The sequence below is a fragment of the Xyrauchen texanus genome, chromosome 1 (assembly GCF_025860055.1).
Source record: "Xyrauchen texanus isolate HMW12.3.18 chromosome 1, RBS_HiC_50CHRs, whole genome shotgun sequence".
In the NCBI taxonomy this organism is placed as follows: Eukaryota; Metazoa; Chordata; class Actinopteri; order Cypriniformes; family Catostomidae; genus Xyrauchen; species Xyrauchen texanus.
In genome coordinates this window covers 43,852,294-43,996,472 of record NC_068276.1, presented here as the reverse complement: position 1 = coordinate 43,996,472, position 144,179 = coordinate 43,852,294, and the positions used below count along the sequence as shown (strand labels likewise).

The 144,179-nt window shown below is 38.4% G+C and overlaps 1 protein-coding gene across 3 annotated transcripts; it reads left to right on the top strand.

The window, feature by feature from the left end:
* The first annotated feature begins 58,615 nt into the window (after positions 1–58,615).
* On the top strand, positions 58,616–135,497 carry LOC127648300 (teashirt homolog 3-like). 3 transcript variants are annotated; one of them, XM_052132954.1, is made up of 3 exons: positions 58,622–58,703; positions 77,631–78,001; positions 129,808–135,497. In XM_052132954.1, the coding sequence occupies exons 2-3, from the start codon at positions 77,962–77,964 to the stop codon at positions 133,197–133,199; spliced, it is 3,432 nt and encodes a 1,143-aa protein (XP_051988914.1). In that variant the 5' UTR covers positions 58,622–58,703; positions 77,631–77,961; the 3' UTR covers positions 133,200–135,497. The 3 variants fall into 3 exon arrangements, with proteins under 3 accessions (XP_051988922.1, XP_051988914.1, XP_051988904.1); XM_052132944.1 differs by lacking the exon at positions 58,622–58,703 and adding an exon at positions 76,130–77,241; XM_052132962.1 differs by lacking the exon at positions 77,631–78,001 and having other exon boundaries at positions 58,616–58,703.
* Positions 135,498–144,179: the final 8,682 nt, after the last annotated feature.

Sequence of the window (144,179 nt, the reverse complement as noted above, 5' to 3'; positions counted from 1 at the left end):
TAGTTTTGATTAGATCATATGAACTTATTAATAAGTCTATTGCCTGCCAGGAACAAACTCAGGCACATTTGTAGAATGAGCAAAATTTCATTAATGTTTTTTCCAACTTTCTGTGGCTAAAATAAATTTTCAAGAGGTTCATGCTCGACTTGACTGAACATCTAATCACAGAAACTGATAGTGTGGAGCAGTACATGCTTATTCATTACACATGACATAAGTCCAGGGCTCTATAACTTGCATCTGAACTGAAACCTCCCAAGAGAGACCCAGAGGGTGTGCGATAGAGACTGAAGTCTCTTGCCGTTCAGCAAGCTGCAGCCAGGTATACTTGTAGTCAGCAGCTTCAAGTTCCTCGGTGTCCACATTACTGAGGAACTCACATGGTGAAGAAGGCTCACCAGCACCTCTTCTTCCTGAGACGGCTGAGGAAGTTTGGAATGAACCACCACATCCTCACACGGTTCTACACTAGTACTGTAGAGAGCATCCTGACTGGCTGCATCACCACCTGGTATGGCAATAGCACCGCGCACAACTGCAAAGCCCTGCAAAGGGTGGTGCGAACTGCCAGGAACATCATCGGAGGTGAGCTTCCCTCCCTCCAGGACATATACACTAAAAGCTCGGAGGATCATCAGAGACTCCAGCCACCCGAGTCATGGTCTGTTCTCAGGCAGGCGGTATCGCAGCATCAGGACCCGCACCAGCCGACTACATGATAGCTTTTTCCCCCAAGCAATCAGACTGTTGAACACTTGATCTATCAGGATCAATAATTAGCACTGCACTTTATTAATTTATAATCTCACACTGGACTGTCAACATATTCTCCTCAATATACTACTTCATATACATATATATATATATATATATTTCATATACTCCTTACTTATTGTATTGTATATTGTGTATTCTATATTGTGTGTATTGTATATAATTATTGTGTTGTGTAAGTATGTGTACATTTGATATGTAAATTGTGTTGTGTAAGTATGTTGTTTATTGTAACTGGTATATGTCTCGTCACTGTCATGACTGCTATGTTGCTTGAAACTGCACACAAGAATTTCACCTACTGTTGCACTTGTGTACATGGTAGTGTGACAATAAAGTGATTTGATTTGATTTGATTTATTGTAGTTTATATCTGTGTGTATAGTGTAACGCACAGGCAATGTACGCTTACGTTTCTCTTGCCAACTTGTGTTAAAGATTAATACCTGTAAAAAATTGTCTAATTAACAATATTGGGGGAACATATTTTTTGTTACATGTATTGTACAAATTTAAAAAAATATATATATTATGACTAGCAAAGTTCTTGCATTTTTTTAAGTTTGTTGTAATATATCATATACTATAATTTAATCATGATTAATCGCTATTAAATCACAGAAAATTGTGTGATTAATTAGTAAAATGTTATCGATTCCTATTATATTATATTATTTTATATTAATATTCTTCTTCTTCTTCTTCTTCTTTTCTTCTTCTTCTTCTTCTTCTTCTTCTTCTTCTTCAGTCTCTCCCTAGAGGGAGTGTGTTGTTTCATGAACCCTAGGGTGGATGTTGATTTGTTTAACTCTGGCTCAGGGATCAATTCAGATGCATTTATTCACTTTAACGCATAACCCCAAGTAATTGGGAGGGGTTCATCGCACCACAGGGCCTTTGCCATCCACCTTTTAATTCTAATCCCCATTTCTACAGCTCTATGAGACCTTGCCCCATCTTGTTTCGCCTAATCAGCTAATGATACTTTTGTCCAATAGTGTCAATGGCCATATAGCAGAAGAGTGATACTGTAAGGGAAAACTTGGGAATTGGATCTTCATGTAGACATTATGTAAAGGCTAAGCAGATGGTTGGTTGGTGTCTAGGCTGTTGATATCAACCTGGTGATAAGAGTGTATTTTAAAAGGGTAGGAGTGTGTGTTTAATGCATGTCCTTGTGCTTGTGTCACAAAAATCCCTGATTTCTTGTTCGAACAAACAAATAAATCTGCATGTGTACTGTACATACATACACAAACACAGGATTTCCTAAAGTATTTTCCTTAAATTGCCTTCCTCAAGTAAAACACTTTGTTGTCTGGTACACATAAAAAATAAAAAAAAATAATAAAAAATGCTGATCACATATCAAAATGTATATTTAATGGTATTATCGTTATATAAAATAATAATTGATTACATTTCTCCATGCAATTGTGGAGAGAAATTAGCACAAAGATCAAAGGCAAAAATGAATATAACTGTGTTTATAAATATATAATAAGTTTTAATTTCTTTAGATCATATGCAGATATGGCCTCTAGAGAGAACTATGGAAATTCATTGTGTGCTATTAGTTTGATTGCTTTGTCCATACTGTCTGGTATAGAAAAAAAAAAGTGATACGTTTTATATGCTAATGTTTTGTTTGAAGTCGTAGGGAAATTTCTTTATTCTTTATTCTCTCTCTCTCTCTCTCTCTCTCTCTCTCTCTCTCTCTCTCTCTCTCTCTCTCTCTCTCTCTCCAGAATGAGCATGTGAAATGAGTCACAAGTGTGTAAATTCAACATTTCTAGCCAGAATCCTCTTCACCCTTTTAGACCAGCAAGAATGAGATGAATGAATTTCATAAGCAGGAGAAGATTGATGTTGTTAACTGTTCCATAAAAATAGAAAAGTTAAAAAACCTGTTGTTCTTTTATGCTTTAGCTTTCTTACTTTGTCACTTTCTCCTTTCTCTTTACCATATTTAGTTCAAAAGGGGAAAGCTATTTTATTCAATAAAATAAAATAGAAGTTTAGAAAAATGCTATGATTTCCAGCTTAGCAAAATCAAGTACAAAAGGTCTCTACCACACAACTATTAACTGACAGTAAACACTATAAAAATTAGTATGCCTATTATTTTAACGTTAGCCAATGAATAATAAAATCAAATAAAATTAATTAAATTCCACTAGAGTCTGGCTGTGAAAGTTTAAGTTACAGATCAGACAACAGACAATTTGAATGATTATGCTTAATAATTCACAATTATATTATTCAGAACAGACATGCCATTTCATATTTTTATCACTGTTTACCCCTCGTAAGCGTTTCAGATAATCTGAATCTTTTCTGGTCATCAGTTCATTCCAAAGCTACTTATGCATGGAGTTTTAGAGTTCAGACTATCTACATTGTATCTGCAATCTTGCACGTTTTAGCCTACATTAAATCCTACTCTCCGTGGTAAATTGTGAGAATGATTTTCATCCTGCTGTGATTCACTGGGTGAACGGTTTGCTATTGACTGCTGTCTCTCTGGAGCTCTGAGTCACTAGATCTCTGCATCAGTAAAATGTCAAAGTCACAAGAGTACAGAGTCATTAATCCATCAGCTAGTCTGGTCATCAGGGATAACCAGCATTCAGGTTCAGCTCCATTGTAATATGCATTATAAAAGCAACAGCATTACTCAGTCTGTTAGATTACGTGCTAACCAAACATGCTACTAATAAGTGGAGAAGCCACTTTCCTGTTCTTTCCCAGCTCTCCTTGTCTCTCCTCACCCAGAATGCATGCGGCTGTGTGAGGAGGCGCTCTGCATCTCAGACAGGCCGATCATCGCTTGATTTATGGCACTGACCGTATTGCCTGCATCTCTCAAGCTAATGACACATACACTAAAGTCATTGATTTGTATGAATGCCCTCCGCTCTTCATCTATCTCAATTTAATGTAAGGGGCTTTGCAATGCAGAGGTGGAGAGGCAGAAAGGAACATAAAGAGGAGAGAGGGATGGGGCCACTGGCACCCCCTTTCCCAAGTCATGAGTCATTTGATGCTCCTTTAATATATAGACTCCTCCGTTTATGTAAATAGCCATGGAAACGGAGTGCTGTGTTCAATAAAGCTGATAATAGCAACAACAGGGACTGCTCGGCAGAATTACCTCCACACCCACTGGTTTGAAAAGGTATGTGTTGTATCTCTGACTTACTGCAATAAATTATACACTGAATCTGAATGAAATCAAACACCCTCTCTATAGCCAAGCTGTGCACTTCCACTTTAAACACACTGCAATGATAAAAACATGCAGCTTTGAAATATGGATTCTTTGTATTGAGTCAAGAGGACAATGTGTGATGTTTCGATCTTCTGTTGGTGGCACATCTTCTCGTCATTTGAATTCGTAGGTTAGACTTCACCAAAGTTGAACTTTCGTATGCAGTGGACAGCAACTACCTGACAACCATGGCATGGTTTACAATATCCTTCTATTCCCTTTTGATGCCTGGCCACCACATTTATTTTCCTAGAAGCTTTTTTACCTCTACAATTCCCAATTTTCTCTCATGAGCCTGAGCTAGTGCTCTAAACTTCAACAATTTTGGCATAAATGACCAATGTAATCAGGAAACTCTGCAGGGCACAAGCTGATAGGTTCCGACTGCGCAATCTCTCTAACCAACCAAAGCTTATGCTCTATTACGTCAAAAATGTAATTACAGTCTTACCCCGGCTGTGGCAGCAAGCTCTTCTCTTTGCAGTGCGCAATGAAAATCCAAATTACTTTCCACCTCGTCCCCAGCTCCACCTTTTTAGATCTGCTTACAGGGAATTTCATGTTCTCCTTGTGCAGCAGGAGCAGCAGCAGCATGTTTGCATACTAGGTCTTATAACTATGTATGTTTTGCAGTATTTAGTCTCATACATGCTCAGCAGCAGCATAAGCAGATCTAGTCTGCCAAAACCAAATACATTTACTTGCCATAACCATCAATAAACATTTATTAAATAATTCAGAGAGATGTCATGACTGAACAATACATGTTCCACAAATGACTAATGGGTAATGCAACATAGCTAATTTGCTTTTTGGGCACACAATGTGACATCACACAGCAGTCATCCATGCCTCTGGGTTCTTCAGTGCAGCAGCTTTTAATGGTGGACATGAGCAGTGCTGCAGTTTTAATAATCTGATAAGCTTTATATAATCTAATACAGTTAATATTAGAGTGTTACAGTTAAAATCAGTTAACTTTTTTAAAGACTTTTCAAGAGGCCTGAAATATTTTGTCGGGCATGTAAAACGTTGATGAATACACATTCCTACAGGTTTAACAAACTTCAAAGGCTGAAAAATGAGGCATATAAAATGAAAACTACCTTCAGACATGCAAAATGCGTCTTCACTGCTCAAAATTATTGGTCCACTTATAGTATATAACTTTAATTCAATATTAAAACATAATAACAGTTGGTTTTGATTGAAGATTGACTGCATTATATTTATTTCCATATATTTGTTTTACAAAAATTTGTGCTCCAGTGGTGGACAAGGGGTCTAGTTCTTTAGATCTCAAATGGTGGTCATCGTTAGATTATATTTGGCCTCATATTCTTCACATCAGTTTCACTTTGGAAATTGAAAACAGCAATTTGTGAGCAGAGTTTGTGCAGTTACTTCAAATCTTTTCAAAATATCTAGAGTTCTGGCAAACTAGCCACAAATTTGCCACTCACTATTTTCTCATGCATGAGCTTGTGATTCACATTGTTTGCCAGAAATTTACAGCTCTTCACTGGTAGTAGTGAACATGCAGCAAACCTTCGGCAACAATGGACAATTTACCATTTTCAGTTTGTAGCAAATGTCATTTGCATGTGAAAACGATCAGTGGAAAATTTGTGGAAAATTTGCAATGAAATCCCGATTTTTGCAGGGCAGCTGTGGAGCAATGGGTCTAATTAGAGCAGATGCGATAATTACACTGATCCATTAAATATCATAATTATCATAATACAAACAGCACTTTTCTGGGATTTTCAGCTAATTTTTAACAGTGCCAATTAAAAGCAATTCTTTTTTGTGGTGCCAAAGAACCCGGAAGTGCTGCCGGCGAGTGATTGGTTGTAAACAGAAATTTGCCTATGCTTTCCAGTTTTGCTGGCAGTCAGAGCTGTGGGACAGCCTTGACAATAAGTCTGAAATGTTCTGCTTTCTTGGTATGTATATCACTTTGAAGTAATTTGGCTGTAATCTAACAATCCATCACCCTATATGGCTCAAGGTTTTGAGACAGGGCTATATACTGTATGGCACTTATGTTTTGTGGTCAGCATTTTTTACATAGAGAATATAAACTTTCACAAACCATACAAGGGCTAGGGATAGGTTTTTTTTTTTTTTGTGAGTATCTGCATTCAGTCAATCAGACAGAGACTTAATTGGTTCGAGGAGTATGAGTAGAACTTTCTCTCTGCTTTAGGGACATATTATATACTACATTTGATGTTCTCTGATTTGAAATTTTCCCATGTGTCCCATCAATCACATTGCTTAAGGCACCGAGTCAATAAAAAATATGTATGTTCATTTCAGGACATTTCCATTTCAAACCCTTTAAAAAGAAGGTAATTGTCTCTGTTATGTAAAATGTTCATTGACTGCAAATGCTAAATCAGTTTGTTCTATATTATCATACAGTGTATGTGTGTTGGCGGGTAACATTCTCTAGTTACATCCTAGAACTTGACAGGGGAGGACATGGGAGTCATGAAACTGTGTTGGAATTGCTTTAGAAATATCTTTTAGCAGAAATGTGTGAAAGAGAATGTATAAAGCAATGTATCAAATACTAACATAAGTAGTTGTATATGTAACAAGTGTTTTGAATGGTTAGTCCATAGGTCTGCATTTCCATTGAAAAGATTTTAAGATTTAAACAGAAGGGAATTACTTTCATTCAACTTTCTAAACTACATAAATGCACTTTAATGCAGTCTGTTCCTGAGGAACCCAATACAACAAACACTACACACACTTTTACACAAACTGTGGTTCCTGAAAGCCCTCCTGGCTTCCTCTCAGACAGGAAGGAAGCAGTGAGTTTTGACCTGGTTGGTGTTCAATTAGCCTGTGAGCAGGAAGAGAAGGTATGCATTCGGGACTCCTGTTCCGCGGGACAAATCTCATCACCTTACAAGATGATCTTTTAAATTATCTGGCAACTAAATATGGTGCACTCAAAAGTTTTTTGGCAGCAGGGAGCACAGGGTATTTTAAGAAATTGTGTAGAGAAAGTACAAAGAAGTTCTTGAACTTTGAAGTCTTACTATTCAAGTCTTGTAAATAGTGGCTTACTCAACACACTCTCACGGCGAAATCATCAGGATTCGTACAACTTTTCAAAATTTTGATAATTTGAATGAATCGTGTGACTGCACTCATTTGTGCATTTGGCAGACATTTACATTTCTCGTTTGAATTCCTACGACTTTAACAACAGCCAATGGCTGGACATCGTTTCCATCTAATATGCGACAATTACTTGCTTCTATCACACACAACAGCTTCCTATTATGTTTACACACACTACTGATTAGTTAAGATTAGATAAGGGGTTAGGGCATAATATTTATAAGTATGTCCTTAACACCTCATGTGTGGAACTCGTGCTTACTCCATATTAGACATCCGGGAATTTGCACATGATGAAGTCGTACGAGTTTATGTGAACAAAATCGTGCGAGACCATACAAAATAGCCAACTTGTAAATGATATACGACTCTCTGAAATACATATACTCTAAATTACCAAAATGGGCATCTCAGTGCAACACCTTGAACTCTTCATCATGTTCCCCAAACCATTTCTGAACAATGTGTGCAGTGTGGCAGGGTGCATTATACTGCTGACAACTGTCATCAGGGAATACCAGTACCATGAAGGGTGTACCAGGTTTGCAACGATGTTAAGGTAGGTAGCAAGTGTCGAATTGATGTCCACGTGAATAGCTAGACCCAGGGTATCCGAGCAGAACATTGCCCAGAGCATCACAATACTTCCACCGGCTTGTCGTCTTCCCACAGTGCATCCTGGTGGCATCACTTCCCTAGGTAAATGGTGCACACAAAAAACGGCTGTCCATGTGATTCAAAACAAAACAGGACTCATCGGAACTGGCAAACTTCTTCCACTGCTCCAAGGTCTAGTTCCGATGCTCGTGTGCCCATTGTAGATGCTTTCAGTGGGTGGACAGGGGCCATTATGGGCAACTGACTGGTCAGAGGCTTGCATCCCCATTAACAGCAGGGTGCAATTCATCCCATAACTATAATTTACATTTTCTAAAACTTGTGCCATGGTAGACATTCTGTTGGTTCTGACCAGACAGGATAGCCTTCATTTGTGGCTTGTCCTTCCTCAGACTACTGTCAGTAGGTACTCACCACTCCTTACCAGGAGCACCCCACAAGCCTTGTTGTTTCAGAGATTCTCTGACCAAGTCGTCTGGCCATATCAATTTGGCCCTTGTCAAAGTCGCTCAGGTCTGTACTCCTGCCTATTTCTCTTGCATTCAACATGTTGATGAGAACTGATTGTTCACTTAGCATCTAATCTACCCAGGCCTTGACAGATGATCAACATTAATCACTTCACATGTGAGTGGTCATAACTTTTTGGTTCATCAGTGTACAGTAAAAATATAGAGCTATAAAATTTACGTGAATAGCACAGCTCAGATTATTTGGTCTTGGAAGAGTGTGAAGAGACATTTTTAGGTTATATTGAAATCTGCAGACATTGGTATCTTGGTAAATCTGAATACAGTTTTATACATTGTTGAGATCTCTTCTGAAACTCTGGAGGATACATCTTTTCCCCATTTTTTTCTTTCCTACCTGCTACATAATAAAGTTTACAACAGGTAAACTGTTGGTAAACAACTTCTATAATATAATTCATCATTTCAAGACTCTTCCAAACACATCAACAGGTGAAAATCTGACTCATATAATGTAGATTTCACTTGATTACCCTGGAACCAAACAAGGTGCCAAGTTAATCAGAGGCATCTTGTATTTTTTTAAACAAAAACATTCCAAAGAGAAGTCATCTGTGTTTGGAATGTCCGTGTTGAACCTGAGCAGATGTGCAACTAGAAAACAAAACAACTCATCTGTCTTTGGTTACTCTGTATTATATTGCTGTCTCATTCCTCTGATATCCACATCTTCAGACTCCCTGTCTGTGTCAATTTACGGCAATTAATCTTTCTCGTAATTTAATTCCTATTAATCATAAGCAGACTGTTTATTAATTGTAAATCTATACTAAACTGTGCATCCCCTTACTTTTAAATGGAGACAGACATCCTGAAGAGAGGTGATTTCTTCCTCATAGGAGATGGTTTGGTACCGTTATGAGTGGCTTGATTGCCAAAACCTTCAAAATCTTCTGCCAGACTAATAACGAGACGTCATTCCTTTAAACGGTCATCTTTCCAAGAGAGGTGGAAAATTTGTCATTTACAAAAGCTTTCAGTGAAGTGTCTGTCAGCATGGGCTCCAATTATGCAGGCTGGACATCTCTAACAAGGTGCGGAGGAAAGGATTTCTGGACAAACAATGCCCATCCATAATGAGAGACCCTTATTTAAGTGTTTCCTTGCACTCAGGGATTGATTTCACTGCAAACTGCAAGGCAAGATGCTTCTCTCCACTCAAGAACACTGCTTAAAGTAAAAACAGAGAATTAATATTGCAAAAAAAATTGTTTTTACCCAGTGTTGCTTATCTTTGAGGGCCCATGCTGAAAAGTTTGCTTCCTCACTCAAAACTTGTGTGATTATAAATCATGGCAGGAACAGTGTCAATACTAAGGCAGCGGGAGTGGGGGGGGTTTCAGGGATCATGAGGAAGATGCTACAAAAAACATTCACTGGGGGCTCATTTTGCCCTATTCACAAACATATCCAAACAAGGCATGGATTGTCAATGCGGAGGGAGTTGTGATCAATGCTCCAGGGCCCACTGGATTCGCATTGATTTCTGCACTCTCAGATGTTCGAGCAGGCTCTTCATCAACACACGCACTTTGTCCTTCTTAAATAATCGTATCGAATGGCAGGGCCCTGCGTCCCAACAGACCGGCATTTCAGTGATGTCACTTGAGATTGAGACCAGGCCAGGGGAGGTGTGGCAGTAAATAACATGAGGAGGCAGGCACAGAAACAGAGAAGGAATCAGTGTTAAAGGTTTAAAGATGATTCAGCCATCACTTAGAACTGAATAAAAAACAAATTACCTCACACTTCAGATTCTGTACAAACATGTTGCTTTTACAAGTCCAGGTTTATATGTTATCTATCATTCAGCGCCACCTCTATTTATTTATTTTTTTACTTCTGTCTTCCCTTTTGGTAAAATAGCTTCCTGTGTCTTTAATTTTTGATTCACTTCATGATAAATCTCCTGAAACATTTTACAGAGAGGCAGGTAATCCTAAAAATTGACCTTCATTTGAATTTTTCATAAAAAGAGTGGGAAAATATGAATAACTCAATGTCTACTTTCGTTCCAAAAAACACATTAATCTGAGCGTTTCAACCCCCCACCTCCGAGTGAGACTATGCTCTATCAAACTTCCCCTGTCGCACTCGCAGAAACCAAAATTTAATTCCTCTTCCCGAATGTGTTTCTGTCAATATAAGAGATATAAATAGCTGTGGGAGACAGTGACCATTCATAAATCTAGCTGAATATTTAAAGAGGGTCTTTGGGCAAGAGAGAGAGAGAAAAGGGAAGGGTCGCTCAACTTGCAGCTCAATTTGATCAATCGTCTTAGTCCTACCTCTGCACTCGGAAAATTACAAATTGGAATCATGGAATCAGGGGCAGTTTATCACTTCATTGGAGCAGGCCCCTGAGCTCATGTTCTGCGTGGGGGTTCAAAAACAGTGCTGAAATGTTTGTGGGCAAAACGATATAGAATTCAGTCTGAAGTATTGGAATCTTGAGATATTAAATGTAATTGCTTGCAAGCCAAGCCTGTTTTATCTTTCGTTAGAAATATTGAGCCACTAAAATACATAAAATGACAAATAAGTAAATAAGCATCATTGTATTTTGTTCCATTCAATCCTATGGTAACCCGAAGAAGAAGAAGAAAAAGAAAAAGAAAAGAAAGAAGAAGAAGAAGAAGAAAGAAGAAGAAGAAAGAAATGTATTGTGTTCTGGCCAGGTTTTATCATGCTTTTTAGTACTATTTATAATATAAAAAATAATAATTATTGTTGTTATTATTATTATTTTTGATGGCAGAAGAGTTATCAGAAAACAGAATGTCTTTGAAAAGTAAGGAAATGAAAACTTGTTATAAAAATGTTATGTAATATGTGATATCAACATACACAGACATAGTTACATTTCCCTGTATTTGTGAAGGATCTCTCTCTCTCTCTCCCTCTCTTTCTCTCCAGGGAAGAAACAGGCCAGCAAAAGAGGAGACACTAAAAGAGACTCTGTAGCTCATTAAAGGACTATTTTAATAAGCTGACTGCAGGCTTGACAGAAATTTAGATACCAGGCCCTCCATGCTTTAATTGTTTTAATTAGTTGATGTAATTGGCCTATCTTAATGTATCACTAGAGTCATGTAATATGTCACTTACTGTCACAGAACTTATTCTCTTCATGTCCTCATATCAGTGTGGATGTGCTTTGTATATCAGATTCATGCTGTGGATCAATATATTTATTTATAGAGTAGTTATAGATTAAAATCAGCTATTTTAGTCTTTGCAGCTTTATGATGGACAGAGAACACCGTCATTTCCACCACATAATTCTATTTAGCACAGTACAGAATTTGACATGTAATGGAAATCACACAGTAGTGAAAATATTCATGATGCATACATACAATGATGGACATTGTTAGTAGACATAGTTAGTAAAGTAAAAAAAAAAACAAATAGTGTGAAATTTGTTTTTTACAACAAATACTATAAGTTTTAGAAGTTCACTGTGCTGAAAGTATCCTGAAAGTTTCTGAACCTGAAAGATTCTGAACATGTTTATATACTGTATATATACTCACAGTCATAGTCATATATACTGCATCTATATATGTATTTATTAGATGCATATACATTTATATTTGAATTAATTAAACAGTCTATTAAAAAGTTATTTGTATCATATTTAATGAGACACAAACCTAGTCTGTATCAATAACAACAACCCATTTAACCAATTACCACATGACTTTTTTAGGCCATAATTAGTCTTCCAGATTTCAGTAACAGACACATCTGCAGAGAAAGGTTTACAAGATCTTCCGCACGCCTCCACTGCTTTTATTCTGGCAATTAATACCCCACACATGAGCTTTCTGACATTTGCCTATCAACCACACTCTGAGTAACAACCACTAATTAGTGTCAGAGAAGAGAGAGAGAGAGCAGACAGACAGTCTAGCCTTACCCTACAGAACTGTTTAATGATCAAACCCAGAGGGCTTGTCATGAGTGACAGGGACAGAATATGGGCAAACATCACATTGGAGGAAGTATTCACACATTAGCCCTGCAGCTAATCCAATAGGAACTTGAGGCATGTGATTCTCCCATGTCAATACCAGAAATACAGACCAATTCTGTATTGATTTTATTCTGCACTGTTTTTGATACGCAAAGCTCTTTTCTGATGTCTTAATATTTGTTTTCATTTTAGATACATACAGGGTTCAGACCCTGTTCCAACTAATGTAATCATGATTCATTATATTACTTTCACATCACCATGTCTGCCTCTGTTTAGTTGTCTTCCCTTTATACATCGACAGGGTTCCTAGAATTCTTAGCTGTCTGTAACCTCCTCTGATGGCCTGAGAATTAGAAGATGATCATCCCTTCCCAAACATGTTAGGACACAGCATGCAGTCAAAAGATAGCAGGAGATAAAAAATTTATTGGTTTTTGCCAAGGTTTTTATATTTTCTTACCCTGTTGGAAGACAAAAATCAAGAATACAAAGTGGGATATCAACATTCCGAATCTGCATATTTCTCCTCAGATATCCAACTCCATAATGACTCCCCTTGCAAACCTAGCCAGTACTGTGATATTTGTGAAAAATATTGTTAATACTGAATAGTGGGTACAGTATTCCTTGGTTATTATTTCAAGTGCCACGCTCCAGTCCCCACTGCATGCTCTATTCTCCATACAATCACCTTATTTCTCTTTCGTTTGCCTCTTTTCTTTCCTCTCCATACGTTTTTTTCCTCATCCACTCTTCTTCTGACAAGCCATGGGTTTTCAGCAAAGAAAGCGAGCATTAATTAAGACAGTGCCAGCTGTAATTTTCTTGGGAAGTAAATTTCTGCACAACTAAAGGTTACGGGGACCTTTTCACTGTCAGAATTTACTACAGCCTGTGAATGTTAATGCAGCTAATGAAGACATGCTCTCAGTTTCTGAACTTAAAACTACCACTGCAGAGAGAGGGAGAGAGAGGGAGAAAGAGTGAGATGGGAGAGGGAAATAGGAATGGAAAAAAGCACACAAATGAAAATCCATTTTGACAAATGCAGTCAGATCAGCCATATTAATTTGAAAGGAGCGTTTGTTTTAATTGCAACATTTGGATGCTTTGTTTCATTCCTAAGCATGATCAGCATTATCAGCAAACATATGTTTGGATAAACACAGAGACCAGACACAGAATGCAGACTTTTATCAACATCGTGCAAAGCAATCACTATGTATTGATTCAGTAAAAATGGGTAACTATTTCATCCTTTCTTTTCAATTAATGTGCTGTAAGATGTTTTTAATAAAAAAGCAGCTTGCGTTGTCAATACTATTAGAGCAATGTGTAACACTTTACTTTAATGTTTGCTTTGTTAAGGGTTTATAAAGGGATTCATTAAAGAATAAATATAATTTACAAATGCATCACGATTAATTTTTTTATATAAAGCATAAACATTCAGTACTTGCCATAGTGAGAATTTTAACTTAAAGCTTAATTAATCAAATACATGAAATGCCCTAATTCATGATTTATGTCACTAGGTAGCAAAAATAGACTATTATAGTTAGATTAGAAGGAGAGATGCATTAAGTTCTTCCTGCCCAGTAGTGGTGGTATGCATAAAGAATGTGAATAACCAAAAACACAAGAAGAAGAATGTGATAGTTAAAGTGAAGGCTGATCAGGGAGGAGAATTTATTGTAAAATTTGACTTAAATATTGATCTGTTTATCACCTGCACCTATCAAATTACTTCTTAAGACAATGATTTAACCACTGGCATCAAAATTTTGCCACCCATTCACTTGCATTGTATGGACCAAAAGAGCTGAGACATTCTTCAAAAAATCTTAATTTGTGTTCTGGAGCAGAAAGAAAGTTATACATATCTGGGATGGCATTAGTGTGAGTAAATGAAGAGATTATTTTTTTTATTTTTGGGTGAACTATCCCTTTAATAAATGCTTCACCGTCCACTTTACATTACGGTACATTTTCATAGGTTACTATTTCATTAGGCATTTATAACATGTAAGGTAAAAATGCATAATTTTCATATATGTTTCATATATGTTGTTATTACAGCATATCAATGATTTATAAAGTATTTAATGCATTTATAAATGAAGTCATTAATAAACCCCTTTATAATCCCTTAACAAAGGGAACATTTCTGCAAAGTGTTATCAAGCAATGCAACCATTGTCAATCATTGATTGCTTGACCAAAAAGCAGGCTAATGAAAAAGTGTGACTTTAAAATAGCCTAGGATGACTGATAATACTGTCTAGCAGTGTAAATAAACATCTAGCAGAGGAGTTCAGAGATGCTAGCCAAAGTCCCTCTCATGGGTTTAGAGCTGCATGAGAGAAATGTTTGAAGATAAACATGGTTCCACCCTTTGAGAAAATACGGGAGGTTTTCAAAGGAGAGATATATAGATGGAGTTTGTGCCAATAGAGGGAGTACAGTTTTGGAGGTAAAGGTGCAGAATAGGGATGTTGTGTTGGTGGTCCGAATGATTTAAACACAACAAGCCTTTTAGAGCCACAGACTGAAACATACTCTTATAAATAGTGTCAGTATTTACGTAAGAGGCTGCTAAATATAAAAGTAATACACAGAGAGATCAACAAATATCAACAAAACAACCATAGAGGCTGTCCACACAAACTTCACACGTGCACACTTATACACTCCCATTTCAGGAAGCCTGGCCAGGAGGATGATTTGATGTTGTGTATACAAAGTAGGTCTGTTCAGTGAGGCCTTGAATTTTCACATGCTCAACACTAACTGTGCTGATGGGACAAAGAGATGGTGATCAGAAAACAAACAAAACAACCTTCCCCCTCTTCCTTACCCTGAAGCAGCCGACGCTTTCACGAGATGGCTCTGAAAGCTGCAATCAATGACAAGGTCATGAAAAGTGGGGCGGCACAGCAAAGAATTCCTAAAGAAAGTAATATTTAACCTGAGGCTAGAGAATAATTTGACTTTCTCTTGATCAGTTTAAAAAATCTCTTCTGTCAGTAGCGGCAGCTTTATACAAATTAATGGCCTTTAGTGAAAATCTCCCGCGCTTGGGTTATTAATTGTTAAAGTGCATACATTAAACAAAATGAGTAAAAAGTAATTTTAATAAATTATCCTCTCCCAAAACCTGCCTGGAAAGGAGCACAGAACACAGCACGATATCTAAGTAGTGCGTGATGATCCTTCAAAATAATATGGCGTAAATAAGAGAGAGAAACGAATGCGGTGTCCACTAGTATCTCATTAGGCTTTGAGCCTTCAGCACAATTAGCTCACCCCGCACACACACACACTTCCTCAAAGAGATTTCAAATTCCTGGATTACTCCCTCTCTCCATTGCCTCAGATGGTTCTTGCTGCTGATTCAATTGGGAGCAGATGCACAGGCCCTGTTGCATGTTTGTCAGTGCTGAAGCAGAGGTTAACTTCAGTTCACTCGGCAGTGTAAGCAACCATTTAATTACAGGACGTTCTGGTCAACTGAACACGCTGCTGTCAAGTGGACAGGCTTATGTCTGCTTGTTTCCCTCCCTCTGCTGCAGGCCCAGTTCCAGATCAAAATCATTGAGGGTGCTTCTGAAAATAGTGGGGGTGCTCTGTATAAAGTGAAAATGTATCATAACTACACATTTTTTAACAGATTAAATCATGTTTAAATGCTACTTAAACAATGTAAAAAAAAAAATATTGTTGTTTTTAACGTACAAAACATTTATTGATATTATTATTCCTGCCTCCTCCACGTGACGTGTGACCTTACCAATGAGCTTACGTCATCCCTCTCATGAGCGCACATCACAAAGATGTACGGAAGCAAATATTTGTAGTAGAGTCATGTGGAATATTTTGATGCACCCTAAATATGCATTTTGGACTGTCAAAAAATGGAGTACATTCACTTGCATTGTTCAGAGGAGGAGGCCTGAAATTAAATCCTAAAAATCTTAAATTCTGTGTTGATGAAGAAAGAAACTCAGATATATCTTGGATGGCCCAAGGGTGAGTAAATTATCAGCACATTTTCATTGTTGGGTGACCTATACCTTTAAGTCTAGAAGTAGTAGTACACTCATGCACTCAATGAATAATGCACACTTTTCTGAAGTGTATACTGATGGGACCATTCTGCGATTGCTTGAAGTTTTGCCGCTTTTTTCTATCATTTGTTAGTTAAACTGAATAAAGGCGGAGTAAAATTATTAATAGTTTATTTTACCATATTTCAATGCAGTGATAATTTAGTGTTCAATTTAATAACAATGCATCAGGAGTCTGTTTTAATAAAATATTTGGAAATGATCAATTCTAAATGCTTATTATAATGTTTGCTGCAAAGTGGACAAAGCTGTTTTATTCTCAAAACAATATCAACCTGTTCACATGCTCAAGGGTCATGATGTGGGTCTCCTCAATGTTTTGTTTGGCATCCCATTCAGCACACAACTGAATAAAACAGGCTGCATGACACTGATAAATGATTACTGCCAGAGTAACATTCACATACAGGTGTGAGGAACTTCAGCATTTTACAAATAACACAAAGAACAAGCATTTTCTTCTCTCACTTTTGAGTTTTGCTCATGTGTCCCCTCCGTGTGTGAATGATGCACAGATCTATTGGGATTTTACTAAAGTTCATCACTGAAGAGGTTTGCTCACAGACTTGGCACTTAACAGCACACACAGCCTCACGAATGGACACGGAGTGGCTGAATCACACTTGTTTTTTAAGAATAATATTGCACAGAGGAGAGAGAGAGCATGTACACTCGCATGCATGGTTGCCAGATTATATATATTAAGTATGACATAAGGCGAAATATTTCCAATTTGTGCTAGTATAAATCTCTTATTGGGGTGTTGCATTTATTATCTGGCAACCTTGAGCATTTTAAAAGCTTGTGGATGCACAAAAGGTCTATAATTGCATGCAGATCAAAACAATGACCATGGCCAAACATAAATAAACTAAATAAATATTCAACAGAATGTTTAGATATAAACTGAATTTAAATTATTTATATATATATATATATATTGTGAAATCAGTTATATGATAAATCAGTGGTAACAGTGTACAAAACACTTCAAATCTGTACAAAAAGCATCCTATGTGAAGAAGCTAAAATATTATATAGTTTTGATTTGTTCAACAATTTGATCCCTGCATAATCCCCATACTTGCGTTTCTGACAATTATTTAAAAATTTGGAAAATAGTAATAATTTAAGGATGCTATGATGGTGAGAAGTGAGACAAAATTTTGACTTTATATATTTAATGCTTTATGCATCTTATGTAACCCCCAATCAAAAATGCTGTGTTCTCTATGTTCTAATTTTTCTGTCTCTGTCTCTTTCCTATGGAATGAGATAAATAGACCCAGATAAAAATGACAGAATGATATCTGCTTGAGTTGTCCAGGGAGAATAGCATGGATGATATTTCCCAAATTACGACCTAGGAGTATAAAGGAATGATACTCATTGTGTTGGTAATAGCAATACGGGATGAAAAGAGGTAAAAATCACTCACAAAAGTAATGAACAAATGTCATCTTTTGGCTTCCCTTTCTCTCTCGCTCCTTATCTCTTTATTCCTCTCCTGCCCTCTTGCTCTCTTTCTGCAGATGGCACTAAGATGTGTCTGTATGAGGGCCAGGTGTTCATGTACGCCCCTGCAGCTGTCTTTTGTAGGTCTCTGAGTGCTGTTAAGAACGAGAGCCCTATGGAATCAGGGATTGTATACACTTAGAAGTCACAACATATTTAAAATCACAACACTCGCATGAAAGGTAATGTGTGCAATCATTTTAAATCACATTGCTTATTCTTACATTGTCTTTGCTTGACTTAGAAAGTTTACAGTTGAAATTTTCCATATTTCTGTATTTAAGCATTAGTCTGTGCCATTTCGTAAGTCAGTATTGTCATATTTTTGATACAGGGCATATGACAAATTAACTAATGCAGTCATTAAAATAAATAAATAGTGACCCACTGTTATCCCGTCCCTGCCCAAAAGATAATTTCACAATTTTCCTTTACCCCTAATTGAGGTAGAGATTAATAAAAGCATGCATATTACAAGTTCATTTGATGGCATAAAGCATTTTTTCTAACTGATGCATTTCTTTTTTTTAGGTGTGCATCAGAACTACTGAATTCAGTGCATCAAAATGTTATATCTTTCACTTTCAAATTTCCCATCTGATTTAACAAGAAGTTGCATTCAAATAAACACTTAACAGTTCAGTCTGTGCAATTATTTGTTGCTAAATTTGCATCAGGTGACCTTTAGCATTTAGAATCATTTATTTAATTCCCTTTCAAGTTTGATTCCCTTTATAATTGTTTGTATGAAAATATATGACTTTATCAAATAATTTAATATGTAAATTCAGGAATTGTTTTATTTATTCTTTCATGCTGAGCAATTTGTGAAATTCTTACAAAATTTGTCTTGGAATATTAAAATATGGCTAGGTCTTAGGCATGTGACATATTCGGATATATGGTATATCACTGTAACTAACATGTAGCCTACAATATTGTTATCGTGGGCACTTCAAATACCGTAGATAATTCTAGATAAACTTTTAGCCAAATTTTTTACATTTTTCTTATCACACAGTAGTTTTTATTCCATCAACAAATTGAGATTTACAACATTGCAGTTTAAATGACACCTGTGCACTCTGATGTTAACAAACCAGCGTGGACTAGAAGCATGGCTGAAGGAGTTAAGTCAGTATAGTGGAAGTATTTTGGGTTCCATAAAAATGCAGAGGGAGTGATGGTTTCACTTTGTGTATAACAATTGGCAGAAAAGTGGCAGTGAAACATGGGAACACCTCCAACATGTTTGTGCATTTGTGGGACAATCATTCTGTTCATTTCAGCAAGATAAAGGTAAGTTATGACAGTTTAGCTCATTTTTCCAAACTCTTTTTGAAAACTGGGAGACAAAACCATAAGAGACAATTCGCTAAGTGACAACTAGATGACAAAGAAAGTTAACTGTTTTTGCCATTTGCAGATAATGTGTAGCTTGCTTTCAAGTCGCCGAAGAGTAGTTCACTAAAACCTTGCTAGCTACACAGTAACATTTATACCTCGTAGAAACAACTACAATACAATACAGTTGGAATCAGATAAAAATAAGTCCTGTAATTAATAATGGCAAATACTATCAATGATGATATCAATATTAATTTTGAAGTTAGAACACCACAGTGTAAGTGAAATTGTTATTATTAAATTTAGCACTAAACTATACAGTATATTAGCAACTGGCTTACTTTCCAGGAAAAAAAAAAAAACATGCATACTATTGTTGTAGACTAATAGCTGGCTTGATAAAAATTAGTCTAGCCTTTCTTCAACATTAGCCTCAATGAGACATGGTCTGTAGGCTATACTGGTCTGTAGTGGCCCTCAGGCATAATGACTATTTAAATATTAAAGGGGTCATGACATGAGAAACCAAATTTGCCTTGATCTTTTGGTATATAAGAGGTCTTTGTATCATTAAAATGTCCTGCAAGTTTAATATTTGAAGACGTCCTCCCCATTCTAAACGAATCATTTATTTAATCAAGCTCAAAATACAGCTCGTTCTGGATTCATGGTTAGAAGTGACGTGACGGTTAGAAGTGACGTAACAGCGTTTGCATATGACCGCCTCCAGCACAAGATAACTACGCTTTAAGCGCCAAGACAACTACGCTCATTTCAGTATCGTCGTACGCCTCACAAGTGTTCAGTCGATGGACAGCGAGCTCTGACAGAGACTACTTGTGCACAGGAAAATTACGATGCCACACAGATGTGCTGTTCCTGGCTGTGGTCAAACAAAACCTCTGAATAAGCTGCCGAAAGATCCAGACGTCAGGGAAAAATGGATGCAGTTTATTTTTTGTGGACGTCCCAGTCACGGCAGTGTTAACTTTGTTCTGTAGCGTTTGTTCTGTACATTTTAAGGATGACTGTTTTGAGAACAAATCTCAATATGATGCTGGCTTTGCCAGAAAACTGTTGCTCAAAGATAAGTCCGTGCCGACTATTCTGGGAACAAGGACTACGCAAACTGTAAGTAATCTATTTTAAACTTTAAACTACTTTTTAAAGCGCAATTTCATTCATTATGAATAATCACAGTGTTTTTACTTAGTTTACTTGCATATTGTTCTGGCTGGGGGCGTCAATAATTGATACATAGGCACTGACGTTAGCCAATCATAACAGTGGGCATTAACACTGAAGTCTTAAATGGAAAATGCCCCCAAAACAGACTGTTTGAATCAGAGGATGAGAAACAGGGTGGGAAAAGGTCATAAATCACTAGATTTTAAAAGTTTTTCTTAAAAAAAAATATATTAATACTATAATTGCACCTAAGGGAACATAATAATACAATAAAAAAAACCATGTCATGACCCCTTTAAGACGTCAACTAAATGGTGTGTTTTGTTATGCATCTATGGTGTTGATGTAGTATTTAAAACATTCAAGTTTCTTTTCAAACTTCTTGGTTATCTGTTCATTTAAAGGCAAGTTTGGTATTGTAAAAGTAACATTGGGGCAGACAAGCCTCTCGTTCATCATGAAAGGAGGAAGCAGGAACCGGATTAACAATTAACAAGACTTTAATTCCACACAGTTGACACACAGCTCTGTCTCTCTCTCTCTCTCTGTCCTGCTGATTGGGCAACTCAGTGCAGGGCGTGCATCCTCTCGGCCCAGCCACGCCCTCCTCCTTCTCACATACCTCCATCGCCCGATTCAGGCCGGGGAAACCTCCGGTCTTGCTCACTCCCCCCTCCCTTCCTGGAGGGGAGTAGTTGCACCTTTGGCCATTCCGTCGCCGGCTGGTCTTCCCCGGCTCGTTGTCTTGAGCGCATGAGGAAAGATTAGCATAATCATTAGCATATATGCTAAAATACAATGTGGTCATATTTCTGACTAATTTTAGATGTGGTTTAAGCATTCAAATAAAAAAAAATTATTGAATGCATCTTTGTACATGTTAGTCTGATGGGTGAATTTGACTGCAGTAACACACCGGCACTGCCATCAGTTCACTTCATGGGTCAGTTAGTCATAGTTGGTCATCAGAGTCCTGTCATTATCCTCGATATGAATAAAAATGAATGAAAACACGCATGAATTGTGTGTTCACATGAGTTGTAATGACAGAGGGAATAGTTCCCTGAACACAACAGTGGGCAATAGTAGGAAAAAGATGTAACCATATTAGCTTAAGGAATTACATTATATTACAATTATGTGACATAGAGCTTGTGTTCAATATTCCATATTTAAAACTACTGCCAGTTCTTTGCAGGCCAATGTGAAGTATATAATGACATGAGAGCAGCTAACAAAAATGTAATTTCATTAGAAATCAGCTAAAAGTGTTCCAGGCAATGGCTTTACAGAAGAAATGGGGATTTAGAAAGGTTGAAGTTCAAGACAGTTTCTGTGGTTTAATATCAAGGCGAAAGTGGGCATTTAACTTTCAAAAAGGTAAAACATTTCCCTACTCTCCAAGGCCCCCTATTAACTAGATGGTGTGGGGGGAAAATGTGGAGGGGTTAGGGAGGGGTGAATCTCTTTAATTCTGTGTCGTTCCAGTACTCCAGGGTTAAATATCTGCCATCGTTTCCATGTATTTGCATCTGATTAGCATAGAAATGCTCATTGGGGGCTAAAGCAAAGCCATACAGACAAGGGGAGCTGGTAATTTCATTAGGTCACATATCTAAGTGTTTAACTTGGAACCCATGATAATGTATTCATTGTTGTCGCACTGCCATGGAAATAGGCCAACATGATAACCACAATCTATTTGCTCACATTGGAACATTTTTAAGTTTTCTAGGTAGAAAAGAGGTACCAAGATGGACTTGGGACTCCAGAAAAATGTTTACCTTTATACCTCTCCCACCACTTCTCAGTTTGCCTCAATTGCAAGGGACTTTTTCAGGAACAGAATCAGTTGCAATTCAATAGTATTCCAATAGTTCCATTATGGATATTAGCTCTTGAATAGTTACACACTCAACATAGTCTTATGAGTCATGACAACTCATTATAATAATAATTCACATAAGATGGGAAAATGTAAGATATCGCATATGATTTGTGTAACCGCTCCTGCTCGACCCGCTCCGAACAGGACTCGAACTGGTGTCTCCGGCATAGGAGGTGGGTATGCTAACAAGGCTAAAGGCTACAGCCTCTAGTGTCAGTCATTAGTGTGCCTCTTGCGGCCAGGGAAGTGAGGCTTGCACATACCGCACAGCTATCACATACCAGCTGGCTCCTGTTACACTCGGCTTGTACGAAAATGTATGACTTTTATTTCCATATAGACCAACCAATCAAAAAACAACGTTTAAAATGTATACAATAAAGACATCACATTTTTATCTAACCTCTTATCTAAAACTATAAAAAGATGAAATGTCTGTAATCAAATTTGGTTACTCATTTGATATTAGTGGTGACCAGAGGTGGGTAGAGTACCTAAAAACTGTACTCAAGTAGAAGTAAAAGTACTAACATAAATAATTACTTGAGTAAGAAAGTATCCAATTAAAATCAAGTAGTGAGTAACTCGTTACTTTCACAAATGACATTATATACGTTAACTGCCCTATATTCCATTACATAATACACATTTAACATGTATTATGGTGACCGAGACTGTCAGTCCCTAACATTCTGTATGTTCCACAAAATGCAAAGCCTCACAGTGGTTTGGAAAACCATGAGGGTAAAGAAATGATGACAGAATATTAAATTATGGCTTTACTTTAAAGAGATAGTTTACCCAAAAATGTATATTCTCTCATGTCATCCCAAATGAGTATGTCTGTCTTACTTCTGCAGAACACAAATTCAGATTTTTTTTTAAATATTATTTTAGCTCTGTAGGCCAAATTTATGATGCTCCAAAAAGTGCCTAAAGGCAGTATAAAAGTAATCCATAAGATTACATCCATAAGTGATATGATAGGTGTGGGTGAGAAACAGATCAATATTTGTCATTTTTTGCTAGACAGCAGGGGGCGATATGCAGAGAAGAATGTGAATCACCAAAAACAAGAAGAATGTGAAAGTGATCTGTTTCTCATCCACACCTATCACATCACTTATGGATGTAATCTTATGGATTATTTCTATGCTGATTTATACTTGTATGTTTAGCTTTAAAATGTTGCCACCCATTCACTTGCATTGTATGGACCTACAGAGCTGAGAAATTGTTCTAAAACTCTTAATTTAAGTTCAGCAGAAGAAAGAAAGACATGCACATCTGGGGTTGCATGAGGGTGAGTAAATAATGAGAATTGTAATTTTTGGGTGAACTAACCTTTTAAGGGCTCTTGTTAGATCTGGATGAATTTGTCAATAAGAAGAGAGGTTTGGAAACATTTCTAGTAATTATTACAGTGAAAACGTGAAAATGTCCAAGGACATTTTATATAATGCTGAAATATAATGCCTTCTTTTGCTATTTCATAGCTTTTAAAGTCCTGTATGGATTCTTATTTCAGTGTAGTTACAGTTTTCAGTGTCTTAAGTATTTAGATGGTTAGTTCTGTACAGCAGTAGCTGCTCTCTAAATGCAGAGCATGCAGCCTATGTAGAGCACCAACACTGATCGTGGAACACTCAATCGTGTCTGAAACCACCCCTATCCACTATACACTCACCTAAAGGATTATTAGGAACACCTGTTCAATTTCTCATTAATGCAATTATCTAATCAACCAATCACATGGCAGTTGCTTCAATGCATTTAGGGGTGTGGTCCTGGTCAAGACAATCTCCTGAACTCCAAACTGAATGTCAGAATGGGAAAGAAAGGTGATTTAAGCAATTTTGAGCATGGCATAGTTGCTGGTGCCAGACGGGCCGGTCTGAGTATTTCACAATCTGCTCAGTTACTGGGATTTTCACGCACAACCATTTCTAGGGTTTACAAAGAATGGTGTGAAAAGGGAAAAACATCCAGTATGCGGCAGTCCTGTGGGCGAAAATGCCTTGTTGATGCTAGAGGTCAGAGGAGAATGGGCCGACTGATTCAAGCTGATAGAAGAGCAACTTTGCCTGAAATAACCACTCGTTACAACCGAGGTATGCAGCAAAGCATTTGTGAAGCCACAGCATGCACAACCTTGAGGCGGATGGGCTACAACAGCAGAAGGCCCCACCGGGTACCACTCATCTCCACTACAAATAGGAAAATGAGGCTACAATTTGCAAGAGCTCACCAAAATTGGACAGTTGAAGACTGGAAAAATGTTGCCTGGTCTGATGAGTCTCGATTTCTGTTGAGACATTCAGATGGTAGAGTCAGAATTTGGCGTAAACAGAATGAGAACATCGATCCATCATGCCTTGTTACCACTGTGCAGGCTGGTGGTGGTGGTGTAATGGTGTGGGGGATGTTTTCTTGGCACACTTTAGGCCCCTTAGTGCCAATTGGGCATCGTTTAAATGCCACGGCCTACCTGAGCATTGTTTCTGACCATGTCCATCCCTTTATGGCCACCATGTACCCATCCTCTGATGGCTACTTCCAGCAGGATATTGCACCATGTCACAAAGCTCGAATCATTTCAAATTGGTTTCTTGAACATGACAATGAGTTCACTGTACTAAAATGGCCCCCACAGTCACCAGATCTCAACCCAATAGAGCATCTTTGGGATGTGGTGGAACAGGAGCTTCGTGCCCTGGATGTGCATCCCACAAATCTCCATCAACTGCAAGATGCTATCCTATCAATATGGGCCAACATTTCTAAAGAATGCTTTCAGCACCTTGTTGAATCAATGCCACGTAGAATTAAGGCAGTTCTGAAGGCGAAAGGGGGTCAAACACAGTATTAGTATGGTGTTCCTAATAATCCTTTAGGTGAGTTTATATTGCACTATTTCAAGTTTTCGCTCTTTTGTAGGAGTGTCTGAATTCTGACTGAGCCACTCATTCCCTACTTTTACTTTTGATGGTTAATTTCCCACAATCCACCATGGGGAAGACGTACGAGCTGGGAGTTTACTGCTTCCTTCATTCCTGCAAAGTTTTATTTCATGCTGAATGTATTACAATACTTTTTGACAAATCATTACTGGATTAAAATAGCATAATAACATACAGAGAGACAAAAAAAACTGATACATTTTATAATGTATTATTTTCTTGATCAAATGTGTTTACTCTTTCTATTAACACACAGTATATATTAAAGATGATAAACAGAATGAATATTTATTGTATTAATATATTATTTAATAAGAATAACAAATAAGGCCCAAGTATTTTTAAGTTTCTTATGTGACTTTTCTCCACCAGCCCCAGAGCTCCGACACTCTCGTCCGAATTCACTAATTTCGTTCACTTACTGCTGAGATATAGTGCACTAACTGGCATTCATTATATAGGAAATAGTGAATGAGTGAACGATTGCGTACACAGACACACATCACACGAACGTGTGCCCCACGCACCTCGCTGTGCTCGCGCAGAAATGCTGTCTGTTCGAGCTCCAGTTGTCGATCATGTGAATGGCAGTGATTTACACTTAATTTGGATGTTTACATAGATTTATACAGTTAATCAGCCTGAATTAGCTGCAATAGTTTCCAGTACCCCCGTAAGGGCGCGGAGTAAATGCATAAATACTGCTTATGACATGCGGGACAAAGCACACTGATATATTGCTGCACTAATTAACATTTTTTGACTTAAATACTGATGGCATAATAGCCGAGTTACAGAATCACCCTGAAAATGATCTTATTACACAGAAAAGCCTGTGTTACAATTAGAGCCAAAATTGACCTCAGCGTGCTGCCTGAAGTTGGAGCTGTGACTTTAATCTTGAAATATCAGCTTGTCTTGGTGTTAAATGAAGGCATTGCATGACAAAACTATTCTTTTTTTCACTGTGTGGAGCGAAGAAAGTATTTCACTTTGAAGAGCTTGATGCTGCTGCACTGATGACTTGAGTGACAGTCTCATCACTCAAGTGGAAGTGTCTCACTGCGCGCAGCTGTGAACTTCCACTCTCGTAAAAGTCCCATTCAATAATCTCTCAATAAATTACACATTCATTCAGATTAAACCAAATAATGTAACGACAGTAATGCCACTCATTGTAAAGAAGTAAAAGAAAAAGTGCTCTGTGTGAGAATAAAAAGTACCCACTTTTAAACCTTCTCTAAAAGTAAAATTTTCCCCAAAATGTTACTCAAATATATGTAATGGAGTAAATGTAACGACTTACTACCCACCTCTGGTAACACTGGCACAGTGAATCCTCATTTTCACCTCACACTGGTAAGATATGATTCTTATGTGACTTATTATTGTTAGTACACCTAAATTACTAACATTAACTAATCCTTTATCTTAAAACTAAACCAACACTAGAGTTTAATTCATATGCATGCAGTTAAACTTGTTACTGTTGTCTTACAACTCATTCAAATATCAAAATGACTCATTTTAATCAATATATTGAATTATTCATTTAACTTTCAGTTGGGATTCCTGTAATGATTCTTGAGGAGTCATGTGTGTGGCTGATGTATTTATTTACTTCAAATGGTGTAGACAGTCCCTTGTTTGATAGATTGTTGTTACTTTTCATGTTATGTAAATTTAATTGATGTTAGGATGTTATTTCATTATCGAATGTTATCTCATTGGCTGAGGCCGGGTAGTTGACCAATTGGAAATATCTACTGTGATTGCAATTTTTTCACCTGGTAGTGACTTTGTTTCTATTTAAACTTTTCCAAATCTACATTTTTTACATGAGAAGTGTGGTTATATGTTTTTCCAATACAGGTATATAAGCCATTACCTGCACCTTACAATTTAAGGTGTGCGTTTACTGTATCTGCTTTTCTTAGATTGCCATCTAAAATAGCATTCATGAATGTGCCATGTAATGGTGTTAGTGGAGACAGTTGGATGCCTTTACAATGTTGCAGAGCAGATATTAAACTGCTGTGAGGTAGAACCCACTTGAATGCCCTTCAAAAAGCCGCCTTCAGGGCATATGCTCCTGGGAGAGTGTGGCATATTACCATGAGGGAAAAAAAATATATATATTGAAAAAAAGTCTGTAGGTGGCTCTTAGAACCACAAGTCTGATTTGTAACATAAATCATTCTAATGCAGGACTAAAAAGGGTGCATACTTTAATGAGGGAGACTGCAAATCCATGAAGTTGGTCATAGATGTACAGGTGGTCACGCCTGCAAAGAATACAGCATTAGTACAATGTAACACATTTAAAAAAATATATCTGCTTGCTTGCTTATTCACACACACTCACCATGGATTAATTCACACACAGGCTACAATGTTTACATATATTTTAAGAGAGAATTGTGAAACGTTACTAGTTGATCCATAGCATGGTAGCAAATGCAATTGATTTAAATCTGTGTGGGAGAGCACTCATACAAAAATAACTATGCCACATTTGCCCTCCAAAGATATTTATCATCATTCGCAGTCTTTGACGAGGTATTAAGAAGTAAATCTTTGGCTAAATGTTCCTATCTCTTTAGTTCAGTTTGTTCATAAACCATTATAAAACATTTAATAAAAACTATAGACTGAGATTCTCATAAAATAATTTATCTTTTGAGACACCCATCAGTAATTGTGTAACTAGCGTATTTTATGCACAAACAAACAGGGTGTGAATTCGGCCTGTTTACAAGCAATTTGCTGGGACGGATTGTGCGGAGACAGGAAAATTTGTCACTAATATACATGCTGTGCCCTTAAGAAAATGACAGCACTGTCAGTAGGCAGAGGGGGTCTGCGACACTTTGGACATAAATCCACTGAGGAGATAAAGAAAGTACATGATAAATTAAGCGGCGCATATAAATTCTTAAGAGTCTCCATTTTAATGCCGGTCATTATTCAACACATTTTTCTAAGAAATGCCACATAGGCAGGAACAAGTAATTAGAGGGAGAAAAGTGAAACTGTCACCCTTAATGGTTTACTCCAGTGCCTCACCTTCTACAGACAGCTGAGCAGGGCCAAAAACTAGTGGGGGTGGTGGGGTAGAGGAAAGTCATAGAAGGGCCAAATGGCCATTTCACCACTGCCAAAGTGTTTGCTGAAGAAGGGGAAGTGTTCGATCCAAGGGGATCTTTAAATGCCTTCAGTTGGCCCATAGCAGCAATGTTTAGTCTGTACCACTTGGACATCAGGGTATGGAGAGGAACACAATATCTTTCCCCAGCACCATGTCGCCTTCTCATCCTCTCCCCGATAGCCAAAGCCCTCAATATATCTGATGTCACGAGGGATATTGTTAAGGTTGGGCAAAGTACTATTAAAATGAAAGGGAAATTTATGGCTGACACTTTGTTACAATTAATCTCAATGTTGATTAATAAAGTTGGTTGGATATTCTCTTGAAACCTGGGAGGCTATGAGCATTGTCAGATGGATCATTTTATTCATTATTTTTGATTAATGCACCGGATACTTTGAATATAAGAGGAGGGGGACTCCTATACGCTATGCAAAATCATAAATAGTGAATGAAAGTGTGTACAGTTAACCTTGGCCATGGATAAGAGATCTCAGGCAAGGAGAAATGTGCATATTCAGCAAATAAATGACTACTGGGATTAAAAATAATACTAATAATAATTGGGGGCAGTTTGATGAACATCACCACTCCAGACCTGTCCATCTTTCACCAATGCCAGTGACTGATTAGTTTGTTTAGACACTCAATTAGCCCAGTCAAGCAGAGAGAGAGATAGCGGGAGATAAGGAGAATGAATGAGAGAGGGTGAGCAAGCTGACTAATAAGGACAAAAGTGGAAAATAAGCATCAAACTGTCATTTTTTTCTTACATACTACTCTGTTCTCTCTCTGCTGTGATGGAGGTCCTTTAACACAGAATAGCTTACTGATGTGACATTCAACTCACCCTTTACATTTAGGAGAATATGGGAGAATGAATCTCAAAAGGTGAAAAGTTTGAATATACAGTAGGTGTTTCTTCAACTACGGCACTTTTATTCCTGTGGACTGTTAGAATAGAAACTCCCTTTAAACACACTTTTTACGCTCTCAGGAATTTATTTATTTAGTCCAGTCCACTAACAATGTCCAGTAGAGAGAAAACAGTGGTCGATAGGGTCGTAAATAAAAAAAAGAAAGAAAATAAAACAAATTAAATACAGTCCATTGAAATATGATAATGTGAAAATGAAAAATGGAAATACAGAAATAAAATTCGGTAGAGGCTAATGCCAACTGAAAATTCAAACAGAACCAACCCACTCACATGCCCAAGCATATATCACCTTAAAACATGCCTATATCATTCACAGCATTTTACGCATCCAACAAATTCCCAAATCACCAAAAGCACTTCATGCACTTCCAACCAGGCCTCTAGGACATGTATAATATTTTAAACAATACAATTCTCATTAAACATATTTTCACATGTAACATGTATTACACTTATTCACTAAACTGGAAAACACTCTGGGCTATAAATCATTAAATACGATATTATTAATACAAAATGTACATACCCAGTCCTAACATTTATGCAAAATGTGGTCAAAAATCCTTCAAAAATAACCCATAACAAACTCAATTTTAACATACGACTCTTCTGAACACATATTTAATGCAATTTTATAAGTATTTTGTGTAAAATTGTTTTTGTACACAAATAATTATCAATCAATGAACAAAACTCGGAGCTCTCATGCGCAATACATGTTCTCATGTTCTAGTCAGCACACATTTGTGTAACAGAAGAGAGTGCTGGAAAGCAGGTGTAGCAAAACTCTTAAAGGGGCCACATTCAATTTATGACTAGGGTTAAATTACATGAAATTTCTCCACTTGGCTACACATGCATAACTGGGGAATTCTGCAATTTTTGTAATTTTTTCATCACATTTTGTGAATTCTTCCCTAATTTCTATTACATCTCAAATTATATTGTGTCTGTGGTGTAAATGGCCATTTAAAAATATTTGGGAATATATGGCAGACTCCTTAATTGCTAGCATTGTAAGTATCCCAAATCCTTTTTCTTTTTTTTTCTTTTTTTGCATTTGAAGTTACATTTATACATTTAGCAGATGCTTATATTCAAAGTAACTTACAAATTATGAACACAATAGAAGCAATTCATCCTAAGGAGGCAGTAATAAGAGAAGTGCTATAATACAAAGTTGCAAATTGCTCAGAGAAGCACAAGTAGAAAGGATGGTCAGAGACACTGGTGAAAGAATGGATTGAGATTTTGATTTTAAGAGGAAGAATGAAGACATGAAAGACAAAAAATACTTTCACACTGTGACACTTTCCACTAAGGAAGGGACAGGAAACAGCTTCAAGGTAAGGCTTCTTTAATCTTTTCACACTGAATTACAATTTATCACACAGTTCTGTTCTCTTGACTTGGTGTCGGGCTCTCCCTCTCGAGGCTCTCCGTTTGCTGCTTTTTATGCCTCTCTCCTCATGCTACTGCAATTAGACACAGGTGTTAGACATAATCTAGCTCAGGTGTAAACGCCCTTACCGCTATTCTCCCAGACGGGCGCTTGACCACGCCCCCGCTGCCACACACACATTTTGCATTATGATAAATAATATCAATAAATGATTATATACAAAATATGTCTTATATTTACCTCAAGCATGCTCATATTTATCACAACTGAATGACATTCATAATGTGTGTAAATGTTTATATAAACTATTTTCACACAATAAATATTGAAATTGTTTTCTTAATTACCCTTTGTTAATAACATATATGCTGTATATATATATATATATATATATATATATATATATATATATATATACTATATATATATATATATTAAATTAAAATAATTCATATTTGAAATAAATTTTTCATATTTCAAGAATCAATATCTGGGCCATGGCCACAGCTGGCGTACATTCATATTTTGTGAAAAAATATATCGTAATAATTTTTAAATAATACATGTTTAATTTTTTTTATTATTATTTTACCCTTAGTTAAAATCATCATTGTTTTTCATATTTCATCATTCACAGTTTTTAATAGATTTGCCATATTTTAAGAATCAATGCCTGGGTCGTGGACGGGATAAAACAAAATTATAAAAAAATTCTATACATGAAATAATTAATGAAAGCATGGTAAAAAGTTTCCAAGACAGTTTTAATGTAACATCTGTTAGTTATAATAAAAGCAACAACTGGGCCATAGAAGTGGCCAAAATTTAAGAAACATCCATATACTTGCCATATCTAGCGATTAATCCCTCCATTTACTTGGTATTTCATGGAATTCCCAGTCAACAAAAATATGCACTAATGACCAGAAATTAACCTTAAACCCACTCCAATAGACACTTACTATGAATTACAGTAGATGTACTTCCAGTGACAATTTAAAGCAAAAATATAAATCTGTATTTTGGCTGCAATGATGCTTCTCTTTAACCCATATACACATTTCAGACCAGAGCACACTTGAGAAGTGTAATCTTTAAAACATCTCCCCAGCCTTATCGCCCCTGCTGGAACATGCTGTGTTGTGGCATGTGATTACCTACATCAAGAGAATGAAAAATAAGATTATCATGGTGAGTGTAATGAAAATGGTACGCCATTTTCTGTTAACATCCGCTGGTTTTATTGAGAAAAGATGCTTGGCCATGTCATGCAGATAGAGCCAGCACCAATAGAGCAATTTCCCTGAGGGGCCTGACCTCAAGAGATAAACCTTCATATTGAACATTCATGAAATATTTGATCCATTATATCCTGTATGCATGACTATTAATGACACAGATCATCAAAAAAGCAGGAGTTTTGTTTCTAAAGAATGATGCAAAGAGTTGATACAAAGTTCAAGATGCATGCTGGAAAATGCAGTACATCTCATAACATAAGGTAACAATGACACTGAAAGTTCCACATTAGATGCATGCATATTGTGAGGCAAAGCCATTTCATCTCTTTGAAATTGCATAAAGCTAAGTCCTATAAAGCTAATACTGTTACTTGAGTTTGTGAATGGCAACATATTTTTTTATAGTTAGGTTCCAGTGGGTTGAGACTAACTTGAATTTTCTGATGGAACTGACTGCTCAAATTTTGGCAAATGCTATGTGTATGCTTTGCTGTGCGAGATGCATGTTAGATGATTGTTTCAAGTTGATGCATGAAATCCCCATGATTAGTGCTGGCTGTATGTAATAGATATAGACCCATAACAGTGTTTTATGGTCATGAGTCGTTTTGATTGATGGCTAAACCCAACTTTCCTGGGTGCCTCTTGCAAAGTGCATACAGTTGCTTGCTTGCCTCATGCTGGACATTAATTATGGACGTATGCCTGTTTATCTGATGACACCAAAGCTGATCAGCGCATCCTGTCCTCGTCAGACATGCATGCGTACACACAAACACGTGTGCAATTCTACGCACCCTATTTCAATTTGTCACATCCCATTTGTGAAATGACGGTGAAAACATGGCAGCTTCTCTCTCTCTGTTCCTATTCTTTTGTGTCCTCACTCCCACTTCCTTGATATAAATGGATGGAGGGTTCTGTAAGGTTTTGACTCACTGCCCAAATAACCTGGCAAGTAGCCTCAAAAGAGGCTGCTAATGGACTAGGCCCCCAAATGCTTGTCATACAAAAATTTCTGCTGTCACAACACTTTATCAGAAAGAAAACGAGATAGAGAGAGATGTGTGTAAATAGACTACTGGTGCTCTTTTGTGCTTGTGTCCTAGCAACACATCTTAGTATATCTTGGCCTGCACTGCATGAGTATGAATAGAAGATGAATGGATCAGAGGCTAATAGAATTTCTTAATAGTCATGCTTTGACTTTCAGCATAAACATGATTATGATTTATATATGTGTGTGTGTGTGTGTGTGTGTGTGTGTGTGTGTGTGTGTGTGTGTGTGTGTGTGTGTGTGTGTGTGTATGGGGGTAAAAGTTGTATGATTTTGTACAAGCCAACTTGTATGATTTCTTACGATTTCACCATCTTACACTATAATTACGACTTATTATGCACAAGGTTACACGCGTTGTTGATAGTTCACCCAAATGTCAAAATTCTGTCATCATTTACTCTTCCCCACTTTATTCCCAAACTGGTGTGCATTTCCCAAAACCTTCGTCAGCCAACTATGGTCGCAAGCTCCATCTTTCTCAATATATTAAAATTATTTGGTGTTTCCAGAGACCATAGTTCCAACAAACATTTGCAAATGGCATTGCAGAGTTGTGTGGTTGTAACTACAGCTCTTTACCTGTGGTTAGACGCAAAGTTCCATTTTAATTTGCTGTGTGGACCTCATTTCACTTTGCTGAGGCTTCTATATCTTTCATTCCATATACTGTGTATCTTTCATTCAGTCAAAACTATGACAACGTTTACATGCACTTAAAAATGCACTTACTCTGGGGTTTTGCAGAAAGATGTGTTTTGAAACGTCATGTAAACGTGAATGCAGGCTTCTAAGAGATTAATGACTGTTAAGAGAAAGTGCTTAAACACACACATGGTTTTTGTCAGAGAGCACAGCTTAGTATGTGTCCATGTTAATGCATAAGTTGGGTTTATGTGTTTTTGAAGAGTGCACGTGTACTGTACATATTTGCTCAAACCAACCTGGTTCAAATGATGGATGTGTGACAATATAGATGGGAAGTCTGATTCATTTCCACTAACCGGTTCTTTTACAGTTAGTTTACATGAACCAGTTCAAAAAAAGATTAAATGGCTCTTTTACGTCATAATGCAATAACATCACTAGCGCATAATTCTAACATCTCGGTGTCATTTTCACACTCAATCATTTAAATAAAGACATATGTGAACACATTTCTGATTATTACCTTTTATTCAGTTTATTGTCATCAGTGTTTCATTCTGTGATCCTGCATGTCGAATATGACTGACAAATATTGATTACATCTTGGATAAATGTCCTACATTAACGTTTTGCACCTAAAGCACCCAATACAGACACTGATGCACAAACGCGGCTATGTTCTAAGTGTCTAAAGCATATAAAGAGAATAAACCAAGCTTAAGCAAATCACCAGAAACAATGATTCAATAGTACAATTCATTTACATTTCTCAGCTTAAAAACTTCTTGCATGTTTTAATAAAAATGTATTTAATACAACTAGCCATAAGCATATTTCCAGTATAATTGGTTTTGTCATAAAAGAAGCGTACATTTCGTCCAAGGCTTGATCAAGTCAGAGGCACACACATGCTCATAGTATCAGTAGCTCCTCGAGAATCCTTCGACAGTTTGTGGTACCAGCTCATTCGGTTCTTTTTGAGTTGGATAAGACCAAAAAGCTGACTTTCGATTCTGCCTTTAGGTTTGATTTGTTCAATTTGAAAAGGCTCTTTGGTTCGTAAGAGCCACCTAACCTGTATCTAGTCCAACTTGTTCATTTCGAACTCGGTGTCAGTATTCAGGCTATTAGTCATCTGCATTTAGTGTTGTTTTTGTAAGTTATTGTTCATTCAAAAGTTAATGAAATTATGATTTCTAATGTCCATCATAATGTTCATCAGCTACACAATTCATTAAGCAATGAATTGCAGAAAACAAATATATTATTAATAATTTGTAACATAATTGAGTAAAAAGTAAATACAAGATACAACCATCTATAGGTTTATAAATGTTTTATTCAACTACTGTTATTAATATTTCACCACACATAAAGTCCTGCGTAATACTTCGACAGTTTCTGGCAGCGGCTCATTAGGTACTTTTTGAGTTGGACACCGCCAAACATGCTGACGTTCGATTCAGCATGTAGGTTTGAATCATTAATTTCAAACAGGTTTTTAGTTCAATAACCGGTCTAGTAAATCGAAGGAGCCGCTTGGCCTGTATGAGTTCAACTTGTTAATATTGAATTCAGGCTTCTAGTCATCTGCATTTAGCGTTATTTTAGGATGTTGTTGTTAATACATAAGTCGATACATAAGAAAATGTCCATCACAGTTAGCTACACAATTCATTAAGTCTAATTAAAAAATAAAAACACAACTAGAAAACTAATATATTATTCATAATATATTATTCATAATATATTATATAAAGAGTTAACAATTAGTAAAAATGCCTACTTAATTCTCGAGACCTTCATCTGAAAATATATTTTTTTAATAATTCAGAAATAACACAGAACAAATCTGTAGGTTTATAAATATGTTATTCGGCTACTGCCATTAACGTCTCATCCTTGATAATCCTCAACAGTTAGTGGGACCGGCTCATTTGGTTCTTTTTGAGTCGGACAGTTTAACATGCTGCGTAGCCAGTACAAGTACTTCAGCTGTGCGTCTTGTTTTGTAAACGCGGAACTAAAGTTTAGTTCAGTTTGATTTTGTGAACCAGCTCGACAGTTACTTGCTAAGGATCGGACATCACTATGACATAGTTATTTGGGTTTCAGGAAACAGTCATGACTAGCTAGTTAATTTTTCCAACGATGCATCGTACTATGATGGTTAAGCAGTGAGTTACATTGTTGTACAGGAAACTGTATGTCCCAGTATGACTTTCTTTATTCCATGGAATGCAATAGGACGTTTTAGGCAGAATGTTAGCCTCAGTCAATATTCACTTTCATTGCATCTTTTTTCCATACCATGAAACTGAATGGAGAATTAACATTCTGCCTAAAATCTCGTTTAAAGATTTTATCTCTTTAAGTCATACAGATTTGTAACAACATGAGGGTTAATAAATAATGATTTATTTATTTGGGGGGGGGGGCTATCCTATTAAATGGTTGTGTTCAATGTACTATAAGTATCTTTTGATTCAATAGAAGGATTCCAACTTAAAGGATTTGGCTTAAACACCCCAGAGGGTAGATGAGTCTGTGCTAAGAGGACAGGCAAAAAAGAAAACTTGTAGAGATTGCTTTGCTGTGGGATCAGATGTATCCGTTTCCCCAAAGGTCCACATATTTGCAGCCTGGCATAATTCCGAACAAATCGCTCTTCACTAGTAATGGAGATGCTCCCTATTCCCCTCTGACCTACAGCACTAGTAACACTGATCCTACGCACTCTGGCCTGTCCTTCAAAAATGCCTAACCAGTAGGGACTTGTTTTGCATCCCTCCACCCCCTTTACACACTCATGCTTACATGCTAAAATGTTACAGCCCGATTAAACTGAATTATTCATGCTGATCTTCAAATGTGTTCATCGTTCTTCACAAGTCAAATGGGGAGTTTTGTGAGAAACACAGATGCAGAGAGAGTGTGGTATGTGTCTATCCATCTATTCATCTTTTGCAGCTTATCCGGGACAGGGTCGTGGTGGCAGGAGACTAAGCAAAGCAGCTAATATGTCTTTTTTTCCTTTCAGAGTTTGAGTGTTCTCACTAATGCCAAGTAGACAGGAAGTGCTGTTAATTATGAGCTTCATGGAACCTAGTCATTCAGAGGGGTCTGAATATGCTGCATGTCTGTGCTAAAAGTAGATGTGATACGTTATGTTAACCTGATAATATTTTCATATATTGCAGTGAGATCAGATGTAAATAAGCCTTTTTAAATAAGACAGGGATAGAGGCTTTGATAGTGGTGTCAGTACTAGCCTATAACAAATGGCCTTTAAAACAACAACAAAGCTTCATAAGAGAATGAGCCTATGGCGCCTTTGGCTTAACTGTTAGGATTTTTTGGTAGGCCAAACTGACATGGACACAAACCATTTCTGATGTTGAACATTTCACAAGACAGGCTTTTAGGCCTGGCAGCATGACAGTTGAGGGAATAGAATGTGCAGGAATTAGGGGGGTTGAGGGGTAACCATGCAACTTTAAAGAGACAACAAAATGCAAGAACAGTTTGTTTTCTGAAAGACATAGAGAAACAGACAGACAAAGGGAGAACATATACAGAGAGAGAACGGCATTTTCTTTTCACATTTACAAGCTAAGAGGCCACTTTTGACATTCTCTGTCTGTGATCTGCATCTTTCCATTACAACCTTTGTTGGCACTCATTAGATTTCAAGAAACAGTGACATATTATTCTAATTTGGAAATATCTATTTCAGTGGGCATAGTGAAATTCCTCAAATTAAGGCTGTTTTTGTCTTGTTTGGTTAAAAGGATATTTCACTCAACAATTTGTTATAATTTACTCACCCTCGTGATGTTCCACACCTGGGTGCCTTTCTTTATTCTGTGGAACACAAGATGAGGTGTTAAGCAGAATGTTAGTCTCAGACACCATTCACATTCATAGTATCTTTTTTTCCTACAATGAAAATGAATTATGACTTAGTTCAAATGCCTTCTGTTTCTGATTCAGCCAAATATTGTATCATGTTCCCTTTATGTATTTGGCAGACGCATTTATCCAAAGCAACTTACAGAGCCCTTATTACAGGGACAATCCCCCTGGAGCAACCTGGAGTTAAGTGCCTTGCTCAAGCACACAATTGTGGTGGCTGTGGGGCTCGAACCAGCATCCTTCTGATTACCAGATTACCAGTTATGTGCTTAGACCACTACACCACCATCACTCACAAGAGAAAGAAAGTCATAGGGGTTTAGAACAACATGAGGGTGTGTTTTTGGGCACACTATTCCTTTAAATCTCAAGCACAATTACACATATGTGAAATAATAAGGATTATACTGACTTTTGCTTTACATTGTCAAAATAAAATGGTACTTTGATAGTACATTCTTGTTCCCAATGGAACAAAACATTTAAATGTACCTTTAAAGGTGCACAATATGTCATAAGGGTACAGTTATAAGTATCCTAGTTAGTTATAAACATTCCAGTAATAAACAGAATTTATAAGAATTCTTAAAAAATTTGTTATAAATGAGTTTTAACTAAATATAGGTACAAAAAGGTTACCTTTAAGGTATCAGACCAGCGATGGCCCTTATACCTGAAAAGTTACAGGCTTCTGTTGTCATTCTTTTCGCACATTTTTTTAGTCAGACCATGACCATTGCACCATGAACAATGTAGTTTGTGTGCTTATTGTCATAACATTGCCGGAGCATTTTGGGAACATCATACGAGTGCTTGAGATCTGAGCCCATGTATGTGTGTTATGGTGGTATTGCCAGTAACGGCAGGTCCCTAGAAGGCTACGACAAGTGTGATTTGTGGCTGTGGAAGACTAATGAAGTGGTCGGCATGCCACCCTGCTTCTTTTGCAAGATCAATTTGGTGGCGTGCGGCAGCATCTTGTTTTATGAATGATGGAGACATCCTCAGGCCATCCATATACCTGAGCCTCGGTGTCCCTGCAGGCCCCCTCTGCACCAGGAGGCAGGGAAGTGGCCATCCTTCTTGTTTGCAACACAATACATTATTACAAGCCGGCTGCATCAACACTAACTGCTGAGAAAGACAGAAAATAGTTAATGACTTTGTGATCTCCTCCAGGAAGCATTCAAAACGAGTGCTCGGATGTGTTCCAACACGCAGCGACATCGTCACACCAGACAGGCCTTTAAGATGATAGTCATTACTTGAGTCCAGCTTGCAGCAGGTGACTGCAATCTCTAGAGAGCCATAGCTTTTAATGCTAAATAAATTCAAAGAGGGATTTTTAGATATTCACATCTCTGACCTTTGATCAGAGATTTTAAGAATGTGTTTGTGTAATGAGAGTTTACCATATTTAATTCAGCTAGGTACTCTCAGGATCTGCGGGGTAATGGTGCGTTTGTCTGTGTGATTAAGTGCCATCTCTATCCTGATGACATTGTTGAACTTTGCCATAAAATAGGTTGCTGAGAAGAAGAGGAGGAAATGCAATCGGTTTTAAAATAATTTTATCATCAAAAAACACCCTCATTATAATTAGCTTGTTTTCTGCAAGGAGAATTGTAAAGCAATGTTTTAAAAGCGAGGAACGACGCCCTTTGGCTTGCTCAGGTGGGCTATTCCGAGTATGTGTCAATAAGAAAAATCTTACACTGGTGTTTTTGTGTTGCGAGATCACAGTGCAGATCTCATCCAAGGCATCGATGGCATTTTGAAAGGAGAAGATCATATATAAAGTTGTCAGAAATGCAGCCTCCTGCGGAGAGGTTGAAAGAGAAAAGTAGAACACAATGAATACTTGCCAGAGTTTTGTGGAAGGGATGAAATTTAAAAGGCCTTCCTTAATTTTTTTCTCAGATTAAAATGAAAAAAAAAGAAAGGTGGGTGAAGGAGAAAGAGGTGAGGGAGAATCACGGAGACAGAGAGACGGAGAACGATGCTTGTACTTTTAATCAGTACTTTATGATTGATTGACTGGGGCTGTCTTTAAATCAACCCTACTCCAACAGTAGTCTTCTTTTATTATAATCTGTGTGTCAGAAGTGAGCAGGTTATGGAGTCAACGACAAGCACCTCAGCTAGCAAGCAATTGAGCTGAGACTCTCTGACACAGCAGCACCTATCTCGATATGAGTTTTTGATGTGCTTTCTCATTTCACAGCAGAATGAGAGGAGAAAAAAAGGCTTATGAGCTGGTGATTGTTCCGAGAATTCAGAGTGGAAAAAGCCAGCTAACTTATCAATAAACATAATCGAATGGGATGGTGGTGTGCCAGTAGCAGCTGCTGGGACATCACAGAGGTGTTTAATATTAGATGTATCCCCCGTATTGTGTTCTCTTCTTATGGAGAAGTTATATAAAAGTATGCACATGGGTAGTTAATGCATAATATGTCCCTATTTATTTTAAGTTATCTAAATTAGGAATTAAGGTTAAAATTTGTAGATAAGTCTAATGGAACGTGTATATTTTAGGTGCTGTCACTATTTCTTTTAAGTTTGTCACCTCATCTTTTTGCCTTAACTAGTTCATTTTAAATGGTCCTGCAGAGTAAAAAGTACTTATAGTAATATTATATTTAGTCTTCAAAATACTGTAATAAAATGTCTTGTAAACAGATCCATAATGATTATAAAGGAATAAGCAAAATGCTGTTTGAACAAGTTTTATGTTATAAAACTTATAGTTTTATACTTTTATTTGAATAATAATAATATTAATAAAGAATGAGTAAGTGACCCTCAAGATAAACTTCTTGATAGCATCTGATTACAACATTTTGTAAGAAAAACTACATCTTTTAATTAGACTTAAATTTGTTTCACTGTCTCAGGATGTTTTTTGTTTTTTTTTACTTTAAGCTCCAGAAAATAAATAAATACATAAAAACAAAATCAAAATCCCTTCAAACATCATACTAGAAGTGTATTCAAGTAATTGCTTTGACAAAACAAAAACAAAAAAACATCACATATTAAATACAATTATTGGAGCAGTAATATCAATGTGCAGACTGTCACTCTTTTTCCACTTTTCTAACAATTTGCAACGCAGTAGGATGTGTACACATGCCAGTTCAGTCTGTTTCTATTTTGACTGAAATGTATCACAAAAACATGTCCTCAGTCTGGATGTGAATATCCTCAAACATTTGGAGTCATGCTTAAGTTCTCTCTCCCACCTGCAGTAAGACCATCTGCTCTTCATGTATTGTGACCTGAGTGTATCGTCTTAGTTGAAGGCAAAGCCCTTTAGTAAGGACACTTCCAATAAACAGTAAATCAAACAAGCATTCTCTCCCTGCGATATTGCAAACAAAGACACACATACAAGTCCAAACCCACCAAAGTAATTTACAGGAAATCATTCAGTGCAGTCATACGCACACCCATAAACACATACAGTCTCACACACTCTGGCTCAGTCGCACACATGCTTGCAGGCAGGCACGCACACAGCTGAAAGTATTCTCTGGGTGAGATTGAGATAACCATGAGATAACTCTGCTAGAAAGAAGCCCTGTCTTGTTCCCCAGAGTGTTCTACATTTATTTTCCTTTATATATTATTCAAGTTAAAATAATTAATTCAGGATATTAAATCAAGATGTTGGAAATCAATCCAAACCTTGTCTCAGTCTGGATTTCATTACAGCGCTGTGACTGTGACTAGTTAAGCAGGGCTTTGCTTCTCAGGCATGCCGTAGCTGTTGCGTGCCATTCGATTGGCTGGTTAAACAATCTTTTTATTCACTGCTCTCAGAGCACTTACATGTAATCTGACTGGCATGTGGAAATGTTTTGCCGTGATTCCATTTGGATGGTCAAGCTGTCACTTATAACGAAACATTAAGCATTGTCATGAGCCAACAATCTATGGGTGGTTCTTAGAGTTTACTAGTATTGTATTATACTGTGTGTATATAGCTGTATATTCTAGCAAGTGATGAAATGAAATATTAAAGTGTAAAGTGTAATATTAATGTTTCCAAAAACCTTTGAGTTAAATTAGAATGAACAGGCCTGTTTAGGGATTTTAAATCTCCAGACCTGTATATTGTATCATTTATGTGTTCTCTTTCCCTGTCTTCGAATAGACACGCTGGCTACTGGCTTTATGGGAAATCTGCTCCCTATCCCGAACGTCTGCCTGAATCAATACTCTTGTGAGATGACACCACAGTGGACTTATCCTATTTTATGTTGATGGCTAGCTAATTTTGGAATGGCGACACGTTTCTTCTCCTTTAGACAGACGTGGTATAATTTTGTGGTAAAAACGTCAATCAGGCAGGATGATGCTTTGGGCTGAGGAGGCTGGATTCAGGGTGAATTTATTGATGGAAAATGTATCTATATACTGTTTGAGACACTCTTAACCTCAAATATGGATGTTGGTGATAATTCCCGGTTGTTAAAGTGACAGTGCACAGTGGTCCTCTGCGAGGCAGAGAATGTAAGAGGCAGGCTCTGCCTATTAGTGTGCAGTATTTCACACACACACACACACACACACACACACACACATATGGGGATGAGCTGAGTGAGACCTGGGTCAACACAAACACACACATACCCAATAACTAACAGTACACACAGATGCACACCCACACATATACTCAAGAAAGTGTAGTGATTACCCCGTGACCAGCAGGAAGGAGGTAGCTTCATATCTCTCTCTCTCTCTCTCTCTCTCTCTCTCTCTCACACACACACACACACACACACACACACACACAAACAGCAATGCCTTGCTCTCTCTTAAAGCTTATGTAGTTACGGTAAAAGGCAAATTCTGGAATATATATATATATAATCTGTAGCATACTGACTGCTACAGAACATATCAATACTGGATTTATACAATCAATCAATTTCAGCTCTGTTCAATTTCTTTCATCTTGTAATCGTTAAGTCTGTTTAATTTCATACATTTGTCCATATTCTTTAAGATACCCATTTAGAGAGGGGCCTGGGTAGCTCAGTGGTTATTGACGCTGACTACCACCCCTGAAGTCACAAGTTCAAATCCAGGGTGTGCTGAGGGACTCCAGCCAGGTCTCCTAAGCAACCAAATTGGCCCAGTTTCTAGAGAGGGTACAGTCACATGGGGTAACCTCCTCATGGTCATGATCAGCGGTTCTTGAACTCAATGGGGCATGTAGAAAGTTGTGCGTGGAGAATAGCATGAGCCTCCACATGCTGTGAGTCTCTGCGGTGTCATGCACAGGGAGCCACTTGATAAGATGTGTGGATTGACTCTCTCAGAAGCGGAGGCAACTGAGAATGTTCCACCCGGATTGAGGTGGGTAACCACGCCACCACGAGTAAGCAGTGAGAATTGGGTATGCCAAATTTGGGAGAAAAGGGGATAAAAAAATAAAAAAATAAATAGATAAGCATTTAGATAACTCTAAGCTCTTTTGAAAATGACAATCAATATCTGTCACAGATATCAAAGTGAATGATTGCCCTAATTAACCATATCCATATTCTGGTCCAGATTGCCTTGAATTGAGCTGAAGTGTTGCTTATTTTTAAATTGAATCAGATTGTACTTGTTTTCTAGGCTTGCAGCAAAATGTTTGGGACATTGAAGTGTGTTTAAATGAGATGGTGATCCAGGTCAGTGCTTGATAACACTCTGTATCTCTCAAATGCAAACAGAGACACAAAACATGAGCTGGTTTTCCTGTGACACTGAGGTTACGATAGTATCAGTGGAAGACAGTTGGGGGAATTGGGTCTAATTTAAACATTTTTTGCTTAAGTTGAATAAAAATGTGAACAATTTGGAAATTGTTCAGCCAGTCCTTAATTACAACATGTTTATTAATTTGGTATTTAATATTTATGTGGTTTTGAATAATGTGAAAATGAATAATGTTACTATTTTTCAAAGATGTGTCTTCATTTTAAATTATCTTTCTAATAATATTTTCAAGACATTGAAACTAACTGAGGTATGCTTCTAATCAAAATCTATTGAAATAACTTTTATGGTCACTCCGCCATGTACACGAGTGCAATGATTATTTTATATGTCCACAGTCTACATATTATATACATACAGGAGAATGTAATTCATATTTATACAGGTTTGCAAAATGTTTAAGTACTTCTTAACAAACGTGCATTGTACACATGGTACTAATGGACTTAAAATATATACAGTATAGATATTACTATACCTATGTGTACTGTATATGCGTGTATATACAGTATACACACTTACATATTTTTTTGTCCCTGACATTAGCTGTAAAAGAAAAAGTACAATATAGGCAGTACACAATGGACAGATATATAGACAGATACCACACAAAGAGTATAACAAACCTGACGTTCAACTACCATTCGCTTAGCCCATAAAGCTGACAGACTGAGACAATACAGTCACTGGCATCTGTGCTTGGATAATAGAGAATAGCCAGTAGCTGCTGGTAATATTGTTGGATAAATTATTATTGATTAGATAAAGGTTGAGATAATCATTAGCCTTTATCCTTTTCACTCAGTGTCTCTGACCTTTCTGCCTCTCACTCAACCTTCATACTGGTGTTATCTGTGTGACGATTTGATCATCTGTCTCTCTCTCTCTCTCTCACACACACACACACACACACACACACACAAATATGGCATAAGAAAGAAGGTGGAGGAGGAGGGTGGGGGAGGAGGAAATGATGCTGTAAGGATCATTTCAGTTATTTTATTGATTCAAGTCTTGCATTCCTAACACTAGCATTGCAAATTTACTTAATTACACTTGGGTCTGGATCTGAGAGAGATGACTTAGATCCTGAAAGCACTTGACATGTACTCACCAAAGCAAACAGATCCATAATAAATCCACTGGGGACACAATAACATCTTCTTTGTGTCCACCATATGTGTACATTTGGTGCGTGAATGCACAAGTCAAACTTACACTGAAATAAATGTCAACCTAAATAAACCTAAAATTCATTTAAGTCAGAAATATTATTTAACACCACTGGAACAACCTGAAGAGAGTAGGCTACACCACCAACAACAAACACATGTTAAGGGTTAGATCAGGTAGAAATAGCTCCTTATGGTAACAATTGCAGGTTACCACTTTATACAAGGTGTATACATTTATTATTTTACTTTAGGTGATTGTATGCAAAAGCAGAGCATGAAAGCTCTCAGCCTGCATTATAACATGTTATGCTATTGTTCCTATGGTGGCTCTATTTATTGAATTACACTGAATTTCCCTCTTAATAGCCAGTTAAGCGGCAGCAGACCCTAGCCAACATCTGGCTACAATCAGAAGAGGAAATCCGCTTCTTTGCCTTTTGTTCTATTTATTCACAAACCCATGCTGGAATTGCAGTGTTTATTTAAAAGTAATACTGGCTGCACAACTACTGTATGGAGAGACATTTGGACATTTTTACACAGAATTAGATTTCCTAAACAATAGTCTCTGACAATGAATGTGGTTAGCTGCATTTTGGGGTTGTATCTTTAATGTTTTGCATGAGCAGAATTGTAATTGGGCCTGAATTTTAGCATTCTGCAGTGAGTGTATCAGACACAGGATGCATAGGATTCAAAAGGAAGTGTACTAATCAGCATTTACCTGTATGATTGCCAATTGTGTGTGTGTGTGTGTGTGTGTGTGGTAATACCATGTAATAGAAAATTACATGGTATTACCGTGATTTAAATTTTGGTTCAAATTTGAAGGGTTTTAAAATAGTTTATGTATTTCACACAGAGCTGTCAACTTTTTTTTAAATTAAAGTGCAGACTGTCTTGATTTCATGTGAATATTTTTACATGGGTAGTGCAAATAGTCGCTTGACCTATTTATTTCCACTTTGCCACTCTTAAAATTATGTCTGTGTCAAAACTCCATAAAAGGAAGCAAGTTCAACTTGTAATAATAAACACGATCACATTATACATATCATGTTTAAATATCTATTATTGATTTATTAATTACATTAATCTGGCTCATACAAATCATGCTCACAGGACAAGTGAACATGTAACTAATTGGTCACACAAAAAAAAAGCACAGAGCCTCATTTTTAATAGTTAACTCATAAGTAATGTTACAATTATTGAAACAAAATGAAAAAGAAAAAAGTTAGAAATACTTTGTTTAATTGGGCTATTCAATGAATAAAATGCATGTCTTGACTTAGCTGGGAAACCCTTGATATTGTAAACACAATTATTAATTTTTAATAATAGAAATTACATTAAAATACTTATTTGTGTGGGGCAAATTCTTGGCAAGCCAATTCTTAAGGGATATTCTCATATCCTGATAGGCGTATGTGCTCAACGGACATATCCGTGATGGGTTACAATGCTCAACCTCTAAAAATAAAAAAAAATATATATATAAAACTTTTTGATGCAACGTGAGTGGGAATTTACACTTTTCACAATTAGTTAATTGCAGCAGCCGTAATTATAATATCAATTATTGTTTAGATGAATTGTGCAGCCCTGCAGTAAATCATTCCTCCCTCCCAAAAAAGACACAGCAGTACAAATCTATCACCTAAATTGTGTTTAATTATTATTAACACTTTTTTGCATACAACAGTGATTCTGTGAAGGAAAGATCATGCTGATCCAGAACATTATGGAATAGAATTTCCCAGCGAAGCAGAACACATGAGTGTTTTTGACAGACAGGTCAGAGCCTTGGCCGCATGAAAACAGAGTTCCAGTAACCAGTTCAAATGTTTCTTTGTGGTGATAAAAACCATATGGATGTCAGTTACACAGCTTAAATAAGCATTTGCGCAACTCGCAGGCCAGCTCTGCACACCCGGCTGAGTATGAAAATAATTAGTGCGTGAGCTGTAGCGCTTGTGGTGGCTAAGCTCACAGCTAACAACCCCCTGAAGAGCTTCTGTGTGAGACCCCTCAAGGCCTGTGTGTATGGAGAGTCTAGAGGGACAAACACAACAGTGGCTTTTCAATAATTATTTTCTCCCGCTGCCGCAATGTTTACTCTTAGGTGTAATGAAAGAAAAGAGGTTTGTAAATAAGCTAAATAAGTGACAACCACATGATAATTGTGTTTTATGGCTATATGTTTGTTTAAATGCATTAGCAAAATGGCAAATGCATTTGAGATTATGGACAGACAGGCAATAAATAAGCAGATCTTAAGTGTCTGTGAAAGGATAGGTTTCAATGGGTATTTCACACACACACACACACACACACACACACACACACACACACACACACACACACATATATATACTTATCAGCCACAACCAATGACATGTGAAGTGGATAACATTTATTATCTTATTACAATGGCACCTGTTAAGTGTTGGAATATATTAGCCAGTAAGTGAACAGTCAGTTCTTGAATTTCATGTGTTGGAAGCAGGAAAAATGGGCAAGCGTAAGGATCTGAGCAACTTTGACAAGGGACAAATTGTGATGTCTAGATGACTTGGTAAGAGCATCTCCAAAATGGCAGGTTTTGTGGGGTGTTCCTGGTGCACCGTGGTTAGAACCTACCAAAAGTGATCCAAGGAAGGACAACCGGTGAATGGGCAACAGGGTCACAGGCACCAAATGTTCACTGATGCGCTTGGGGAGTGAAGGCTTGCCAATCTTGTCCGATCCCACAGAAGAGCTACTGTAGCACAAATTGCAGAAAAACGTAATGCTGCCCATGACAGAAAGGTGTCAGAACACACAGTGCATCGCAGCTTACTGTGTGAGGGGCTGCGTAGCCGCAGACCGGTCAGAGTGCCCATGCTGACCTCTGTAATATGAGCCAGTTAGCGACATGAAGTGAGTCAGCGTCACTCAGTGTTTTCATTCAACAGCACTCCGTGATTGCTCACATTACTACTATACTACTAAAGCTAGGAAATACCTTTAAACGGCTTTAAACTAACAACTTCAGTATTAAGGCTCATCACAGCTAAGAGACACAACAGGCTGATTAATTACACAAACTCAAGGTGCTTACCTCTTTTTTTTATTTCCTTTTTCTCCCAATTTTGAATGCCCTGTTCCCACTACTTAGTAGGTCATCGTGGTGGTTACTCACCTCAATCTGGTGGCAGAGGACAAGTCTCAGTTGCATCTGCTTCTGAGAGAGTTAATCCATGCATCTTATCTCATGGCTCATTGTGCATGACACTGCAGAGACTCACAGCATGGGAGGATTATGCTACACTCTGCGATCCACGCACAGCTTACCATGTGCCCCATTGAGAGCGAGAACCCCTAATCTCGAACACGAGGAGGTTACCCCATGTGATGCTACCCTCCCAAGCAACCGGATGAATTTGGTTGCTTAGGAGACCTGGCTGGAGTTACTCAGCATGCCCTGGATTCCAACTCGTGACTCCAGGGGTGGTAGTCAGCGGCAATACTCGCTGAACTACCCAGGCCCTCAAGGCACTTACCTCTTACTGGATTTTCCACATTGGAGAGAAAATACTGTACTTGCGCACCAGCTACTGCGAAATAGGGAGGAATACCCCTGCTTGGACTTGAAGCTACATTAGCTTTTGTAGCTTGCTATCCTGCTTTGCTTATTCTTTTCGTTGATCGTTTTATCCTTTGCCGTTTTACTACGTGCTTCAGGTTTTTCAGTTTTTCTACTGTTTCATCCGTGTATTATACAGCGCGCACCCGTTTCTCAGTGAGAAAGAGACGCCAGTAGATACTGTTTCAGTTGTGGGTAGAACAGTGAGCAACACACATACTTTTATTCCAGCTCGAGAGCCCCCGCAGAAAGGCGATTGGGTGCTGTCTCGGCAGCATACTCGCTCAGCAAAGTGAGACAACTCTCCCGTTCCTGTTAGGGTTTCAAATTGATTCTCCCCACTCAGTGATGCACCCAGTGAAAATCATGTAGAGCTTTAATTGTTGGTGAGTTAAAAATTCACACAAATAATGTGACAAAATGTGACAGGACCAACTCATCACCATAATCATAAGCTAGATTTAATTCTGTCCTATGGAGTTGATGTTGTTACAATAGAAATTCTACCACAGAGCGATGACATCTCAAATCATTACCTTCTACGTCTCTAGTTTGCTGTGAACAACTAATGTCTCTCAATATTCACCATGCTATTGTTCAGGTAGAACCATTCTTTCAACCACTAAAGATAGCTTCACTAATAATCTTCAAATTATCTCACATACTCAGTAAGCCAAAAAGTCTAGAAGAACATGATTAAATAACAGAAAATATAAATATAGTCTTCTCTAGCACTCTTGATCATGTCGCCCTTTTTCGATTAAAGAAAACAGCCTCACACTGTGGTACAATGATCACACTCGTGCTCTCAAGAGAGCAGCTCGGAAAATGGAGCAGAAGTGGAAGAATACAAAATTAGAGGCATTTTGTGGTGCATGGAAGGATAGTGTCTGTAGTTACAGACAGGCACTAAAATCTGCCAGGTCAGCATATTTTAGCAAACTCAGAAAAATAACCACAACAATCCTAGGTGTTTATTCAATACTGTGACTAAATTGGTTAGGAATAAAGCATCAACTGAACCAGATATTCCATCGCAGCACCACAGAAATTACTTCTTGCATTCAAAATGCAATTCACAAAGCAATTACATGAATACACATCTAGTATGATGTTTGAAGGGATTTTGATAGTTTTTATGTATTTATTTATTTTCTGGAGCTTAAATAAAAAAATTAAAAAAGAAAGTAAAGTGGTGTAACCATCCTGAGACAGTGAAACAAATAAAAGTCTAATTAAAAGCTGAAGTTCTTCAATAAACAAATGTTGCAATCAAGGGTGGTGGGGCCTTTTTCATACTTGGCTCCTAAACTATTGAATCGTCTCCCTAACATGGTTCGGGATGCAGACACATTCATTCAGTCTAGACTAAAGACTCATCCATTTAGCCTGGCATACACCTAATTTATCCTTCAACTCACAATTAGGCTGCTTTATTTAGGTCTGACAGAACCAGAAAAATCCATCATGATATATAACTTTGATGCATAACTAATTATCTATAAAATTGAATGGCATCTATGCTAATATAATTCTGTTTTAATATAGATTAATATCCAGAAGTTACAAGAGCCTTCCAGATCAAGCTCCGTTCCTGCTTGGTGTCGGACTCCACTGCTATGTGTCACAGATGACAAACTACAGCCAGTGCTAACCAGACATCACTTCAGTTTTTTACTTCAGAGGATGAACTGATGTCAACTCCAACTGTAAGACATCGGATAAGTCATATGCCACTGCCTGAACCTTGGATTTAGGATGGACCCCACCGAACCTCACCGAAATGACCTGCAGGTTGAACTGTGATGCACCTCATCATTAATCTCTGTTCATCACCTTTGTCTATTGATGAACTACACTCTTGAAATGGATTACATAGACTAACATTTAATTGCCAAAATACTTTGTCAGTCAACTAAAAAAGGACAATTGCATCTATGTAAACTTCTGCAGTTAATCCAGGATGGACTTCAAAGACATTGGTCATTAATCTTAAAGTTCATAAAAACATTTTATTTTAAAACACAGGACCTTAACGCTTACTTAATTTACAAATGTAAAACCATGACTTGCACTGCACACAAATAGCTAATATTAGCATTAATTAGTGTTGTTTAGCCAGAGGGGAACTGGCCCCCACAGTGAGTCTGGTTTCTCCCAAGGTTATTTTTCTCCATTAACCAACATCTTGTTTAGTTTTGTGTTCCTTGCCACAGTCGTTTTCAGCTTGCTCACTGGGGTTCTAAATACATTTATTTATTTATTTATTTACACATTTTACAATCATATTTAATCAAGCTACACAAAGATCACTGTTAGACATTATAGATATAACAGTTTTTTGGTTAATGCATGATTTCCTGTAAAGCTGCTTTGAAAGAATGTGCGTGGTGAAAAGCACTATACAAATAAAAATTACTTGACTTGACTATTTTACCACTGAGAAAATAGGATGTTTTTGAGAGACTTGGCACATAATTTGTTGAACAAGCAACAGCAGATTCTGATCCGTGGCATAAGAAAGTAGTTCCATGCACAAATGAATTTTTTATGACCGTATTCAGTTTTTCCTAATTCTTTACATTTCCTCATTGAACTGTTGTAAATAAGCAATATCACACTCGCAATTGTGCTATATGGCCCTAAATCAGCACTGCTGTGATTCGGCCGCAAGCTAAGTGCCATAGATAATAACAGCAGTGCTGATATATGGCCATATCGCACTCTTGCTCGTGTGATATTGCTTAAATATATACACTCAAAGTTTTGAAACACTTCCTCATTCTTTATTTTATATATATATATTTATATATTTCACATTTCTGAATAATAATTATCAAAACTTATTATCAATATAAGTTAATAAAGTTATCAAAACTATGAAATAACATGGAACTATGGAAATTATGTTGTGACTAAGCAAAATCCAAAATAAATCAAAACTTTGTTATATTTTAGCATCTTCAAAGTAGTCACCCTTTGCCTAGCATCTGCAGACATGTACTCTTGACATTCTCTCAACCAACTTCTTGAGGTATCACCTCAAGGTATTGGGATGCTTTTTAAACAGTATTGAAGGAGTTCCCATCTATGTTGGGAACTTATTTGCTGCTTTTCTTTATTATTTGGTCCAAATCATAAATTTAAAAAGAAAAAAATATGTATTATTCAATTTTAGTATTAATTAAATAAATTAAAATTGTGGCAAATTATATTTTTGTCTACAAAACTAATTTCAAACATTTAAGCATACACCTTCATATCAAAAGCTTTTTAGATCGTGAGAAACATTTCAGTCAATTGTTTCAAAACGTTTTACTGGTAGTATATATATATATATATATATATATATATATATATATATATATATATACAGTACTGTGCAAAAGTATTAGGCACTTGTGAAAAATGTTGCATAGTGAAGATGACTTCAAATAATGACATAGTTTTCATTTATCACTTAATGTCATACAAAGTAAAAAAGCTAAATCAATATTTGGTGTGACCACCTTTGCCTTTAAAACAGCACCAATTCTCCTAGGTACACCTGGAAACAGTTTTTCTTGGTTGTTGGCAGATAGGATGTTCCAAGTTTCTTGGAGAATTTGCCACAGTTCTTCTATCTATTTAGGCTGTCTCAAGTGTGTCTGTCTCTTCATGTAATCCCAGATTGACTTAATATTCAGTGGGGGGCTTTGTGGGGACCATACCATCTGATGCAGAGCTCCCTGTTCTTCTATTCTAATCTTTTCTATTTGCAAATGTAATGTTTGGGAGACTAACATTTATATTTCCTATTGACACACTAAAGCTGAAGATATAAATAACCATCTTAAGACAGATGCTTTTACACAGTACTGTATATACTGTATATATATATATATATATATATATATATATATATATATATATATATATATATATATATATTGTGTAACATCCAAAATTGCCAACAATTAAGCTGTTTAATGTTTCATTTTAGAGTTAAGTAATTTATACACACATACAATCAGTCTTTCTCATCATTACTCATATACAAAATTCTAAAACTAATATAGTAAGACTGTCGATTTTATGTGTTAATTCAGTGTGAATAGTTGGTTAATTACAGGCATTGTCGTTGACTGATTTGAACTGTAATAAAAAAATACATAAATTTCTCCAAAAACGTTAATGTATCCTGACTGTGCACAGATTACATTATTATTTTTAAATAATATAATTAAATTTTAAGTACTTGAATAATATTACATATTCCAGATTACATGTAATCAGTTACCTTCCAACTTGATCTATCTATCTATCTATCTATCTATCTATCTATCTATCTATCTATCTATCTATCTATCTATCTATCTGCTCTCTGTCCCATTGTCTACTTACAGTAGATATATATAAATAGTATATATCAATATATTGTATAGGAGGATTTGTATAAGTAATGAAAATTGAGGATAAAGAAATTTTCTGAAAAATAGTACGAGATTGGCCTGCCTACCACCCCCCATTTCTGGAGAGGAAGTCAGCGGCAGCCATCTGCACCCCCGGTCTGTGGACCACCTTGAACTTAAAAGGCTGGAGGGCCAGATACCAACGGGTGATCCGGGCGTTAGTGTCTTTCATGCGGTGGAGCCACTGCAGTGGGGCATGATCCGAGCAGAGCGTGAAGGCCCGCCCCAGCAGGTCGTATCGGAGGGTGAGGACCGCCCACTTGATGGCCAGACACTCCATCTCTACGGTGCTGTACTTAGTCTCCCTCAAGGAGAGCTTCTGGCTAATGTACAGCACCGGGCGCTCCTCTCCCTCCACCACCTGCGAGAGTACGGCCCCCAGCCCTCTGTCTGAAGCGTCCGTCTGCAAAACAAAAGGGAGAGAGAAGTCAGGTGCATGCAAAAGCGGCCCCCCACAAAGTGCAGCTTTAATCTGTGTAAACGCCTGTTGGCACTGCTCCGACCATTGGACCGGATCTGGAGCCCCCTTTTTAAAGAGGTCAGTCAGTGGGCTGGTGACATCCGAATAATTAGGCACAAATCTTCTGTAATAGCCAGCCAGCCCGCCCCAGGAACTGCCTCACCCCCTTTTTGGTCTTGGGTCTAGGGCAAGTCGCAATCGCCGCAGTCTTGTCAATTTGGGGACGCACCTGGCCATGACCCAAGTGGAACCCCAGATACCGTACCTCCACACGCCCAACCGCGCACTTTTTTGGGTTTGCCGTGAGCCCCGCCCGCCGCAGCGATCTCAGGACGGCCCTCAGATGTTGCATGTGCCGCTGCCAATCATTGCTGTAAATGATGATATCGTCTAGATAGGCAGCTGCGTGAGCAGTATGCGGTCTGAGTATCCTATCCATGAGACGCTGAAACGTGGCTGGTGCCCCGAACAAACCTAAAGGAAGCGTCATGAATTGGTGTAATCCAAACGGCGTGGTGAAGGCCGTTTTTTCACGGGATATTGGTGTCAAGGGGATCTGCCAATAACCCTTCGTTAGATCCAAGGTCGAATAAAACCGAGCAGTACCTAACCGATCGAGCAGTTCATCAACACGGGGCATTGGGTACGCGTCAAATTTAGACACCGCGTTGACTTTTCTATAATCCACACAGAAACGTACAGACCCGTCGCTCTTGGGAACAAGGACGACCGGGCTGGACCAATTGCTGTGGGATTCTTCTATTACTCCCATCTCAAGCATCGCGTCCAATTCTTCCCCTTCCCTCATCATTCGGAGCAGCCGAGGACGGCCCCGGCTCCACCTCCCCCATCAAAGCATCTCTTTACTTTCATGCAGGACCCATCCGCACAAACTCCCTCCAATACATTTCTAAAATTCGGCCTCCTCCAGCGATGCCGGGCGGTGGCACTGGACCCACTCCGCCGTTCTTCTGGGCAAGTGCTGAACAAACTGCTCCAGTATTATTACTTCATTACATCAGACCAGATAATCTTGTTTCTCACAGTCTGAGAGTCCTTTATGTGTCCTGCAAATTCCAAGCAGGCTTTCATGCATCTTGCACTGATCGGTGGAGTGTTGCTGTAATTATTGTCCTTCTGCATGTTAGCAAACTTATCAAAAATGTGTTTTTGCTTTGTCATTATGGGGTATGGAGTGTAGATTGATGTGATTCTTTCTCTTTCTTTCTTTCTTTCTTTCTTTCTTTCTTTCTTTCTTTCTTTCTTTCTTTCTCTCTTTCTTTCTTTCTCCCTTTACTCAGCTATGTAACTATTTCAGTTGGTCATCTGTATGTGTATGCAATGAAGTTTAATTTAGTCAGATATGTTGCTGTAGTAGGTAGTGCAGCAGGGCAGATGTCCCGGCCCTGGGTGTTGATGCTAAATTTTGTCCACCAGATGGCGATGTCCCTTGCAGGGTGGAGTTTTTTAGCAGGTGTTCTGAATTACCTGAGATGAGAGCTGGAATGAGCAGCACATAAAAAGACCCCTCTACTCCAGTGTGGTTGCCTCCCCTCACCAACACCTTGATTTGTTTCTGTTGATTTTTCTGATTAATTGTTCTTTCTTTCTTTCTTTCTTTCTTGAATTTAATTTTTACTATTAAAAGGTCCCTCCTCCCAAGCTTCACGGATGACGTCGAGGACCCCGCGTGGGCGTCGCCCATACAGCAGCTCAAATGGGGAAAACCCTGTGGAGGCTTGCGGGACCTCTCGTACTGCGAATAACAGGGGGTCCAGCCACTTATCCCAATTCCTAGCGTCTCCGCACCTCCATCAGGCCGGCCCAGGCGCCTCGGCCGCACCCGTGCTAGCGGGCGCCCCCACCTGAGGAGGAGAGCAGCTGAAGGACGGGGAAGGGGTAGGCGGGTCCTCCCACGGCCGGGAGGTTGGTCTCAAGAATCCTCCACGCCTATGCGGGGCAGGAACGGGCCCTGGGGAGAGAGCAGAGCGAGAGGGAACAGGGGAGGGGGAAAAAACAGGGGAAGACACAGGGGAAGGGGAGAGAGAGAGAGAGCTCGTCTGCTCTCGGAATCGCCGCCATGTGGTCCTCCGCAAGACGAACGGCCTCCTCCAGCGACACCGGGCGGTGGCACTGGACCCACTCCGCCGTTGTCCTGGGCAAGTGCTGAACAAACTGCTCCAGTACCACCTGATCGACAAGTCCCTTGATGTCGCGGTCCCCCGCAAGTAGCCACCTCCGACAGGCATCACGGAGCCGCTGGGCGAACGCAAACGGGCGGTCGGACTTATTCAGTTTCATAGCCCGGAAGAGCTGGCGATTTTCTTCCGGGCTCCGACCAACCCGTTGCAGGATGGCTTTCCTCAGGTCTGCATAGGCCAGGAGGCTTGTTGCCGGCAGTTGTTGCGCCGTGAGTTGTGCTTCCCCGGACAAGAGAGGGACTAGGCGGGCTGCCCACTGGTCTTGTGGCCAACCCCAAATTTCCGCCATGCGTTCAAACAGGTCCAGGAACGCCTCTGGATCATCTGCCGGCCCCATCTTCTGTAACGCGGGCGGGGGCAGTGTGGCGCGGGTGTCCGGGGTCGCGGCTGCGGCTGCGGCTGGAGCGGCCTCCTGGCTGAGGAGGCTCCGGATGGCAAGCCGGTCCTCTGTTTGAGCCCGCATGATCTCGAAGAACCGACGATCCTGGTCCTGCCAGAGCTCAAGCAGGGCTTGCTGGTGGCTCTGATGGAGTGTAGCGAGGGACTGGAGGACTTCCGCCAGCTGGGAGGACTCTATGGGGCAACTCTTCTCCATAGCTTGAAAAATTCCTTCCTTTTTTCCTATTTTTCCCGGGTTTTGGCACCAATGTGGAACTTTCCAGTAAGAAAGACGGGAAACAGCGTCAAGGTTAGGCTTTCCTTTAATATGTATTAATAATTACATCACATGACATCACACATTTCTTTGCTCGTCGTGTCGGGTTCTCTCTCCCGGGGCTCTGTTGCTGCTGCTTTTTATGCCGCTCTCCTCATGCTACTGCAATTAAGACAGGTGTTAGACATAATTTAGCTCAGGTGTGAGCGCCCTTACCGCTTTTCTCTCCCGGACGGGCGCTTGACCACGCCCCCGCTGCCACAGAGATAAATAGCATGAGATCACTTTATATACATATATACAAACTATCAGACCCCTTAATTTTTTCACATTTCATGTTGCATTCTTATGCAAAAATGCTTTAAAATAGTTTTTTCTCACATCAATCTTCACTCCATACCCCATAATGACAAAGCAAAAAAATATTTTTTTTTTACTTTGCAAAATTAAATATCACATTTACACAAGACCCTTTGCAACTTTGGCATTGATTACAGCCTCAAGTATTTTTAGGTATTATGCGACAAGCTTTGCAAACCAGGATTTGGGGATTTTCTGCCATTCTTCTCTGCTGATCCAAGCTCTGTCAGGCTGGATGGGGAGCATTGGTGGACAGCCATTTTCAGATCTCTCCAGAGATGTTCGATTGGGTTCAAGTCTGGGCTCTGGCTGGGCCACTCAAAGACATTCACAGAGTTGTCCCTAAGCCACTCTTGCATTATCTTGGCTGTGTTCTTAGAGTCATTGTCCTGTTGGAAGGTGATACTTCGGCCCAGTCTGAGGTCCTCAGCATTCAGGACTATGTTTTCATTAAGCATATCCCTGTATTTTGCTGCATTCAGCTTTCCTTCAATCCTGACCTGTCCCCCAGTCTCTGCCACTGAAAAACACCCTGACAGCATGATGCTACCATCACCATGTTTCACCGTTGGGATGGTACAGTGCAGGTGATGAGCAGTGACTGGTTTCCTCCAGACATGATGCTTGGAATTGAGGCCAAACAGTTACATCTTCATTACATCAGACCAGATAATCTTGTTTCTCACAGTCTGAGAGTCCTTTATGTGCTTTTCTGCAAATTCCAAGCAGGCTTTCATGCATCTTGCACTGATAGCCCATAAAGACCAGATCGGTGGAGTGTTGCTGTGATGATTGTCCTTCTGCAAGTTAGCAAACTTATCAAAAATGTGTTTTTGCTTTGTCATTATGGGGTAAGGAGTGTAGATTGATGTGATTCTTTCTTTCTTTCTTTCTTTCTTTCTTTCTTTCTTTCTTTCTTTCTCCCTTTACTCAGCTCTGTAACTATTTCAGTTGGTCATCTGTATGTGTATGCAATGAAGTTTAATTTAGTCAGATATGTTGCTGTAGTAGGTAGCGCAGCAGGGCAGATGTCCCGGCCCTGGGTGTTGATGCTAAATTTTGTCCACCAGATGGCGTTGTCCCTTGCAGGGTGGAGTTTAATAGCAGGTGTTCTGAATTACCTGAGATGAGAGCTGGAATGAGCAGCACATAAAAAGACCCCTCTACTCCAGTGTGGTTGCCTCCCCTCACCAGCACCTTGATTTGTTTCTGTTGATTTTTCTGATTAATTGTTCTTTCTTTCTTTCTTTCTTTCTTTCTTTCTTTCTTTCTTTCTTTCTTTCTCCCCTTTTCTTTTTTTCTTATTGCATATATTGATTAGGTTATTTTGACTTTAAAGAAAAATAAATAATAGTTTTTGTTTATATTTTATCCATGTATGGCTTGAAATATTTGGGTTGGCCTGTTTACTATTTGGTAAGTCTATCTAAAAGTCTATGTAAATTGGGCCTATTCTGCTTGGATTTATTGATTGTTAAATTTGAAAATATGTTTCCTTTCGTTGGATGTTTTTTCCTCTGGTGCTGGAGACGGGAATGCCAAGGTCAGCCTGTGGTCAAGGTTCTGGTACCTTGACGAAGGTCAATCTTTTGATGCACATGATCAATTAAGGTGAGTGCAAGATTGGGCTACGTTTGCTGGAGAAAAGGTTAAGTGCGGTTTAGACCGGTTGTAAAACCGTGTGATAGGCAGTAGAGAGATTAACACTGTTTGTTATTTTAGTTGATTGTTTTTGGAGCATCGGACATGAGTAGACTGATTAGCAGTTGAGCTGAATGTGGGCATCCCGAAGACCAGGGTTAAGATTAGTTCATTGTCTATTAGTTTAGATGCGGCATATCCAGCATCATAGCACTGTCTGCACTGCTCCATTGGTCATGAGCAGTCAAGAGAATTTGGGTAGGTGGGGATCAATAATTGTTTGATTGGGCTCTATTTCAATTGATTCTAATTGGTAAGTAATTTGGGTGGCTCAGTAGTTGTGATATTTTTATTTGATTTATTTTTATTAGAAAAATGTATGGGTTGGATGAGTTTTTTGTTGCACCTATGGAGGAAAGACTTGATTTTGAGGTATCTTTAAAAGTAGTACATTAACCACTTTCTTATTGTTTTAAAGAATAGCTGGTTGAAAGGTTAATATTGACTTTAGATAAGCAGTCTGATGAGAAAGTGCTATGAAAGCCACCTCAACTGCACATACGGTTGCTGGCACTGAAAGCGGTGGGTTAACTTTTGAGCTGCAAAAGGAACTCATGAAAATTCTAATTAAGGAACGTGAATTTGATCGCCAATTAGAAAAGGTAAGAACTTGAGAAGGGGAGCATGAGCTAGAGTTTGAAAAGTTTAAATCTCAGCAAAGAATTGAAGAAACTAAATTGGCACAAAAAGCAGAACGTTTGAGATTGATTGCTGAGGGAAAAATGCCAAGTGGGGGGCGCTGATTCCTCAGGTGACCAGTCAAGTTAAAATGTTGTCTGATTATGGAATATCATGAGTATGATTAAATGGTTGTCCAAATTTAACGAAAAAGATCCAGATGTGTTTTTTTTCTTTTGTTTGAGAAAGTGGCTGATGATAGTGTATGGAATAATGCAGAGCACACTCCCTTATTGCAAAGGGTTTTTGAGGGTAAAGCACAAGAGGCATTTATTGCACTGTCAGTAGCAGATAGAAAGGTAAATAACACCATAAAAGATGCTGTTTTAAAAGCATATGAACTCATCCCTGAAGCTTACAGACTGCATTTTAGGGGTTGGAAAAAGGTGGAAAAACAAACTCCTGTTAAGGTGGCTAGAAAGCTTACTGGTCATTTTTTCGTCGGTATATGTCTGTTGGCGTAAATTATTTTTTACAGTCTTTGCAATCTGATAGTGCTGGAACAATTTAAAACATTGTCCCTGACCGAATTGCCACATTTGTTAACAAGCACAAAGTAAAAACAGCAGCCGAATCTGCAGTTCTCGCGGATGTGTTTGTATTTACTCGCAAAGGTAATAGTGACTAATCGCAGGGAATAACGCAAATATGAAGGTGGGGTAGGTCAACTTCTCAAAAGTTAAATCAGATTTGAAAAATAGATGCAACCTCTACTTGTAACTACTGTCTGGAAAAGAGGCGTTGGAAGAATTGACAGTGCTTAAATATAAGCGTAAGTCTGCTACCGCAAGACCGGTAGTTCTTATTTCCTGGCTTGTATGCAGTCACGTAAATACATCTTTTGGCATTTCTGGTGAAAAATCATCAGCTGTTGTGACTGCTGAGATCGCTGGGGTTAGTGTAATGCTGACCAATTAGTGTCAGATTGAGACTATGATCCTTTCGTCACTACTAGGTTTGTTTCCATGGTGAATTGTTAGAAAGTACTTGTTAGAATATTGTGTGATATGGGGTCGTCGGAATCCTTTAGATTGGAGTCTAAATTACCTTTTTCTTCTGAGTCGAATGCAGGGAGTAGTGTTTTGATCCAAGAGATAGGGCTACAAATATTTTCTGCACCCATTCATAAAATTCAATTAGAATCAGATCTTGTGCAGGGAGGAGTTAAAATGAACCTTCTTTACCTGTAGAAGGTGTAGACATTATTTTGGGAAATTATTTGGCCGGTGTTGCGTGTGGTGCCCAACCGCCTCCTGTTGTCCAAATGACCCCATTTCTCTCAACTAAAGCTGCGTACACACTGCCAGCGACTTTGTCGCTGCAGGTCACCAGTGGCTGGCGGTTAGGTCGCTAGTGGGCATTCCCACTAATGGTTGCCTAGTAACGTTTATAAATTACATTCACGGATGCCATTCCATTGCTGTTGACAGCGAATCAGTTTTCTTGCCGCTAAAAACAAACATTTTGGAGGGAAAATACTAAATATAATTGGAATCAGTATATAAAATGCTTTATATCAAAGATGAAGGAGAAACAAGGCGTGCTGTTTGCCATAGCGGCTGTTTATCTGCGGCGAAAATGCAAATGCAGGTCTGTGTGAGTCCACAAAACCATTCAATCTCGAGTCAGCATGGTGAGTACCACCTGCTTGTGCAGGAGCTGCGGCTGGATGAAGTCCAGTGGTGGCTCAGTGGTTAAGGGTCTGGGTTACTGACCGAAAGGTCAGGGGTTCAAGCCCCAGCACTGCCAAGATACCATTGTTGGACCCTTGAGCAAGGCCCCTTACCCTGTCTGCTCCAGGGGTGCTGTTTCATGACTGACCCTGCACTGACCCCAGCTTAGTTGGGATATGCAAAAACAACTGCATTTCATTGGCTCTGTACCTGTACTCTGCACAATGACAATAAAGTTGAATCTTAAGCTTAGTACTTCAGGCTTGACAGGACCCAGTTTGATGAGCTGCTGCAGAGGGTTGGTCCCCTGATCTTTCCAAGTCGCTGTGCTCTCATTGAAAATGAATGGGATGGTGTCGGGATGGTGTCGCTGTCTCGCGCGATGTCACTGGCAGTGTGTACGCAGCTTAAGCAAGAGTGTGCAAGATTTTCCAGATGTATTTGAATCATATGAACCATAACAACATATGATGCAAATTTAAATGAGTAAGAAAAATCTCTTGTTAAACCGGCGAGTGTGCCAGCTCTTCCTCCGTCAATCTCCCATAGTGATCTAATTTCGGGTAAGTAAAAAGATGCAGGTTTGGCAAATTTGTTTGCTGAAATTAGGCTCAACTAAGATCTAGAGTGTTGCTAGTGGCTATTTCATGCAAGATTGAGTGTTGGTTCATTAATGTTCTCCATGTAATGACAGTGCTGTGGGTGAACCCGTGTTTCAGATTGTTATGAAAGCATCTTTTCATTTTTTTCTTATATTATATATATTTTGATTGTTATTTTGTTATTGTTATAATATTGTTGGTATAAATCTATTCTATGTGTGGCCTCCCCTTCATGTTTTTCTGCCTTGAGCTGTGTGGTTTGTAACTGTTAAAGGTGAAGAAGAGTGAGTGTGCATATGGAAGAGTGTAACTGATGGGATGTGAAAGGGAGAGGATGACAGAGACTGATAACTAATGTGCTTCCTGTGTTCTCCCCTCTTTCTTGTCATCTCTACCTCTTTCACCTAGAGCATCTCTTCATTTATGGATATGCATGTGTGTGTCCAGTGATGCTGATGTATGTGAGATGATGTGTCTACTTGTGTGTGAAAGAGTTAAAAAAAAGAGTGAGAGAGTGATGATGATGAGCAGGAGGAAATGAGAGGTGACTGAGATGTTCACTTAGCAGTGAGAATGATATTAACAGCGGCAGACACATTTCTATGTGTATAAGCGGCACGTGTGCACGTCATGCTTACATATGTGCGTGTCTGTGCATATTATCCTTTTCATTCATAATGTATTTGATGATCATATTATTTGAGACAAAATTATCAGGGTGCAAGTCTAACTAGACTAATTCTTGTCTTTTACATAGGTGGATGAGGGAACCATCTGATTGTGGGAGTGAAAGCATGAATGTGAACTACATGACTGTGAACATAATGCAATTTTGGCACTGACCTAATTCCAAGATCACATACAATCATTATCCATCTTAGTCTTGAGAGAGAGAGAGAGAGAGAGAGAGAGAGAGAGAGAGAGAGAGAGAGAGAGAGAGAGAGAGAGAGAGAGAGAGAGAGAGAGAGAGAGAATTAAAAGTCACTTCAATTAGTTAATTTGTGTTTTTATAATTTTATTGATTAAAGAACACCACTAAAGAAACAAAGCAATATAGAAAAAATAAATCTCCCTATTACAACATTGTACAATTTATAATGTCATGTCACAGCAGGCTGCATATCTACTTATTGCATGAAATGAAACAAAAAAAAAAAAATCTGTCTGTTTTCTTGGCAAGGCATTAAGTGACCTCCCACTGATTCTCCAATGATGTTCAGTGGTGTAAAAATGCTCTGCTTTGAGAGAGCAGAGAGCTGTTTTGCAGGAGAGTGTGGAGCTCACTTTCCTTCTCACCTGCTTTTAAAAATAGAGACAAAGAGGTCACAAAGCTGAATTAATGATATGAAAATAGTGTCCACTTAATACTGGTTACCATGGAGCCGGCTGCTCTTGCATCGTGATCTCTCACTCTCTCTTCACTTTAGTTCCCTATCTGTCACTCACTTGACGTTGTGTCGATGTAGTGACGCTAGGGCTCGCCCTTGGGAGCTCCAAACACCTCAGATCTTTGAGAAAAGGCCAATGAGAATTTGCGAGTGGAATTTGCATGCCACTCCCCCGGACCTATGGGTATAAAAGGAGCTGGCTTGCTGTTGAATATGTGACACATTTCAGTGGCTTTCTCTCCTTCTCTAATAGAGCAAACACATTGATGTGAACAGCTTTTTAAAGACACGTCTTTTTAAAGATGATCTTACATCTCTGTAGTCTCTGGGTGTGGTTGTTATCTCTCCATCTCTGATGGCCACGATAGCTGCCTCACGTGTCTGGGCCCTAATCATGATTGTGGATGGTTCATGTTCTCATTGCGACCATGGCAATTTTGCGGTCACAGCTTTCTTTCTTCCGGGGGAAAGCCACTTCAGCTGTACCCCGTGCCAGACCTTCTACCTATGGGTACGAGGCTGGCCCGGTTGACGCTGGAGGCGATTTGAGGGCTCCAGTGGGTTCAGTTCCACCGGGTAATGCCTACGGACCACTCATTCCCCAGCACGCTCGTTCGTTCCGGTCCCGTTCTGGGATGAGACAGGCAGCTCACCTCAGTGTCAGCCTAATGTCTCTTTCGGAGCTCATGAGATGGATGAGATTTAGATTGCTGTATATGAGAGGATGGGCTAGTGCCTTCAGGTGTGCAGGCCCAGTCTGAGGCCAACGCGGAGCTGACCGTCATGCTTGCCCATGCCGCTGTGAGTGTCTGACTGGAGTGGAACCCTCCACCTGCCCTAGAGCACTCGCTTGACAACTGGTTCCTGGGTTCAGGGTCCCTTTCTTCCCGGAGGTGCACGACGAGCTGACGAGGTCGTGGGGGACACCTTCTTCTGTCCAAACCTGATCCCAGAGCTCAGTCGCTGACCCGCCCTACGCAGGGTACGTGGAGCAAGGTAAATTTTTCAAGGCGATGGGTTGCGGCCAATCTTAGACCTGTGGGCCTTGCACAGACTTCTGTTCAAGATGCTGATGCAGAGGCGCATTATGGAGTGAATCCAGCATCAAGATTTGTTCGCGGCGGTAGACATTAAGGACGCGTACTTTCAGACTCTGTGCAAGGTCACGGAGGATGAGAAACAAGTCACCTTCACTCTCCATGAGACAGCTCTGTGCCCTGAAGTGGCATGTGTTCACGAGTTGGTGTTCTTCCTGAGTTGAAGACACCCAGAGATGCACAGTCAGGTCAGTGCTTTCATTCCTGCAGGAGAAGTTGGAGGGACAGCTGTGCCCCTCAACCTTGAAGGTGTATGTAGCCGCTATATCAGCACATCACGATGCAGTAGACGGTACATATTTAGGGAAGAGCCCCTAGAGTCAGTCGAGTTGAAGGCTGTCTCGTTGAAGACTGCCCTCCTGACCATGCTCACTTCCATCGGGGGTTGGGGAACTGCAGTCGTTCTCTGACAGCGATACTTGCCTGGAGTACTTGCCTGGAGTTCGATCTGGAAGACTCTCATGTAATCCTGAGACCCGACACTGTCAATTAGGGCAGCAAAGAAGCCACTTCTCTCCAAGAAAAACATCAAGAACAGAATGAAATTCTGCAGGAAGTACAAGGGTTGGACAGTTGAAGACTAGTGCAAGTTTATTTTCTCTGATGAAGCCCCATTCCGACTGTTTGGGACATCTGGAAAATCTATAGTCCGGAGAAGAAAAGGTCAAAGCTACCATGGGTCCGGTGTCATGCCAACAGTGAAGCATCCTGTGTGGGGTTGCTTTTCATCCAAATGAGTGGGCTCTCTCACAATTCAGCACAAAAACACTGCCATGAATAAAGAATGGTATCAAAACTTCTCCCAACGATCCAGGAGCAATTTGGTGATGATCCGTGGATTGTCCAGCATGGTGGAGCACCGTGTCACAAGGCAAGAGTAATAATGAAGTGGCTTGGAGATCATTACATTGACATTTTGTCTTCATCCCATAGAGAACCTGTGGTCAATCCTCAAAAGGGGAGTGGACAAGCAGAAGCCCACAAATTGTGATAAACTCTGAGCACTAATAAGGCAAGAATGGATCACCATCAGTCAGGATTTGGCCCAGAACTGATATCCAGCATGCCAGAGTGAATTGCAGATGTTGTGAAGAACAAGGGTCGACACTGTAAATATTGACTCTTTGCATATATTGAATGTTTTTGCCAATAAAAGCCTTTAGAACTTATGAAATGCTTATAATTTGTTTTCCAATATACCATAGAAACATGTGAAAACAAATATCTACAAATACTGAAGCATGTCACTGCCAATACATTTGGCCATGGCTGTACATGGGGGTGTGTGTGTGTGTGTGTGTGGATAGATAGACAGACAGACAGACAGACAGACAGATCCACATATATTTACTTTTATTACATATATATTTGTACAATTTTTGGGGGGGAAGAAAACACAAATGTGAAATTTCTCAGCAGCACCACAGGGAATAAATACCTCACATTAACCCCTAAAATCATAAGCTTTGCTGTTTTTTTTTTTTTTTTTTTTTGTATTCATGAAAAATGACCTAATCAAAATGTAAAGCGCAGCTTGCTTTTACAAAGTGCTTTTCCCCTTTTCTCTGAAAAGCCTGGCATCTGCCCAAGAGAAAACTACACTTTTATGTCCAACATTAATTTGCTTAGATCAAACCATTTTGCAGACACTTTGCATGACACTTGGCTGAGAAACACAGCGCTAAAATACAGCTGAACACAGGCCACAATGAGCCCAGAAAAACCAGCAGACTTCATTTCATTTAGTCATTACATACACAGTGTGTGCATAGTTTATGTTATTACCATTGAACTCATGGTTTTGAATTGTTTGAAGAGTATGTGCACACACAGAAATCATGCACCATGTCTTGTATCTATTGCATAATTAATAGATTAATTTAATTAGTCACCTTCCTGTGCACACACAAGCACACACAGAGACACAGACAACTCCATACTAGATCTGCTGTGACAATTTATTTCATTTACCACATAGTTGCTAACTTGTTTGCTCAAACATTTGACCTTTGACATGTGAACTCGCTTCTCAGAATTATTGGGTTCCCTCTGTCCTGCACCTGCCTCGGCTCTTACACAAACTGATCCCTGTTTGGAGAGAAAAATAATGGGTCTGTGCTGGCTAGGGAAGAGTGTTTTTGGTCATTAATGATCGGTTAAAAGAAGTATCACTACCTATATCCAGTCTCTCCAAATCAGATCCAAACCCCTTACATATTTGTAATTTGAAGTGCTTTGTTATGCAAGAATAGATCTTAAATCACTGGTAATACAGGGGAAAATAGTTACCACAAATGTACTGTGTGTGTGTGTGTGTGTGTGTGTGTTTGTGTTTATCACTTTGTGGGGACCAAATGTCCCCATAAGGATAGTAAAACCCGAAATGTTTGACCTTGTGGGGACATTTTGTCAATCCCCATGATGAAAACAGCTTATAAATCATACTAAATTATGTTTTTTGAAAATTTACAAATTCAGATTTTCTGTGAGGTTTAGGTTTAGGGATAGGGTTAGGGTATAGAATATATAGTTTGTACATATAAAAACCATTATGTCTATGGAAAGTTCTCATAAAACATGGAAACACAATGTGTGTGTGTGTGTGTGTGTGTGTGTGTGTGTGTGTGTATGTATATATATATATATATATATATATATATATATATATATTATTCAGAACATGTTTGATTTTAATTAAATACAAAATGCTAAAATCACATCATGCTTTTTTCACCTTTAAATATTTAATCAAGCTCATCTCGTATATGTTTTGGCCTATGTATTTTAAACATGTCCTGGATAACATTTAGAAGGATGTAAGGAGAATATGTGGAAGTGCTGATTTACACTGGCAGGAAGCATACAGTAGCAAGTTCTCAAGTGTCACTTCTAGCGTCTGGGTTTTAGCCACAGGAATGCTAATCATTGGGCTGTATAGACGAGCCTCTGGGTGAATCTCTCTATAAACCAAGTCACCCAGGGGTCAACATGATGACATCTGATAATGTGTGTTTGTATATGTGTGTGTGTGTGTGTGTGTGTGTGTGTGTGTGTGTGCGTGTGCGTGAACTGATATGAGTATTTGAATTTGTCCTCTGTTCAGATTTCAATTAAAATACAATGTGTCATGTTGGTTCAAATGTGATATGATTATTGGTTATATTGAAGGGGATTCTTGTCTCTGTGTCATTACCTCTGACAAAAAAAAGCTGCTTGAAAGAAGAGAGGAGAAAAGTGGTGTTTGTCCACATAACCTCATGTATACAACTCCTTTCTATGACACTGACAAGTTAAAGGTGTTGCTCTCTCTTGTTTCCTTCTATCCCTATAAAATTAGCAAGCAGTTTCTAAGCAGTGTTGAGTGTAACCTGAGTTAGTGTAATCTAATTACTTTTTACTCAAAAAGTAGCATAACACTTCTTCTAAATTCTTCTAATCAGAATACGGTTACTGATACTGAATATACATTAATATGCAGTATTTACTTTTAAGTACAATACTTGGGTTACACACTTTTTAAAAAGAATAGAATTGATGCAGAATACTTTAATTACGTTACATACATTTGTATGTTTCTCTGAGAGTTGATGGGTGTGAACTCCCTAACGAGTCATTGTACATCAAAGCCTTAATTTTTCTTTAAAAGAGATGTTGTTTATAATTATATTTAATTCATAAACTGCTTGAATGGGAAACAATATTTTAAATATAAGTTGTTAGAATAATTAATAATGATTAATAATCAAATTTTAAGTTTTAATACCTACAACCAAAATGCACGTTAGTGTCTTTTATACAAAAATGCTCAATGCATTTAACAATGTTCAACACCAGATCAACACCCTTGCCAGTGCCCAAATTCATGTTCAAATTGAACTGTTTCACGACATAGGGAGCTAACTTATCAGTAAATCAATCTGATCACAATTTTAGACAAGTATTTTTTTACTGGATTACTTTTTAGTAATTTCCAGACACTGTTCCAAGTATATTTATTCTTTTCCTTTTCTCTCTCTCTGTCATTAACTTCATCTCTTCAAATGTGTGTTTAGAGGTGAGGCTTCTGCTTAGGAGGGCTGAAAAATAGATGGAGCAGAGAATGTCAGCATAAGATAAACACCAGCATAGTGAAGAGGCTCTCACATGCATGACAAGACACCAGAAAGAGAGAGGAAAAGAGGATGAAAAGTTGATCTTTTAGACCAGTTGTTGCTCTGATGTGAATAAATGTTTTCCCCCCAGCACTGCTTGCCATTTCGGCATCGTTTTCCACAACTCTTTACTTGTTTAGAAACCCTTATTATTTTGTTCCATAATGTATCATTCAAGAGTATTTAATAATATCAAGGGTGTGGTCTTTTGAGAGGTGGGTGGTGGAAGTTTGTGTGCATAAAATGAAGGACGTTTGACAGAGAGAGGTTGTATTAGCGCTACATCACACCTAATTAATAAAGCAGGGCTGCACAAATAAAAACAAAATTGATTAATGGATTAATGTCATTGCTGGCATGCATCCGTAGCATTAACGGCTGTATGGGGTAAACACAAACATGCTCTGAAGCACTCTATCTCTCTATATCACTTGATGCATTAGATTCTTTAGTATTAATAGAAGAAACGGAAAAAATCCACAATAAAAAAGGATGTTAGAATGTCACAGGCAGAGGGGGAAAAACGGCGAACCAGAATATGAAAAGACAGCAGCTATATTTAAACACCAGTATAACGACAGCAAGTTATAAAAAGTTATGAAAGCACATTTCGGATTATCCCAGCTCAGACACAATCAGAGGCTCACTCTAATTCCTGAATCATGACACTCATTCCGATCTATATAGATTGTGCTCTCTAGTAATATCAATCTCATGGGAGCAAAATACTGAGTAAACCCAGTCAGGAAGCCAGAATGAGTGAAGCTCCATCTGCTATATAAAAACACACATATGCCTTGATTGGAGCTGGTAGGTTTTACAAAAAATGCATGATGCTTGGATTGTTTTCTGCACTATTCTAATGAGTTCATGTTTTTAATGACTCTCTGCATGCTACATCATTCTGGAATGGAGTAAATATTATCTTAACTTATAATAAATCATATTTTTTCCAGGTCATCTAAATCTCAGACATGCCCGAGTCTTATATAACAACAGTCCTGTTTGATGGTCAGTGCTGCTGACCATGTAGGTCTGCATTTTAGAGCCTGCTTGCATCATTAATACTGTTAAAACAGGGCCAAGGCAATTAGTTATTCCGTTAGGAGCTGTGAGCTGGGGCGGCCGTGTTTGCCTGGTTTTCATTGGGGTAAACATTTGTTCCAGTTGTAGATGTTGTGCAGCAGGAACATGAATCAGGGACGAAAGGCGGAAAGAGCTCTGACAGCTGCAGCTCATTACCACCACCATTACTGCTATAGGGGGCTGCTGGGTGAAATTCCTCCTTCCAGGGAAAACGTTCCTGTTTACCATACAGCACTGTGGATCAGGTCCCGCACACAGAGATGCAAGGCAATCACATACAGGCTTACACACACATTCAGATGAATGAAAACGTGCCATTTTGCACACAGAGACATGCTTTAATACACACTCCCATGAGTACTCATGTCTGTGGTCACACTCAAACACACACACACACAGACATGTATACATAAACACACTCACTTCCTATCTCTCTCCTCTCCCATACACATCATGTGCACTCTCACACACTAACAATCACTCTTTCTTGTGAGCTGATACTGTGAGTAGTACCTCCACCCACATCTTTCCTCCAGCCCCCTCCCACCACCACCTCCTTTCTAGCTGCACTGTGTCCCTCATACACTCACATGTTCCTTCAATCACGACTGACTCATGCCTGCTTTACGTCATTCCATCCAATCAGAGTACGTTCCACAGACCCATTAAACTGAAAGTTGTTTTCTTTTACTTGGTCATTCTTTCACCACTACATCAAAGACAAAACATTCACTCATAATCAACCTCTTCACCCACATCTGCTGCTTTATTGTATACTCACTCAGTCACCCATCATATACCTTCAGCACAAACACACACTGCAAATCTTTATCTAATCAGCCTCAAACACTGTCTATTTCATGATCAAACAAGAAATTCATTAAACTACATGAATTCAATGCTAGCTCTGACATAAAACCAGGAAAGTATATGTAACTTATTCAGACTCAAGAGTAGCATCAAATTTCATTTTTGATGGGAATGAAAACGAGGCTGTGAGGGATAGACTTACAGTCTCCTCAATGGGTTGTACTATTGTTTAAATTGGTTTTAAACGTTCAGCTGACGAAACATGAATACAAACTTTCAAAAAAGGCTTCTAGTAGATAAACATTTTGAGAGTTTTGATGTGATCTAGTAGCTTTATATAGTTGTATAAAGTGAATGCAATGAAGAGATATTAAGTCTGTCCTTTAGCCTAATTCTCATTCCTGTTAAGACATTAATATGGGGCTACTTTTAATAGTTTTAAAGAACTATAGCACTGGGGGCACCTGAGTAGCTCAGCGAGTATTGATGCTATAGTAATTCAGAGCGTGCTGAGTGACTCCAGCCAGGTCTCCTAAGCAACCAAATTGGCCCGGTTGCTAGGGAGGTTAGAGTCACATGGGATAAGCTCCTCATGGTCACTGTGGTTCTCGCTCTCAGTGGGGCGCGTGGTGAGATGTGCGTGGATGCCGTGGAAAATAGTGTGGGCCTCCACACGCTACGTCTCTGCAGTAATGCGCTCAACAAGCCACATGATAAGATGCGCGGATTGACGTCTAAGACATGGAGGCAACTGCGATTCGTCCCCAGCCACCCGGATTGAGGCGAGTCACTACGCCACCATGAGGACTTAATGCGCATTGGAAATTGGGCATTCCAAATTGGGGAGGAAAAAAAAGAACTATAGAACTAAAGTAATGTGAATTTGACTTATTTATTTTTTCACATAGAGAACAGGGGACTCTCTTCAACCACCACCAGTGTGCAGCATCCACCTGGATGATTTTGCCATAGTGAGACAGTACGCTCATCACATGCCAGCTGTTGGTGGAGAGGAGTGAGATTCAGCCAGTTGAAGGATGGGGATTATTAGGAGGCCATGATTGATAAGGACCAATGGGGGGAATTTGGCAACAACACAAGGGTTACACCCCTACTCTTTTTGAGATGAGACATAAATTTGAAGCTTATAATTTTATAAAATAAATTTTCTTCTAAAACGTTTGTATTTTTTTTGCTGAAGTGTGGTTTAAATTGTAATTTTTGTGGGATTACAGTGTTTCATTGTCATCGCAATGAAGATGTATGTCTGGATATAACTTTACACATAAAGATTAGTGATTTTATCACATTAAAATTATGTTAACGCATATAATGTTTACGTCTTGTGGCAGTACTTTTGAAACAGTCAGTATTTTAACATTTAGCATTGGCACCTCTTCTATTCCATTGTGCCTCCCTATAACCAATATCATTGCTTATTTTAAATACAAGAAGAAACAAGTCAAAATGATTTTTAGGTAATCATATTATGCTACTTATGCTGTCGATTAAGCTGGAACCTGGAATTTTCTTTAAAAACAAAAAACGCATTATGGAAAGACTTTGTGGCAGATAATTAATATCAAACCCATGAACCTAAAGTTCCCAAACTAATCTGCACCTGATTCTGTATTGTGGCTCTGAAGACCAAGCCAGTGGTTACAACTAAACAGGGTAATGTTTAAAGTGCTCTATTTTTTTCCTTGAAAGTATAAATCAAAGGAGATGAAAAAGTGACCTGTGTTTTGACTGCCCCCACTTTCTTTGGCCTATGCCAATTTTCATCTCAACCTGCTTTAACTTTGTAGATCAGACTTTAATTTTGATGCGGGTCTGTGAGACAGTGATGAATTGGATATATCAAGCAGAGCTTAAATTACCCTCTCCCTGGTGGCAGTAGATGGGAAAGAGGTACAAGAGCAGGGAGGGGGGCACTCCGTGACCTAGTAACAGGCAGAGAAAGAGGGCTGGTCAGCACTTGCCCTCTCAACCCTGCAAGCTAGCACACCCAGTGAGAGAAGGGGGTCAGAGAGACAGAGAAAGAGAGAGAGAGGAGGGGTGGAACAACCTCTAACACTTAAAGGTACCTCTATTGAGAAAGAACATACCACACATATCACCGGTAAGAGGCAGAGGAAATATTGTGCCTCTCTGAAGAGGCCGGCAGTCCTTTTCTTCCTCAGAGAGCACTTGAACTCCCAGGGCTAAACAACAACTGTGAGCTATGCCAAACTATATGCATGGACCAGTTCTGTACTCGAGGTAATTACCTACATGTGATTAGACAGTGGCAGTTGTGACTCATCTTGTGCCATAGGTGCTATCAGGCGGAAAATCTCCTCTAGCTCTAATTACAACATGTTATATATATAGCTGGCCATAATTTAGTAGTACCCATTGTTTTCAGAGAGTAAGGATATGAAGGTAAACCCTCTGCCCTAGTCTAATTGCAAAGAAATAAATTGGGCACTCTGTTAACTGATCTTTTGTTGCATGAGTCTCGCATGATCACGGCATGGCACTGCTGGTTCTCCTGGTTTTATGGGTGAGTGGGGCGTGGTCAATGTTATTAACCTTAATTCATAAGAGATGTAACCTGAAACAAGGAGCCCCTGCCATGTGTTTGGGTGAGAGTGATGCTTTGTGCTCCCATTATTCCAACTATGTTGTATTGGATTGGATATAGCCTTGTGTTTAATATTAGAGCAAGTAAACCTAACTTTTGAACTGACTGATGACTGATGTTCAACACTTATGTATCGATCACATCCAACTGCGCCAGGCTGCGCTTCATACAAACGTGCTCTTGTCGGCATGATAAGAGTATAAATAATCGCCGAATGACTTTTTCTCCATGAGGTTGGCCGAACTAGTGGGTACATAATTTAGTTTATTGTATTACTAGATGTATATCGTGCACGCACAGTTATAGAAATTATAATAATAATACAATTAAATAAATAAACGCTAGGCTAATTGTAAAAAAGAAATTAATTAATCTACGCGGCGATTTAATTCGTTAATTAGGCGGCTTGAATTCTTAATGACTTAAAGTTCAAATTTAGCAACAATAAAAACATAAAAAAAATATTTTTGCATTATCTTTTTAGCAATTTGAGATAGGTTAGCATGCGTGTTGGGCTTACCCTGAACACCTGTAACTGTCTGAATGTCATATAGGCTATAACATATATATATAATTGCAACACAAATATAATGACATTACTCATGAGACAACATTAACAAATTCATATTAATTAAATTGACATTGAATCAGTCAAAATAACTCCAAGTGACACGTGCACAAACATTAGGATCATCTTCATCATACAAGATAACTAAACCTTCAGATCTAATGAAGTTGAAATGTTATAAAACATGACTAACTCGTGTCGTTTTTTACGTGTGTTACTTTACACTCCTTTGTTTCGCTTTAATATGAACATACTGAGATGCTGGATAAATTCTAAGCCCTCCTGTGGTGCGCCAGCTCGAGTACAGAGAGAGAAATCACAAAATGTAAAACAGGTGTTAAGGGAAAGGGATTATGAAGGACCGTCTGGAATGATATTGAACTTTTTGTATGCATTTAGTTATAGGTAAAAAGAGTATACGAGACAATGTAAAATCAATCAATGTGATTAAACACTTTCTTTTGTAGCTTCAGAAGGAGCTGATCTGACATGCAGTCACTTATGTTGATTACGTTTTTATTTTTTATTATTATTGCAAAATTTTGCGTAAATAGAAACATGGCTACTTTGGAGTCTTCGCTGGTCAATTTATGTGACTTGATTACAATTGCCTTACATTATACATTAACTTCTAAGTATTATTTAATTAACAAAATATATAAATGAACAAGAAAACAAAGGAATATAAGTCCATGAGTCTTTAAAAAGCGCGGAAAAAAAACAACGATCTCATAATTATTACAGTTTTATCAATGTGTGCTTTCCCTTGCCTTTACTTTCCTTTCTTTAATTTAGTGCTTGCATTGGACACTTTTGCCAACCATACTTTGTGAAATTATAGAACCGAAGCTAAAGTGTCTGGATTAGTAGACATATTTATTTTGTATTTAGTCATCTGTATAATTTGAAATGGGTTAAAACTTTCAAATATAGTCCTCGTTTAGACTATAAAACGTAGCATATATATATATATTGTGGCTAGTCAGACTATTTTAGCTATTTCAGACTTTGCTCACAGTTTAAATGCAAACTAACTCTCAACTCTTTTCGACTTGTGAGAACTGACATAGCCTAATATATATAGAAAATTATATATATTATTTTAATATTAACTTTTTCTTTATCCCTAGTTTCTTTTCATGTTCTGTATGTCAGAACAAAGTTAGACACTTTTTTAGAGAAGTTAGAGAACTCAAATCGTGATACTTTTTTCTCAGTTTACACTTGCATTATTTTATTAATTATAGTAATTATTTCTAAAATATATTTTTTATAATAATTAATATCCAACAAGAAACTTTGTAGAATGAAAATTAGCTCTTTAAACTGAACCAAAACATATTGTAGACAATACATATTGAGTAAAGCAAATAAGAGCAATGCTATTGCGGCAAATAACACATAATAGCGTTCCAGTTGTTTTAAGCGCATGTGGCAATTAAAATAAGCCGCACGTGCTACTAAATGACTCAATATTTATGATTAAGGTATTCTTCTCGCTCTTGCTCTATAAATATTGGCATAGATGCCTACTGCAAATATAAAAACAAATTGAACCAACATTTCCACGAAATTAAGATAAGCTTTATTTAAAATTAAAAGCTGCATTAAAGTGTGACGTTTACCACCTCCTGTCTTATAATGTAGTCCAACTTTATATAGTATACTTAGAAAATATTAGTTTGACTGTGATGTCACTCTCTTGTACCTCAACAACAATAAATCATAAGTCTGCACATTTTGTGATGGAGAAGATTGTGTATTATTGTTGTACATAATAATAATAATAATAAGAAGAAGAAGAAGAAGAAGAAGAAGAATACAAATAATGGAAGGCCCCTTTAAAATATTTTTTTCAAGCTGCGAAGATTTGTTAGGCCTGTGGCAGCAAAAATGTGTATCACAATAAGCAGATGTCCATATTTTTTTTTTACATTTTAAACAGTTTTTATTGGATATTTGGACAAATCAACACACTATATACATATGAGCCTAGTTTAAAGCATAGCGTACACAGCAAGTTAACCACAGCAAGTTAAAATGAAACAATGAAATATATTTTCTTCTATTTAGATATGTGAGCATATTCACAGTTAATGCTGTACTTCGCAAAAAAAATGTAAAAAATTTAAAACTTAATGTGCCGGTGTCATTGAAAAATTAAACATGAATATGTTTTGTTTGGTTATGTCCTATAGAAGGGGGCGGTTTCAATAGACAATGCGCGCTCACGGTCACACACTCATCTGGCTAGTCTTTCCAAACACACACACACATACACACACACACACACGCGCGCGCGCGGGCAAACACACACAATCACTTGAAGTTAGGTGACATTTTCTCGTGTCCATTATATGTATTTGTGCATTACTCAATTTAGTTAAATGCATTTATCTACACCGATGAAAAGTCACATTTAAAGGAGAACTGTGTTACAATTGAATGTCTCTATTGTCATAAACACGGTTTAGCCTATTACTTTGTGTGTGTGTGTGTGTGTGTGTGTGTGTGTGTTTGCGCGTGTGTGTGTTTTAAATAATTTTACAGTTCATAAAAGTTTAAATGAATTTAAATACAAAGACGTGAAGAAATGTTGTTTATATAAATAAAGCTCTTTCGCATGGTAGAAAGTCACATTAAACTAATACAATCGGTGAAAACAGACTCTGAAATAAAGATAGTCCAGGTATGTCATGCAATTCAAATGTTAAATCAAGGTAATTAACTTTAGCCTACTCCAACGTTGCAACTCCCAAAGCATGCTTTAAAATGTGACTGAAAAGTCTAGTCTTTAAACTTTAAATAAATTAAAGATTTCAAGCAGTCTCTACATCCACTTGCGTGTGTTATTTGAAGAGAATTTGATGAAAATGTTTTACATTTCTAGACAATTATGCGATGTTAATACTTACACATCGTGTAATCGTATAATATAATGTGTGGGTAATACAGAAAAACATTAGTTCACTGCAATTTGAAAATACAGCATTGTAGGCTACACATGATCTGTGCAGCGAGCAATTTTACACTTCGACAAAAAACATCTTTACAATGCACCACTACTTCTACAAAACGATGCATCAATTGCATAAAATGCCATTTTGTCCAACTTTTATTTATTTTTATAAATGCATCTCCGATAATAACTTTTATTATTGCTTCATCAGTCCTTTGATGAAGAAGAGAAGCTTTCCGTATAGTAATGCGACTCCGTGCTGCGTGTGTGCGCGCGCGCATGTGTGTGTGACACTGATGGATACGCCAATGGTTAGACGGACAGATGCTTGGGCGGATCTAACGGCATGCACACTCCGTGAGATTGGGCAAACATCCGAGATCCGTGAAGGACTGCTCTTTGCTTTCAATCTGCCCCTGTGAGCTCGGCGTACGGCGATTCGAGAAATTCTGGAGATTCGGCTTTTATTGAACGCCGGGACTCCCAAATGCCCCCTCCGCTCGATGCGATTCCCTTTGCGGTCAGATGTGAGTATTGAATTGCGTGAAAGAAGACAGCACGAACTCAAAGGCGAAGACACGGACTTGAACGCATTTAGCAGAAGAGGCAGTGTGTGACTACTCACCCTCAGCTAGTAAACAGAGAGGACACCGTTCCCATCTGCCCCTCTTAAAGTGAAGGGACTGAATTTCTAATCCAATACGGACAATATTTCCCTTTCACGGAGAAGAGTTTCCACTTCACTCTAATTTACGCTTACGGGATATAAAAAAACTGTCTCATCATAACATTGACTAAGTTTGTTTGTTTGTTTTTAATAAGTGACATATCAGTGATGATGGGCATATTTGGAAAATGTTGATCTTACCGTCTTTAAAAGTCCATTCTGTGAAGGAAAGCGTTTGCTAACGGATTTTGAACGTGACATTAGAGAGAAAGGCATCTCGGCGCTAGAGGAAGACGCGTCTGCTTCGCCCGTTGCTGTTTTTAAATAGACTACCTGCTACAAGCCACACAAAGAAGGGTAAAAAGAGCTATTAGCGGCCAAGAAAGTGTTTGGCAATAGCTCAGTGATCCATGCTCTCGCAGCAGCAGCAGCAGCAGCAGCAGCAGCAGCCCGAGTCCATCCCCTCCTTCTGATGTGCGTTATTACAATCAGGAATACCCAATCAAACACCTATAGCATCGATTCGCACCGCTCTCAGCGGATTTCCAACGCGCGCGGGCAAAATAAGCAAAGGAGGCAGCGCGCGTGCGACAAGTCCGTCCATCTCCTCTTCAACGCTTTTTATCTTTTTCCTCGTTTTTTCATTTTTTATTTTATTTTATTATGGACGAGATGGACGTTTGAAAGACTTGGAGTCTTCTGGATTTTCACAGAAAAGCTAACGGCGACGCATTAAAGCGTCTGCCGCCTTGTTTTTTCTTCTTCTTCTTTTCAAATTGTATGCTAATACTCGGATCGGATTCCTCATGGATAACACGTTTATTCAAACGACCGAGTAAGTACAGCTTTGTTCTTTTTGTTGGTTAATCATTGACTGCTGCCTTTTCATGCGTTTTTTTAAGATGAATCAGTCAGGTCATTCATTGATCTAGATAATGTACTGAAATCGTTGGTTTTATACTATACATGTAGGCTAAGTGTCAATCATTGCAAATCAATAGTGCTGTGTTTGTGATCTGCTACTTTTACTATTGTAGTGCATTGGGGTTGGCTGCGGTAGGGAGTGTTAGAGAGAGAGGGAGAAAGAAAGAGAGAGACATATGCCTGCCCACATGACATGAGCTAGCTAACCCATTCGAGATGGAAGGAGTTAATATGACACTGCTTGATGTTTGCCCCTGTTTGCAGACTTTGAGTGACGCGATCATTTCGTTTTCCTTTAAGCTTGCCTGTTGCAGCTTCCAGCGCGGAGTGAGTGAGACTCGCACTGAGGCACGAGCCTTATTTCTCCCCACTGTAACGGCTCGACTCTACGTCACATCCAAAAGCCGAGCGGGGGAAAAGTGAGAGGGAAAAGAGGAGGAAAATCCCGCTTCGTCTTCATCATCTTCAGATCTTGCCGTCTGATTTTTTTTTTTTTTAATTTTTTTTTTTAAACTGCCGATACATGTCAGGCGTGTGATAGCGCCCCAGGTGCCGTGCATCAAAGCAGAAGCGGAGCAGCTCTCGGGATCTCAGGGGCTGAAACTCCTGAACGCCCCCCTGAAAGAGAAACATGCCGCGGAGGAAACAGCAAGCGCCCCGGCGCTCGGCAGGTACGGCTCTTCCTCTAAATTTTCTGTTTTTCACCTTTGTTTTGGCACTATTTTCATATTAACGCTGTGCATGCGCGCGCGCGTGTGTGGGTGATCTGGAATGATCTGCTGCTACTTTATTCCAGTGGGAAGATGGTTACACTGGATCCGAAGGAAAAAAGTTTTTTTTTTTCTTCCACGTCCCCCACCTTTTTCGAAAGGGTGGTGTTTTAAGTTTAATGATGGCAGATTGCTTTCCCTTTATTATTTTGTAACAACACAGTTAAACTTGCATAATAACCGTTTTATTCCCGTAAATACTGATTATTTCAGTGGTTTTACTCTCATAGTGTTTCTACTATGGTCAGTCCCCCGCTAAAGCCTTTGATCAATCAAGTCTTTGATTGTTCTTCCTTTAGCTTCTTTTATAACGCTCTCTTTCCTCGTAGGGCGTAGATATTGACTCCATGAATTAGAGATAAAGAAGCGCAGGGAAAGAAAGGGCTTGGGTGTCAGCTGACTGTCATGACTCTCTTTGATCCTCGCCTTCGTTGTTTTGGTGGGCTTTTGCGCGAAAACATTTGATCACAAAATACCAACTTTCGCCTAGTTTTCCGTTTCGTTTTTCCTCCTCACCGTTTCTGGGAAAAGATCATTTTTGTAGCAGACCCCGGGAAGTAGGCTACCAAGGGGTCTAAGAAGAGGCTTTAATGAACAATTGCCATCTTTGATTTGACGGTTGATTGATTGCCCGTCATTTAGCTGCTCTTTGATCTATTCACTTCTGATAAATATCAATAAATCACTCGCCATGGCAACGCCAGAACCCCGTGACGTCACGTATGCCCTGACAACCGCCTGTTAAAGCATTTTTAATTGCTGCTTTAGAGTACTTTATTTTCTCTCAGAAATATCACAACTCCACATTTACTTCCACTGCTGAAGACCGCTAATTTGAGGAACACAAGAAAAAAAAGAAAGAAAAAAATGATAGGGATTACTCATTACATGGAATATGTACAATTTACTTATAACCATAAAACATGTACCAAAAAAAGCAATAATACAAATGTCTGAAGGCTAAACTGTTACTAATTTCTTTATAGGCCTATATTTGCCCACTCTTTAAAATGATAACTTAGATATCATATTTTAGTTTAAACTATAACCCGTCTTGTGCTCTTGAATCCTTGTCCAAACTTTACTTAAAGACACCAGAGGTCTTTGTGTATTCACTGATGAATCACACGATCAATGTAACTATTATGTATGTACATACTTCTAAAGGTTACTGTGCTGTATGCAACAGTATTTTTGAATAATACATATGTATTTTCAAGTTTAGATCCGTAGTGTTACCGCTTTTGCACTCATAAAGTTCTGACTGGAGCACTACATGAACACACGCCAATAGAGGGCACATCAACCTACAATCTACACATGCTGCAAGTTTAAAAACACGCACAGAGGCACGCACGCACACACAAAACTAATAACCTAATCTGGAGACGGAAGAATGGTTTGCTCCATCAGTCTGACCCGTCAAAGCAACTTTGTTTCATATTTGATTTAATTGTCTCTCCTTTGACAGCCACATTCATCAATAGCTCTAATGGTCAATCAGAAGTTGGCAGAGTGAGTGCTCTCATTTTGCCCCCCCAACAATACGTTAGGCTTACTTTATCAAAATGCATTGCCTAATGGACACAGAGGTAGAGGGAATGAGGGAGGAGGGGAACGAGGGTGACTGAGAAGCTTCTCATTTCAGAGGAGTGAGAGGGAGAAAAAAATCAGGCATTTATGCCTTTGATGAGCGGATGAAGACAAATATGAGAGTAGACTGAGAGCCTTTTTTCTCTCTTTAGACGAAGCAACTTCCTGTGATTTTTTTTTACTCCCTCCTTTCTTCAACCCAGTGCCCCTCCCCTGTCTCTCTATCTTCTTTTCACTCCATCCCTCCCTCCTAGCAGCTCTCACAGCTGCAAGTTATAAGGTTGACGACTGCACTGTGGCATACAAAGAGTGATGACAAATTGATTGCGCCGTCGTGATGGAAAGAGCAAAGGAAAGATGGCAGATGATGGGCCTTGATTAGGAACTTTGGGAAATCCAGTCCCCTGTAACCTTGAGCTTTGCATGAGAAAATTTCACCCTCCCTTACATTTTCTGTCTCTCTTTCTCTCTCCCTATTTCTGTCTCTCTCTCTCTCTATCTCCCTCCTCCCACCAAGTCTGGAAGGCCCGCTCAGCCATAGAAAAAGAAAAGTTGTTTTGCCAGCTTCATTAGTGTTCACCTAATTAGCTGTAAAGCTGATGGATTCCTGACAGACCTAATGATTGGAGATGACAAGCTCCGCACACTGTCATCCAGCCCAATTAGGTTTGCTGCTAGTTTGATGTAATCAAGTTGATATTACACAGTCCTCCATGCCTTTAGTTGGTGCACTAACTCAATTTACTGCTGCAGGTGACAAATGGGCCAGGGTACCTGGGTAATCACGTTGGCTGGAATAGAGATCTTTTAATGGTCAAGAGACTTAGAGCAATAGCAGCGAGGTGACAAAACAGAATCAAAAGCCATAAAAAAATGCATCGTGAAAGAAAATGTGTCACTTCTTCTGTATGCGTACATGCACACCTTTGTTGTGATTTTTTTATAGGGGGAAAATGGCTTGCTCTCTGTTTGTACAGTCTTCTCCATCTCTATTTTTTAACAGTCAGACACAGCACTCTCTGTCTAGTGAGGGTGATTCACCCCCTACCAAAATAAAAAAAAAACATTCATTGTTGGCAATGTAGCATACCCACCATGTTTTTGTTCGCAGTCTTCAAAGCTTTTACCAGACCAAAGATATCAGTTGTTTTGGGGAGTTGAAGAGAACATCCAAAAAAATGTTTACAAGCTAGACCTATCTCTTTGTTCGTCTCAGTTTTTAATATCAAAACACACTGTTGTTGGAAACACCATGTGCCCTCAATACCTAAGTGTCGAAACTACAGTCCCTATGTTGAAGTGTCTGTCTTGGCCCAGGATCTCATATTGGTTTAGCGAAATGGGATCTGCATGTCTACCAAGCGGATTTGATGTATGAAGATGCATGATATTGGTACTGGTCATTATGATACTGTTCATAGTTATAAGTTAGTTTATCTCATCTGCTTTATAACAAATGCAAACTCTCAGCATTGTGTTTAGAGTTACTAAATATGATTTATAAAAATATTTGGCTTGTGACGAATGTGAGGCTGCACTGAGATGGATTGCTGTTGGGGAAAGGAGCTGATTTCTGTGATTTTGTGTGTGTTTGATTGATTGCAGACAGGGAGCAATGATTAATCAAACTCAAAGCTTGTTCCGGAGAGGGTGTGGAGCTTTGGATACATGAGAACATTCAGGGGAACACCGGTGGGCTTGTAAATACATTTGCATGCACATATATTGAATGCACATACTTGGATTAAAAGTAACATAATCACTTAAGTCTATGATGACCACAGGTTAGTATAGATAAAATATATTTTCATACCTATATTCTCAGATAGCATACCATACCAATTGGTGGCGTATAGCTGTGCATACATGACATTTCTTGTGTTTACGGTTGATGTATTTATAAATTAAGAGTCATCCACTTTGGTTCAAGTGTTGTTGTTTTTTCACCCCCCTGCAATTTAATTAAATTATAATGAAACATGGTGACTTGATTGTTAATTATCCTTATTAAAGCCTAGTCATGATAATCTTATGCATGATTAAGAAAAAGAAAATTCTGTCATGTACACCACTGCCCAGAATTACATTCAGCTCTTTATCTGTATGGATTTAAAATTTTAAATGACTGCTTTTCAGAAAATTATTAATCAAAAGTTTGCATACTAATGCATGTCCAAATTTATATAATTTGAATCTAGATGTTTTGCATGCACCAAGCATATGATCTAAAAAAGTATACAAAATCATCTGTAGCTCTTAAATAGGTTTTTCTGTATCAGTATTTAAGGAATGTCTTCCTTATTTGACAGTGTTATGAATGAAACGCGTCAACACATTTAATTATAAATAGAGTGCCAGTTTATCAAGAGAGCTAAAAGGATGTTACTTTGCCCGTTGGACAGAATATTACAGTGGAATTGTGTATGTTTGGAGTTTGCTTAAATCTTAGAAATCAAGCTGTTACATATTTCTCCTTGCTTTCATTTTCACGTTTTTACATTGGTTCTTATTCCTGCACTCAGCGGTTGGACAGAGGGCTGCAGTTAGCCCTGTGTAGATGTTCCTTCAGCTGTGTGTGTGAGTGTGGATTATGGGGCCTGAGTCTTCATCCTGCTCACATTGCTCTGGCCCAAACCCTGCGCTCCCAGGCAGCCAACTGACACTATGATTAGTTATGGCTGTCCTCCGCCTTTTTCACCGCAAGTAGTGAGCAACAATGAGGAGGGTTAAGAGCAGAGGAGGTGGGGAAAAAGCACAGGAATGGAGAGAATGAGAGAAAAAGAACGAAGGAAGGAGGGATGGGGGTTAGTGGGTAAAGCTGAATAACCTAACAGCCAGTCAGAGTGAGAGATAGAGAGAAAGAGAGAGGGGAGGGGAAGTTCTCCTCCCTGTGGATCCACACCAGGGCTGATGGTTGATAAACAGAATTTTTTCCCCCGAATCCTCCGTCATGGCTCCCATTAGCTTGACAGCTGTCAATTAGGGCTCCCTTGGTCTCGCGGGCTGCAGTTTATTGCGGGTGGTTGATGCTGTCATTTCCCTCACAGTTTCGCCTTGAGTGTTATCAGGAGCGTTCACACAGTCAATAGCTGATGCATCAGCACTTATTTCTTAAATTGGCTCACAAGGCTGCATCCTTCCCTCATTTTTCCCCTTTCTATCTCCTTCTCTCTTTATCTCTCTATCTCCTTCTGTAGTTCTCGCTCTATCTATTCCCTTCTTTTCATTCCCTCTTTTCCAGAGCTTGTTTGAAGATATGACAATGTATTGTGTCTGCAGCAGGGTTAGTGAGAGTGCAGGGCGATTCCATGTGACATATAACAGTGTGTTTGTGTGTTTACATTTACACATGCTCCAACATACAAAATATGTCATGCTGTTGAAGAATGCAGCATATTGACCTGATATCTTTGAGGTTGTTGTCTTGTTGTACACAATCATTTAAAATACTAAAGAATGTTAAAATGTAGGGTTCGGATTATCTTGCTGTGTCGAATTAAGTTTATATATATATATATATATATATATATAAAATTAGTTTAGAGGCTTATGGTGTTTGCTACTTCGACAGATTGTAAAAATATGCTTGCTGGCTAAGAGTTTTAACGTTGTCTTTGAATTTATGTCTGGGACTCTGGGTAATTTTGAATCTGTTTATCCAGTTAAATAATAACAGTTTTAAAAGATAAGACTTCACAACTGTCGCTCCAGTTTGATTAAGTTGTTTTAAATATAGCTGAGTAAATTACAAAATATATAAATTAATTGTTTGTTGTTAGCGAGGTTTAAGCGAACATTTTGGGAAACATATTTACAAATGAAATAAAAAAAAAAAATCTCACCAGAAAAATAAACATGCCTAAATGTTTACATATGTTCACAGTCAAGGTTCCCATGTGTTTTTCAACTGGTTGTTTTGTTACTTGCTGTAGTGGGTTGATATTAATTTGTTCTGTCATTCAGATAATTGAAACATGTACCACGATATTTGTACATATCTTATAAAGCAGTTCTCATGGATAGAATGTATCGCTGTAAGTGCTGATCAGATTCTCCATAGTTTTTATTCTTATTTTGCTAATAATTGTTTATTTTGCAGATCGACAATTCAGACAGTAATTTGCTCAGTTCAATAAAGGCTACGTTAACTGTACATTAATGAGCCCGTACTTGCATTTACTTTGTTCCTATGTGTAACTTCAAATCTAACATCCGTGACCACAGGTTTGTTGTTATTAGCATAGATAGATTTGTTTTCATTAAATTATTTTATTTTATAATACTGATCAAAAATTCATGAAGTGTTTTCCCAGTTCAATATGCTCTGTACAGAAATTAGCACATACTTGCTAACACATGAGCACATACTTAGTTTGAATGTGAAACACTAATATCCCTGACCATAGGTTAGTTTTGATTAGTCTAGATACATTTGTTTTCACTCTGAATTATTCTTCATTTATTTTCTGATCGACAGTTCAGACAGTGTTTTACCTATACCCAATAAACTGTAATATCCAAAATTCACCTCCAAACATGCTTGTTAGTTCACATTGGTGATTGGTCAAGACTCATAGCTACATGATTTGCTGCAACTGTGTCTCACACATCTTCTGGGGGGGGGGTTAGGGCGGTCTGGGAGCAGACAGGAAATGAAAAGGGTTTCTAGGATCTATGTGTCTGGCTGTGGTAGACGGTTATTTTTACCTTGTCCACCCAGTATCATGAGGGATATTAGCTTAGCCTTGCACAGAAGTGGTTCTGAGTATCACAGTACTAATGAATCACCCGGCCCGCACTCTTTCCGCCTGCTAGAGTTGTTTCTGAGCTTGAGCAATACTGTAAGTCTTTGTGTGTGTATCTGTAAGGCCAGTCCACTCTGGCAGCTACATGCAACTGTGAAAGTTCCAGTGTAGTCCATTGAAATATTGCTGCGTGGATACAGATTTCCTGATTCAATTTGATTCTGATTTACAAGCTCTCGATTTGGTTACGATTTCAATTCAATTGGATCCAATATGGATTCATATGGGTTTATTTAATTTATAATGTCCCTTTTCCTTACATATAAAATAAATTATTTCCCAGCTAATGCTGTTAATTATACAGGGTACCTTAATATATATTTTACTATTTATATTTTATACATTTTTCATCATTTTGGTCACAGTTTGGCTTTTTCTAAATGAACCAATAAATGTATTCAATCAATAAATAAGATATTATATTTCATATATTATTTTTGTTACATTTCTATTGTTAAATTGAATAATTTGTACTATTTACAATTATTTACATTGATTTGTTGAACATGTGCCAAAACTGGTAATGTCTCTTTAAAAAAAAAAACTGCATTTCTGTAAACACTGCACCTTTAAATGAGCACATGCTAATTAGAGAGGACCCGCATGGCTTTACCTCATCTGTGCAATGCATGTTTGTTTGTAGTTGTTTTTGATCAACAGCTGACTGTAAATATCAGAAAGGGTATTAAAAGAGACAGCATTCAATGACAAATCAAATGGGTTTCGTGGATCTCATCTTTGACACACATTACACGGAACAACTTTTACTCACAACACGCTGTGAAAGGCTCTCGCTGCTGAACACTTCAAGACTAAACTACACAATTACTGGTGAGTGAAATTTAAACATGTACCTGTCAGTTGCTAGGTATATTCACTTTGGTCACATAACGTGAAATTTGGTTGAAAATAGGAGTGATTTCCTCTCATTGTAGTGTAGGGTTTTGCATTGAGTGAAAGATCGATCTTTTTAAATATTGATCGATTTTAGAATCGATAAAAAATATTTTTTTACCCTCCCCTAGTGGAAGTAATCCCTGTCTGTGCTGTAGTTATGTCAAAGAGTGATGGGGACCGGTAGCGGGAAGGAGAGAAAGTTGGGGGCATGGAATAGACGGTAAAGATTTTGGCAGGGGGGTGGTTGTTGGTTAGCGGCATGGTTTGGGTTCAGAGTGTCACTTGGGCCTTTGCTCGGCATTTATTGTGTGTGTGGGACTCCCCCACAGAAATTGCAGGGGTCTTGCCCCAACGCTCCACTCAGCTCTCTCCTCTAGCACACCGTGCCTGAAAAGTGACAGCCATCAGTCTTACACTGCTTTTTTATCTGTGTGTGTGTGTAACATGCTGGCTGTTTTTTGATGGCAGTGCTTGTGATGAAAGGCAGAGCAGAAGAGAATGAGAGAGGGTCCCTAGTAATCAGGGCCAGCCTGAGCTCTGACATCCTTCTCAGGCCTACTTCTTCTCTCCTCACTACCCAGACCATGAGAAATAGAGAGGGATTGAGAGAGTGATATAGGGGCGGCCTCAAACAGGCCTACTCCTGATCTTCATGTTCTGATCAGTCTCAGATGCTGGGAATTATCCCTCCTCCCTCTGCGTTGTGTTTTATTTAATGAGGGCTGAGGAAGACAGGGGAACATGGAGACTGGGGTAGGGGATGTTGTTAACTATGTAGGAGTCCCTGGTGTGTGTGTGTGTGTGTGTCCACGTCTGGGCGCATTTGCAGAACCTCTGCGTACATATATGAGTGTTTATGTATGATGATGTGTGTTTTCCTGTGTGTTATGTCACGTCGGCATTTCCTTCCCGTGTGATCCCCAGTGTGTTTTCACGTTTGATTGTGCATGTGCATGTTTGTACGTAGGGTTAGTTGCTTGGATTCTTGGCAGAGGCAGGCAGGTGTGAGGGGCAGAGAGAGAGGGAGGTAGAGCGAGAGACAGGGAGAGAGGAAGTCTGTTTTATTTTATACTGTGGGCCTGTTGCTAATTAATGTTTCTTGGTAGGATTCTGTCTGAGTTGAGTAATGTTTTTGATCTTTATGCCTGATAACTGCATACCTAATGAGATTTCAAAGCTTCTCGAGATGTGTGTGTGTGTGTGTGTGCTACTCCCTGCAATTATTGACAGATGCCTTTTCTCTGCCATTGGGTTCGGCACCATAAATCCTCTGGCTGTAATGAGCTTGAGAAGTGCCACCCTGCCAGTGAGCTAATGAAAGAGAGAGAGAGAGGGTGGAGGGGGGGATCACGCTTCCTTGACACATTTTTTTTCTTTAAATGCACTCTGCAGATGTCAGGCCCCCACTGCCAGTGTGTTAAAAAAAGAAAAGAGCATGGGATAGAGGAGGGAAAAAGAGAAGACAGAGAGATTTACAGTAAAGGGGGGTTGGTCGAAGCGTATCTTTGAGGAGAGAAGAGACGGGATGAGAAGAGAGTTTCAGTTGGTGAGGCGTTTCGGGTTTCAGTCTTGTGTTAAGGTCATTTGTCTGCTGTATGTAGTTTTTATCTGAAATAGTAGTCGCGTTGTTGCCGAAGTTGACTTTGATTGATACCATTGCCCTCTCCCGCTACTCTGAGCCAGGTTTTTTTAGGGAGTTGTCTTTTTCTTTCTCATACATAATTTTTTTTTCTCTTTTCATTCCTTCATTGGCCTGTTTCCTATTCGGAAGGTATGAAAGAGTGAGAGGGAACGTTAGACAAGGAAAAAGGGAACAGGAGAATGAAAAGAAGGGCCAGTCTGTTCTTGGGTTCCCATACGTTTCACCCTTTTTGAAGGTGTCCTGAACCCAGATAGCAGGACAGAGAAACAGAGAGAGAGGTGCTCCATGCCAAACAGTCGATTTCCCCAGCTCTTCAGCACGGTCATATATCATGGACCCACCCTTCTGTCCTGACAGAATGACATGTGTCATTTATCAAACGGGCCCTTGTCAAGGAGCCCAGTCCCTCCAACCTCGGAGAATTGCCACAGCCTCCACTCCACCGAAGGGTCTGCACAGCCAGGAAAGGGGAGGGGAGTGCGCTGTGGGGGGCACGACTCCAGTAAGTCCAGTAACAATGTCACTCAGATTTACCGCATAGTCTACACCAAATTCCTTTCTTCCTTATGTAAGTGTATAGCTGTGTCTGAATTCACATATATACTGCATTTGTTGAAGAATGTACTTCTCAGCCAATTAAAAGGACGTTGTTTAGGTATGCAGGTGAGTAGTACAAAACCATTTCCGGAAAAATTTCATCGGAGAACGTAGGCATTGTCCCATGACCCTAATACTGTACAGTATATGACACAGTAACAACAACTGCAAATAAAATATTTACTCTAGTTTTGTTAAGCAGGTTCAATTTACCCACAAGGGCCAACTATCTTGGTATGTATAGCACAGGAATACAGTTGAAAAGAGTCACCTTTTTTTTTTTTTTTAAATCAGCGTTTTGTGTGTGAAATTGATTTTCACAGCTCCTGTGGGATTATCAGCAAGAAAAATGTCCATTGGATGCACATTGCATAATCTCTCTGGATGTAGCAGGTCATTTGGGTATTTCTCACACATTGTTTAATGAATACTGAGGAATCTGACATACTACTCAACTCAACTGACATACTGCTTTTCCTATACTAAAAAGTAGTGAAGTATGCATATTCGGGCATGAATATGTGTCATTTGTGTATAGTTAAAATACTCACAGGAAGTTTGAGCTGTAAGTTTAAATTTTTTAAGTAGGGTAGGCTACATATTGCCCCTCACATCTCTCGTTCTGATCAGTTTGAATGTCGTGTCCCTGTGCACAGACGGGATGTCAGGGATCAGTCACAACCCAAATCCCCAGTCCCCTACCCTCCCTCTTCTCCTCCTTCTGTCCCTCCTTCTGTCTCTCTAGGGGCCTGCTTGAGTGAATCTGAGCTCTTTTGCTTTCCTATGATTCAAAGGAGCATTACTGAAGATGGATGCTCCTTAAAAAAAGAAATTGATGATGGATACGAGGCTGGCCATGTCATTCATCATTTTGAATATTATTTAGACTGGCCGTGTAAAGCTGTAACCTGAGCAGGGCTCAGAGAGGGAGAGAGAGAACAAGAGAGAGCTCAGAGCAGGACGTGGGCTTCCTCTGATGGATGGGCCGAGCTCTTGCACTGTTCGTTACCAGATACCAGAGGAGCTGCACTCCTTTGCTCACTCATTCACCCACTCACTCCTACCCATTTTTTTTCATTCGTGCCTGAAAGGGCAAAAATAAAACAAGGGGTGGTGGTGCTTGAAACTAAACTCAAAGTGTTTTTGTTTGTCATCACTGTGGCCCTGTAACCTGGGTAACCCTGTCTTTTTTCTCTTTAGTTTTTTTGTTTTCCTCCCCATGACACATTTTTCACAGAGGTCGTAAAGTCTTTTGACAGCCCCTCAGGACGAGGTGACCATTGTCATTTCGGACACGGAAGGAGTGGGAGCAACTGGGCTTCTTTAGCGGGACATTAAGCCAAACTTTAACGCAAGAAGAAAAAGAAACACATCTCTGAGCACTCTAATCGCACGTGATACTCTGCACCCAGCCCACGTTAATGAAAACATTTCTGTCATGTTTTCTTTTTTTGACTGCAAGATGAGAAACATCTCACAAGATCGGAATAATTTTTTCAGAATCAATTGGTCTGATAATTTGGTTTACGGTGCACTCTTGCTGTGTGCCTGAAGTTCACGGGCTGGTCAGATTCCTTTAGTCTCTGGTGGTGACAGCTGAGCTCTCAACAATACTTGATATATTTGTCCATTGTTGCGATAGGGGACTACATGACCAAAGACGTAAGATACATTACACTCTTGGCTGCATTGAAATGGGTTTGATGAATTATTTTGCTTTGTGTCATGCACTGCAGTCTTGTTGGACGTGGTGGGAGTATTTGGGATTCATTGTTCCAGAATTTTCCAGCACTTAGAACGTGTCCCAACTTATGACAGGCCCCACCCTATGATGAACTTAAAGAGCACTAAGCAGTTTGAATCTATGTAACCCTCTGGGTTTCTTCTGCCCATCGAAACCCCACTTTTGAGCTGCACCCTTCTCAGGGAGGTTGACAGCTCAAGTCAATCTATAAAGAGAGGTTTAAACCCATTCCAGAGGTAGAGAGAGAAAGAGAGAGAGCACTCAAACAAACATAGGGTTGTGAGGGAAGGCAAGAACAGGATGGAGAGAATAGGTTGTTTTGTTTTTGTATGCTCTATATCTTCCCCTTCCTAGTAACCCACTCTCCCTCCCTTGCTCTCTCTCTTCCAGTTTTATAGGAGGAGACATGATTTATTGTGGCCATCCATCTCTGGGTCTCATCCATCACCTCCTGGTTGCTAGGCAATCATGGCAGCAGCTGTTTGCTTTGACTCAGACAGAGGCACTGTCAATCAAGACGGGCAGGTGAAAAGCATTAGAAACACGCTATTGTCAGTCGGAATAATTAATCAAAGGCAAGAAAGATAATTAAAAAGATATGACCCTTGCTAGCACTTGCTCAGGGTTGCCTGAGAAGAGAGTGAAGGGAAAAAGGAGGGAAATGAAGAGAGTGGAAGAGAAGGAAAACACTGGCGTGTGGCATGTCCTCTCTCTCTCTCTGTCTCTCTTTAACTCAGTCTCTCTCTTGACACAGTGAGGGAGTGGAGCAGAGGAAGATAAAGCTCACTCTCTCCGTCACTAGACCAGGTTGTAATTAATTAAAAAGAGATCGGAGGAGAAAGAAAGAGGGGAGAGAAATAATAAAAGGGATGGTGGAGGAGATGAGAGTGAGTGAGGGGAGAGAGACCCAGAGAGAGAGGAACCACATGAAAGGGTTGAGTACCTTGCTCTTATACAAGCAAATGCTACAAACATATACTTAAAAGTGTTCCTCTTCACATCCATGTCGCTAGCTCTCCTGTGTGCCAGAGCACGTGTCTGTGTGTGTGTACATGCTGTGCCTTTCTCACAAAGCCTCAGGCCTACACGGTGTGCCTTCTTTAACTCTAGCTTAAGATGTCTCAGTTGAAATGCTCAAGCACACACACTTTCACACACTTATTTAGATGGCTAATGTTATCCTGAGAGTGAAGGAAGAGACTGTTATTTGGATACAGTGAGAGTGTGGAATAGTGAGTGACTGTTGGGATATATCAAGGCTGCTTTAACAACACCTGTACAGATGTTCATATAATGCAGAAAAGCATTTTGATCCAACTTTTTTTCTCATGTCATTTTTTAAAGATTTTAGAACAGGTACAGGGGGCAGAAAAAATCATTGATGTTTTGTATTGATAGCCTTGTGTATTTACCAGGGCTGTATTTCCCAAAAGTATTGGCACCAATGGTCTCTACGATTATCTTAAGCTTGCAATGATTTGGGGAATCGCAGCCCAGCCCAATTAAATGGACAATATTTGGCAAGTTTGAGTTTGAAATCGGCCTGTCGCGATATTGTGATATAAAATTACACATATCTTGATATAAGATTTTAACTGATGATTGTTTTTATGAATTATTGATGTAATTTAGAAGAGAAAATGTCCAATAACAGAGTAGTTACTAGAGTTGTCTAAAGTACCGGCACCTTTGGTACCAAGTCGGTACTAAAATAAAAAAGATGTTTCGTAACCAGTAATTCTACAGTACCGGTTGTACCGAGCACCGACTCTATCCGGTACCAGCGCACATTATGACTGACACATGGCTGCTTTAAAATGCTCACATGCTTGTTTGAGCGTGTGCTCTGTTACTCATTTTACACTGAAATGCACCACAAATCAAATTAAAATTGTGATTAGAGTGATTATTAAACCGCAAAAAGCTGCCGTCTTAGTCTGTATGAAGTGCATGAACTTTAAATGAATGTGTGAAGCAGACTGCTCATACACTGGAAGCTCCACAGACTATGAGAATCATTCGTGTTGAATGAGAGCTGACAGAGCAAAGTACTAATCCACTCTGAACCATTATTTGTATTTATATAATTAAATCATAGCATTTGCACTTTAACGATCACACTGAGCCAGAAACCAGAAATTGAAGAAATGGCAAATAACTGTATTATAGATGTATAGTAAAATGTAATCATCACTGTAAAAATTATAATAATGATTATTATTCATTAATATAATGAATGGGGATAAAACAGATTTCAATAGGGCTCTGCTTAAAAACAAAAGGAAACATGCAAATCTTTTAATTTATTATTTACATTGAAATTTTACTTTAAATAGGCTAAAGGAGTGTGTTCAAATGCACATTATGATATTAGCACATTTTTTCTGTGGTCTGGAAATTGGTATAGAGAACTGTGAAATTTCACTGGTATCGGTACCGACTACTGAAATGTTGGTACCGTGACAACACTAGTAGTTATGTAGATAAGTATTCTGCTGGCCATGTGATCCAACATGACAGCCCCCTTGAGGAAAACCTTTCCATGTAGAATTAAACATTCCTTACAATGTTACTGATATGACTTCATTTCATTTGAGTGGTCATGATTTAATACATATAATTCAAAATTACAATTAATTTCTTTAGAAGTAAAAAAAATGTAATGAGGAAGAAACATACTGGTTTTTAAGTAAAACAAAATGTACATTAAAAGTGTGCATTAATATTTTGCATATCTTGTGTGTTATCTTTCAATTGTATTATGTTCATTACAGATATACAGGTCCTTCTCAAAAAATTAGCATATTGTGATAAAGGTAATTATTTTCCATAATGTAATGATAAAAATTAAACTTTCATATATTTTAGATTCATTGCACACCAACTGAAATATTTCAGGTCTTTTATTGTTTTAATACTGATGATTTTGGCATACAGCTCATGAAAACCCAAAATTCCTATCTCAAAAAATTTGCATATCATGAAAAGGGTCTCTAAACGAGCTATTAACCTAATCATCTGAATCAACTAATTAACTCTAAACACCTGCAAAAGATTCCTGAGGCTTTTAAAAACTCCCAGCCTGTTTCATTACTCAAAACCGCAATCATGGGTAAGACTGCCGACCTGACTGCAGTCCAGAAGGCCATCATTGACACCCTCAAGCAAGAGGGTAAGACACAGAAAGACATTTCTGAACAAATAGGCTGTTCCCAGAGTGCTGTATCAAGGCACCTCAGTGGGAAGTCTGTGGGAAGGAAAAAGTGTGGCAAAAACGCTGCACAACGAGAAGAGGTGACCGGACCCTGAGGAAGATTGTGGAGAAGGACCGATTCCAGACCTTGGGGACCTGCGGAAGCAGTGGACTGAGTCTGGAGTAGAAACATCCCCGCATTCCCCAGGTCAAGCCACTTTTGAACCAGAAACAGCGGCAGAAGCGCCTGACCTGGGCTACAGAGAAGCAGCACTGGACTGTTGCTCAGTGGTCCAAAGTACTTTTTCGGATGAAAGCAAATTTTGCATGTCATTCGGAAATCAAGGTGCCAGAGTCTGGAGGAAGACTGGGGAGAAGGAAATGCCAAAATGCCTGAAGTCCAGTGTCAAGTACCCACAGTCAGTGATGGTCTGGGGTGCCATGTCAGCTGCTGGTGTTGGTCCACTGTGTTTTATCAAGGGCAGGGTCAATGCAGCTAGCTATCAGGAGATTTTGGAGCACTTCATGCTTCCATCTGCTGAAAAGCTTTATGGAGATGAAGATTTCATTTTTCAGCACGACCTGGCACCTGCTCACAGTGCCAAAACCACTGGTAAATGGTTTACTGACCATGGTATTACTGTGCTCAATTGGCCTGCCAACTCTCCTGACCTGAACCCCATAGAGAATCTGTGGGATATTGTGAAGAGAAAGTTGAGAGACGCAAGACCCAACACTCTGGATGAGCTTAAGGCCGCTATCGAAGCATCCTGGGCCTCCATAACACCTCAGCAGTGCCACAGGCTGATTGCCTCCATGCCACGCCGCATTGAAGCAGTCATTTCTGCTAAAGGATTCCCGACCAAGTATTGAGTGCATAACTGAACATAATTATTTGAAGGTTGACTTTTTTTTGGTATTAAAAACACTTCTTTTATTGGTCGGATGAAATATGCTAATTTTTTGAGATAGGAATTTTGGGTTTTCATGAGCTGTATGCCAAAATCATCAGTATTAAAACAATAAAAGACCTGAAATATTTCAGTTGGTGTGCAATGAATCTAAAATGTATGAAAGTTTAATTTTTATCATGACATTATGGAAAATAATGACCTTTATCACAATATGCTAATTTTTTGAGAAGGACCTGTAATACCGATATAATGCCAATATGCATACATTTGCTTTAATTGAATTATATTATGATCAATGCTGATACATATATAAAACATACACTGTATTCAGTGTATCATATCAGCATTAGACCAGTAATATATTTGTAACAGTATCGACCATTAAAAACTCAAATCAGTGAGCAATGAAAATCAGTAACCTGCAACAACAGTCATACATATTTAGCGTACAATTAATACTCATTATTTTAAAGTATTTGACTGCCAAATGCTACAACTGACCAATCATAATCAAGTATTCCAGAAAACTGTAATAATTTGCAGTAACATGGTGTATGGAGTGTTTGTGCCTGTGTCTCTGTTTATTTGGTTAGACAGCAGTGTCTCCTGTACCTACAAGTCTCTGAGGTAATATGAGGTCATGTTGCCTCTAACAGCAGCTCTCCCATGGGTCTATCTTTTTGTCTCTGTCTCGTTCTCTCTCTCTCTCTCTCTCTCTCTCTCTCTCTCTCTCTCTCTTTCTCCATCATTTCTCTCTATGCACTGTACATAGATAAGACCCAGAACAATGCGCTCACACCCCAAACCAAAAATTCTCTCACACGTTAGGTTTATGTCCAAGTTTATTCTGAATCATTGTGCATACCCATACAATGTTCTAACTCAGAGCGGGACCAGAGGGTGTAAAAAAAAATTATAATAGCTATTCCCGCATGCTAGTTAAAACATGACGGAGAGTGTCCATGCTCTCTGTTGTTAGTAGTGTTTGGTTTGTCATTATCAGATAAAAAAAACTTGCTGTAATCTTCTCACACAGGTGCAGACTGAAAAGCCAGTCAAAACACGGTAAAACTCACTTACGGACGTCACACTGACATGGTCTGAACTTTGTTTGTATGAAAAAAATAGCTTTAATCTTTAGCATTGCCGTGCACCACAAACATCCTTTATACAGACACGACTACTCTCAAACCTCCTCAACATAGCTGTCTGATAAAATTATAGAGAGGAAAATGTCAAGACTGTTACGGTCATTTTTTCTCAGGATAGTTACCTTAAGTAGTGTTGTTCAAGACATATCTGATAAGCAGCAGGGGATGTAATTTAATTATTTATTGACAGAGACAGAAGAAAGAGAAAAGGAAATTATTGGGGATGCAGAATGGGATCAGGTCACATTGCAGCAGATTCAAATCAGTTTCACTTACATGAGCCACTCAATGTGGCCACAGCTCTGACTTTCTTTTTTTTTTTTTTAAATAACATACAATGCAGTTTAGACAATTGTAAATAAATGCTTATTTACCTTAGGGTAAATAACCATGCTTAAAATGTTTTCCTAACATCTCTGCTCTTGTTACATAGGCTAATCAATCATAAATTCAGTAGCTCTCAGGAAATGTGCAGCTAAATGGCTTATCAGTGTAATCTCTCTCTGTAGTTGCATTTATGTCAGACATGGATTTAAGTGATTTATTGAGTCACTGTGAGGTTATACTGTATATTGACCTAGTCCTGGGTCAGTCCCTAAAGCTGATATTTACGCACTGAACTCTATAGCTCCGGTAAACAATACACTATCTCTTACAACTGATTGCTGATGCAAATTTTGTACGCTCCAATGCAAAGGGCATGTTTGACGGGGCCCGTTATTGTTAAAAACAATGTCTCTGAAATTAGATGGTTAAAATGGCCCCAGCATGGCTAGCCATGAACAAGTGGACTGCTAATATAACATTTCCCAAAAATCACAGGAGGTTGCAGTGGTATTTTAGTCTCATTGAGTTGCATAATTATAGAAGCAACCTTGAAGTCCCCTGGCATCATATCTGTAATTTATAGAGGGAAAACACATTAGGTGTAATGTCTTAAAATTAACATTGGTTTTAAAATGAAGCAGTTATTCTAAATACAGTGTGGATAAGTTTTCTTCTTCCGAAGTTGCTATGTAAAATATAAATAAATAAAAGTTACCAAGAAATGTACATTTTCAGTAATAGCTGTAGGCTTGTAGTCAGGGTTTCCGCAGGTCTTAAAAAGATCTTAATTCACCCCTCCGCAAAATAAGATCTTAATAATCGGCAACAAGTCTTTAATTCATAAGGTCATGGCATTAAATATTGTATGAGGGATTGTTTTCTCGTTGCGGGATTGTTTTCTCGTTGCGTTTAAGTAGGGTGACCAGACATCTCGTTTTGAAGAGATGTGTCCCGGTGACAATTCTCCAAACATTGTGATTATGTCCTGGTTTCAGCTGGTAGGCTCAACTGATTTTTTTCTACATTTGATGTACTTATTTTCCTTCCACGTTGATTTGATGATACTTTCATTCTAGTCTTTCTGCAAATCTGCTGAAATGTATCTGGACACCATGGCAATGACGTCATACGATTGGCATGGACTTTTCGTCATCCTGTCAGTCAGCACCAATAAAAATGTGTTTTCAACAAAGAGCTGAGAGAAGCCGATCTATTTCTTTGTGCAGCATTGTGCAGAGGTAATCAGACAATGTCAACTTTAGACAGCTACACTTCTACAAATCATCCAGTTCAGAATTTTGTACACCCCTTGGTTCTTCTTATGTTGCCTTCTTGTGCATCAATAATTTTTTACACCTTTTGTAATAGTTGTGTATTAGTCCCTCAATTGTCAAAATCTGGACCTCATATATAGCCACTGTTGGGAAGAACTCATATTTACATTTACATTTATGCATTTGGCAGATGCTTTTATCCAAAGCGACTTACTGTGCTTTTATTACAGGGACTATCCCCCCGGAGCCCGGAGCAACCTGGAGTTAAGTGCCTTGCTCAAGGACACAATGATGGTGCCCACCCCCCCTATGAACTAAAAGTAATTTAGCTTCATAAAACCTGCAGAAACCCTGGTAGTAGTTGTTTAATACATTATTGTAAATTGTTCATTAATATGCCAATGATAATTGGCACAAAAAATGCTACTTAAAAAAATAGACAAATAAATATTTGCCGTTACTTTAGTGGTTTTGAGCTGGTTTGCAAAAATAGTTTGCAAATCTTTTCTGATAGCAGGAGAAAACAATGCAAATAGAAAGTTTTATTATTTATTATATCTAGTATTTTTGCAAAATGATAATATATCATGTAAAATACAAATAAAATTAAAGTATAAAAAAAAACACTCATAAGACCATAAGAGTCCAATTGATTTTCACAGACATTCAGATAGCTTCCATTGTTTTTATAAATTTTGCTAAATTGTAAGTTTTCCTGTTTATTTCCATACGCTTTTTCTATATTTCTATATGGAATTTCCTATATTACTTTGGATTTCTTGGTAATATTGTTACATTTAAATTCTTGGTTTTCATGACATATTTGTTATATATATATATATATATATGTGTGTGTGTGTGTGTGTGTAAAATAAACATGCTGGTACTCTTTTCGGTCGTTACTTCACGTCTAATGTACAAACTTTGTGTTGAAGCAAAACCCAAGTTGAGAAACACTGTTCAGCATTTTACCTAAAGAAATTACAGTTCAATCCTCCCTCCTTTCTGCTTCTGTCTCTGGCGCTTTTTGAGGACATGGTCCACACCACGTCTGCTGTGCGCTTGAGAGGATGTCGCTCTCTAGGCTGATAAGGCCCCTGTTTATGAATTCCTCTGCCTCGATCCAGTCACCCAACCCTGGAATTCAGTGGGGGAAAAGTTTGTGTGCCATAGTACATCTCTGTGCTTCCAGCTGTGCGTGTTAGACCACAAATGTTATGACACTGCTGATCTTGACCGCATAGCTTGTGTTACGTGCACCCATGCATGTCTGAGCAGGAGTTATTTTAGTGTGTGTGCGTGTGTGGTGGTGTTTGTATGGGACACCCTCAATTGGATATATTTTTTTTTTTATCTGAAAATGCTAAAAGTTCTCTTTAATGGCCATGGTTAGGGTTAGCTTATAGTAATTATCTAGTTTTATATAATATAATAAGGTATGTCCCCATGTAACTAGCTAAACGTGTGTGTGATTGTGTAAGTGGTTGGTAAATGAAGGCTCTAAATGACTCTAAATTAATTGTGGCCGATGTAATTGAATTCCACTCATGCTGGATAGCAGTTGGGCCAGAGCTCTGAACTTTCAGCTGTCTCACTGTGTCTACTGTGTATCCACTCACACTCCTAGCAGCCATTACAAATCACTCATTCACCATCTAAACGCATACTTACTGCATTCTCTCTGTGCCAGAAAATGTCCCCAATTAAATTTTCTGTTTTCACAATTACTTATACTGAACACAAATACAGATTCAACCATGAAAGAGCTTTGGGTTTTTCTCTATTCCTCTGTTAGTTGTGTTTCCATTGAATGCTGAGGGGGGATCTAGTGTACTGTGTGTGTGTGTGTGTGTGTGTGTGATGGGGACTGATGTGGCAGTGTGTTTACTTATCTCTCCATCATGACACAGGGAACGGCTCTACATTAATACCTGCGATAGGGACTGTCTTCCTCACACCTCTCTACAATGCAGATAAGCTTCAGCTCTGGAGGATTATCAACAGAGCCTGCTCACACACACACACACGCTTTATTTATTATTTGAAGGTGCTGCAAGAAAGGAGTGAGTGTAGAAGTGGTAGTGGAAAAAAAACATGAGACTAGGGAGATGGCATCAAGCAAAAATTGGCAAACTTTAGAGCCTTGTATTTTTTATCTTTCCTGACACACACACACACACACACACACACACACACACACACGCACAGACAGATTTGTAAAGAAAGAAGGGAGTGTTCATGCTGTCTGTCTTTGTCTTGCTGGGTTTTCATTCCATTGGAGTGAAGGGTGGTGATGTCTTTTAAAACATTTTATGATAATGATACATTATGTCTTTTTGACAAATGGATTATTGGCAGTAAATTATAAATATTAATAATGGATGACATCGTTAACACAGGGATATTTTAATAGTGTCTCTTAATTAAACTTCAGTAGTAAACATGCCATTAGAAATGGTAAGTTCATGAATCTGTAGTAGAAACGGCAGTTTCATTGAATCGATCTTTACCTCTGATCCCTTTTGAATAATGTCTCCATTTGCATCACCACTCAGAAATGTTCATGGAGGTCTTTGTTTGATTTTTTTTTAATTTATAAAAATGTGAAATAATAATAGTAATAAATATCATAAAATGTATATATGCTATTATGTATGCTAAATATATATATATATATAAAAAACAAAATTCTATGTATTAATATGAATTATTATTTTGGTACATGTAAATAAAAATTATTAAATATTCCTCCTTGTGTTAGTTTAGTGGAAAACAGTGTGTAAAACATGTCGTGATTAGTATCTTGTTTTATCTCTTGGATTATTTTTATTATTGTTGTTATTGTTATTATTAATGTACATAGCTTTGTTTATGTTAATTTGTGGTTACCACAATAACTATTTGGTTGAAATGTCGGTTCCTCTAACTAAATAAAAGAAGAAAAAACTAAATTTTAAGCCATTTCAATCTAGATTCAAGAAACATATCGAATATCATCAAAAGGTTGAAAAATACTGAGATACTGTTTGTAAGCTAAATTGGCAAGCCCCTATAAAAGTAATTAGCAAACATGCTTCAGCATGTCGAGCTGTAGTGTTCATGCAGGTAATTTGGGTTTGATCCCGACTTGATTCTCGACCCCTAATCATGTTTCCCATTTTTTCCTGCTCTCTCTCTCTGCTGTCTTATAAATTGTAATAATAATAAATCTAAATTAAAATGAATAAAAGTACTGTTAATACTGTTTGCATGGCTTTAAGCTGAGCACTATTTTCGACATTTAGAGTTCCCTCAGTGGGTGAGTGTGTGAACTGTTCCCAGCTGAATTTGTTCAGGAGACCATGACCATACATGTGTAGTATGTGCAAAGTGTGTTATTGTGTGTATGATTGTTTTTTTATGAGGCGACAGAGTGGCTCTTGGTAGCAGTGTATACTATTCAGTAACATCTGTGCTGCAGGTTATTGCAGGAACCATGTTTTTTTTTGTTTTTAGCCGTGAGTTGTGTGCATAGTGTGCGTGTATGTGTGTTTGTATTGATTGTATTGTGGTGTTATTGTGAACTTCATGGCCATGGCGCAGTTCTCTGCGCTCCCCTGTGGAGTTCCATCCTGCAAACACAATGCTAGGTGGTAACTCTTCCTTATCCTTACTGCACTCACAGCAGACACTCTGATTAGATTTTGTGCATGTTTGCCCACATTTCATCCACCTTATGATTAATATACAAAACATTCACATCAAGAACGCACAGAGGAAAATATGTAATATCTCACACACACACATATAGAGGCAAACATTTACTCTCACACACACATACTTGCACATACTCTCACTTTAATTGGGTATGGAGAGGTTAATGATCTTCCCAAGCATAAGCCCTGAGGGTGTGTGTGTGTGTGAGTGTGTGTTTAAATGGCAGTTTAAAAGAGCTTGTACATCTAAATATCTAAAAACAAGCCTTTAGTTCTCTGAGCTTCGACGTTCTTTCTCAGAAACACACACACACAGGAGCGCAGAGGGGCCGTTTTAACACTCAGAGTTTCAGGGATCACTCTTTGGGCTGCTCCATTTGTGTTGGTTTGCTGTTGTGTGATAATGAGATAATTAAATGTGGCGTCCCTCTTCCTGCTATATTTCATACGCCCCTTTCTTGGAGCCGTAAAACAGGCGAAGCCTTTGAAATTGATACTCTATCAGTTCCTAGTCCAGATCATTGGCCCTCCGGCCTCTAGGATAGGAGAGGGAGGGGTAGAGGGTCCTGTGGCCCGGCCAATCAGAGCGTGGAATTCTCTAAGAGGTGTTGATGGCAGTGGAGCACTAGCTATCCATCATTCACTGTGATTTTAGGAATAACTTGTCTGTAATGCAATATCAAAGTAAACGAATGCCCTTTTAGAGCGAATGCCATTTTTAAAGATCTAGAGTTGCATTTTAATTTCAGTCATGTAATAAATCATAAAAAGACAAACAGAATAATCAAAGTTGTATTCCAAATAAGAGCTCAGGTTTTAAAATGCCAAATTAAGGAGAAAATATGCAGAATGCAATCTGACACTGGGGGAAACTAACCTTATTTAAATAGTTCTGAAATGTGACTGATATGCAGTTATTTTGTTTCTCACCACTAAAATAGTAGCCAGCATTATTTTATATTTGAAGGTATTGTTATTATTATTCAAATTAAGTAAGATATTTCATCTTCATTTGCCATTAAATGAAGACTTAAAACGGAAATATAGTGCAGTGGCCTTATTATTGTAAACAAAGTATTTTAATTACCTTTAAAAAGCATGCATTTTAAAACAATGCATTTAAAAAAATTAAATAAACTTACAGCCATTGTTCTGTATTTTTCAGTGTGTCTGTATGTATGTGTTATGCCATACATAAGCCTAACTGTCTAGATTGGTGGTGTCTTCATTGCACATCCTGTTTACATCCTATTGTGTTTCTTTTCAGCACGTAGCACACAAGTGAAACCGTTTTCCCTCCACCTCCACTTTTTATATATGTGTATAGTATAGATTTTCCTCTCTTTCTGTTCATAGATTTGACACAAACAGGGGTAGAAAGAAGGGGAGGAGATAAAGATTGAAAAATAATGGCTCTACAGCATCACAGTGACCTGGCGTAGCTGGCCGACATTTTTTAAACATCTCAAAGCAAAGGTCTACGGCTGCGCCGGGACAGCTGTAACGAGAGCCGTTCTCTCGTTAACAGTAGAAGCCTGTAAAGAGAGAGAACAGGGTTCTCTGCCCTGGGCCCCGATTTTATGAGCTGGGAGAATGTACTGCCAGAGCCATGTCTGCTTATCTGAAAAGAAAAGGAAGCCAGAGAGGATAAAATGAGGTTTCAAGCCTTGGTCTCGCACACACACACACACACGCACACACACACACACGCACGCACACACACACACGCACACACTGTGCTATTTACAACATTTAATTCTCATTTATTTCTATGTCTCTTTACCTTCCGGTATCTTATCTTTGTGTTTGTGTTTTAGTCAGTTATTTCCTGACAGTTCTGAGAATTTTGTAAAATAATTTTTATGGACCAACAACATATTTACCCACCCTTATTAAGTATGTGATATTAAGATCTTAAATCTGTTGTCAGCTACAATGGCTGTGATGGCTTGTTTTCTTATTGCATCATTAGTTGAGGGGGTTGTGTGTTTACCAGGGCCGGCTGAACATTGTGGACATTAATGTGTCCTCCTGTGGTTTATGAGCCATTCAGAACACATGCACACACACACACACATTTGGCCTCATAGCTGTAGGGACAAATAAAAGTAAAAGAAGGCATATTTTATTCAGAGGGTTAAAGTCTGATTAGTGGGCTGCATTTATTGTTGGTACAGTAAATATTTTAATATTATTTAGGGGCATCCCAAAGAAAAGTAGCCCATTGATATGCAGCTTATCTCTTTAACTCTGTAACTCTGCATTTCATTAATATCCATAGATTGAGCTGAGCATTAGCCCATAGCAGCTGCAACAAATCCATACACACTCGAAATGAATAAACCGAAGACATGATGAACATTGTCCCTGCAAAAACCAAGACTTTTCTAAATCTTTTCTACTGTTTTACCACTAGGGTTGCAACGGTACCCTTTTTTGAGGGTAAACAATTGTTTGGTTGAACAAACGCTTTATTAAATTGAAACTTGAAACCATTTGTTTTAATGGAAGTATGTGTAGAAAGTTTCCCTTTTGAAAATAAATAGAATAATTAAGAAAGCTAACAGAATAATAAACAGAATTATAAACATAATATAAAAATTGCATGTAACTATAACATGTTAATTAACTAAAGCATATTAGTTTACATGTTAGCATAGCATGTTAAATTAACTACTAAATTAAAAATAACATCAGCTGTGTGAGCTTTCATAATAATGTCCTATGATTATTAATAATTAACATATACTGCTCCTGTCTGTACCTTTAACTCAGTGGTTCTTAACTTGTTTTGCTTTTGGACCAGATTTTACATTGGAAATCAAGTGGCTACCCACCATAGTAAAAATGTATCCTGGAAATAAAACGTAAATTTAATGTATCCTGGGTCGCATTTACTTTTATGTTTCATAGTTTTGTTCATGGTTTTCAAGAACAAGGACATGCTTCAAGTGACACTATTTTTGTTGTTGACATCAACAACAAAATCTACAGAAAGTTTTCTCTCCCCCTTGTAAAAATGTAAGAGCATATTTACTTATATGAGCCCATTATTATCACATTTGTTTCCTATTTTCAAACATAATTCAACAGAAAATACATATTACATGGGAGGAAAGGCTCTTTATTGCCATGGTTAGGTCAGTGTTGCTAGTCTAAAATAATAGTAATAATAATAAAAAATGAAAAAATAAGTACTAGCTGAAACACATCTTGAAACTTTAACTACAACTGGCACTGTTGATATAAAATGAGGTCTAATAGATTCGACCTTTATTTCATATGTAATTAGATTTAAAAAAAAATATATAACTCATGTAATATTTACTCATGTAAATTTGTGAAACAATTTTGTAAAGGTGATGTATAATAATAATAAAAAAAATAGCGCATAGCACAGTGTTTCTCTTTTCCTCCTCAGTGCTGTTTGGCTTGTCAGGGCTGCCTACTGTTTGATGGGTTTGACTTGATTTCCTCCGTAACACATTAAACTCGAAAAGTCTCACTAGATTTGAAATTGGTCACATCAGTTTTGAGGTCTTCGCTCCGCAATATTGAGGGAAGCCTGGTTTTTGCATCAGAGAAAAGAGCAGATCATTAGCATGAGCTGGTTCCGTTACACTTGTGCGAAAGTGCAGATGAGAAGCCTTTAGCATTGATATCATTAAATCTGCCTCGGCAGTCCTAAATAGGCTATCTCTTGGGTGGCCACCGAAATATCTTCAATGGGAGAACCATGGCATTGTTCTTTCCCTGTTGTTCGCGACCCAGTCCGAACAGACCTGCGACCCACCATTTGAGAAACACCGTAGATTAGCAAATGCACATGGTATGATAACGTCCATTTTCATTCCGTGGTATACCGTGAAACCGCTATACTGTTGAATCCCTATTTACAACCTGTCTCTGTTAGATTAGGTTAGATGTCATATTAGTGGCGGTAAAAGCAAGTGACATTTTCTCCCAAACAGAAGAGGTATTGAAGGTACCTTAAACCTAAACGTGTCGTGAAAAACACAATTTGCTTTAGCAACCATGTAATTTTTTAGTAGTCCTATAACACTTTCAGCTCACGTGTCAACTTCTGTACCATTATGTACTCATACAGTCCATTGCATTGCAAGTGCAACGCTCTATCGGTTGAGCTACTGCACAATTTGATCGTGCCAGAACAGTCTTTTAAAAGTAGATGGTTAGGTAATACAAACTGTAAAATGTATCACCTTATAAGTCATGTTCTGTAGTAAAAGTGTTTAGATGATGTCAGAGTGGTGGTGGTGTAGTGGTCTAAACCACATAACTGGTAAACTGGTAATCAGAAGGTCGCTGGTTCGATCCACAACCATTGTGTCCTTGAGCAAGGCACTTAACTCCAGGTTGCTCCGGGGGGATTGTCCCTGTAATAAGGACTCTGTAAGTCGCTTTGGATAAAAGCATCTGCCAAATGCATAAATGTAAATGTCATAAGAATCGTTAGAGCAACAGGGTGGAAAGTGTTTATGAACTTAAAATCTGCACTTTTGCTCTTGTTTTCTTTTTTTTAGCACCTCTATTGTTTATTTCACTAGGAAAATTCCATGATAAGTACAGCGAGCCACGTAAAGATAATTTAGCTCAAATGTGAGTATACAGTAGAGCCTGACCGATAGGGGATTTTCTAGACTGATACCGATTTTGGAGGGGGAAAATTCACAGATTACCAATATGGTGGCTGATATAGCTAATTTTTGAGCTGGAATGAAAACAGACCTTTTTTATGTGGATTGTGCCCTGATTTTGCACAGATTTTACTAGCAAAGGTACTCAGAAGGCTGCTTTTGTTGAATTTTGTTGAATTTGTCAACAAATTCTAGAAATAAACACTGAGAAAATAAAGAATAAAAATACAATAAATAGCTAAATAAACATCAGTACTGTATGTTTAGTATCAGTCAGTTGCTTACCATTTAAATAAAGAATAAATCAAAATAAAATAAATAGCTAAATAAAATCAGTAATACTGTTTAGTATCAGTCAAATGCTGACAATTTTATTACTGCCAGTCAATTAGGGGCAGGTTGTAAAACAAGAAGCACAGCTTCTCTGCATTTGAACATGCCGAATCAAGAGATAAACAGTGGCAGCAGTGTTACACCGTTTTCTGCTATACAAGTTCAGGGGAAACTTTCAATGGTGGAAGACCAGACTTTTAAATATTACATTTTGTAAATGCAATGACTGGAATTGTTCGGTTGAAGGGGGTACCAAACTGTGAATCCTGAAAAAAACTGTTTGGTGAATACATGTTTACACATTAGCTTCCACTCAGCTGACAATACGTGAAAGTAGCTATGTGGTTAGCTAGTTATCTATATCTCTCTAATTATCACAGAGAGTAAAAAATGGACTTTATTTACTTCCCAGCATTGCGTCTCACAAACTAGGTAACACTTAACTAGGTAACGTACTTCCTAATATAATTCGCTGCAGCTACAAGAACAATCCTGACCCTAGCCCTGTGACCAGGGGCAGTATTAAATAGCTGCTCTGATGTACACAGAGTGTCTCTTTAAATGTCTCTCTGACTGGCTATTTTCAAAAGGGGGTGGGAGGGTGTTGAGGGGCAGGGAGGGGGGCTGGGTGCACATCACTTTTTATTAGCTTAATAAATCACCTTTGTTGTCAATCAAGGCAGAGAGAATAATTGGATATGGTTGAAGCCTTGCGTGATGGATTATAAATCATTCCAGATTAAATTAAAAGATAATGCACAAACTTAATGGTTTGTGTTTTACAGTCTAAATTGCCTCCGAGCAGTGTTGTTTTCTCGCTTTATTGTATACCGTTTTTCTCCCCTCTAAAACCGTGCACTTTTCCCAGCCTTTTACCATCCTGTCTCTACCAAGTCCAACTGCCTGGATATGTGCGTAATTTTCTTCATTTTCTGTGATGTGTCTGTGTGCCAATGTGTTGTTCCTATGTTTGTGTAAAGAGGTTCTTCAGATGGGCAAGGAGGAGGCAGGAAATAGTTGAACAGTGAACTTTAAACTTTAATAAAACACTGACGAAGACTTAACATAAACAAACGCGCACACATATGAACATTGCTACGTGCGTCTCTCTCTCTCTCTCTCCTTTTATCTCTCAGCACCGGGCGTGCATCCTATCGGCACGGCTACACCCTCCTCCTCGTCACATGCCCCCACCGTCCAATTCAGGTCAGGGCAACCTCCAGTCTGATTTACTCCTAAGAGGGTAGGAGTTTCCCCTTCGGCCATTTCGTCGATGGCTGGTCTTCCCCGCTTCCTGGGTAGGATGAGGGGATGGGAGAGAGCAAGAGAGAGAGAAAAACATTTTTTTTGTCGACCACGCTGCCATTCGGTCCTCAGCCAGCTGTCCAGCGATCCTTTGCGATGCCGGGTGATGGCTTTGGATTCTGCCTCTTGGTGGCCGGCAGCGGCTCCTCCTTCCCCTGGTAGATGGCAGCGGTTCCTCCACCTCCAGGCGGATGAGAGCGGCTCCTCTGTCCCCTGATGGAGGCAACGGTTCCTCCGCTTCCTGGTGGACAGCAGCAGCTCCTCCGTCCAGACCACTCCAGTACAAGGAAACCAATCCTCTTCTTGGCATCACAATCCTCCGTCAACAGAGAGGGCTCTCTGATGGCACGTCTTCCTCCAGTTCTGGGTTTTGGCACCAGTGTAACAAGGTTTTTAAGATGGGCAAGGAGGAGGCAGGAACTTGCTGAACAGTCAACGTAAAACTTTAATAGAACACTTACGAAGTCTTAACATAAACAAAAGCGCACACACATAACACTGCTGCATGCGTCTATCTCTCCCTCTCTCTCTTTCTGTCATCCCCGGCTCCCTCACGGCCGGGCCACGCTCTCCTCCTCATCACAGTCTGGCTTTGTTTAGATTATGTGTCTGTTTTCACATCTGCCCTGCTGCTCGTCTGCAGACATCTCAAACGCAGCGCAAGCAATATCATAGACAATCAGTCCCCTCCCAGCTCATCTACACCCTCTGCCCTGTCGGCCTCCAAATCAGAATAAGGCAAATCTCTTTTTGTTTGTCTCCACGGCTTTGCTCGATGCTAACAGATTAACCCTGACATCCTCAACAAGCAGGGCTTGCTTCTCAGGTATCATCCAATGAGAGGAGAAGGCACAGGAGAGGGAAAAGTCGACCCAATAAAGAGAGGAGCAGGAGCGAAGGAGGCAGAGAGGCTATATCCTGCGTATTAGCGCTGCGGCTGCCCTGCCCATTTACGTGCTGACAGATCCACTATTATCATAATCGTCCAAAGAACATGACGGGACGCTGAAGCGATAATGTCGTTTTATTTACGGGAGAGACACCCCCTCCCCACCCCGCATTTGCAGGCCACATACCCCAGCGGGCCAGCATGAGCGGACGAGTAGGTCAAATGACATCTTTTGATCAGTGCTGTCTAAACAGATCAGAGGAGAGTGGCAGGTAATGGATACCCAGTGACATGCTGAATGGAGAGAGCCAGCGACTAGATGACTGTGTGTCTCCCATTAGGAGCATCTCTCTATCTCTCTCTCCGCTTTGCTTTCCAGGCCCACTCTGTCTGTGTATCTACACCCCCCCTCCTTCATCTCTATCTCTTTACCTCGCTCTTTCAAGGCCTTTAGATTGACGTTTCAACATAGTATCTAAATCAGTGGACTGCCACTGGCTAACACTCTGCATTATGGGTTGGAAAATGCCTATTATTTTGCTTCCTAACATATCTGCCAAGTTCAGGGCTTGTATACGTGGGTGAAACAGAGTACATTTTTTCTTTTTAAATCATAGATCTTGTCTATTTGCGTGTTTGCATCAGACTGTTTTTCTATATTTTTGTCTGATGTTGTTTCTCTTTATAGATTTTTATTTGTGCACTGCTCACACATAATCGTGTTTATACTGTGGTGTTTATATGTGTTTAAGTGTGTGTGTGTGTGTGTGTGTGTGTGTGTGTGTGTGTGTGTGTGTGTGTGTGTGTGTGTGTGTGGTAGCTGTGCCAAGTGAGGCCCTGGGGATCACAGCAAGGCAGATCTGTTCTCTCCCATTACCCAGCAACCCTCTCTAATGGGAGACTGACACACTACTGTGATTCCAAGTGGGACAGAGGGAGGGAGGAAGGGAAAGACATGTTATGGGTGTAATTACTGATAGGGGAAGAGGAACAGCACAACTCACAGAGCAAAACAGAGATTCAAAGAGGGCTATCTCAGTAAGATACACATGTAAACTCATTCAAAGACAATCGCCCCTCCCTCTCCCTCACGTTTTTGCCTCTTGGGGGTTCCCCATTTATGTGAGTGTCTGTGTCTGACCTCTAGTTGCCCCGAGCTTTTAGAATGTGACTTCTTCAAGTGGAGCAAATCTGAATAACAAAGGCGGGCGGGTGGATCATTTGCTGGAGATCATAGTCTCCCTGTTTTATAATTGTTTGTGGTGTCTGTTTGAGGGCTGCTATAGACAACAAAGCCTGTTTCACACACACACTAGACTGATCATTGACAAACCAGAGTTCATCTAGGCCCATATTTACATTAATGTTTTACTATTTTCTTCATTTTGGAACAATAGAAAAGTCATCAAAACCATAAAAAAAACAAATATGGAAATGATGTAATTTAACTTTATCAAAGTAACCACCATCTGCCTAGATTACAGCTCTGCACATTCACACGTATGCTGGCCTCTTGTTGGCTACTTTTAAGCACATGCTTTTGGATAAGAACGTTTTTAAGATTAGAAACATATTCAAGTGTGTCCTTATATATTATATGTCTATATTCTTTTTTTTTGTAAATATTCTTTTTTTTTTCTCTCTCTTTCAAAGATATAGACAAAGATACGCATGTATTTTTTCCTCATTGCTATGTAAGGAAATACAGTTATACCTAGTAAAGAGACCAGCATGAACAATGATGACCAGGAGTCAAAGTTGAAGTTTCAATCAATGAGCGTTTCCAATGGCAAAAGACAGAAACAGAAAATGAGCTGAGGATCTAATCTTGAACTAACTTAGATTACAGAAATAACAGTAATTATAGGCATATGCAAATTAATTGAAATCATCTCTAACGGGTATAGAGTTCAGATAGGTGAACATTACAGAAAATTCTAGAAATCTTACAACCACAGTGATTTGTTTAACTACATGAATGCAATCATTTAAAGATTAGATTTTTAAGAATCTAGACTAAATTGGTAAGCAGAAATGGGCCAGAGGTGAGTGTTCTCTTTAGATGTACTGGTGTCCAGTTTTCTGACTTGGTCAGATGATTCTCAAAACTACAAACAATCCATGCAATGACATCATTAGACAGAACACAAGGCTATCTTTTATCCCAAGGATGATTCGGGATTCAGACCTCAGACCTGACTTTATCTAGGTAAATCAGTAGCAAAACTTGAGAGCTTGCATAGTTGGATTTGAGAACTTGCACAATAAAATTTGTGTACTAGTACGTTGAAATTTACACACAGCACTGCTGTGAAAACTTGTAAAATAAAATGTTTAAGTTGAATATTGCAATCTGCACTCACAGAAAATAATTAAAAGCTTGTGTTTTGAATTCACAATTGCCGACAAGTAGTCACAAACATGTAAAATGACATTCCCATAAATACAACTACAGACATAAACTTTTATTACACGTTAACTTTTGTACTTTTATTCATTTTCGCAGTACAGCCACAAATTGGCATTTATAACCTCTAAAATCTGGCACTGCAACATTAAATATTCGCACCTTGACTTTTTCTACTACTTTTGCAAAAAACCTGTTGAAAACTCACTTGTGCACTTGTAAAATCCTGATGTGAGAGAGCAAGACCAGTGTCCGGTGGGGGAGAGGTCAATGAATTTGATTTATTGGTTGATGCCTAGCCAATGAAATTGGATGCTTTTGTACGTAATGACGTCACTCCATAGTGCCAGCCCGCGTCTTTTTGTTAAAGCAAAGCAGAGACAGTGTTATGGATCAACTGGGGATCATGTTAACTGGGGATGTGCATGTAATAATAATTTCAATGTTCAATGTGAATTGCCAAGGGGCATAGAAAAGATGTTTAGCACATTATGAAAAAAAATGCTGGTATCAATATTAACCCGCTTTGTTTCATTGATGTCTTGTCTTCATTGATGTCTAATGAACTTGACACAGTTTAAGAGCGTAACACCTGGTTTCCCATGTTAACATGGGCAATTGGTTTGAATGGGAACTGCCAATTACACTTGTCAGAGCAGTAAATCGCAAGTGGAATAATTTTATTTGCAACATTAAAGTATCATAGGCTAATATTTGTAGATAATATACTTTCAATTGCCTTTATTTCTTTAGAATAAATAATGACTTGATTAACCTGAAAATAAATAAAGTGACAGATTTAATAGAGCTGGGGTGTTGGTGCAGTGTTTTGGCTTACTGGCAGTACATTCAATGACCTGTGTTCAAAACCAGGTCATACAGGATGCATTTGTAGCTTTGCTGCAGAATTTGATGCATTTTTAACAGATATAAAACAACTATTTGTAACACACAACACATACACAGACAAATAATTTATATATTTTTTTAAATAAATCTGTCAAAATTGTAACTGAATCTGACAGCCAACAATTACAGTATAATCTATTGAATTTTCTGAGCATGCTTGAATTACTGAGAAAAAAAATATGAACTACATTTTCCATACATAGTTAAGAGGATTTTTAAAATGTTCAAACCAATTTAAGATTGAAAATCTTAAGATTTTGCTAAACAAACAGAATTATTAAGTTTATGTAGAAATGTATCATGATTTTTTTTTCTCATTTACTCTCACCACTTGGTCAATTTGGCATTTGTACTTGCTCTCCACAAAAACAAAAAATGCACTGTACTGAAAGATCATCTTTTGGCAGTGTCATGGTTAGTTATAAACATACAATATTGTCATGTACATAACCTTTGAAAAGTAAAGGATGCTGTTATAACAATATAAATAAAAATACAGATGTTCACAGGGGATTTAAACCCAGGTCGATATGTATGGTTAGTGGACACGCTATCACTAGACCAACTGAACCAATGAAAAGAGATCAATAAAGGACAATTATTGAGACATTTCAGCCTATGATGCTGAACATTGGTCTTGCTCTCTCTCATCAGGATTTTACAAGTGCACAAGTGAGTTTTGCTGCAGGTTTTTCGCAAAATGTAGTTGCAGAAGTCAAGGCATGAATATTTAAAGTCGCAATGCAAAATTTGAGAGATTGTAAGTGCCGATTTGTGGTTGTACTGCGAAAACTAAAACTTAAAGTACAAAAGTCGATGTGTAATACAAGTTTGTGTCTGTAGTTGTATTTGTGTGAATGTCATTTTACACATTTATGACTACTTGTCAGCAATTGTTAATACACAATAACACAAGCTTTGAATTATTGTATGTGACTGCAGATTACAACATTCAACTTCAGATTTTTATTTTACAAGTTTTCATATCGATGCTCTTAACTCTTTCCCCGCCAAACACGGAAATTTCCGGGTTTTATGAAAAAACGCTTCCCCGCCAAACACAGAATTTTCCGGGTATCCGTGTTTTAGGTGGTATGCATGTTTTGAAAGAGTACGCAACTCTTTGATCAAAGAAACAGACTGCGATCGTCTCAAACGTGAAGTGGAACACCATACTAATACTAAAGCACTTGTTTGATAAAAATGCCTTTTTCTCAGCTTTTTGTCTGAAATGTTGTTTTTGACAAAACCTACCTCTGTTCAAGTGGCAATAAAAAAAGAACAATAAAATTAAAATAGTTTTTTTTGCCTAAAAGCAGAGGCTCAGATCTTTATTGTGATATATAGCATCTTCATATATTCATGGAAGAAAATATTCTGCGGGCCATTAAAGTTTAGCGAAAATCGTCAAAAACCCTGGCAGTGGCTGGCAACTTTTTTTAAAAACGCTGGCGGGGAAAGAGTTAAGGTTAAGTTTCAAATTACGAGTACAAATATTTATTGCACAAGTTCTCAAATCCAAATATTCAAGCTCTCGAGTTTTGCTACTGATTTACCTTGATATTATCCAGCTGGAACAACATGACGAGAGAAGAGTACATCCAAACGCAACAGAGCAAAGTTATGCAGAAATATACTTTTAATGATGAATAAAAAAAATAAAACTTAAACACAATAAAACTCTTAAACTGAATAAGTGATCAATGAAATAGTTACAACTCACAAGTATATTTGTATATTTGGGCTGAATGAGTAAGCATTGTTAACTGCATTCCTGACATGGGTCAGACCCTCAGTCACACCTCAGAGGTCAAATACACAAATGACCTGCAACATTCATAATTATAACCAGAATAAATGCAAATGACTAAAAATGCTTTCATTACCTTTTGATTATAACAATTGCTTGTGATTGTATTCAAGTCATCAGCATGCCGAATAGATAGGGGTAAATCCACCCCCTCAGCTATATCATCTAGTCTGCACAGGTGAGCACAGTGCACACAAAGTTAATCTGGTGTCACTTCCATACAGGAAACACCTGCTGCAAGCATAGTTTTCGTTCAGAGAACAGCTTCAATCACCATTGAGAAGGGACTGGCTGTAGTTTTTAAGAATGGAGACTACTCAGTACATTTTTGTTGCAGCAGATTAATCCTCCAATCCACGTTTGAGAGACTGTAATCTTTAAAAAAGTGTTTATCAGGTTTGCTATAAAGCTGTGACCTGTTGAAGTAAATTGATAACATTTCTATTAAACATTTGAGTAGAAGAAATACATTCTTGTGTAAATTCTCATCAGTTAGGACAGGTGGGCAATTTATTTGATCCTGGATAAAGGAGCAATTGTGGGAAAACCTTCTAAAGATGTCGTAAGGGACGTTTATGTTCGTTAGTCACTGATAGCATTTTGGAAGAGGTGGAGCGTGTTTTTACTCCTGTGAATTTCCATGCTGTGCTGTTTTTATAATTATTATTATTGTTTTCCTACAATATACTCACAACTTTACATCCCTTTGGGGGTTTCAAATTAATATGAAGATGACATAACATATGTATGACAACAGCACTATACATTACCTGACCCAATGAGCACTTAAGCAGCATTGATGCACAAAAACAAGCAACAACCCATCAGATTAATGAATGGCTCCCATATACATGGAAAAATATGCTCTTCCTTTAACATTGCAAAGCAAATTCTTTCCAAATGCAGTCTTTCCCAGCTCCATAACCCACATATCAATAGTTGTTACTGCTTTAGACTTCCAGTGTTGTAAAATAAATCGTCTTGCAAATAATGTACTGAGACACACAGCTTGTACCTCATTCTTGTTTAGCCCCACCTCTGGCGCAACAATACCAAACGATAATGGGGTCAGTCTTTATGACTATTGTATACCCTTGAAAGATGATCAAATAGTAGGTTTCAGAATGTGTTGTGCTTATGGCATGTCAGGAACTAATGTCTAAGCATCCCCTCTACAATAGAGCTTTGAACTACTATGAACTCTATGAACAACTTTATATTGTATGAGACCCAGATGAGAATTCACTGAGCTATCGTGTATATTTCCAATACCTGATTCCCAAACCTCCTCAGAAATCACAATACCCAATTCCACCTCCCAGGCATGCTTAAATGGATCTGAGTACGCAGAGCTCTGTTCCTAAAGTATGCCGTACACTATAGACACTGTACCCTTCTCATAATGCTTTATACCTGCCAACCTGTCCAGTACTGTATGCTGAGACTTCAGTTCATATTGCAAAATATGTGTTCTCAAAAAAATCCTCATCTGTAGATAGTGAAAGAAATGAGAGGCTGGAAATAGGTAACCTTTTTGTAATTGCGAGAAAGATACCAAACGTTCATCAATATATAGGTCTCTCAGCTTGACTATGCCAAGCTCTTTCCAAGTTTGAAAAGTTTAATTGGTTAGTGCTGGTTGAAAGGCATGATTACAACAGATGGGGTTATCTAAATACATTTTCGGGGCCTTGATTATATGCATCACTTTTTTCCATGTTCTCAACAAATTATAAATGACTGGATTATAATCGTACAAAGATTTCTTCAGGTTCCCTATACTATTGAGAAGTGCTAGGAGTGAGGTGCTTCCATAAATTTTTTTAAATCTGAAGCCAAGAAGGCATGTCTTGAATGTTGTGACTTGAAGACAGTCCCACCAAAAAGAAAAAATAGTCAAGTGGGCTGCAAGATAATATAATTTGAACTGAGGAAGACAGTACCCTCCTTCACTTTTGGCTTTACTGAGATGTTTCCTGGTTATCCAAGGTTGCAAAATATAATCTGCATAAGCTGAAATCTTATGATAGGTACCTTGACAAGATATGGGATGTATGTTTGAATTGGAGCGGATATGACGGGCTTGCGGCTCTAAGGCCAAAGCAAAAATAAAAGGGGATAACGGGTCTCCTTGTCGCATCCCTTTGTGCAATTGAAAAGGTGAAAAAGACTGTCCATTAGTTATGACTGATGCAGTGGGTTCTTTATAGATAATTCTAATCCAGTTAATGAATGCCTTACCAAACCCACATTTTTCCAAAACCAAACACATATATCTCCACTCGATTTGGTCAAAAGCCTTCTTGACATTTAGAGATATCACCACAGCATTTTCTTTAGGGCCAGCCATGTATAATATTAAAAACTTGCCACACTTTGAAATATATGTTGATTCAGGATGAATCCAATCTGATCAGGGTGAACAATTTTGGCTATATGGGACTGAAGGATTTTACCTAGCAATTTAGTTTCAAATGGGAGTAAAGACACAGGCCTATACGAAGAAATGTTGTTGGGGTCCCGGTCTTTTTTGAGTAACAAACTATGTTAGCTCGATATAATATTTGAGAGAATTAACCATTCAATTTAATATATTGGAACATGTGAATCAAGAGGGGAGCCAGAACATCTGGGCTTGGTGCCTTATTGTTTGGTGATTGGGATAAGGGCTGCACGATTTGGGGAATATGTCATATTGCGGATATTGAGGTTAATATTGAGATATGCGATTACGATATATTAAACAAATGGTATCATGAGTCAACTTGCTTGGTTATCAAGGAAAATGCACAAATAGATTACTGATAATGCTTAAATGTGTATTTCTCAAGTCAAACATACAAACTAGCAACAACAACAGTTATAAATGCACAGTGTTTTTAAATAAAAATAATATTTTTACAAAATTAAATAATATCTTTGCATTACTGCAAACGTGTTATTTTCTCAATAAACACCTAAATAAAATAGAACAATAAATAAGAACATACAAATTTTCACAAAAATAAGATTGTCCAAACAAACAGGGACATTTAAGCAGGATGTAACATGTACTTTCTATAAACTCTTTTGAAAAGGAAACTCGATATAAAAGTATGGTTCACTCAAACCACTACATCTGTTGTTGTTGTGTTTTTTTAATTTTTTTGAAATGACCAACTGGTATTTCCAAATCCTCTTTCTAAAAAGTTCTACTTATCGCTGGTAACTCTTGTCCAGTGTGTGGATCATTTTCTAAAATCCCACTTAACTAACGGTGCATCATGTTTCTTTATATCTCTGTGAAGACTTGTCATATGGCGTGACACTCACAAACACATCTGTAATTGTGCTTTGTTTTGTTTACTGGGCTTTTTAATGTGGTTTTAGTCAATGAAAACTGTTGACATGTTAGTCATATTTTAGTAACATTTAGTCATATTGACATTTTAATCACTGAACACTGTAAACATTTTAGCCATAAGCGTATTATTGATAATCATTTGTCAATCTTGTCTATCCAAAACCAATATATATATATATATATATATATATATATATATATATGTATATAGGCCCTCGCGATGGACTGTCGACCTGTCCAGGGTGTCCCCCGCCTTTCGCCCAATGTTAGCTGGGATGGGCTCCAGCCCCCCGCGACCCTGTACACAGGATAAGCGGTTGACGATGGATGGATGGATGGATATATATATATATACACACATTTTATTGTTGTTGTCATTTTAGTGTTATTTTTCACATAAGATTGATCTTATCATGATGATCTCATCAATGATGCAACACGTTGGGGGCTGCAGACAGCGGGGGTGAGAGACGAGCGTCTCCGTGTTATAATGGGCATCACCCTGCGTAACTTTATATCTCTCCCGGTCTCGACTCCTGCTCAGATTGGGTCTCTTCCATGACTGGCTGAAGCAGCGCTGGCTGCACAGAGAATGACAGTTTTGGAGTTTGTGTTTATTTACATGGCACGCTCCTGTATTATATTAACTTTAATTATTGATGAAATAAAGACATATCGCCAAGCTGTGATCTGTGTTTCTGTGTTATTTTCCCTGGCCACCAGTTCAGTGTTGGTCTGCTCGGTATCCATCTTCACCTGATTTCCACACTGCACACCGGAAACTAACATGACATGACTGCACGTGCCACTCCCTAAACTGAGACTGACTGGTCTTCTTTTTATTAGCGGTGTAGAAAATGGGAAACTGCTCTAAGAGAGAATGGGCTGTCACGTCCACACGTGCACTTATTTATTTAATAAAATCACAGCATTTTGCCATCATATAATCGCACAGGCTGACATCGCGATTGTGATATGATTAATCGTGCAGCACTAATTGGGATATGACTACTTTTAATTCTTCAAGAGTGATATCATTACCCAGCTCATCTACAGCTTCACTGTCAAGCTGCGGCAGTACAGGTATTACAGTTTGACCTATTGAGATTACAATAAAATTCTGCAAAGCATTTTTTTATATCAGTTGGATCCATAACAATGTTCCATCTCCCATCTTTAACTTTGAGAATGGCTTGTGGTCCTTGTCACTATCTTAACTGTCTTGCAACTTATCTGGCTTGTCCCCAATCTCAAATAAATCAGTTGCTGTATTGCAAGAAGGGATGTCACTTGCTTGGTCAAAATAATATTATAATTATACTTAAGTTTTGTGATTTTACTTATGGTGTCTGAAGTTGGAGAGGACTAGTATTTTTGTTCTAGGTCAACTAGCTCTGCCTCAAGATGTTCCAACTGAGCCCTATGTGTCCTCTTTGCATTTGTTACATATGAAATGATGTGACCGCTAATAACAGCCTTCAGACTTTCCCAAAATACTAGATAATTCACATCATATCTGTCATTAGATTCTATAAAAAATCTATTTCTTATTTTGTCTGTGCACAGAAATCCCTGTCCTAAAACAATGTGGCGTGTTGTCGTCAACCCTCTTGTGGCATTTGTTAGCCAAAAGACACCGGGCATGATCAGAAATTAAGGTAGGGTGATAAACTGCATCTACCGCGGACGTTATCAGTCTCGAATCTAACAAAAAATTATACATTTGAGAATATGATTTATGTACTGGACAAAAAAAGAATATTCTCTACCAGTCGGATTAAACATCCTCCATATGTCCACTATGCGACTTGTTTTTGTTTTAGTTTTTTTTTATATTGCCGAATTTCAAACATTACAAGTAAATGCTACTAAGATGGACATAACACATGGACGACATGGTTCTTGAAAAGGAAAAATATTGTCGATGGTTAGTCTATGTGGGATAGTGGTGTGCCGTAGAATTGTTTAGTCGTAAAAAGTGTGCCGTGACAGAAAAAAGGTTAGGAAACACTGCTCTAGACCAACTAAAATGTTTAAACCTGACATGTTATGAACAATTATTCAACTTGGACTAGAGAACATTTATGCGGAACACTTGTATTCCAGCCAAAATAAACCGGCTTGCAACTAAGACACAAACTTAGCATAATCAACTGTGATGAGGAGGAGGGCGGGGTGGGGCCATGAGTCTTACAGTTGGCCCCCAATCGAGCCAATGAGAAGGATAAGGCAGAGCCAGATGCAACAGTTAGGGAGAGAGAGAGCCACACTCAGCTGCTGTGTGTATTTATGTTTGTGTCTTTTATGTTTTCATTAAACATTATTTTGACTGCTCAGCCAGTTCCTGTCTCCTCCTTGCCCATTTTAACCTTGTTACATCAACTTAAACCAATGTTACCTTGCCACCTCTCAAAATCAGCTTGTCTATGATGAGCAATATATTGTCCTAATCAAAGTAAACCAAATAATTACAGCATAACCATAACTTACAGCAAGGTAATGGAAATGGTCCAGAATAAATAAGTTCCAATTTTGATTAGATTAAGGGAATTCTCACTGCCTCAATAAGGTCAGGAAAGATGTGCACCCTCAAGTCCATGTACTCTAGTTTAACCCTCTACGGTCTGAGAGTATTTTGGGCCCTGGAGGAGTTTTTACATGCCTTAATATTTTTGCTTTTTTCAGTTGCTTAAAAACATATTAATGGCTAAAATCTGATAACTCTGTATTCTGCACAAATGGTCTACAATAATATGTGAGCAACATGTATGTACAGGTTTGTATTTTTGAGAAAATAATGTTTATGCATGGTATTGAAAAAAATAATTTTTAAGTAATTGAAATAAAGCCATATAACACATACTAAACATTTGTCCACAAGTCCATACTGGATCTTGTAGCCTAGAGTTTTTGCTACAAAATTATGTGAAAACCATCCTGATCACTCATTCATACAAAACAATATACTAATTTAACTTTTGTAAGACAATTTTAGTGTTAGAAAGGTCATATGCGAGGAGGCGTGAACTACCATGAATATTGAAGTGATTAACACCTGAGGAGACAAAGCCCCTCCCCTGGGCCTATCAATGAGGGATAGAAAATGAATGTGAGGAGACTTAATGATTAAAATCAAGTTTTAAGTTAAAAGAAGTAATCTGACTGTACATATTCATTTACATGAAGACTTTACTTAATATTATACCTACACTACCATATAAAAGTTTTAGAAGATGTCTCTTCTGCTCACAAGGACTGCATTTATTTGATCCAAAATACAGTAAAAACATTGTGTGAACTCTTTTTATAATTTAAAAGAACAGTTTTCTATTTGAATATATTGGAAAATGCAATTTGTGATCAAAGCTGAATTTTCAGCATCATTACTGCAGTCTTCAGTGTCTCATGATCCTTCAGAAATCATTATAAGATGGTGATTTTCTAATATGGTCATATTTAAAGTGAATTTTACTCATTTAACCTGAACACATATTTGCAAGCACAAGCATTGATGATAATGAGGCAGCATAAATACTTGATAAAATAAATATAATTTAAAATATAATAATATCATATAATTTTATATCATATTACATATCATATTTATATCATAGAGCATACAATTTAAATACCTGCTTTAGCCGAAAAAGCATTTAAATGTAACTAAAACTTGCTTATTAGGAGTCATATTTCAAATGTCAATACACTGAATCCTGGCTGGCAAGTCTGGAAACAGTCCCATTAGTAAAATATGTACATGTTTATATAAAATAGCATGTCAACTAATGAAAACTAAATGACGTTCTCATCTGAAATTGTATCCTCGGCTGGATCAAGTCTCTCTTCAAAATACAAATGTTCATCGGAGTCCCTCTCTTCTTCTGAGGAAAATGTTCACTCTTCCTTACTATCCAGGAGTTTCCTCACCTGTTTATGGTTACAAACATGCAGAAAAGTGAATGGATTGTGTTTACATCAAACCTCACAATCGGGGGCGTGTACCATTTGCCTTGATCGGTTCAGAACATTAGCATATGAATGGCGCGCTCTGCTGGTGGGTGGGATCACATTAGAGATAATTCGCTGAGCAAGTAAAAACTGTATATCGCTTTGTTTCATACAGATTACATTGCTGGAGAATATTTGTTTTAAATTTGAATCGTTTTATTTAAAAGTAGAAATTCTAAGCTTTCTTTAGACATATGTTTCATGTTTGTGTGATAAGTATTCGCAGAGTTTCAGTTCATTTTTGTGACATGTTTCAGAAATAGGCTCGTGGAGACAGAAACGTCTGATAGCTCAACCTTTTTATTTTATTTTTTTACAAAAGCACAAGGTTTTGTTGTTATTGTGAGTGTACACAAATAAAAGTAGACCCTTTAGAGTATCTAATGATGTCTTACACTTATCTGTATACCCAAAAATGATGGAGTATTTTAAGTTGATTCCGCTGTAATGACGAAAATATCCAGCAGGACGTGCCATTGTGTCTGTCGACCCCAGTGGGTTAAAGGGAATTGCTGTGATGCCATTTTGATGATGCATTCTTTAATATAGTAGTGATAAAGTCTTGCTATTAAAGGCCTTCGATGCTGTCGCTATGCAGGCTTAGGTGCCAGGGTTCGATGTGCGTGATCAACCACCATGGGTGACTCGAAATGTTCCGCTCCAAGCAGAGCTGGGATTTGTTCTGCCAAACTCAGTAGGTCTCCCTTTTTCTGAGCCCTCTGGGATCCTGAGTATTCTGATGTCTTTACGCCTGTTGCGCAATTCCAAATCTTCCAGCTTCTTTTGTTGCTTATCCACACTAGCTTGCAGAAGTTTTCCAAGGTTACCATCTTTTTCCTCATACTTTCACCGCATCCTCTATTTCACATACTTTCCCACTGATTGTCTCTAGCAAGTTATGCTTGGCCTGCATAAAGGCAGCAATGCTAATAAATTTGGTGTCATAATTTTTATTGAGGGAAGATATGGCAGTCATGATATCAGCTGTGGAAGGGTTAGCTGGCCGCTCAGCTTCTGCCCCCTCTGCCTCTTTTATAAAGTCTGTTAGCATTAGTAGATTGCTAATTGAGGGTAGATCGCTTTGCTGCCCTTCTTGTGTCCAGCGGGTTTGTCCATTTGATCAACTTTTTAAATAAGATATTAAAAATTCTCGATTATGACTCAAGAGTCTCTAACGAACACGTCTACTCTGTTTCATGCTCCATAGCACCCCCATGCTGTGGTGTTTTAACGTCATGATTCAAATATCTGAAGGAATAGATCCAAAAAGCACATCTTAGGTTTTTATTGGAGGTGACTCGAGAGAATATAGCACCAAAACTATTTTGTCAAAAGAACTGCTTTAGGTCTGTGAGTGATATATAATTCAAAAAGTCAATGGTCAAATTATATTTCAGTTCAGTAGTTATTATAACAATCAGTGATCATTCTGATTGCTTAAATGCTCACATCAGAGGTTAAAGACATGATCACTCCCTCTACATTTCCTCAGCGAGGGTTTTCTAAACTTCTGCATCAGCACTGAGTCTGTTGTTGAATATAAATCAACTTTTTGTTGTACGTTATTGGGTTGCACATGGATCGTATGACTGAGCGCTCGTGTTTGTTGGAGGCTGTCGAATCTTGATGCTGTGTAGGAGTGTTAACTCCAGTGGAGGTGCTATGGCAGCAGGGGGAAGCTCTGTTCTCCAGCGTGGTTACCGGTTGCTGTGCACATGCAGAGGAGGAGAGTGGGGGTGTGTAAACATACACACACATACACACACTGTCAGGGGCTCTCCCCATGAGTGGCATGAGCGGGCGATTAGCCGTGCTAGTGTCTGTGTTTACCAGCTCTTTCTCTCAGTTCTGCCAGCAACGATGCACGTCCTCCAGCCCTGTTTCTTTTCTTTAATCCACACCAGCTTGCTTGCTCTCTCTCACGCTCTAACACCACCTTTCATTTTCACATTATTATAATAACAAAAGGTGCAAAGATTTTAAAGGTGTTTAGTGCATGTTATTAATTTTAAGCATACTTAAGGTTTTGGAAATCAGTTACTGTTGTAAAGGAATATTCCCAGGTTATTTACAATTTAATATCTACTTTATCTATTACCCCTGTAGCATACTGTCAATTAGGCCTACCACAATTTTGATGACAAATGCATACAGAGCAATTTGCTGATTTTTGTCAGGTTATATAAAAAAAAGAAAAGTAATAAACATACGCAATGCTTTTTATGTAAAAAAGTAAACAAGCATGTTTGCATTGAATAAGTCAGTAAAAAAAAAAACAGTAATTTATCATGAAATGTAGCAATGGGCAAAAATCTACCTGTGTCAATATTTATTTATTTTTTGGTTAAACTGCTTATGACATTACCCCGATAAATGATATCCTTTTGAGGTGTTTATAAGCATAAACAGTATAAGGTTGTGCATGTAAACACGCTCAATAATTTAAACTCATTGTTCAGTTTGTAAAAAATACTGGAAAACATGTTAACAGTAATATTCTTGCGATGAAAACCTAGCAGGCAAGCATGCTGCACTGTGAATAAAAGGTTAAACTATCACACTAAACTTACAGATGCTGTCCATGGATATAAGGCTGTAAATAACTCAGAATATTCCTTTAATTTAATAAGAAATAAAAATATCTGATCTCTATGTGGTTGCTGAGACAATGCAGGGAAATGAAACTCGTTACAGTTATAGCCATGGTAACTATCGCTTTGTAACAACCAAGAACTCTATAAACAAAACATCAATGATTGCATTGGTAGAACCCTCTTATCTGCGTTGAGCGATTTCTTTTCCTTGTTTTCTCTTTGTTGAACTCCTCCATCCATCCAATCCATCTCAATGTGCCGTTTGTGGGCAGGGCAGTGCAGGCTGGCAAGAGTGGTCTTACTGAGCTTTTTATTTCTCTCTGGCTAGCCTTGGAGCAGAGCCTCCATCAGTCAGCAGGCCTGGTCGATGGGGCGTCTCTCTGGAATCGATGGCATGCCTGTCTGCTTCGTACATCTTTCTCTCTCTTACTTCTCTGTCCAGCCATGCCCTCTCGCCCACCCCTGTGCAGGACACACACACACACACATCTCATCTAATGTCCACATACGTGCATACACATCTGGCCTCCCCACCAATTTGTCTGTGCATGTCAAATTACAATAATTAAGCATTATTGATCCCAGATTCAATTAACTTCATTAACACGGGTCATGATGGCCGAGGAGAGATGGAGGAAGGTGAGGAAAGGAGTGAGGGAGGAGGAGGAGAAAAAGAGGAGAGCAGCAGTGGATTGGTGCAATCTCATATTCTCCAGCCGCACACAGACAGCCTGTCTGCTTAAGGCTACAAACCATTTTCCTCCTAATGATATCACATTGCAGATATTGGCATATTAGAGAGAGATACCTCCCATTATAAATGTGGGCTTTGGTGGCTATATATAGCAGCTTTAATTACCAACTACTCACTCTTTCACTCTCTCCAGCTCATCTGCACACCCAGAAGTATTGGACTGGGCTGCCGACTTCAACTGTTTGTTATATAGTCTGTATCAGTGAGGCAGATTGGAAACAAGGCCAAATGCCAGCAGATGAGGGGTGTTAACCTGATTCAAACATATAGTTAAACATTGTTCTTGCACAGTAAGAAACATACATTAAAAATACATGACAACTGAAGTTTTAGACTTTTTTTTACCTTCAACATTCACACGCTCTGTCCAATGTAGAGTAGATTAGTGCTAGACCGATATACAGACCAGGCAGATTAATTTGTTGATATTTGGCCACTTTGAAATCATTTGCATAGGCTGGTAACCACGCTCACTTGTCAGAATAACCCAAGTGGTATTTTACCTGGGTAAAAGTTCTAAAATATACTGATAGCTTTGTCAATGCGGAATGCAAATTTTCTGTTATGTAATTTATGTTATGTAAAATATACACGTGGATAACAAGTGCATTCATGTTAACTAATAAGAGCACCTTAGTTCCTGAAATAATTCTAAATATTGCTTTTGATGTGTACTTGCTTAACATTCAACTGCATTAAATCTTTGATTAAATGTCTTGGGGATATTTTTTTACTTGTATATATGTTAAGGTTTCCACTCTGATGATTTTGCATATAGTATATATTCTAATAGTCCAGGGCCTCATTTCTCAAAAGCACCGTAAGCCTAAGTAGATCGTAGAATCCAACTTACGATCATCTTTGTGGCCCGTTTCCCAAAAGCATTGTAAATTAAGTAGTTCTTGAAAATGCTCATAGATTAATGAGTGCACTGGAGTACTAGTACTGTGCTGAGAGCATTGAGAGGACTTATGCAGACACCTGCAGGTCAAACACAAATTTACACTTTTTACACAATTTAAATAGTAATATGCTGAGACTTTAATATCAGAATATATGTGTTTTATTTATTTGTATTTTAACAGACAAGTCTAATATTAATAATAATAATAGTTGTTATTATTATTATAATTATAATAATAATGAAACACATAAAATAGTCTAAATGGATGAATAGATGAATTAGTAAGCAAATAAAGTTATTTGTGTGGACTAGTTGGACAAGTTGTTAACAAAAATGTTGTGTTATGGTTGATGCAGACAACTGTATAAATTAATATTAGAACGAGAAAAAAAAAGTAATTAACTTGCTGCCGTGCATGAAAATCGTCCGTATATTTGCTCATCCTACGTTTACTCATTTAGCAGATGCTTTTATCCTTGTCTCATCTTCCTCTCTGACACCATGGCATTACTGTCACCGTTATCACTTTTGGGAGTAAAGATCAGACCTCCACTTTATTGGTGAATGTCCCTAAAGCACATCTTACAAACATCTCCTTATTTTGCGCTCTGCAATATCAAGGAATATTATTCAATGAATGCTTGTAATTAGCAGGATCATACACAGCGCCCCACTGTCTTCGCTAATCCTGGAAGCTTTTATATCGAAAACAAAATATTACAAATGCACACATGATAATGGAAGCAGATTGTGTTAAAGATTGTTCTGCACAAAATTATTGTAAAAACAAAAAATATTGAACGTTCGTAAATTGCTTGTAGAAAACGCTCTTAACCACTAAGATCGATCATTATTGGGAAGCCCAGACCCAGACGAACATCTAAGTTTTCAAGGTTATGCGCTTCACTGCCTTAGAAAACAGCATTCTCTGCTGGTTGTTTCCATGGACATCTGAGTGTAAATTAGACCAAGCTCTTCTTCTAATCTGATGCTAAATCATTGGGAGATCAGTCTCATTTTACCCCCCCCACCCTGCCACCTAAGTATCCTGTTTTCTGACTAAAACAGCACCTGTGTGGCAAGGCTTGGAGAGCACAGGCTTCAGAAGGTCTGGGGATGAAAGCTAAATATTGTTCCCAGCCAGAACACACAGACTCTGGGTATACTAGAGGCTTGGGAACCTGGATTACAGGCAGAATATGCCCCCAACTCGTGTGTGTGTTGTAGATTGTCTCTCTCGTTAGCCCCTGCCTCTGCTTTCTTCTTGTCTTCCAGACCTCTCAGGTTACCTGTTAGCCGGGGGCCGATAGTGGCGTTGTCAAGCAAGGCTAATTCTGTGTTTGGTGTCGGAGAATGAGTTTTGAACAAAATACGCACACATAAAAAACATGTACACACATCTCCTTCAGATTTGCTGTAGTGCATCAGTTTCCTCAGCGGTACTACTTAAACTCTGTGCTCCACATACAATCATGTTTAGATCAAGTTTACCGTAAGACAGGTTTGTTTATTGTCGTTGTCTGATGAAAAGCACGTATCTCCAAAAAAATTTTTTTCAAGAGCATGGAAAACCTTTTTCTCATAAACAATCATATGAAATGAATAAAAAACTAACATGTATTAGTCACCTTTAGCACAAAAAATGTAATTATTTCATTACACATCTGTTAGGGAACTGTTTGATATTTTAATTGGACTTTTGTTACCGAAAGTGGACATGCACAGGTTTCTTATCATGGGTTCCAATGGCGCACGTTCAGTTACAGACTCTAGTCTAACTGTTCTTGTTTCCCAGAATACAGCTGGTAGTTTATCGATTGCTAGATAATTTATTTTTGGATATAATCTGAGCTTTCACTTATTTTAGATCGAAATCAGTTTTATGACTAAGGTTTCTAGTCCAGTTGTTGAGTGGACAGTTCGGTTTTCAGATTTCTGCGTTTTCTTGCATTTTCTGGGTCTGAATTAGCTTTCACTCGCAGTTCTGCGAAAAACTGGCAACCGTATATGGCTGGTATAGTCTACATTTTAAAGCCTTCTGACATTGTGCATGCATGAATGGCTTTGGTTTTCAGGGAAATCACAGAGCCAGCACAATGTAGGCAATCTCTTCTCTACAATTCAGCTGGATAGCTGCGGTAGTTGATGCAAAATATAAGAGCGGGATATATGCGGTTTTGATGGACGCTTCTCAAGGCCAATGGAGATACTTGTTAAACAGATAGCCGGATTAAACATCTTTTCATTGGTCATTTCGATGCACAGTCGGAAGAAGTTTTCCGGCGGATTCCGTCTATGGTAAAAAGTAAAAATTGCCAAAAGTGGTGATACATGTTTTTCATCAGAGAGTGATATTATACTTGAAGTGATAAGCAAACACTTTATCTCTCATGTGCTTATTCTTGTCTCCCATCAGCACCTGACCCTCCTTTTTAACATGAATAACCAGCTAATTATTTTGTGTAATTATGTTCAAGGTTGACCTTAAATTTGTACATGTAGTGGTTTACTAGGATCTAAAGATTTCATAGTACATGTTTATGCACATATGTCTGTGTGTGTTTGTGTGTGCATAGAAATCATTGTGAGTAGGTTTAAAGTCAGTGTATATATTTGAAGGAAGGGGATTTTACTTTGCTATTTGGCCTTGATGTAAAGCTCGGCTTCTCCTGCTTCCTGAACGAAGGCATTGTTCTCTTAAACAGCTGTCGTTTTGGCTGATTCAGAACAGATGGCTGTGTGTGAGTGTGTGCATGTATGTTTGTGTGTGCTGCACGATCACAGTTGGTTTTGATTTTGTTGGGGGCGATTCAATTTCACAGACTGTCTGTGATGTGTGTGTGAGAGGATGAATCCTAATAGTTATTTAAAAAAAAAAAAAAAAACATTTTCTTGTCTTTGAAAAGAAAGGTAATTTGTTCTAGGACTTATTAAGTTTTTAATGACTTTTTTGCCATTCAGTTCCTATATTTAACGTCATTTTTCCAATTTACACTGAAAGTATAAAAATATTACATTTATTTTTTGGATTTGTCAGTTTAATTGTATTATTCTATAATAATAATAATAATAATAATAACAACAAAAACAATAATAACAAATTAATACTAAATATTAAACTGCATTACAAAATGAAAAATAAACAGATATAGTATATTGTAAAGACTTTAAAACATTTGAACACAGTATGCCTGATGCCATGAGGTACGTACATTACAACCAAAAATGAAGAAAAAAACAAACATTTGCCAAACCCTTCACGTCACTCTGCCAACAGCTACAAAATGACTGTCCTTCCTTGGTTTCATAGCATTCTTTGTAATATTTCATTTTTATATACAAAACCATTATGGTTGCATCATGAAACCTTAAAAAGAGGATATTTATTCATAAAATAGTTTGATAGTTGAGTCTTTTCAAACTGTTGTCTTTGTTGCACAAAGGCTGGAGTATCATCAAATGTTCCATGTAGACAAATAGACCTGAAACCATTAGTCAACTTTAAAAATTTTAATTGTCGAATTGTCGTTTGATCTAATTTAATGTAACATGAGATCATATGACACTCTAATGATGAGAGCAGCACTGCAGACTGAGGGGAAGAATTACACAGCTCACAGTCCAGATGCTCTCTAAACTTTCCAAACAACTTCAGGTGATGTAGATCGCAAAGTATGAGGGAATTCTAATGCAAAAATGCAAAATAAGTAAATACAGAAGCAGTCTCATTGTGGAATAAGTGGAGCTGGAGCTCCGCTGAAGCAAAACCTCAAAAGGAAGTCTTTAAAGGAAACACCCCGAAGTTACATCTTAAATGCAATTATATTTCATGTGTTATAGCTTTATTAAAGTTCAAATAATACATAAGCAGATCATGTAAATAACTACAAACTCTGAAACTGGCATTTTTCTGTGCACTTCTATGAGTTGCATGAATGTCCCGATCTGAGGGGGAGAGATTGAAACTGCATCCAGCTGAAGCACACTCTGTCGCGGGGACGCTTGTCCCTTGAGCACGCACGTTTAATGCAGCTAGATTATAACTTATTGGCTCACGACTTATTGAATCATAATATATGTCACTGTGCATTTCTTATCGTGAAGAAAATTGGCAATACATAGCTTTATTAATACAAGAGAGTTTTTTTGTGAGTTGAAGATAAACAGAAAGAGTTCATCTTCAGAGAGAGAGAGGGTTGTCTTTGCCCCATTATACACTGCAACAAAACAAAAGTTTTTTATTTGTTTTTGTTTTGGCTTGTTTTCCAATATAATATGTAAAACTCTTTTAAAACAATGTAAATTTATTAGCAACTATACTGCAGAAGAACAAATTTTATCTGAGAATGTTGAATATAATATTAAAAATACAAAATATTTTTAAATATCTAAAAATAGTATGCATTCACCTGAGAAGCAGCATATAAGATATTTGTACTTGCTTTTAGATAATAGATCTTGAATATAAGTATATTTTGTCTTTACTGCACTTGCAGATGTATAACCAAGTAAAAAATACAATTGTATACAACATACACTTACTGTATATTTAAGATTTATTCTCTTAAAGCAAGTCTAAATATCTTATATGTTGCTTCTCAATTAAATGTATCTTGTTTAAAGAATTTTTAGACATTTTTTTAAAGGAAAACAAGATCAAAATAATTGATAACAATATGATTTTTTTGCAGTTAATTTTTTTACTGAATTAAACTTTAAAAAGTATTTTCTCCCCCCTTTAATTCAGTGAATGTTATTTAGAGGTATTTTTAAAGATTTTTCCTCTTTATTGTTAGTAATCATGTTTAGTATAACCTTATAAGTCAGGACACAAGCAGAATAATTGGTTAAGAACTAATGATTGCAGTCATTGCAATAATAGTCAAATAATTGTTCTAATAATCGTTAGTTGCTGCCCTATAGACAAATTGACATATATTTAGAATCAAATCTATCTGCTTTGTGTTGAAGTTTTGGTATGACAAGTTTGACATTTGTGGTATTTAGACAAGATAGAATGTGTTCACAAACCAATGTGACTAATGGAGTGTCTTTTTCCTCCATTGTTTACAAACCTGGTCAGAAGTGTGATTAACAGGCACAGTTAGAAATGCACAGAATTATTTCAATGTATTACATTTCTTGTGCTGTCTCTTTTGCACTGAAGTTAAAAAGAGTTTATTTTTGTTTCATATTTCATAATGTTGCCTTATTCATAACATGACCATTTTATGAGCTGTTGCATTTTCCAGGCTAATCTGTAAATAATAACTTTCTAATCTTTCGTAATTGTCTCTCTGAAATGTGTTTGTTGCAAGGATTTTTATGTCGAAAATGTACATACAATCGTTTTTATTTACAGGCAGGCAAGCCTTAGCTGGGTAATGAGTGAGAATGCTTTCTTAATTTAAATGGCGAGTGTGTCTGTTTGGGAATGCATTAGGGGCTGCTGAAGAAGCGTAAGACATATTAATTGACAGACAGGAACTGCTGTCTCTGAGGTTGATACAAGTAATTTATTACTTCAGAAACGAATGCCACCTCCAGAATGTGCTTCATTAATTTCAAATTTAGTTTTAATTTCAAGCTGTTGCCCCTTGAGAAGAATAAGGTGGCAACTCCGGTTTGAAGAGTAATTTTTTCTGTTCTTTTAAACCCCCTCCCCCTCTTTTTTGTCTCACTATTTTTTCATAACAAAAGGAAGGGAGGAACATTACTTCATTTCATGTGGCAATGTTATGTGAGAGGAAAGTAGAGAAGGAATTACTGCAACAGTTTATGATATGAAAAAGCCAGACTGATTGTTTTGTTTGTCAGTGCTTGAGGAATGCCTGACTGATGCCTGACATTTCTATCAGCTGTCTGTCCAACATAGTAGGCAATGTATTGTGTTTGTACCATTGAACATTGTGTTAACATGTCTTTTCTTTCTTTTTTTTAAATCTATTTTCTTACCTGCAGCATATGTACCAGAGGATCTGAAGGGGGCTGCTTTACTAGACGAGGACCCTGAGGGAGAGGATTCAGCTGTGGAGGAGGAACCTGCCATGAAGTATGTTTGCCAAGAAAAATACTTACTCCTTAAAGACAGGCCAGGCTTCAACGACTCTCCACCTGCTGATTTCTCAAGCCACGAGATGGACAGCGAGTCACACCTGAGTGAGTCCAGTGACCGCATGTCAGACTTCGAGAGCGCATCAGTAAAGAACGAAGAGGACAGCTCAGCCAAGGAGCCCTTCACCTCACTTACTTCATCTATGATGATGACAACAACGACCACTCCAAGCAGTGAGGAAGTGGCACAGTTAGGCCCAGACAGCCTGGAACAGATGAAAGCTATCTACACTAGCTTCCTGTCCAACTCCTACTGGTCATCTCTGAACTTGAATATGTCTCAGCAGCCAGCAGAAAAGCCCCCACGTAGTCATAGTAGTAGCAGCAGTAGTAGTAGCAGCAGCAGTAGCTGTGGTAGTGGAGGTTACGACTGGCACCAGACAGCCATGGCTAAGACCTTGCAGCATGTTTCACAGAACCAGAATAGATTGCTGCACCCAGCATCCGAGCCAAACCTGTTCAGTACTGTGCAGCTATACAGACAGAGCACCAAACTGTATGGATCCATCTTCACTGGTGCAAGCAAGTTCCGTTGCAAAGACTGCAGTGGTGCTTATGATACTCTGGTTGAGCTCACCGTACATATGAATGAGACAGGACACTATCGAGATGACAACCATGAGACAGACAGTGAAGGTGCCAAGCGCTGGTCAAAGCCTCGCAAACGTTCCCTCCTGGAGATGGAAGGAAAAGAAGATGCACAGAAAGTTCTTAAGTGCATGTACTGTGGTCATTCTTTTGAGTCACTGCAGGACCTTAGTGTTCACATGATCAAGACGAAACACTACCAGAAAGTGCCTCTTAAGGAACCTGTAACACCTGTGGCAGCCAAGATTATCTCTTCAGCTCGTAAACGAGCCCCCATTGAGCTAGAACTCCCCAGCTCACCAGACTCCAATGGTGGCACTCCCAAGCCCTCTTTATCTGATCCTAGTGACCTTCAGAAGACTCATAATCCCTACATCACACCCAACAATCGGTATGGACACCAGAATGGTGCAAGCTATGCATGGCAGTTTGAGTCACGTAAATCTCAGATCCTGAAGTGTATGGAGTGTGGAAGCTCGCATGACACACTGCAGGAGCTAACAGCCCATATGATGGTCACAGGTCACTTCATCAAGGTCACTAACTCTGCCATAAAGAAAGGCAAACCCATCGAGTCAATACACACAACTGCTCCTAACATCATACCAACTAATGAGGACAAGGTACAGTCAGTTCCACTAGCTGCCACTGCATTCTCACCACCACCTCCTGCTCCTACTCCCCCTAGTATTTCCCCATCCATTACACCAATGGATATAAAAAAGGAGGAGAAGGAAGTAGAATGTACCAAGGAGCCAAATAATAGCAAAGACAAGAAGGCAACAGAAAGTGAGACAGAGGAGAAGTTTGAAGTTTCATCTAAATACCCATACTTGACAGAGGAAGATCTTGAAGAAAGTCCAAAGGGGGGATTTGACATTCTGAAATCTCTAGAGAATACAGTAACATCTGCCATCAACAAGGCACAGAATGGCACACCCAGCTGGGGAGGCTACCCCAGTATTCATGCTGCCTACCAGCTTCCAAACATTATGAAACTTTCTCTGCGCAACTCAGGGAAAATTTCCCCTTTGAAATACATGTTTTCTGGAGAAGAGTTCATGTCTCCCACCAAAAGCCAACCACTAATCTCCCCACCTAGTTGCCAAACATCCCCTTTGCCCAAAAACAACTTCCATGCCATGGAGGAGCTTGTCAAAAAAGTGACAGAAAAAGTGGCCAAAGTAGAGGAGAAGATGCGGGAACCTGGAGCAAGGTCTTCCCCACTTAGGCGGACCACTCCTTCTCCTTGCAGTAGTGATGCAGGAGAATCAGCCAGAGGGGAGTCCCCCAAGGAAAGAAGAGGAGCCAAAACCCCTGAGACCAATGGTGGCAGAAATGCTCACCAAGACTCAAATGGTGATGTTCTCAAAAAAGATTTTCTGGAAAATGGCACTGATCATGCTGCTAAAACACCTGTTTCCACCTTATGCAGCAGCACTGCTATTATAACTGAGCATTCTCCAGAGCAGCCATTCGTCAACCCTTTAAGTGCGCTTCAGTCTGTCATGAATGTTCACCTTGGCAAAGCTGCCAAACCTGCTCTGCCATCCCTTGACCCAATGAGCATGCTTTTCAAGATGAGCAACAGCCTGGCAGAGAAGGCAGCAGTAGCTGCCTCCACACCTTCTCAGACCAAAAAAACAAATGAGCATCTGGACCGCTACTTCTACCACATCAACAATGACCAGCCTATTGATCTGACCAAAGGCAAAAGCGATAAGAGCAACTCCCTCAGATCTGCTGCCCTGTCCTCCTCCACCTCCACTCCCAACTCTATTTCACCCTCATCAACCATCATTATGACCAAGGCCTCATCTGCAGTGGCTTCATTCATTTCCAACTCGCCTTTGCGTGAGAATGCCCTTTCTGACATCTCTGATATGTTACGCAACCTCACAGAGAATCATGCTTCCAAGTCCTCCACACCAACAAGTGTTTCAGAGCGCTCAGATATAGACGGATCGACACCTGAGGAATCAGATGAGATCTCTCCTGCTCAGAAACGAAAAGGCCGGCAATCAAACTGGAACCCTCAGCATCTACTTATCCTGCAGGCACAGTTTGCCTCTAGTTTGAGGCAAACAGGTGATGGCAAGTACATAATGTCAGACCTCAGTCCACAGGAGCGCATGCATATTTCACGCTTTACTGGCCTCTCAATGACTACCATCAGCCACTGGCTGGCCAATGTCAAATACCAGCTGAGGCGGACAGGTAGCACAAAATTCCTGAAAAATCTTGACTCTGGCCACCCTGTATTCTTCTGCAGTGACTGTGCATCACAAATCCGCTCTCCCTCCACTTATGTCAGCCATCTTGAGTCACATCTAGGCTTCCGGCTTAGAGACCTGGCTAAGTTATCTGGAGAGCAACTTGTTAGCCAGATATCACGGCACACCAAGGGACTCTCTGAGAAACTGCTCGCAGCCCAGGTGCATTCTTTGGCCCATTCAATACCTAACCCCAGTCCTCATTCACTCTCCCCCTCCCCTTCCCCAGATGAGGATGCTAATGGCACATCATATCAGTGTAAACTGTGTAACCGGACTTTTGGCAGCAAGCACGCTGTCAAGCTCCATCTGAGTAAGACCCATGGTAAATCCCCTGAGGACCATCTTATGTATGTTAGTGAACTTGAAAAACCTTAGCAATGGCCAAGGAGAAAAAACTGTCTCGTCTCTCTATTTCGGTCCGTTTTTTTTTTTTTTTTTTTTTTTCAAGCCTTTTGACTAACATTTCTTATGAAAAAAAAAAAGTAATAATAAAATAAACATTAAAAGAACTGAAAGTAAATAACGAAGAACTAACTGCACATATGTGCCAGAGAACTACTGTTTAGTTTTGGCACATCTTTTGGAGTTTTCCTCAGGGGAACACTCATTCAGCCCCAGAGACATTCACTTTCTGCATTTTTGGTTAAAAATGGAAAACAGAGAAAAACAAATGCTAATTTTCTAACTGTGCAGTGATGAGTGTAAAGGTGCTTTTGTTACTGGTAAAATATGAAGGTAAATAATTAAAAAAAAGACTTAAAATGAAGTTGTATGTATTTGAAAGTTGTGTAAATTGGATTTTTGGCATCCTTGGGATGCAGTAAGCTGCATGCATTAATGAAATGGTTTAGTTCAATATTTGATAACTAAATCTGGGCTTTTATTTATCTCTCTCTTTCCTTCTCTCTTATTTTAACTTTTTTTACATTACCTTAATATGCTGGTGTCAGCATAAATAAAAAAAAACATTTAACCCTCTGAGTACGTAAATTAAAGGATATAAATAGAAAAGAGAGAAATTAGAGATTGGAAATTGCCAACTTCATACAAGTTTGAGTTGGCAAGTTCTAGGTTATTTTGACCACCCAAAAAAATCACATTGTCTGATAGATCACCCCTTATACTCCAACAGCTTGCAGTGCAGGATTATATGCTAATACAAAATAGCAGTCTTTTAGTTTGCTCAAATCAGGGGCCTTTATGAATTCAGGTCTGTGTAAAAATGTGTACATAAAAACATATAAACTTATTTCTGTCTAAATTATGCATCATTTTATATTTTTTAATTTAAGATAAGTATGACTATCTACTGGTGCACAATATATGAAGACATTAATGAAATTGTTTTGCACAATAGTTTTATAAATATGTTATTTAATCAGATGACATGAAAACGAGAAGAAAAAAATCATGAAAAGTAACACCCTAAAGTTATATTTCCACCTCGTGCTCAAAGGGTTAAACTTCTTGTACAAGACAGTACTTGTTCCATCATGTCACTTAAATGGTTGTACTGTAAGATGCTACTTTATTATGTAAGGAGGAATTCCACAATGTAACCTTTTATTTATGGACACTCTAGGTTGTTGTTTCATATTGTAGAATGCCTTTTTGATTTGTATATTTTATTTTGTTGTTTGTCTAATTATTCCTCCATAAAACCACACTGCAGCTTCATCATTTTTGGGGATACGAAAGGTAACCATTGTTACCTTACCTCCATTGACAGTTCCGTGACATTTTGGCAGTTAATTTACTGAAGTAACTGACAGCTGCCAGTGAATGGAAATCTTATGTGTAAAATATTGGCATGTTAACAGAACAGGCACTGTTATGCATTCTGTGCCGTGTTTCTTTTTGTTGTTGTTGACAATGAAGCACTCATTATATGACTTCATATAACCTTTCTTTTTCTACTGCAGCATTAAATTGAAACTGTTTTGGGTTTTTTGCAATAACTTGACGTGTCATGACTCACAAGTCTGTCGGGCGCCGGGGGATAAGAAATGAAAAGATTAAAGAGAGCTGCTGTCAGTTAAATAGCAGATGACAAGTGTGTGAAAAGGTGTTGTGTGGCAGTAGGGATCGACCACCGGACCTGAGCATTTTAAAATCAGCCAGGTATGTGTGTAAACATTTATTGTTAATCTCTCAAGAATTACGTTTTTATCTCTGATGCAGCAGAATTTAGTGGCATCATATGTTTTTGGCAGATCTATCACTCCCCTCCTCTCATCTAATACCCTGCTTGGTGACACACAGACTCACAATGTCTCCTAATATGGCTTAACAAGGGAAGCATCAGACATTGTGAAGAGTAATGTGCCTTTCTCTCTCTACAGTGGAATCTTGCAAATAATTGCTTTAACAATTGCATTAACTGTCACGTTTTTCAGCATTTCAAATTTGTAATTAACACATGCTCCTATTATGCAGTGAACTATTTGTTTGGGCCTCATCCAGGATGGCAACAGTACCAAAAATAGTGTTTGACTTTTGAATTCTGCTTTAGCTTAGCTTGCACAAAAAAAAATAATAATCTAAATGAGACCATGTGTTAATGCCTGGCTTCAGAGGTGGGTAGTAACTCTCTACATTTACTCTGTAACGTTTACTTGAGTAACTTAAAAAAATACTTTTTGAATAGGTTTAAAAGTGGGTACTTTTAACTCGGACTCAAGTGAATAAAAAATGTTTTTACTTTTACTTTACAATGGGTTGTGTACCTGTCATTATATTACTGGGTTTAATTTTTAAATGAATGTGTAATTTATTGAGAGATTATTGAATGGGACTTTTATGAGAGCAGAAGTTCACACAGCTGCGCGCGATGAGCTGGTGTCACAGACTGTCACTCAATCGCTGCTGGAACATCAAGCTCTTCAATGTGAAACACTTTCTTCGCTCTGCACAGTGGGGAAAAAAAATAGATTTGTCATGCAATGCCTTCATTTAACACCAAGACAAGCTGATATTTCAAGATTAAAGTCACAGCTCCAACTTCAGGCAGCACGCTGAGGTCAATTTTGGCTCTAATCCTAACGCGGCCTTTTCTGTGTAATGAAATGGTCATTTTCAGGGTGATAATGTAACTGGGATCTTATGACATCAGTTTTTAAGTGTAAATTTTTAAATAAGTGCAGCAATATATCAGTGTGCTTTGCACCGCGTTCCGCATGTCATGAGCAGTATTTACACATTTACCCCGCGCCCTCGTGGGGGTACTGGAAACTATGGCAACTACTTCAGGCAGATTAACTGTATAAATCCACGTAAACATCCAAGTTAAGTGTAAATCGCTGCCATTCATGTGGCATGACAGCTGGAGTGCGAACAGACAGTATTTCTGCGTGTTCACAGCGAGATGTGTGGGATTGCATGTGTGTGAGATGTGCGGATGTGAGACAATCGTATGGGAAGAGAGTGGCTGTGTCCGCAATCGTTCACTCATTCACTATTTCTTATATAATGAATGGCAGTTAGTGTATTATATCACGTCAGTAAGTGAACGAAATGGGTGAATTCGGATGCTGACTATACACCGAGTGTCGGAGTTCTGGGGGTGTCACAGAAACTGCGTCACATGAAATTTTAAAATACTTGGGCCTTGTTATTCTTATTAAATAATTGGTACAATAAATCTTCATTCTTAGTCATTCAGTCATTTTTTAAATATAATGTGTGTTAATAAAGAGTAAACACATTTTATCAAATAAAGAGTGCATTTTATAATGTATCTGTATGTTTTGTCTCTCTGTATGTTATTTTAATCAAGTAATTGCAGGGGTTAAGCAGTAAACTCCCAGCACGTACATCTTCCCCATGGTGGTTTGTGGGCAATTAACCATTGTCAAGTGTACATCAAATGTACACTCAAAATTAGAGTGCATTGTCAGTAATAATGAGTTAACAAAAGTAGGAAACGAGTGGCTCACTCAGAATTCAGACACTCCTACAAAATGGTAGACACCCGAAACAGTGCTCTATGTAGTGGAAAGGGGGCGGTTTCAGACACAGCAAGTGTTCCACGACCAGGGTTGGTGCCCTAGTCACTAGGCTGTGTATATGCATTTAGACAGACAGTACTGCTGTACAGAACTAACGATCTAAATACTTACGACACTGAAAACTGTAACTACACTGAAATAAGAATCCATACAGGACTTTAAAAGCTATGAAATAGCAAAAGAAGTCAATAATAAAGCATGACCATTCTTTTGTTTATATTGCAGCATTATATATAATGTCCTTGTGGGACATTTTCACGTTTTCACTAATAATTACTAGAAATGTTTCCAAGCATCTCTTCTTATTGACAAATTCATTCAGATCTGTCAAGAGCCCTTAAAGGGATAGTTCACACAAAAAATTACAATTATCATTATTTACTCAGATGTACATGACTTTCTTTCATCTGCTGAACTCAAATTAAGATTTTTAGAAGGATTTCTCAGCTCTGTAGGTCCATACAATGCAAGTGAATGTGTGGCAACATTTTAAAGCAGAACAAACAAACATAAATCAGCATAAAAGTAATCAATATGACTCTAGTGGTTAAATCAATACCTTCAGAAGTGATGTGTTAGGTGTGGATGAGAAACAGATCACTTTCACATTCTTCTTGTGTTTTTGGTGATTCACATTCTTCTCTGTATATCGCCGCCTGCTGTCTAGCAAAAAATGACAAATATTGATCTGTTTCTCACCCACACCTACTATATCACTTATGAATAAATGGATTTAACCACTGGAGTCTTATGGATTACTTTTATGCTGCCTTAATGTGCTTTTTGGAGCATAAAAATTTGGCCTATAGAGCAAAAATATTCTTTAAAAATTGTATTTGTGTTCTGCAGAAGAGAAGAAGTCATCCATATCTGAGAAGGCATGAGGGTGTGTAAATTATGAGAGAATTAAAATATTTGGGTAATCTATCTCTTTAAAGTGATAGCTCAGCCAATTTTAATTTGTATAGCGCCTTTCACAACACACATCGTTTCAAAGCAGTTTTACAGAAGATCAGGCATTAACATAAGATAAAACTGTAATGTCTATAATGTCTATGAGCCATAATTTTATATTCTGTCACAATTTCCCTACCCTCGTTTTGTTCCAAATCAGTGTGACACTTTGTATTATGTGGAATACAAAAGATGTTAGGGGCTGACAGTCTGGTCACCATTCACTTTCAAAATATGGAGAAAAAAACACATTCACTAAAAGCAAATAGTGACCAAGTCAAACATTCTCTCTAAAATCTCCATATTGTGATGGAAGAAAGAAAGACATACAGGTTTTGAACAACAAGATGTTGAATGATGACAAATTTTCCTTTAATAATAATAGTTCTGTAATACATTTACATTTATGCATTTGGCAGACACTTTTATCCAAAGCGACTTACAGTGCACTTATTACAGGGACAATCCCCCCGGAGCAACCTGGAGTTAAGTGTCTTGCTCAAGAACACAATGGTGGTGACTGTGGGGTTAGAACCTGTGACCTTCTGATTAACAGCCCTGTGCTTTAGCCACTACGCCACCACCACTCCTAATACATGTTAAGTGTGTATTATGTAATGGAATATAGTGATATAGTAAATGCCTATTATGTCATTTGTGAAATTGAGTACTCTTTTAATTGGATACTTTCTTACTCTTATTCAAGTAATTGTTTATGTTAGTACTTGTACTTGAGTAATAATTTTTTATGTAAGTTTTTGGCTACTCTACCCACCTCCGCCTGGCTTGGAGAGCAAGAGACAGAGAGAAATACAGTCACAGTGAGAGAGAGAGAGAGCCTGTGTGAATAGATCAGTGAAAGTAGTGGGATGTTTATTATAGATTTCATAATGGTGGAATGTTTTCTCAAAAATGGTTTACTCTGTTTTGTTACTGTATATGTTCCTAGTCTGATCTGTTATAAAGCATTCAGCATGCACACACACACACACACACACACACACACACACACACACACACACTCGAAGACGTCAAGAGACAGGTAGAGGGGACATCATGTGTGGTGGAAAGGTTCTGCTGTGTGTGAAAATGTCAGCCATCACAGGCTTCCCTGAAGTCTTGCGCCATATTTACAGTGCTCATTAGTCGCAAACAAATACAAAATTGAAATTGAAGTGTAAGAAAGCATTTTCTCTCCTCTGTTCCTAGGCAAGCCATAGAACTCAGGGGTTATTAAGGTTGAAAACAAGTAAGCACAGAGACAACATTAAACTATCAAGAAATGTCCACACACACAAATAAACAACATCCCACACCACCCTGATGCTAATAGCATCTTTTTAAAGGAACCCAGGCTATTTATTATATATATTGTAATGTCAAGAAGTGCCAGATGCAATTGGTCCTAGCAAGCTGATATTAGTTTAGAAATGGGTTTGCTTTGTATTTGACCCACTACACAACAGGGAGTAAACAAATTGTAAACAGGCACACACATTCGCAATAAAACCTAGCCAAAGGTATCTGTGTGTAAAAAAGGCCTATGTGATTGCTTTGTGCCCAAATACCTCAACAATGAGTATATTTCCCAGGATGTGAGGAGCATAATTGGTCTGTACACATAATCTACTCAGAATGAGAGGTTTACTTGAGCAGGACAAAGCCACACATTGGTGGCTTTATCTCCATTGCACTGTTACAAAAGAAGAGAGTGTATAAGGCACAGTGAAACTCACAAACCAGCCCTCACACACAACAATCTCCAACACAAATGGATGTTGTGTTGTAATGCTATTGAACTTCTGAGAGACTCCACGTATTTCTGGACTTTTCAGATAAATGAATTTGTGGATTATGCATGGAAGTGAAAATGTATTTGTTTTTGCGCTATCACATACAAACACACATACTCTGTTCAGTTGTCCTACACAATAAGCAGGTACCGGTGCATCCAGCACATAGCAAATTACAAAGATGAAGGTGACATGCACATCCATGTGCTTCACTCGTCAACAATCGGGCCTGATTGATTCACTGCTGCGCTGACCCAAGGCTTCACTTTGTCTGTTGACGCCTTTGTGGCAAGCTGTCTCTCTTAACCTGTGTAATTTACATGCACTGTAATTCACTCACCATCTGCAGTCTCACCTCGGAAGCACTCCCATTACAAATGCAAATTTAGGGTACCTTATAAATTCTCTCTATCACATGCACAGACAATCAACACACACGCACAGTCCAACACACATCAAAATCCCCTTTAAATCATGGGCGTGTCCCAATGACCCCAACATTACCCCAAGGAGGGAAGAGGGAGAGATAGAAAGGGAGGAGTTGTACCGTTTTGTAATGCACCACTGTAGATCTTCAAGCTGTCAGGTTTCCAAAGTATCTTAAAATAATGCGAGTGATGAATGTGCAATTTCCTTAATTTACGGGGCCTTGGTGTGCTCCCGGCTACGTGCAGAATTGAAATCTTAAATGGGGCTTGAAGGGTCCTTTGCACAACTAGAAATCAATATGCCACACAGCTAAGGGAACTAGAAGTTTCCCGAATAATCCCCTTGTCTTCCACAAACAGATAATTCTGCTCCAAGCTCATCGGCTGAGCCAATGTTGTTGTTCCAGGCTGGTAAGGATGTTAAATAAACAAATCAATATTTTGAAAGTGCCATAGTGTTAGCACTTTTTGAGGAAATCAACCTACTAATAGCTTACTTATCCTGTAGCTGATTGGCCATATTAAACTAGAATATGAAAAAGAATTGTAACCAGTTTACTTACCAGTACTTTGGAACTGTAGCTCCACAAGACACAAGCTACTAATAATTTATTGTTACATTACAGTAAACTACTCTCTTAAAATAACTAAATAATTGTATCTATATTGCAAGCTACTGAAAAAAAAACGACATTATACTTAACTAATTTACTTTGGTAAAACCATGATTACTGTATTGATACTACAGTATCACTGTAGTAAAACTTTAGTTCATTGCATCAAACTGTGTACTGCCAAAAAAAAAAAAAAGAACATGCTTACTGAAGTAATACTATTGTAAAACCATGTTTCAGGCAAAAACAAATGAATAAACAAACAAAAAAAAAACATATAGTTACTACTGTATAATAGAGCTGTTCAGGCAGTTGTCCACAAAATTTGCCATGGGTTCCCTTGGGATTTTTATAATGGGAGTTTTAGATTTATGAGTAAAATATGGTCTGTAGTAAACATAACGACGATACGTAGATGTTTTGTTCTACAACACATATTACACTTTCATATCTCAAATGTGAATTTTGAAGCCGTATTGAATTGTATACTTTTTTATAAATCACACGGTGGCTTCAAAATTCACATTTGATGTATGAAAGTGTATAATATATATTGTGGAACAAAATGCCCATGTATTGTCAAGTAATGTTTACCACAGACCTTATTTTACACATACGTTGAAAAAACCCATTATAAAACCTTAGGAAAGTCCAGAGTGAACCCATGGCGAATTAAGACTTCTGGATTCACCTACAAATTGACGTCACAGCTGAACAGCTCTATTAATATGGTAAAATCATGATTCATTTTCATAAGGGTTAAACAGGTCGTCAACATTCAATTGGCATAAATGTATACTTAATATACACTAATAAAACAAGTTCACCATTTTTTTATATAACTGAATCGAAATATTGTGATAGCAGCAATTAACAAAACATTTCACTTCAAAAAAGAAAAGTCAAGTCAAGTCAATTTGATTTGTATAGCGCCTTTCACAACACACATCGTTTCAAAGCAGCTTTACAGAAGATCAGCATTAACAGACGATAAAACTGTAATGTCTATAAAGTCGATTAATCATCATTGTGTAATTTCGATAAAATACGATTTTTAATAGTGTTTAAAAATAATTAAATGATAATTGTATTAATAACCCCAGTGAGCAAGCTGTAGGCGACTGTGGCAAGGAACACAAAACTCCATAAGATGTAGATTAATGGAGAAAAATAACCTTGGGAGAAACCAGACTCACTGTGGGGGACAGTTCCCTCTGGCTAACATTATGAATGTAATGTAAATATTAATTATGTATAGGTAAAATCATGGTTTAAAATTATTAAACTAAGTGTTAAGGGTCAGTGATTAAACATCGATTGTGTTTGAACTGTAAGATTAATGACCAAAGTCTTTGAAGTCCATCTTGATTAATTGCAGAAGTTCACATAGATGCAATTGTCCTTGTTAATTGGCTGATGAAGGCTTTTGTTGGCAATAGTTAGTCTATGCATTCCATTTCAAGATCGTAGTCCATCAATAGACCGAATTGATGCAGGTTGGAGTTGGCATCATTTCATCCTCTGAAGTCCGTCATAATAGATTGAAGTGATGTTTGGCTGGCACCGGCTGCATTTAGTCATCATCATTCTGCGACATTTAGCAGTGGAGTCCAACATGAAGCAGGAATGGTGCTGGATCCAGCCGGTTCTGGTGACCTCAGGATAGGAGTCCCGAGGGCGAGACAGGGAAACAAATAAAAAGATGTAAGCGTAGATGCCATTTAATTTATTGCAGAGTAAGAGATCATGCTCAGTGTTTCTGGTTTCTGGTTCCGGCAGACCCAACTAAAGCAGCCTAATTGTGGGTTGGAGGATAAATTAGGTGTATGCCTGGCTAAATGGATGAGTCTTTAGTCTAGACTTAAACTGAGAGAGTGTGTCTGCATCTCGAACAGTGTTTGGGAGACTATTCCATAGATTAGGAGCCAAATATGAAAAGGATCTTCCTCCTTTAGTGGATTTTGATATTCTAGGAACTATTAATAGGCCAGAATTTTGCGGTCTTAATGAACGTTTTGGAATATAGCGTGGTAGAAGATCACTTAAGTACTGCGGAGCTAGACCATTCAAAGCTTTGTACGTAGTTAACAGAATTTTAAAATCAATACGGAATTTATCAGGTAGCCAATGTAACGATGATAAAATGGGGCTAATATGATCATATTTCTTGGTTCTTGTCAGCACTCTGGCTGCTGAATTTTGAACCAATTGAAGTTTATTTATTGATCTTGCCGGACATCCTCCCAGTAATGCATTACAATAATCTAGTCTTGAGGTCATGAACGCATGAATTAGTTTTTCGGCATCAGCAACCGAGAGCATATTTACATTTACATTTATGCATTTGGCAGACGCTTTTATCCAAAGCAACTTACAGTGCACTTATTACAGGGACAATCCCCCCGGAACAACCTGGAGTTAAGTGCCTTGCTCAAGGACACAATGGTGGTGGCCGTGGGGTTCGAACCAACAACCTTCTGATTAACAGCCCTGTGCTTTAGCCACTATGCCACCACCACTCAGCATATGCTTTAATTTAGCAATATTTCTTAGGTGGAAGAATGCTGTTCTACAAACATTTGTAATTTGATTTTCAAAGGACAGATTGGTATCAAATAGAACACCTAAGTTCTTCGCTGTTGAATATGATGTAACAGTACATCCATCTGGAGTCAAATTATATTTTAGTGGCTTATTTTTAGAGTTTTTTGGTCCAATAATTAGAACCTCTGTTTTGTCAGAATTGAGTAGAAGGAAATTTCTGGCCATCCAATCTTTTATTTCATTAATACACTCTGCTAATTTTGAGAATTGTGAAATCTCATCAGGTTTTGAAGAAATATAAAGTTGTGTATCGTCAGCATAGCAGTGAAAACTTATTCCACAATTCCTGATAATATCTCCCAGGGGAAGCATATACATGGAGAAAAGCAGAGGCCCTAAAACTGATCCCTGTGGCACTCCATATTTTACTTTTGTTTGGTTTGACAATTCCTCATTTACATAGACAAAGTGGTAGCGGTCTGCTAAATATGACCTAAACCATGCTAATGCCACTCCACAAATTCCAACATAATTCTCTAGCCTATTCAAGAGAATGTCGTGATCTATCGTGTCGAATGCAGCACTAAGATCTAAAAGCACTAGAAGAGAAATGCAGCCGCGATCAGATGATAAGAGCAAGTCATTTGTAACTCTGATAAGTGCAGTCTCTGTACTGTGATGAGGCCTAAATCCTGATTAAAATTCTTCATATATACTATTTCTCTGTAGAAATGAACATATTTGGGAGGATACTACCTTTTCTGGTATTTTTGACATAAATGGGAGATTTGAAATTGGTCTATAATTAGCAAGTTCTCCAGGATTAAGTTGTGGCTTCTTAATTAGCGGTTTGATAATTGCCATTTTAAAGTTTCTTGGGACATGTCCTAAGCATAGCGAGGAGTTAATGATATTAAGAAGAGGTTCTGATATTACAGGAGATACCTCTTTTAAGAGCTTAGTTGGTATAGGATCTAACAAACAAGTTGTGGCTTTTGATGTTTCGATAAGTTTT

Coding starts and splice junctions, on each gene's coding strand:
- LOC127648300 (XM_052132954.1), top strand. CDS start 77,962: ATGCCGCGGAGGAAACAGCAAGCGCCCCGGCGCTCGGCAG. Junction 78,002..129,807: donor AGCGCCCCGGCGCTCGGCAG/GTACGGCTCTTC, acceptor TCTTACCTGCAG/CATATGTACCAGAGGATCTG.